Source organism: Panthera leo, chromosome D3, assembly GCF_018350215.1.
Source record: "Panthera leo isolate Ple1 chromosome D3, P.leo_Ple1_pat1.1, whole genome shotgun sequence".
NCBI lineage: Eukaryota > Metazoa > Chordata > Mammalia > Carnivora > Felidae > Panthera > Panthera leo.
The window spans coordinates 23363371-23481958 of NC_056690.1; the positions used below are offsets into that span (position 1 = coordinate 23363371).

Genomic DNA, 118588 nt, shown 5'->3' on the forward strand with positions numbered 1-118588 from the left:
CCAAGAGGGGGCCCTGCCCTGGGACAGGCTGCAACTAGAAACCCCCTCCCCCCCCCCCCAGCTTTTGCTTTGTGTGTGTGGGGGGGGGGGGGTGTCTCTGGCTGAACTAGGAAAGGGGACCCATATACTGCCCGTGGATATGGCAGCTGCTTTCGCACAACTAGGAAGTCCATCTTCCCTCCACTTCGACTTTGTCATCTCTTCCCCACTCCCACAGCAGAGAAGTGGGTGCGGCGATAGGCATCCCTTTTCGCCCCCAGCTAAGTGGTGGAATGCTTTCAGGGTACCAAAATCCCTTACCCCCATAAGCCCTAACAGAGGGTCAGATAGAAAAGGGGTCCCTGGAATTTGGGGTGCCCTGCAGCTGCTGGTGTTCTATGACTTTTTCTTGGGCTTTCATTCTCATGTGAAATTCCTTGGGAGTGGGGGCAGGCTGCGTCTGTCGCTTCAGCACCGAGGACAGGGTCTGTTCTTTCTAGGGGGAAAAAGGGGTTAATCTCTGCCTTTTCCTTGGGGGGGGAGGGGAGGGAGGTATGCGTATGTGTTATGCAGATGAAAACCGAGGAGGGGGCGGTGAATAATCTGGCGGGGTCACTCTGGGAGTCAGGGACACAGCCCCTTGATCTTCTGCAAGGGGTTCCAGTCCCATGTTTTCTATGATGTTCTCCCACTTACACACACCTGGGCTGTCCCACTCCTCCTTTGATAGCTGAAAGGACCCCCACAGTCTTTTTCTGGGAGGGAGCTTTAAGCCTCTCCTCCCAGATCTGAGCGTCCCTGAGGCACTTATCTCAACCCCCACTACACTTCCACTTTACACTGGTTTTCCTTTGGTGGGATCCCCAGGATGGAGACAGATAGATCCCCCCAGAAAAGACCTCTGCCAGTTTGTTTCCCCTTGCCCTCTGCCTCATTCCCAGACCGCTGGTTCTAAGCAGACCCTCAGAGATGAAGAAGTGATGGTGCTGTCCCTTTAACCATGTTTTACTGGAAGGAGAGTGCGCCTGGGAGGAGCAAGGAGGGGGAAGGGAGTTTCTAGTTTCGAATGGAAGCAGAACATGATGAAGCATTTTTCCCCCCATTTAAAGATCCAGTCATGAGTCTGTTTGCAGGGGGCAGAGGGGCTGGTTTGCAGTCGGTGCTGGGAGGATGGAGGTGAGTGTCTGGTCGAGGCTTCTGAGAATGGCATCTGGGGGGCTTGAGCAGGGCCTCCATGCTCTCAAGTGGCTCCCCATTTACTTGTCATTCTGCTTGGAACTTTGCCAGAAGAGCCAGACTCCTTTGAATCTTTTCAGTCATCTGCATAATGCAGATATATCCTCTGCATGTGTAGGATGTGCAGCTGACAGCAAGGGAGAGTGGTGAGAGGGGCTGGGTAAAAGAGGGGAGGGGGCCAAGATGGATTCTATCAAGGTCAGGGCGTTACAACCATGGGATCACAGCTGCCTGTGGATTCCAAGCAAGAAATCCCAAGCATGATTTGTGTGGTTGGAAAAATAACATGAGAGTGGGAACCCTGAGTTCATTATTCCAAAGGGCCCATTTGACTCACATCTAGGAAGCCATTTCTGGCCTCCTTTACCCCTGCATTTAGTTAATTATCCTCTCTGAGTCTTTAGTGCTAATCTACCACACTGCACTTAACCACTCTATGTTGTCATTGGTTGAATGAATGAATGAATGAATTCCATCAGTTCTCCAGCCAAACTTGTGGTCTAAAAGGAACTAAAATGGTTCTGTCCTAAGTCCTTGGGCTTCACATCTCTTTCACCTTCCTCCCCTCAATTTTTACCATTTGGAAATGAGAACAACATAATCATCCATCCATCCATCCATTATATGTTTACTGAGCACCTACTGTGTGATAGGCACACACAAAACATGGAGGTTACAGAATCCCATAAACCTCTAAAATTGTCTCCCTGCGACAAGAATCCTCAAGTCCTTCCCAAATCCTAGTCCAGCATTTCCTAAGGCACCTTCTTGAGGATGATAAGTGTTCCTCCAAAAGGAGAGGAAAAGAGGAGTTTCATGGCTAAATGAGTTAAATAGGGCTCCTGGAGCTTGGACTGGCAATGAACACTGAAAATCTCCTGAGGTAGGTGGAGTGTGCTGAGTTGCCCAAGCCTGTTTGACCATAAGTCCTTCTTGACCCCAAGTGTCTCCCATGGTAGTCCACACTGAAGGACCCACTCAGAACACCCCTGTGTTCTTCCTGGGCTGCCGTCTGGGCTCCTTTGGATCTTGTCTGTTTTTCTTAGACAAAATCACGAAAAATAAAAGAAGGACATTCACTTAAAAGGACATAATGAAACATGAAAAATGAATAACAATTTTTTAAGTAAGCTCTACACCCAACGTGGGGCTTGAACTCACAACCCCTAGATCAAGAATCACACATTATCCTGACTGAACCAGCTAGGTGCCACTGAGAAACAAAATTTTAAAAGACTATTGCAAAATACAAAAATATTTGAATGCATTTTAAATGTGTGTACATTCATGGCAATACTGCAAATAATTGACTTTATTTTGTGGATTGTACCTAAGCACTTACCTCAAAGTCATTTGTTCATAGTATTACACATTTTTTGCTTGCTGATTCATCTCATTTAGCATCACAGTTTTTCCTTCATTAAGAGAGGTATCCATTTCCAAATACTAGGATGCATATTTGTAACTGAGTTTTGTATTGCATTGTGAAAGCCTTCTACTCTGTTGTTTGTTCTTGGCATATTGCCACATGACCACTGATAGGCATCCCAAAGTTCTATGGGAAATGTGGGTTCAAGACTGCACCACTGGGGGCGCCTGGGTGGCCCAGTCGGTTAAGCGTCCGACTTCGGCTCAGGTCATGATCTCACATTTTGTGAGTTCGAGCCCCGCATCGGGCTCTGTGCTGACAGCTTGGAACCTGGAGCCTGCTTCAAATTCTATGTCTCCCTCTCTGTCTGCTCCTCCCCCGCTCATGCTCTGTCTCTCCCTACTTCAAAAATAAGTTTAAAAAACATTTAAAAATTTTTTAAAAAGACTGCACAACTGTATAGACCATTATAATGGCTGCAGTTTATATTATATACAAACGGGAGCACTATGTCAATGGAGAAATGAAACCAAACTGTCAGCTAGTTGATGAAATCAACAAACTATCAAACCAAACTGCCAGCCAGTTATTTTTTTTTTTTTTTATCTTTTAAGGAAAAATTGTTTCATGGCCAGTTAGTTATGTGGTAAAAATGCTTGTAGCAAAGATGCTTGGGGCAAAACTATCCAGAACCCCTGTGGACCATAAGATTAGTGCTCTTCAGGAACAGGGCTTCAATGTGAAGGATAAAGCAGCGCAGTTCTCCATGAACATCAACCAAACATTAATGTCACTCACTTCATTCATTCAGCATCTATGGGGTTAGACCCTGTGTTGAGCACTGGAGACTCTAAAGAATGAGGCCTCAGTAAGGGGGAATCCTCCCCTCCCCCGCCATGTATATAGCAAAGAGAACTCAGCCACCACTTTCTCCTTGGTACCTCCTCAACCCTTGTTCACTAGGCAAGGATCATTGTTGCTATTTTATAGATGAGTAAAGTGAGGAAGTCAGTTGCCTGAGTTAACCCACTGATGAAGCAGAAGTGAGCCCAGTGTCTCAAATCATCCAGAACTAAACTGGTGCTGGACACACAGGGTGGAAACTCACTTCTCTGGCACAGTAGGGACCCAGATGGCCTGAGGTTGAAGGAATGAGTATCACCCAGAGAGGGGACAGGCCAGGGTTGGAGTCTGGCCTCTGATGGGTCATTCAACTGAAAGTCCCTGTGACCTGTGACCCAATGTCAGCACATCCTTTATATAAGGGCTCACTCCCAACTTTGGCATCCTGTACCACTGTGTCACCTCTCTGGAGAGCAGCATGTGACCATTGTTTAGGGGTGCATTTGCCAAACTGTTCATTCTCTTCCTCCTTTATTTTTCTCCATAAAATGTGTCCCTTTTCCCACATTAAATATTGTATGAAAATTGTAACTGATTTAGCACTTTGTTAAAAGCGAAATGACAAATCACATACATAGAACATACTGTGTGTGTGTGTGTGTGTGTGTGTGTGTGTTGGCATCAGATGTAAAATCCATCACCAGCTATTACTTAATTAGGGTTGTGTTTTATTAAATGACCTTTGTTTGAAAACAATAATTTATAACAATTTATAACAACAACAAAAAAGTGACATAACATGGATAGTTCTACTCTCTTATCTTGTTTTCTTCCATGGGTTGTAAGCTTCATAAGGGCCCAGATTTTTGTCGGTTTTATTCACTGCTGCCTTCCTTGGCACTTGGAACAATAGCTGGCATATGGTAGGTGCTTAACAAGTAGTTGTCCAATGGCTGAGCAGTTCTGTCTGACAGGCTAGTAAGAGCCTATACATTTCAGCACCAGGAATCTGGACAGCTCCCAGGCTGCCGGGCTCTTCAGGCCCCAGTAGGGAGGAGGGAAGGGGAAAGGGGGGCTTGAAAACGTGCCCTGTACACCGCCCTCACTCCCCCACCCGCCCTCGCCCCCGCCCTCAAGCTTGGAGCCTAGTGAGCCCAGCTGTGTGCTCAGTTTTGCTGGGGCTACAGCCTTGTCTATTCCGCTGCCGTCTCCCTCAGTATTCCTTTTTGACTTCAGCAATTTTTTGCACGTATCTATGAAGATTGCTTCTCAGGTTTTGACTAAGATCAAGTATATAGACTTATTTAAAAAACTAAGCATTTCTCTTTCTCCTTGTCTCTCATCCCCTTCATCGTGCCCCCACATTCTCCCCTTTCCCTGTCCTTTATCCACTTTTCCCCTTTCATTTTCCCTGTTATCACATCCCTCTTCCTTTCCCCCAATTTCTCTGTCCTCTTTATCTCTGCCCTCTTCCTCCCCCCTCCTTAGAGATGTCCCATTTTTTGCAGGGCTTGATTTATAGTAAAGGGAGGCAGCCTCCCTTCTCCTACTCCTTTTATGAAGGAAACAAAAAACGGAACTACGTGCAGTTTTGCCATAAGCCTCCTCCTCCTAGTGTCCACCCACAGGTTAACCACCAGGGAACCTGCCTGCAGCTGATGAAAGCCTGCAGCAGGCCTGCCTGCCCACTTGTCTGCACCCTGGGGTGGCACCAAGTGGGAAGCAGAATTCTGCTGCAAAGGTCATGGGCTGGTGGGTGGATTTACTGATCCGCCCCATGTCCCCTGCTCCAGTTCCCTTTATGGGTAATCATAGATGAATGATTTGGGGCTGTGGTTCCTAGACTAGGAGTGAGGTGATTCATTGGGCTTTCCTAAGGGACCAGTTCTAGCAGCTGGGTGAGGTTTTCTGTGTTACACATGCTGTCATATTCTTGTAACATAGAGCAAGAGGCTAAGCAACAATAGGAATGAAGGCTCTTAGCTAAAGAGGGGAGGAGGTGCGTCTGAGTTTACCTCTGGCCTTGCTCATCCCTGTAACCCTATGATGTAGATAGATACTGTTACTATCTCCACTTCATGGTCTGGGAATTGGAGGCCAAGAGAGGTTGGGTGACTTGCCCCAGGATACACAGCTAGAAAGTGGCGGAGCTTGGATTTGAACTCAAGTCTAACGGATTCAATTGCAGCAGGTATAATGAACTACGGGATTGTGCTACCACCTCTCACGTTCATGGGAAGGCCCAACTAGGTTCCCATAGGACCACTGTTGTAGAAATGGACCCAACACTCCCAGTTCCATCACAGCTGACTGGGGCTTTGCTCTGGGCACTCCTTCTGTAACCTTGGGGGAAGCAAGGGGCATTGAGAACTGGCATTGTCTCTGGGGGAGGAGGCTTTCCAGACAGTATAGTCAGGAAGTTAAGATGACAGCCAACTCAGCCTTCTGGATGACCTGACCAGAGGAGAGACTGATAAATAGAAAGTGGTCATGGAACCATAATTGATGTTCACAGTGAAGATCTGGAGTCATCAAGAAAACAATTTTGGCAGCCTCCATGTGGTGAGCACCTGCCTGCTGTGTGCTAGCCACCTACATATGTGGTGTCTGCAACAACTTCACTAGATCTGCAGGGTATCCTCTAATACAAAGTAGAAGATCTAGGTCAGAGAAAGTAAGTGACCTGCCAAGGTCACAGAGCAAAGTAGTGGAGGGGCTGTGGCTCACACCTAAACCTCCTGTACTTTCCAGTTTCCACAATGGGTCTCAGGAAAAAAAAGGTTTCAGTGATGTTTCATCTCTTTATTCCAGAAGAGAAGGCAGCACATAGTAAATTTTAGAAAGATTATATGCCAATGAGTTTAAATTGGGGCTCTGGGGACTTGAGGGGAGAACTACCAGTTGATAAAAGGTCATTCCTTATGGTCGGTGTTAGCAGGTAAATGAGGCATTACTGGGCTTTAAAAAGGCCCCTGCAAGTGGGCACAGCCCTGGGCTTGGTGGACATGAAGCTTGCTTTATTTGGGGGCAGCCGCCTCCTGGCCTGTCCCTCTGCAGTCAAGCTGCGTGAAGACACACGGGGACCACCCAAAAGCACCAAATGCCAGCATGGAGGAGACATGCCAGGAAAGTTTCTGAAACCTCTTCCTCTGCCCTGAGCCAGGCGCCTAGGGAGGACCTGGACTGGGGACTCAGTTACACATAAAAAGCTCTGCCGGGTGCCTGACTGCTTCCTGGCTTCTGGGGAGATTAGTGGTGGAGGAAGGAGGAGACAGAGCTGAACTTGAGGTCTTTGCTCTTAGGGGGAATTAGTGGAGATAATGTGCTTTTTATTAAAATTTTAAAAATAGTTCTGCCCCAGTGCTGGTCACCAATGCATATTCCCAGGCCCACCCTGATCTTCTTGAGTCAGAATCTTTGCTGAAGGTCCTGGGGATGTGCATTCTATGCCAGTGTCCCTAGAGCAGAACTGCCTCTGGATCTGTTCTCAACCAACCTACCAAGTTCACTGATTCAGCTCCTGCTCTTGCCTTTTATATACATTCTCTCATTATGGTGTCACATCCACTCTAAGAAGCTTTGGTAACAAAAGTGAGGCCTGGAGAGGCTAATCCACTTGCCAGGCACAAAACTTCACAGTCTGGCTCTAGATAGCCACCCTGTCCTATCTTCCTGTCTGTTCACAACTAGATTTTTCCCAGGAATGCCTTCTTGCTTCATCGCTCCACCCTAAGCCTTCCTCCATCTCCATGTGCCTTATGCCCTACTCATTACGTAAGTGTATGTCCTGGGTCCTAGATGATGACATGTGCTGGAGTCCCTGGCACCTGTGTCTTCTGGCCTGTGGGTGCAGGGAGTGGTCCTTGCACCTGGGGCTCAGGATGTGTGCAGTGGGTGAAGCAGCTGTGGGGACATAAGTACTTGAGGCAGAGATGGAAGGACACAAGCATGTTCCCTCGTGGTGTCTTTGGAGGGGGCAGGACTGGATGGAATGGACAGAGAGAACTGGTATGCCCTCCCCTGCCCACATCCCTCTCTGTCCAAATCTCCTCTGCCTTCCAGGGCTGCCTCCATGGAATTCTGGATTCTGCCACATTCTCTTTCACCATGAGCTTCTTGTCTGAAATCCTTTCCTTCATTCCAGTAGTCACTCTTTACCCTTCCTTCACATAACTCCTTTCCATCCTTCAGCTACTTCTTGTTATCCACTCCTTCAGCAGCTTTCCCTAACTGCCAAAGTTTTGATAGCTGCTTCCTTTGGGCTTCCACAGTTCCTCTCCCTGTCCCTCATTCTAGCCCAACACTATCCTAGAGGGCTGTTTATATGCTCCTAACTGAACTGTGAGCTCCCCAAGGGCAAGAGCCATCTCTACTCAATATTGCTTCCCTAGGATCTGGTATTAGAGTATTAGCTCAGTGAAGTTTGTTGTATGAATAAATGCCAATTGGTGGTGACTTTAGAGTCTGTAGACACTGCAAAGTCTCTACTCCACTTTATGAATCTAATTATAATACATCTTGGACTGCTTTTCACAAGCCAGAATCCAAGGAAGCCAGGCTAGAGAAAGGAGGAAGAAACTGAGGTCCAAGTGGTCAGTGACAGGTCTGATTCCGAGCCAGTGCTTTCACTGCAGCTCCCAGCTGCTTTGTTTCTGGTTCTACGACTGGAGCTCCTTGAGGACAGGAACCAAGTCTTGGACATTATTTCCTGGCTTGGCAGGGCAGTTTGCCTATTACCACAAATATTGCCATTTACTGGGTGCTTACAAGGTGCCAAGCCCTTGATATGCATTTTTCCCACAGTTTGCAACTCTCACAATATACACAGGGCAGGAAGGTACAATTATCCCCATTTACAGATGAACAAACCGAGGAAGGTTAAGTAACTGCATATTTATCAATGTTTCTTCTAGTTCCTTTCATAAATTTATCCAGGTCCCACTGCGGCCTCACCAGACTTGTCATCAAACCCACTTTCCAGAGCAAGAAACCGAGGTTCCACGACTACAGCTGATTCCTGTGCCTCCTGGATGCTTGGCCCACAATCCGACTTGAACGAATCGCGCAACAAGCGCCCTCTGCAGGCAGCGACGGTGACGTCTGCGTCACGTTCAGCCCCGCCCCTCGGCGCCGGAAACGCCCGAACGCTCCCTCCGGCCACGGAAGATTATGGAGCGCTCCTCCCAAGGCCCGGGCTCGGAGAAGCCGGGAACGCGACGTTCAGCCCGCACCCGACTTCCCGGCAGCCTTAGTCGCCGCGGCATCGGGTCAGAGGCATCCCCAGGGACCAAGGGAAGGTGGAGGCGGCCTTGGCTGCCGTCGTCTCCTTCGTTGTGAGTAACGTCCCCCCTACGGACGCCGCGGTGCGTCGGGGAGGGCCAGAAGCCCACCCCCAAGCAGAGGAGGCGGGGCTCTGGGAGGGGTTCCTGCTGCAGAAGCTCGTCCCTGGGGGACGGTGCCACAAACGAGGGCACCCGTGCATCTGTGAGCAGCACCCTCCCCCTCCTCAGACCTCAGTTTCTGCACCTGTAAAATGGGGGCTCGGGACACTTCCGTGACTGCAAAAAACGGGATTTCGTCCAGTATTTTCAGAATTCCTGTCACCAGGCAGGCACCGAGAAATCAGAGCTGGGTCAGGCTATCCCGTGTGGCCGCGCAGAGCCCTGGGATCTCCTTCCCTTGCTGCATTAGCAGTCCTGAGACAGAAGAGTCCTAGAGGTTGGGGACTAGCCCCTTCCTGGTGGAGCAGACACCCTGCAGCCTGGGATGGGACAGACATGAGACATGGCCATGCAAGTAACAAGTAATAGTGTTAGCTCAGATTTACTGAGCACTTATTGCGTGCCTGGCTTTACACGAAGCCCATCACATGTGCTACTTCCACTTCGCCACAACCCTGCCTGGGAGGTACTGTACTTGCCATCCCGTTGAATGGAGGAGGTATTTGGGGCCCAGAATCACAGAACAGTAACCAGTCCAAGGTTACCCAGCTAACAGGTGGCTGGAGCAGCGGTCCACAGTCTTACCCACTACACTGTTCTGAAAAATGTTTGATCTGGAAGGCAGGATGGCAGACGGGGAAAATGACAAGGGCCTGCCAGTATTAAGTATGTGTCGGGTGCCGGCCTAAGGGCCAGCATCCTTTATACCGCTGACAGTGACCCTACACTGTAAGTTTCGTTATTTCTACTTCACAGATTAGACTCAGGTCACCTCACGTGTCTCAGGTCACACTATTAAAAAAACTGGGACTTTCGGGTTCATTGATGGTGCATTCTGCCTGCCTGTATATCGCTCCTACCCCACTCTCCTCTGAGCCTCAGTTTCCCCTTCTGTGAAATGGGAGGTTTGGGCCAGAAGACCCTGGACATTGATTGTTTCCTGAGCTCACATTCTTTGACTTTTAGGTAGCATTGACATGATGTCTAGAGTCCTGGGTTTGTTCCCAGTTATCTGCGACTTGGGAATGCCTTGGCCAAGTCCCCTGCATCGCTGAGCCTCAGTTTCCCCTTCATAAGATGTAGAGACTAGACAATCCTAATTGCAGTGGCACCTTCTGGCTTTAATATTTTATGACCGTAGATGAAGAGACAAGTTGAGGTTCAGCAAAACATGCATCTCCTGAGAATTTCTAATGAATGCAAATCTGCCACTTCACTCAGAACGTCCCGGTGCTAGACTTCCAAGGACAGATACTGTACATGGGTGAGGGGGAGCAGACACCTCCAATCAGGAGTAACTTCTGGGGGAGGCTTACTCCTCCAATGGTACAGAGCCCACTGCTGAGGTCAGACCAACCCAAGGCTGAGTGCTAGCATTCCCACTTCCCCTCAGAGCACCTCGAGCAAGCGACCTCTTCTTTCCATGCCTCAGTTTCTGAATCTGTAAAATGGGGTGCTAATAATACCAGCTTCATTTGAGATTTGGTGGAAAACATAAGCAAAAAGACAACCGCTTCTGGCCTAGAAAACCCTCAAAAAACATCTGTCTGCTGCGCCATCCTGGGGCTGGGAGAGTTCCCGAGTTTTGGACCCTGCCACCCTCTGCCCCCTGAGACCAAGGTGGTGTTAGGGGTGAGGGAGGAGACGCAGGGTCCTGCTGAGTCAGCAGGGGACCCAGATAAGAGATATAGGCGGCCCCGTCCCTAATACTGCTAGTGTAGGCTGCCAGGTCTGATGGTGGCTGAAGTAGCACTAACGGGCATTCCTGCACGTCCCTGGCTGGCGGCAGCCCCCGGGGTGGGGCAGAGGCCGTCTGAGGACAAAAGAGGCAGAGGAATGGTGTCAGGACTGCTGCATTGTGTGCCAGGGGCTGCAGCGAGGTGCGGGCTCGCGGTTGAAGATGACACAGCTGACGTGCGTGCTATGCTTCAGGCTTTTATGAAGTGCATTCATATCTCGTGTCCCCAGGACAGGGCTGTGTGACATAGGACAGGATTCTCCACCTGCAGTATAGAGATGCTACTCCTGGCCTGTGAGTGAGCTACAGGGGGCCAGGAGCCCTCAGAACTGTGTGTAGGATTGTGTGAGTGGTTGTCCAAGAGGTGCAGGACCCCAAAATGCCAGAAGTTCTCGATTTAGGAGTCAGAAGAACTGATGTTAGTAAATGGCATAGTGTGACTCTGGGCAGGCAGCTGAACCCCCCCCCCCCCCCCAAACCTTATTCCTTCCTTCCTCTCTTCCATCATCTGTTCAACAAACATTTCTTGAGACCTGTTCCAGGCCCAGGCCTAGGCCTGTACTGGAAATACAGCCACAAAGACAGGAGTCCCACCTCCTCTTACCACGAACAAATAAGGAACCAGTTTTATAAGGGCTGATAGAAGGGCAAGTCCAGGGGCTATGGGAGTCACAAATTGCTGTTCCTGACCCAGTATGTTGGCGGGGGGGGGGCAAGTTGGGGAATCAGGAGGTGAAGCCTGGTTCCGTGTCTATAGCCTCGGGCAGGTCACTAGACTTTCTGAGCGTCAGTTTCCTCCACTTTCCCATACGCTCAATGGCACCACTTTGGGGTGGGGTGAGGATGGAGGAGGTTAAGGGTTCCCCTTTGGAATAGGCCAGTGGGGAGAGAATTGGTGTGGGACTCGAGGATCTGGCCTCAGTCCCCTTTCTACTTGGTCTCACTAGGTCACCCCAAACACCTCCTCAGGGCCTCAGTTTGCTTCCCACACAGAGAGGGAGCCTGGCTGCCCAGTCTTCCACGGGCAAATGCACACGGGCAGTGGGAGCTCCAAGAAAGGTGAGCAATCGGGGAGAAGGTCCCAAAGGAGATGGCATCGCTGAGGCCTGGAGGGTAGCAGAGGTTGTGGGAGAACCACAAGGGTCCCTGGCAGAACCCCCGATGTGATGGAGGAATTTAGGGGTGGGGCCTTGGGTTCAGGTAGAAGGGAGGGGAGGAGCGGGGTGGTCCTTGAGCTCTAGCTTTCACTGACTGGTGGAGTTAATGACAAAGAGCAGGGCCTCTGAGTCAGGTGAGCCTGAGTTTCAAGCCTACCCATCATTGCTTCATGAAATGCCCTTGGTGGGACACCTGTGTGGCTCGGTCGGTTAAGCATCTGGTTTTGGCTCAGGTCATGATCCCATAGTTGGTGAGTTCAAGCCCCTGCTCCGGCTCTGTGTTGACAGTGCAGAGCCTGCTTTGGATCCTCTGTTTCCCTCTCTCTGTGCTCCTCCCCAGCTCTCTCTCTCTTTCTCAAAAATAAATAAGCATTAAAAATTGTTTATAAAGGCCCTCAGTAAGGTTTTCACCTGTCTAAGCCTCAGTTACTGCCATCTGGGAAATGGGGATAAGATAACCCATTCATAAAGTTTTTGGATATTATATGACTCCATTTATGTGAAATGTCCAGAATAGGCAGATGTATAAAGAAGAGAGTAGGTTAATGGTTTCCTTAGAGCTGGAGGGTTGAGGGAATCGAAGGATGATTGTTCAGGAGCATGGGGTTTCTTTTTGTGGGGATGAAAATGTCCTGAAATCGACTGTGGTGGTGGTTGCACGACAATATACTAAAAAGCATTGACTTGTACACTTTAAGTGGCTTAATTGGATGGATGGTGTGTGAATTATATCTCAGTAGACTGTCACAAAAAACCAAAAGGTTGTTGGGAAGATCCGATGAGATGCTACATGCCAGCACATTGTAGGTGCTGTCTGAATGTTAGCTATCACTGGCACTGTTTATTCCCAGTAGCAAGTCCAGCCCTCCCTCAGAGAGGGCTGATAGACTCCAGGAGGAGGGGAAGGAGCCTGACCCACCACCGGCTGGCTAGGGGCCCAAAGCAAGGCGCATAACCTCTCTGAGCCTCAATTTTCTCATCTGTGAAATGGGGTGATTTTCCAGATTTTGGCCACCTCTTGAGACACTGTGAGGTTCAGATCAGACTGAGTTTTGCCAGATACAGACACAAGGTTGGATGCATCCCCACTTAGGCAGAGAAGGGCGGGGAGATTGCATGTTCCCTCTCTCTGCCCGAGGTGGGACTGGCTTCACCCATCCATTCGTCTTGAGTACTGAGTGCAGATTGCATTTAAGGCACTGGGCAAAGGATAGAGCAGGGCTGGCAACAACCAGAGCCCTGAACCTCAGAGGAGCCTGGGTGGAGGGACACGCAAGGGTCTCCCAGGCTAGGATTGATCAAGCCGTCATGTTATCATTCTGGGCCTCAGTTATCTGTGAAAAGGGGAAAAATAGTGTCTCCTGGGTGAAGCTGAACTGAGGCTTACAGTGACTGGCCCAGTGACTACACTTAATACGTGGGAACCATTATTATTAATTGCTATCATTAATATCATGATCAAGTGCCTTTTGTCACCCCATTTCAGCTATCTTGTTACATGGTGAATTGTGTCAGGTCTCCATCTCTCCTGTCCCTGTCCTAGATGATCAAGTCCCCAGGTCAGGGCCTAGATGCCCCTTCCTGGTACTGTCCTTTTCAGACCCAGCCCTGGGGCTTGAAGAAGCTTCTCCTCTGTGCAGCCCCAAGCCCCCTTCTTGCCCCCTTCCTTTAAGACCCTTTTCTCTGGACCTGCAGGTCTGGCCAAGCAGGGAACTGAACCCCTCTCCTTCCACCCAGCTGCAGGGTAAGGTCACCAGGCCGCCCCCTGGGAGGCCTTTCTGGGCATTTTGTTCTCACTGCGGCTGGAGCTGAGCTAGAGCAAGCTGAGCCTGGCTCAGCGTCTCCTCCCACATCCCTCCCTCTGCAGAGCTGTAAGCCAGGCTGGCTGGCGACTCAGCCAGGGCCGCAGCAGCATCTGCAGCATCCCTGTTGCTGTGGTGGATGGAGGGCAGGGATAGAGGGGTGTGCTTTCCCTTGCTGGGTGCTACTCTCCACTCTGGACCTGCACTGCCTGCTTTGCAGCTCCCTCAGAGTGCTCTCCCCCAAAACTGCCTGCTGACAACTCCTTCCCCCTTTTTTCCTGGTTCCCATCTGCAGACAGCATGGTTGTCTCGGGCTACAGCCTGCCAGGCACCTGGGATAATGAGACACGTTGTGTATTGAGAGTAAGGTCAAGGTCCCACCACAGCCCTACCATGAATGGGCTGGGCACCTCAGAGTGGTTCATGGAATCTCTCTGGGTCTGTTTCCCCATTTGTACAGTGTGAATGATCCTGAAAGTGTCGGCACTGACATCCATCCTTCTGATTTCTTTTTAACTCCCCCCGACCCTGAACCTTTTACCTTGAAACTAGGTCTCCTGTGTGACCTCAGCAACCAGGCCAGGCAAACAGGAGAGAGCTAAGATAGGGTGGGTGATGGGGGTGGTGGAGAAGCCAAGCTTTGGAGCCTGCAACCTTGGGCTGGACTCATCTCCACCACCCCCCACCACCCACCCCCGCCCCGGCCAGTCCTCACCTTCCTGAACCTCGTTCTCTTCATCTGTAAAATCAGAAGAGTCAGACCTGAGTTATTGGAGGTGGACCCCTGTGCCAGACACACCGCTAGCAGGTGACAATAAACATGGGTCTCCTTCCCCTTCAAAGTGCAGCTTAGCTCCCCAAATCTGGGCCTCTCCTGTAGAGGTCCCTGCAGATAGTGTCAGGGATGGGGGATGAACTAGCGATGGACATTTTGTGGCTGAGGTGGTTCCCAGGTGGTGCGGGGGACAGGAGCATCAGTGTGCCTCCAGGTGATCTGTGTGATCCCAGCACAAAGTGTGTGTGGTGAGCACAAAGCGGGGAGGCCAGAGCAGACTCCACCCCCGGGGGTCAGCAGAGGGGTCCTGGGACTTGGCACCCTGTTTGCTCATTTGTTCATCCACTCAGCAAATAATTTAGTCTCCTTGAAGGCCACTGCGTGCCTGGGCCTGTGGAGGGCAGAGCAGTACAGGGCTGTGTGCCAGCCCCTGTTCTAAGCACCTTACGTGAATTAACTCACTTTTACCCTCACGACAACAGAATGGGGTAAGCACTGTTTGCCTCGTTTGGCACAGAGAAGTTAAGTACCTTGGCCAAGGTTACATAGCAGATAACTCGTAGACCTGGTGTCTGAAACCAGACAGTCCTCTGAGGTCGGTGACAAAAACATCTCCTCATCTTCCCACTGCCCTCAGTGGGCCTGGCTTCATTTCCTTCCTGCTTGTTCTGGAACAGCCCACTGGGTCTTACACCTCTAGCCCTTGTTCTTACAGCTTCCCCTGCCTGCAGTGTGTTTTCTGACTCTCTTTCTCCTCTGACTGACCAACTCCTAGTCATCCTTCAGTGCTCAGCTGTGGCAACACCTCTTCCAGGAAGGCTTCCTTGGTGCCCTTTCCACCCCTGGCTGGGTTAGGCTCCTTTGCTGGCCTCTCTTCTCTCCCTTTCCCCCATCTCCCACTTATCTCTCTTGTCGCAAGCATCTGTTAATTTATTTTTTTAATGTTTATTTATTTTTGAGAGAGAAGAAGCACAAGCGGGGGGGAAGGGCAGAGAGAGAGGAAGACAGAGGATCCGAAGCAGGCTCTGTGCTGAGAGCAGAGCCCAATTGGGGCTTGAACTCACAAACTGTGAGATTATGACCTGAGCCGAAGTAGGACACTCAACCAGCTGGCCCACCCAGGTGCCCCAAGCATCTGTTAATTTAGGTGCCTTCCCACCAGACTGTGAGCCCCTTGCCCTCAACTTGGCACCCCCTGTGCCTGCCACCATATGTGGTAAGTCTTGATTGTTAATAATCTTGTGAATAGTGGGCAAGTTCTAGTATCTCTGTTTCATAGAGGGAGAAGCTCAGGCACAGAAAGGTGACATGACCTACCCAAGTCACAGTAACAGAGCCGGCATTTGCTGGGATGGCCTCAGTCTCGAGGAAGAGACTTTGGAAGGTGTCAGAGAACTTTGCAGTAGCCCTTACTTGAGGTCTGACAGGCAAATGGCCAATAGTAGTAATAGCAATATTAATAATAATAATAGCAGTCCCACTTAAGAGCTTTTCCTGTGTCTCGGGCATCATGCTAAGCACGGTGTGTGAATACTTTCACTTATGCCTTGCTCTTTCCTTATGAAGTAAGTGCTATGATTAACCCTATTTTAGAGCTGGGGAAATAAAAGCTCAGAGAGGTTAAGTGACATGCTCAAGGTCACACAGCAGTGATTTACCAGAGTTTAAACTTTTTAAATGATTTATTAATGGCTAAAAGCCCAGAGGCCCAAAGGGTAGATGATGAAAAGCCTCCCTATCTTCTGTCCCCAGCCACCCAGCTCCTCCCCTGGAGGCGACTAGGATGATTCACAAATGTCCTTCAGAGCAGATCTGTGTGTTCACAGACAAACCTGGGTTTGTGTTATTCAGAGCCAGGTTTAAACCCACACCTATGAGATTCCCCGTCACCCACAGAGGCTCAGGGCTTGACACAGAGTGCCCACCATGCCCTGGCAGAGATTTGGGTACCCCAAAAGCCTCTGTCCTCTGCCCGAGTTCCCTCTCCCCACTGCCATTGTGCCTCTTCAGCAGTTGGCTGAGGGCCTGCCTCGCTCGACTCAGGCTGCAGCAGAGCCTGGGCACTGGTCCAGGGCCCTGCCCGGCAATGGCAGAAGGGCTGCGGCAAGCCATGGGGGACCCCTTCAACACAGTCTGACGTCCAATTTACTATCCCTCGTGGTAGTCCAGCGTAGGGGAACAGCTCATGCAAAGGCAGGGAGGCGAGAATGAGCACAGGGGTATGGAGGTGCCATGGTCTTTGGGTACAAGGAGACTTGGGTCCGAGTCCCGGCTCCACCCCTTCCTGCTGTGGAACCAGATGGGCCTGCCTCCTTAAGGAGCCTCTGTTCTCTCAGGACACTCATGAGGATTAAGAGACAAAGCACCTGCTTGGGGAATGTAATAGGTCCCCGATAAGTTGGTAGTCGGCTTGTTTTAATTACGAAGGCCTCTGTTCTGAGCTTTTCCAAATTTCTATCTGACCCCTGGAAAGCGGGGATGCAAGATCCTCAGCTCTCCCTTCCTTTCTACATGCCGAAGGAATTGAATGTAAATAAACATTAGGTTGTATTATTATTGTTGTTGTTGGTATTATTATTACTCTTACTTGGTGCCCAGAGAGTGGTGTCCTTGGGTATGTAGACCCCAAGGATCTCACCCCTATCCTACTCCCCGGGTGACACTCTGAGGGGAAGCCCATGGCAGGAGTTTACTGTCTTGGGGGGCAGAGCAGCAGGGGACCTGTGTGTGGAGGTTTGAGTTTTGAAGACCAGGGGAAGGGGGCTAACAGGAAGCTGGCTGGGAGTAAGAGCATAGGGCTGGGAATGGGGTGTCTTGGTCAGTAGCCATGGCCTGCCTGAGCTCCAGTTTCCTGTGTGGAATTGGGGTCATCTGTCCTTTCCCATTAATATCGTGAGATTTGGGATGCTCAGGCAGGGGAATACATGAGAGAATATCTGCCACCTGCAAAGCCAAGGTCACGAGCAGTCAGCCCACAGGCTGATGTGGCCTGTGGAGCAGCTTGGTTCAGCCCCTCCCCCAACCAAGGGTATTAAAAAAATTCATTTGGAAATAATGGTCATGGTTGCACAGCATTGTGAATGTAATTAATGCCACTGAATTGTACACTTAGAAATGGTTAAAATGGTAAATTTTATGTTATATATATTACACTGTGATTAAAAAGTGCAGAAAAAAGAGGATTTGAATCAATTGCTGTTATCACAAAAACAGAGACCACTTTATGGGGGTTAGTAGCGACAATTTTGAAAAGCCAAATAGGAGGCAGTAAGGGGGTGGTTACCCAAACTTGTGACCTGGACACATGGAGGATGGGCTGGCTTTGGAGGGCACAGTGGCTTTGGAGGAGATCCAGGCACTGCACAGAGAGCTGGGAAATACCCTGGCCTCTTCCTACCTGCCAGTCTTTCTTTAATGCCTCCCATTGGCTGAACCTAACCAGAGTCCGTTGGCAGAGGAGCTTGGGAAATGTAGTTTCCCAATGAGCACTTGGGATGCCAAGAAAAGCAGAGAAAGAGCAGGGAATGGGTCTGAGGTCATATAGCAAATGACTGGTACAGTTGTCAATATCTGACAGCTGGGTGATTTAACATAAAAATCTGGATTCATAACTTTTCCCGAAACATCCTTGAGCCCCCTGTCCTGGCAATGACCCTGTAGACAGGGAAAGGAAACGAAAGGAAAGGAAAGGAGAGGAAAGGAGAGGGGAGGGGAGGGGAGGGGAGAGGAGAGGAGAGGAAGACAGGGCATGGGGGTCAGCAAGGCCCACCTCTGCCGAGTCATGCTGGGGCACTGCCTTGGGCAGGCCAGCTGAGGAGTCCTGAAAAGCTTACAGAGTCTCCAGTTTTCTGACCAGCACCTAATGAGGCATGAAGGGACCCCCAAGTCCTTTAGAGCAGGGATAGACGAGAAGCCATGAGGACCCTGAGCCGGGTGGACAGAACAGGCAGGGCCAGGGGAACTGACAGGGCTGGATCAGCCTTTAGAAAGAGCACACCGGGTATCCAGGACTATGGGAATACCCTAGCTCTTGGAGACTCTCTGGTCCTGTGGAGGTTTTGTTTGTTTGCTTTTTGTTTTATTTTTCTTTCTGAGGCTGTCAGGCCCTTTGTTCATACCAAATCTTCCAGGAAAGCCTAACATGTTAACTCATGGCAGAACTATCCTGGAGGAGGAGGTTGGGTGGCCTGAAGTTCTCCTCTGAAAATCCCTGAGGCGATACTCAGGAAGGGTCTCAGACCTGTCCAAGGTCACACATGGCATTTGAGGAGATCTGTGCTTATGCCACAGGCCTCTTGGCTCCCAAGATGCTGAGAACACTGGCTTTGGAGTCACTTGGACTGGAGACAAATCCCCACCGTAGCTCAGTGACCTCAGACAAGGACCCTCACCCCTTGTTAGAAGGGGATGCCAGTATCTCCCTCATAGGATGTGGGGAGGGGAGGAGAGGTTTATGCTTGTCAGGTGCCCACACAGTGCGTGGTTACCTAGGTTATCATGGTTACCAAGGGGCCAGTCCCATGGCTGTTACGATGACACAGGCTGCCCTCCGACCCCCAAGATGGGGAGAACTCCCCAGATTCTTCCTACCTCTCTTCCTGCTCCCTCCCAGGCCACACAGCCAGCAAGAATTTGTCCTCTGCAGGGATGTGCAGGGAGAAAGTCTCCTTTTTTGATGAAACAGCAATGAGGTGATGTCTGGGTTTTTTATATCCCCATTGCTGAACTGGTGCCAGACACAAGAGTACAAGCCAGATTCCATTAGCCACATTTGTCCTATGGACTCCTAGCCCTGTGGGGACCTTCCAGTGGTCCAGTGTGAGACCCAACAACTGGGAAGACATTGGCCAGGGCCAATGAAAGCAGTTACAAGATGTGACACCTCCCCTGGGGACCCAGGCAGGGTCTTAAGAGTCTGCCTCACTCAAGAGCCTTTCCTTTTAGGGGTGCCTGGGTGGCACAGTCGAGTTATGCATCCGACTCTTGGTTTAGGCTCAGGTCATGATCTCACAGTCATTGGGATCAAGCTGTGCTTTGGGCTGGTCACAGAGCCTGGTTGAGAGAATCTCCCCCGCTAGTGTGTGCGAGCTCTTTCTCTCTCTCTCAAAAAAAAAAAAAAAAAGAGTCTTTCCTTAAAAAAAAAAAAAAAGACATGGTTACATTTTTCTTCTTGCCAATGTAAGAAATCCTTTGAGGTGTAGGAGTTACTACTAACCCCATTTTTGAGAATAAAGTGAGGCCTAGATAGGTTAATTACCTTGCTCCGAGGAACCCATTGGTAAGTGTCAAGTCATGGCTTAATCCTGCTAATCTATTGTCAATCAGACTTCAGAAACCTGAGTGCTCATTATCATTCTGCTCAACCAAAGTATCAATGGTCTTGAGAATTTGAGATTGTTGGTGATAATATCATAGGATTATATTTTAAATGGGGGGAAAATCCCTCAAAGTAGCATGCACTTGTTAAAAAAAATATTCAGTTACAAAAATGTCTGAAGTAGATAGTGAAAGGCCCTGCAACCCTACTTTCCAGAGATAAGCTCTGGAACCACTTATTATATATATTCTTCCAGGTTCTTTTATGCATTTACAAGTAAGTGTTAATATTTATGTTTTAAGAAGATTGTACATTCTGTTTTGCAACTTGCTTTTTGCAAGTAACAGTAGCTCTTGAAATACAGAGGTTCCTCACCACTCAGATCTGTGGGGGAAGCGACTGGTAAAGTTTTAATGCGAAATTGTGTTTTGTGTATGTGAGTGGAGGGATGGTGATTATGAGTATCATTAGAATTTCTAAAAAGATTCGGACCCAAGCCCCTTGTATTTCAGCTGGAGAAAACGAGGCCAAGAGGGGAAAGGCAGGTGAGTGGGGAGCCCAGCCCCTCAGGGTGGCCTTGAAGGATGACAGGGAGAATGCTGCAGTTGCTGGCCCTGGGCACCCTGCCCTGGCCCCGAGAGGAACTGCGCCCTGCGGAACCAGAAGGAGGGTGAGGGAGTCAGCCTTGCCTGAGCTAGCAGACAGGGCTTCTGCAGTCCCTGCCAGGCCAAGATTTACGGCCACCAGGAGCTGGAGGTTACAGAGAAAGAGCCTGGTGCAGCACTTGGGAAGGGAGCCATCCGCAGTGCCTGCAGTGAGCCAGCTACTGGTCAGGCCTGGCTCCTCTGGGCTCAGGAAAGCCCTCTGAGGTTCAGGCCTAGAACATGGGGATGGACAAAGGGTGGGGTCAGAGGGCACTCTTGGGATCAGAACCCCCTGACCCCTACCCAGCTGGTGTTGGGATCCCTGCCCTGGAGAGGATGCTGAGAAAAGGGCCTGGCCAGGTTCTTGTTACTGAGCTAGTAGCAAGAAGTTGCTAGAGAAGGGGCAAAGGACAGAGTGACCAGCACAGGTAGAATGACATGAGGAATTTTAGAGGAGGTCCAGATGGCTGGAGCTCAGAGCAGAAGGGTGAGGTAGGCGAAGGGAGAGGCTAGGAGCATCATGCCATGTGGAGAGCTGGACCAGGGAAATTTCGAGAAGGGTTCAGGCAGGGGCTCACCATGTCTCAGATGCAATATTTGAAGGCTCCCTCTGGGGACTGGATCGGAAGGGACCGGATGGGAAGGTGGTGAGGAAGCAATGGCCAGCGGCCATGTGCCACACTGGGCGGAGTGTAAACAGGGCTGGGCCACTGAACCATCCAGGAGGCTCACACCTTTGGCTTCCTGTCCCACGTCCCTACCCAGCTGGGCCAACAGAAGCCTCACCGTCAGAGTTTCATGCCGGCACCCTCGCTATCAGATGAGCATCACCCCTGCACCTCCAAACCCACCTCTAGTTCCTCTAATTCTGGTGGCTCAGGAAGGTGGGCATTCACAGGGTGGGTAATCATAACAGTACCAGGCTGTGCTCACCTCTTTCCATGGTGTCTCCACATTGGCTCCAAGGGGTAAGGACTGTTACTCTCCCTGGTTTATAGAAGAGGAAACAGGCTTGGGGAAGTTGAGAGCCTTGACCAAGGCCCCACAGCTGCTGAGTGGTGGCAGACAGAGCCAGGACACAGATCCAGGGTTCCCAGTGCCATTGAGAGCCCCTGAGTCCCCCAAATCCAAAGACCAAACCCAACCCTGCCTCATTTTTTCTTTCACTCGATTCATTCGTTCGCTTGTTCATTCATTCGTTCATTCATTCATTCATTCACATTCTCATGAGCCCCACTGTGTGCCTGGCTATGTCAGGCACTGGAAAGGCAGCAGCCCCTCCACTCTCAGGGGGCTACCCTGTGTGCAAAGAACAGCAGCTTTAGTAGAAACCACATGGTAGGGACCCAGGAGACCAGAGGCACTGCCAACCCTATCCCCTGATGGCATCCACCAGACACAAATACCAGCAGCGTCCTCTTTGAGAACAGCATCTTCTTGGTACTCAGGCAGGTGAGCTGGGTGGGGGCAAAGGAGTCAGCCAGATTGGGGGTTACTGGGTAAGAGATCTGGGTAAGGCTAAGGTGGAGGGACAGAGAAGGGATATCTTTCAAAGGGCAGCCCATGGGAGGTTATAAGGTATCCTGTTATCTTGTGGGTGAGCCTTGCAGAGGAGGTGCAGAGAGTTTGGTGAGGAGCAAATGGGAAGCTGCTGGGGCAGAGGCTGGCTCTGGGCCTGCCAGGATGGGGTGGCAGAGGCTGCTGGCCAGGTGAGTGAGAATGCTTGTGCCGCACCCCCTCCCCGGGGGGCAGGCCCATCTGGCTCGAGAATGGGGCCAAGCAGCTTTCTGGGCACCTGGCAGGCCTGTTATGCGGCTGTGGCAACCGGAGCCTGTCATGAAATCCAAGTCCTCAACCCAGACAGCATTTCGTCTCCTGCTTCAGCAGGGATTTACTGAGAGGGTGGAGAGCTGGTGCTGAGGACCAAGTAGATTGTGGTTCACATCCCAGCCACAGATAATAACGCATTTAATATGGAACAGTGATCGATGTGGTGTGCTCCTTGTATACCAGGCATTTGGCATTACTGCTTTTGGTCCTCGTGGCAGCCCTGTGGAATGAGCATCAGAGGAGACCGAGGCACAGAGAGGGTGAGTGATTTGCTCAGGGTCACACAGCTAAAAACAGCTGAATCTGGGTCCAAGCCCAGGTCCATGTGATTCTGGGCTGGGCTCTTCCTAGCTGTATTATCTCTCTCCTAGCCCAACAGTTTTCCAGCTGTGTGAGCCTCCATGTTTTCACCTATGAAAATGGGGATGACAGGTGTGCCTACCCCACGGGGTTATCGTGCAGATTAAGGGAGACAGTCGAATTGAATGATTTTAGTGTGGAGTCTGGCACATACTGAGTGCATGGCAAATGTCACTGCTGTCATCATCACCACCATCATCACCATTATTACCGATGGGCTAGAAGCCACCTGAATGATCATCCGATCCAGCCTCCTTGTACAGATGCGGAAACTGAGGTCTGAACAGGGGGCGGTGGATCACACAGTTGGTGAGCCGTGAGGGAGTATCAGAAATCCTCATGAGTCAGGCCTGCCACCTCCAGCCTCCCCACCCTGCAATGATGATAGTGTCAGGCCTTCCCATGAATGTAGCCCCAACAGGGGTCCCAAGGGGCACTAACCCAGCCTTATCCCCCCAGCTACCTAAGGTGGAACAGATGCAGCTACAGCACCAAGAGTTCCTACAGATGTGGCTGGCCGCCTTGCACAGGAAATTTGTCCTGTTCCACCTTGGAGAACCCCACTGCTCTATCCTGGAGGCTTCCTCTACCTCACAGCCTCAGGATGCCACTTTCTTCCTAGACGTGGCTTGAGAGCCCTCTGGTGGCCACCTAGGGCTTCAGCTTCAGGGTCGGCATCATGGAAGTCCTGCTTTGCCCCAGTTGGGAGCCCGGTTCACATGTGTGTCTCTTTTTTTGTTTGTTTGTTTGTTTGTTAATGTTTATTTATTTTTGAGAAAGAGAGAGAGGGGCGGAGGGAGACAGGATCTGAATCAGGCTCCATGCTGACAGCGGCGAGGCTGATGCAGGGCTTCAACTCCGGAACCGTGAAATCATGACCTGAGCCAAAGTAGGACGCTCAACCAACTGAGCCCCCCAGGTGCTCCAACCCCACTGAGTGTCCCAACCGTGGTGCTAAGGTCCGAACTGTGCTCCTATGGAGCATAGGATCCATCCCGGTGGGGTGTTAATACCTCATCCCCAGACTCTCATCACCCTTTTGGTCCCCGGGGTGTCCCAGTTCTGGGATGCCCACTTACCACAGTACCCCTTGTGATACAGAGGATCTGGTTTTTATTATGTAGGATTCTGGGTTTCCTTTCATTTTTCTTAGGAAAATCCATGGGATGGCAGGTAACTGTGGCTTTTTGTTGTTGGAGCCAGCTTGGCAAAAGTCTGTCCTCCTCCAGCCACAGAGAGTGACAGGGAAGTTAGGAGAGTTGGACTCTGTCTGAGTGGGTCTGTCAAGAGGACCTCACACTGATGGCCTTTGGAGGCCCTGAGCTCTAAGAACCTGCTTGCTCTGACCCAGGGTCCCTCCTCTGATTCAGTCAGGGGTCAAGCAGAAATACCAGGCCATAGAGAGGAAGGGATTTGTCCCAGGTGTTTGAACTTGAGCAATTATGGGAGCCGCTTAAGCAGTCTCTGCAAGGATATTGTCATCGAGTCTGATGCTGGAGCTTGAAGACATAGAGCAGGCTGTCAGCAAGGGCAGAGGTATATCATGTATGGGAAGGACAAGAACATTCTGGGATCCACAGGAACAAGCTGGAACCCACATGGGCAGACTGGAACCCCGATTGGTTCTTGCTGCTGCCAACCTTGAGGGGTGTATGTGGGGTTTCTGGAGAGACCAGGGCCCTTCTCATAGATCTAAACACACACACCTGGCTTAGCAAGTGTCAAAGCTGAATGCTGATCCCAGGGTAGGAGAGGCAGTTGCAGACCTGCCACTGCCTTGAGACAGAGAAACTGAAGGAACCCCCATGAAGAACTGCTTTTTTGTTCCTTTTTCTGCTTCTGTTCTTGCTAGGACCTGCCCCCTGCCTTACACATGCCTTCTTGTACAGGTAATGTATGTCCTCCTTGTAAAGGTCAAGAAATCGATGATTTCTCTGGAGTCTTCCAGCACAACAGATAACATCTAAGGAGTGACCAGGGTCATCATGAACATTTTCCAAGACCTCTGACACACCAAGACCCCTGGCTTCAGGGCATAAGTGACTTATGGTGGACACCTAAACCGTTGTCTTTGTTCATGGGTGCCTGAGAAGGCACAGGCATTGGACCATAGACCTCAATAAAAACCCCAGACTCCAAGCAAAGATGAAACTCACTCTTTCCTTTTTCCAAGTCTCCTGGATGCTCTGTCCAAATCTACACACACTCCCTATCTTTAATAAACTCTGCCCTCACTTCTTGGATTGCATTTGATTCCTATCCTGCGTGAAGCCAAGGACCCTCTTGGCTAGTTGTGCGGGACCCCCTCCCTCTGGATCCTTGGGCCCAACCAGCCCGCATCAGCCTCATGCCCACAAAATGAGCCAGTCCCTCCGCTTCAATATGTGGGAGCTACAAAAAGCATTGCCGTTTCACTTCTGTCCCCCTAAATCTTTCATAAGAACCTCTCCTGTGCCCCAACCAGGGAAGGGAATTGTGAGAAATGTCATTCAACCTAGCCAAATTCACACCTTATAGACCTACCATAGCCTCTGAGGTGTCCATCAAGGGCCTTCTAGCTGTTGGTATGGATTTGTCCATTCCCTCATGTCCCCGGGCCCTCCCCAACTTCCATTATCCATCAGAGAAAAGAGCCCAGGCTTTGGAGGCCCACAGACCTGGGCTTACACTCTCAATCTGACATTTATGAACTGAGTTTTGAGCCTCAGTTTCTCTGTGTGTGAAAGAGGGTTAATAGTGCACAACCTGCAGAGGTAACATGAGGATTGAAGATAATGCATAGAGGGGTGCCTGGCTGGATCAGTTGGTAGGATATGCAACTCTTGATCTCGGGGTTGTGAGTTCGAGACCCATGTTGGGCATGGAGCCTACTTAAAAAAAAAAAAAAGAGCCTCATTAATAAAGAAAAGAAAGGGAGGAAGAAAAGAAAAGAGAAAGAAAATGCATATAACATACCCAGGAAGGCATGTTCAGGTAACCTACTTAATATTAATCTGAGGGGCACTTGGGTGGCTCAGTCGGTTAAGTGACTAACTCTTGATTTTGACTCAGGTCGTGATCCCACAGTTGTGAAATTGAGCCCCTCGTTGGGCCCTGTGCTGAGCGTGGAGTCTGCTTAAGATTCTCTCTCTCAGGGCGCCTGGGTGGCTCAGTTGGTTAAGCATCCAACTTTAGCTCAGGTCATGATCTCGCGGTTCTTGAGTTTGAGCCTCACATCAGGATTTGCGCTGACAGTGGAGCATGCTTGGGATTCTCTTTCTCTCCTTGTCTGTCTCTGCCCCTCAGCCACTTGTGTGCAGGTGCACACGCTCTCCCTCTCTCTCAAAAATAAATAAATAACTTTTAAAAAAAGATGCCCTCCCTCTCTCTCCCTCTCTGGTCCTCCCCTGCTTGCTCTGTCTCTTTCTCTCTCTCAAAAATAAATATTAACCTGAATAAAGCACAATTGATCATTTTAATCTGCCCTTAATAAAATCATGATCCCACGGTAATTTACTTGGAAAAATGGTTTGATTCCAGTGCTGGGACAGAGAAAATACAAGATGAGCCTGGAAACATCATGAGGTACCAGAGAATAAGGAAGTGCTAAAAAAAAAAGTGGGGTCATGTTGAAAGGAGCCAACCTAAAGGAATTCCTAAGGGCCAAAAGCTGGGAAAAAATGATCAGCAAAATAAATGATAGGTTTGGATTATAACTCAATATCCATAAGCTCAAATGGCTAATAAATAATTGAATTTAAATAAATAATTGACTATGTAGAAATAAGTAATTGAACAAATAAATTAATGGGGAAGAAAGGGCAACTCTTCCTGGCAGAATTTCAACTAATAAATGTAGAAGGAATCAGGGAACTAGAAAATCATCATTAAGCAAACACAACAGTAATGCCTCAGTCTTTCCCCACAAGATATTCATTAATTCCAAAGGAAAAACAGGAAGGCGGAGAAACGTGATGGACACATCCTTAGCCAGGTGGCCATGATTGACATTACCAATAGTTTTTTTTTTTTTTTTAAATGTTTATTTATTTTGAGGGCAGGGGAGGGGCAGAGAGAGAGGAAGAGAGAGAATCCCAAGCAGGCTCTGCACTGTCAATGCAGAGTCTGATGAGGGGCTCATTCCCATGAACTGTGAGATTATGACCTGAGCTGAAATCAAGAGTCAGATGCTTAATTGACTGAGCCACCCAGAAGCCCCAACATCACCAATAGTAAGGTATATCGCCATCATGTATCATGTCTCCCCTGATATATGCTGATGAGAGTACGTCACTTTTTAGTATTGCCAAAAATGTATAATGCTTAAAGTTTGTAAAAGAGAGGAGAAATGGAAAAACTATCAGCAACCAGAGGAGACTAAAGAGACACAATGGGGGCATCTGGGTGGCTCAGTTGGTTAAGCATCTGACTAAGCTCAGGTCATGATCTCACTGTTTGTGGGTTTGAGCCCTGCATCAGGCTCTGTGCTGACATCTCAGAACCTGGAGCCTGCTTCAGATTCTGTGTCTCTGCCCCTCCCCCACTCACACTCGGTCTCTCTCTCTCTCGCTCAAAAAATAAACATTAATTTTTTTTTAAAAAAAAAGAGAGAGACACGATAATGAAATGCAATGTGAGATCGTGGATTGGACCCTGAAACGGAAAAAAGACATCGGTAGGAAAACCGGTGAAATGTGAATGAGGGCTGTAGCTAAAATAGTTACGGTATAGTATCGATGATTTTGAGCATTGCACTATGGTTAGATAAGGTGTAAATATCAAAGCTGGGTGAAAGGTAGGTGGCATCTTTGTACCTTCTCTGTAAATCCAGAAGTATTTAAAAATGAAAAGTTTAGGGGCATCTGGTTGGCTCAGTTGGCAGAGCATGTGATTCTTGATCTTGGGGTTGTGATTTCGAGCCCAACATTGGGTATAAAGCTACTTAAAGAAAAAAGGAAAGTTTAGGGACACTTGGCTGGCACAGTCAGTGGAGCATACAACTCTTGACTTTGGGGTTGTGAGTTCGAGCCCCGTGTTGGGTGTAGAGATTACTTAAAAGCTTTAGGGGCGCCTGGGTGGCGCAGTCGGTTAAGCGTCCGACTTCAGCCAGGTCACGATCTCGCGGTCCGTGAGTTCGAGCCCCGCGTCAGGCTCTGGGCTGATGGCTCGGAGCCTGGAGCCTGTTTCCGATTCTGTGTCTCCCTCTCTCTCTGCCCCTCCCCCGTTCATGCTCTGTCTCTCTCTGTCCCAAAAATAAATAAAAAACGTTGAAAAAAAAATTTTTTTTTTAAAAATAAAAGCTTTAAAAAAAAAGTTTAAAATAATTTTACAGATTCAAACGGAAGTATTGTGAAATGTCTCCTACCTTCCCATGTCTTTCAGCCACCCAGGTCTCTTCCCCACAGGCATCAATGTTATCAGCTTCTTCTGTTTCCTTCCAGAATAATCTATGTGTATGCCACAACTAGTCTAGATTGTATCTATGCTGTTTTACTCGTCTGGCCTCTTGGCCTCTGACTTCCATATTTTGCAAATGCCTGGTGATCCTTGGCTGCTTCCTCAGCTTTAAGGGAGGTACTGACAGCTGAGTGATCGCTCTGGTGGACGTGGGCTTGTCCACCATGGTCCTCACTGACCAGGATCCCTGTTTCACCTGTTTTTATTGTGATCCCCGCCCCCACTATGCTGGTATTCTTTTCTGAGAGTAGACCTCAGTCTTCTGTGGGAGGGAAGGGGGAAGTTGTCTGACAGAGCGGGGGAAGGATCTGGGGGGTGTCTTATTCCTTTTCAGATGTTCACCCGATCCTCCAAATTTTACTCAGTTCTTCACTTCCACTTCCAGACTTTTCTGGTGCCACCAGTTCCTGGATCTTTGGGGTCCTGCAGTATCAATTGGGTTGCTTCTTGGCTTCCCTTCTTGTGGCTTAGGATTCAGCTAAGTCAGTAACCTTTTATCCATTTGCTTTCAGCCTTCAGTGTTGTTCCTGTTGTCTCTTATTCTCATGGCTCTTGTAGATTTCCACCTTAACACAATCCCTTTAACCATAATGAGATACCACTTCACACCCATTAGGATGGCTGTTGTTGGGGTGCCTGTGTGGCTCAGTCGGTTAAGTGTCTGACTCTTGATTTTGGCTCAGGTCACAATCTCATGATTCGTGGGATTGAGCCCCGAGTCAGGCTTTGCACTGACAGTGCAGAACCTGCTTGGGATTCTCTCTTTCCCTCTCTCTCTGCCCTTCCCCTGCTCACGGTCTCTCTCTCTCTAAATAAATAAACTTTTAAAAAATGGTTAAAATAAGTTGCATGCTATACATTCTACATTATCAAAATTATAAGACCCCTTAATGTAGGTTTTTATTTGTTGTTGTTGTTTTTTGTTTTTTAGTAAGCTCTACATCCATCGTGAGGCTCAAGCTCATGACCCCAGGATCAAGAGTCACATGTTCTGCTGACTGAGCCAGCCAGGTGCCCTCCCTGTCCTAATGTAGTTTTAGTGGGATTTCAGAAGGGTGTGGAGATACATGAATTCACTCCCTTACCCAGAAGATTCAGGTGTTATTTAAAAGAGGGTGCTTTATTTGCCAGGTGTAGGGTCAGTTTTCTGATTTTATTATTGATTTCTAGTCTTTTAGATTGCAATCTAAGAATAATTTATGAATTCTGATTCTACTATGTTAGTTTATCGATATTTCCTTTGTTCCCTAATTTATGGCCTTTAATAATTGTAATCATTACTAATCATTTGGTGCTTGCTAGGCATTGCTCTAAAAACATTACCTACAATATCCTGTACAATTCTCCTGACATCTGTATAAGTCCCATTTTCCAGATGGGAAAGCTGAGGCTCAAAGAAGCTAACTTATGTGCTCCTACATACACAGCCAGGAAATGGCTGAGCTGAACTAATATTAACACAAGTAGCAGCTTCCATTGAAGGAGGGTTTATATGTTGCCAGGCACTGAATATAAGCTGTACAATTTAATTTCCTTAACCACATAAGGAAGCCCATCAGCCCCATTTTACAAATTGGAAAGTAAGGTCCAGTTGGGGACTTGAACCCAGGTGGGATTCAGATCCTGGCCTCTTCAGTTGCAGCAGTGGAGGGCGGTTTGGCTCTCTCTCGGGGGCACCTGTGAGGCAGAGCAGAGCTGTTTGAGAAGCAGCCTATTGTGGCAGCAATGGAGCCAGGACGAGGTGAGCAGAATTTTGCTCCTGGGAGGACCAGGGATGATGTAATGAGAACATTTGCAGCAGGAAGAGATGGGGGTGGAGGAGGAGTCCCCAGGAGCCGCTAGGCCCTTCTGCCCCTTGGGGGGGCGCTGTGCCAGGCCTGGCCTGGGCTGGAAGAATATGGAGCTGCCCACCCTCAGCAGGTGCAGGACTGGCGTTATTAGTGAGGCCTTGACAAAGTCACCTCCTTCCTCCTTCCAGAAAGGATCTGAGGTAACTTTTAGTAATTTGTAGGGTAAAAATAATAAAAATGGCAAACAGAAATTGAAGTAGAGGAATAGTAATCACATAGGAAGAAGAATCCAGAAGGAAGATTGAGACACAGGGATGCGGTGGGGCTGCCTAACAATTAATTACACAGGACGGGAAAGGGTGGCAGTTAGTGTCACTTGTGTGCCCTCTAGTGGGCATCAAGAGAAATGCTTAATTTGTGCAACATATATTTAGTAATGCACCAGTATGGCAGGAGGGTTGGAAGGACATGCTGGGAGATTCTGTGTGTCAGAAAGAGGAGGGGACTTACTGAAGGGCACACAGTGCCAGGAGCATATCTTCGATCATTTTATGACCACAAGAACTCCCAACCTTCCTCTGATTGGATGAAACCTCACAATGCAGGTATGGGTGGGGGAAGGAGAAAGCATGGGCCCTGCTGTCATCAACCTTGACTCCCAGCTCAACATTGTTGCCTTGTGAAAGTAGGAAAGTTCCTCAGCTTCTCAAGGTCTTGGCAGGCTCACCTGTGACTGAGGGTTATTGTAGCCCCCACCTCTTGAGAATGGTGAAGGTTAACATAAAGGGATTGGATGTCAAGGGCATACAAAGGTGCTTGGCCCATAATGAGTGCAGGGTTCTCAGGAGAAACCGTGGGGCACCTGAGTGGCTCAGTCAGTTGAGCATCGGACTTTGGCTCAGGTCATGATCTCGTGGTTCATGAGTTTGAGCCCCACATCAGGCTCACTGCTGTCAGACTGTCAGTATCCTCTGTCTCCCTGTCTCTACCCCTCCCCTGCTTGCACTCTCCCAAAAGAATAAATAAATATTTTGTGTTTAAAGGAGGAGAAACTGAGGTTCAAAGAGTTAGACAAGCCAGCCCAACATCAGCCAGCTCAATACAGCAGAGTAGAAAGTGAATAGGGCTTGGAGAAAAGTTTTAAAACATCCTCTTCCAACCAGGATGTGATGTTATTGTTAGTAATGGTGTATTTTTATTTATTTTTTTAATGCTTATTTATTTTTGAGAGAGACAGAGCACGAGAGAGGAAGGGGCAAGGAGAGAGGGAGGCACAGAATCTGAGGCAGGCTGTGGGTTCTGAGCTGTCAGCAAGGAGCCTGACGTGCGGCTCAAACTCATGGACCATGAGATCATGACCTGAGCCGAAGTCGGACACCCAACCGACTGAGCCACACAGGCTCCCCCAGTAGTGGTGTATTTGTTGGGAGAAGTCAGTTCTGTCTGCATGTGGGTTTGGCCATCATTGGCTCTGCTCCACCCTCCTGGAGCAAAGGGCTCCTCCTGGGCCTGGGGGTCTCCGATGGCAGGTGAGACGCATAAGGTCCAGGTGTGACTGTTCTAGCCACAGCCGAGAGTCTTTGATGGTGAGTGTGACTGAGGCAGAGTGGCCAGCTGGGTTTGGTGGTAGGGGTGGAGAGGGAGGCCCCCTAGAAGGCCCCCCTTTCCTGCTTCCGGCTCCTACCTCTGCAAGCTGTAATTATCCAGCCTTTGACATTTAACTGTGCCTCTTATTTTTTTTTTTTTTTTCAACGTTTTTTATTTATTTTTGGGACAGAGAGAGACAGAGCATGAACGGGGGAGGGGCAGAGAGAGAGGGAGACACAGAATCGGAAACAGGCTCCAGGCTCCGAGCCATCAGCCCAGAGCCCGACGCGGGGCTCGAACTCACAGACCGCGAGATCGTGACCTGGCTGAAGTCGGACGCTTAACCGACTGCGCCACCCAGGCGCCCCTAACTGTGCCTCTTATTATTAGTACTATATTTTTAGCTCTCCTGCCAGGCCAAACTGTGGGAGAGGAGGCTGAGACCCACAGGGAAGTGTGCCCACTGGCCTGTTTTCTCAGTTTTACCTGGGGACAGGCATGGAAACTCAAATTGTGGGGAGAGTCCTGTGAGTTAGTACTTGGAAGAGCCTAGCACAGTGCCTGCTTCATGGCAACTATTGGTAGTAGTAGTATCATCCTTCATAGAATGTCACCTCCTCCAGGAAGTCTTCCCTGACTTTCCCGGGGTGAGTTTGCTGCCTGAGTCTCCTGTGCATCCCTGGTCCTTCTGGGCTGTGTTATAATTGCCCCTTTATTTGTCTCTCTCCCACACTCAACAGTAGCCCAAAGAGAGGTGTGCTACCTCTCTTTGTTGTATCCCCCTTATGGCTGGCTGGCTCAGGTAGGAGTGACAAATATATTTTAGGTGAACAAGTGGGACTCATCAGAGCACATATCCTGGGGCTCTAGGACTAGGCCCTTAGCCCAGAAACTCACACATTGTGACTTAAGCTCTTGGAGTTACATCCCCTCCTGCCCTCAGATAAAATGGGGCTGATGTGAGGAGCAAATGAGACCCTCTCCATACCACCTGGAGCACCACAGATGCTCCATAAACATTCATTGTTCTGCAGTTCCAGATTAAATGCCCTCCACTTGTCTAGGCCTCCCCTTGTCCCCTCAACTCTAGGGAGCTTCAGTTCCTGCTCTGGACTCCAATAGCCCCTAAGACCTCCCCTATCACTGCACCAATCACATTTGGGTCTACTGCTCTGTCACCACCTCCAGACAGACTGTAGGTTCAGCAAGGGCCAGGCTTTTGCTTCACCCATGTACTATCCAACACCCAGCCCAGGGCCTGGTTCAGAATAGGGACTTGTGAAATGCTTTCTTCTAAAAAATTTTTTTTAATGTTTGTTTACTTTTGAGAGAGACAGAGAGAGCATGAGCGGGGGAGGGACAGAGAGAGAGGGAGACACAGAATCCGAAGCAGGTTCCAGGCTCTGAGCTGTCAGCACAGCACAGAGCCCAATGCGGGTCTCAAACCCATGTACCATGAGCTCATGACCTGAGCCGGAAGTTAGACACCCAACCGACTGAGCCACCCAGGCGCCCCTGAAGTGCTTTCTGAAGGACCCAGATGCCTGGCTCCCTTGCTTTCCCACCTCCCTTGCCTTCGTACTATTGTCCCTGGATTGCCTTTTCCTTCCATCTCAGCCTGTGCGACTCTGTTCTCATTGGGCAAGGCCTGGCACAGATGTCACGGTCCCCAGGATGTCTTTCCTGAACAAGCTAACACTGTGACTTCTGTCTTCTTGGAAATCTTAAAGCTCTGACTGCTCCTACCATTAACTTGACACTTTCACATATGCTCTCTACCTTGGTACCTTTAGGTTTGTCGGTTTGTTTTGCTGGATAATTCTTCTCTTTCCACGTTACATTCCCAGTGAAAGTTTGTTTTCTGGCGAGGCTGACAGCATTTGTCAACATTTATCATCAGGGGAAGGTAGTTCCTCCAGGCAGCTGTGCATAGCATGCGGAACATAGGACATACATATAAAATTATTCTACTTGTCCCCTGCCTACTTCAGAGAAGCATTTAAACATTGAGTAAGGTCTGTAATTTTAGGCAACTGGTATTGTACCAATGTCAGTTTCTTGCTTTTGATATTATACTGCTGATATATAAAGTGTCACCGTTGAGGGAAGCTGGGTGAAGGGTACATGGGACTCTCTGCACTAGTTTTGCAATCCTATAAGTCTATAACTATTTCAAAATAAATTTTACAGAAAGGACTCGAGACTGATTAAACATATAAAACTATAATAACTATTACAAAGTAATATCTGCATTAGATGGGACATACAGACTTGGCTGTAGAAGCTTATTTATTAAGTTTATAATATTAATAGATTGGTGGCAACCTAAGTGTACAACGGTAGGGGATTGTTTTTGAGAACTGCAATACCATCCATACAGTGGAATACTATACAGGAATTAGAAAGCACTATGTAGAAATATATTTATATTTATGTATATCAGTGAGTTAAAAATACTAAATGATGTGTCAACTGTACTTCAACTAAAAAAATACCAACTGAGGAGCACCTGGGTGGCTCAGTTGGTTGAAAGTCCAACTGTTGATTTTGGCTCAGGTCATAATCCCAGGGTTGTGGGATTGAGCCCCGCGAAGTGTGGAGCCTGCTTGAGATTCTCTCTCTCCTCTTCCTCTGCCCCTCTTCCCTTCTTGTGCCCTCTCTCTCTCTCTAATAAGAAAATAAAAATAAAAATAAAATAAATACCAACTGATATATGAAGTCTAGAAGGATATTCACCAAAATATTGAAAGTGATTGTCTCAGCACAGTGAGATTGCTGATGACTTTTATTCTTTTTGCTTCCTAGTATATTTCCATTTCTCCACAATGCAGATATTGGTTACCCAGTAAAACCTTTTTTTAAACAAAGCTATGTGTGGTGTTTTTTTTTTTTTTTTTTTTTTTTTTGCTATGTTTTATTTTCACAGTATATCAAATTCCTCGACTCTTAAATTATATTAATTCCTGGGGCGCCTGGGTGGCTCAGTCGGTTGAGTGTCCGACTTTGGCTCAGGCCACGATCTCACAGTTTGTGAGTTCGAACCCTGCATCAGGCTCTGTGCTAACAGCTTGGAGCCTGGAGCCTGCTTTGGATTCTGTGTCTCCCTCTGTCTCTACCTCTCCCCAGCTTGCTCTCTGTCTCTCAAAAAATAAATTAAAAAAAAAATTATATTAATTCCTGAAGAATATTACATTTGCACTCTGTCAAAAATAACTAAACATCTAAAAAAATAACAAAAAAAGAATTCTTATTTTTAATGATTATTTATTTTTGAGAGAGCACAAGCAAGGGAAGGGCAGAGAGAGAGGGAGACACCAAATCCAAAGCAGGATCCAGGCTCTCAGTTGCCAACACAGAGCATGACACAGGGCTTGAACTCACAAACCGTGAGATCATGACCTGAGCCGAAGTCAGATGCTCAACCTACTGAGCCACCCAGACACCCCTAGAATTCTTTTAAGGTTTTTTTAAAGTAATCTCTACATTCAACACGGGACTTGAGCTCACAACCCGGAGATCAGGAGTCACGTGCTCTACTGACTGAGTCAGCCAGGCGCCCCACGGAAAACACAAATTATTATTTTTTTTAAGAGAAAGAGAGAGAGGGAGAGGGGGAGAGAATCTTAGGCAGGCCCCACACTCAGCGAGGAGCCCCACATAGGACTGGATCCCATGACCCCTGGGATCATGACCTAAATCAAAATCAAGAGTCAGACACTCAGCAGACTGAGCCACTCAGGTGCCCCCACAAATTCTTAACTATGATCCATTCCTATCATTTAGTAAGTGGTCTAATTACAAATCTTCACATTTTCCAGTATATTAAAAAAAAATACTTATTTTGTCACTGACTAAAATAGGAAGGGAAAGGGGCATGGAGCTCAAACTTTATTTGCAATGAAAGTATGAGGTAAATATAAGTTTATTAAGTATGACCACAGGTCCACTAATAGTTCATGAGGTACGAAAAATATAAGTTTCCTAAAAAATCAGGCAAATATCTATAGCTTTGTTGCTTCTAGCCAAGGGACAGGTTAAAAGTAAGTCATCAGTGCATGAACAGCCTACTTACTGCATATAACCCAAACATTTTTTTAAATGTTTATTTATTTTAGAAAGAGAGAGAATGTGCGCGTGCGCACAAATGGGGAGGAGCAGAGAAAGAAAGGGAGACAAAGAATCCGAAGCAGGCTCTAGGTTCCAAGCTGTTGACCCCACAAACCGTGAGATCATGACCTGAGCCAAAGTAGGACGCTTAACCAACTGAGCCACACAGGCACCCCGACCCAAACATTTTTTAAAATATAGATTTCCTTTTTATTTTATTTTTTTAATGTTTATTTATTTTTGAGAGAAAGAATGAGATCGGGGGAGGGACAGAGAAAGGGAGACACGGACTCTGAATCAGGCTCCAGCCTCTGAGCTGTCAGCACAGAGCCTGATGCAGGGCTCGAATCCACGAGCTGAGATCGTGACCTGAGCCGAAGTGGGAAGCTTAACCGACTGAGCCACCCAGGCACCCAGCCCAAACATTTTTTACAGTTTTATTTGTTTAAGTAGCTCTACACCCCATGTGGGACTTGAATTCATGACCCGAGATCAAAAATTGCATGCTCTTCTGACTGAGCCAGCCAAGTGCCCCAACCCAAACATTTTTCATTCTTTGAAAATAAAACTCTCCACTGCCAAGGTGAAAAAAAAAAAAAAAAAAAGAAGCAAAATACACGTTTAAAAACCAAAACACACTTTCAATAAATACAAATAAATATTTAATGATGGCAAATATGTACTGCTTTCTCCAGACTTTCTTAGAATCCCCTGTGATCTGTTTGTCCTTCAAAAAAATAATAGCTCCTATTCTACTTCTCAGCAGAACCTAAGAGAGCTGCCATTATTTCCCCATAAGTAACAAAAATATCCAGAACTACCATAAGCATAAAGTGCTACCAAGGATTATCTTTCTTAACAGGTAGATTATGTACAAAGAAACCTACATGTCCAACCACCTTTTTAAATGATTAAAGAGCAGAAGATACCTAGCCACAGGGCAGGCTGTTATTTTCTGACAAGATGTGTCATAAGAGTTTTCTGTTTTGCTAAGTGTTGGTAAAGGGGCGGGGAAAGCATTAAAGAACTATTTATATTGCTATTGGCCCCATGCAGATTTCAGCCCAAAAGGGTCCAATGCCAAATTAAGATTTAATTATTCTTTAGAAGAAAGAGAAGCCAAATGATGAAAATGTTCAAAACATTAGTGGATTATTTTAAGAAACAAAATTCTTTAAAATTTTTTTTTTCAACGTTTTTTTATTTATTTTTGGGACAGAGAGAGACAGAGCATGAACGGGGGAGGGGCAGAGAGAGAGGGAGACACAGAATCGGAAACAGGCTCCGAGCCATCAGCCCAGAGCCTGACGCGGGGCTCGAACTTACGGACCGCGAGATCCTGACCTGGCTGAAGTCGGACGCTTAACCGACTGCACCACCCAGGTGCCCCATGGAAACAAAATTCTAAAATGGGCACTTGCACTGGTAAATTCCAGGTATGCTTCAAGTTCATAGATAAAAGAGACATTTCACTCTTCCCAGTAATCATTCCAAATAAAAATACCAGTGTTTTGAAAGAGACTAAGAAAATAACCACCTTCGCACCTTCAGTATCATAATTCCTTAGAAGAGCGTCAGGTAAATTGATTTTTCCTTTGGTAAATTAGGTACATCTAAGGGAATATTAGAAACTATCATATTCAATCGCACTTTATTATCTACTGGAATTCTTAAGTAATGAATCAATTTACAAACAGACCAATCAAATCCTATAGAAGCAAACTACACACATATGCCATGTACTTCTCTCTGGTCTTGACAAAAGCTTCAGGTAACTGAACAGCTTGGGTTAGCAAAACAGAGACTCAAATGTATCTTTGGGGCACCTGGCTGGCTCAGTCGGTGGAACGCACGACTCTTGATCTTGGGGTTGTAAGTTCGAGCCCCACATTGGGTGTAGAGATTACTTAAATAAAATCTTTAAAAAAAAAAAAAAGTATCTTTGGAGTGCCTGGGTGGCTCAGTAGGTTAAGCGTCTCACTTGGGCTCAGGTCATGATCTCACAGTTTGTGAGTTCCAGCCGGGCATCGGGCTTTCTGCTGTCAGCATGGAGCATGTTTTGGATCCTCTGTCTCCCACCTCTCTGCCCTCCCCTGCTCTCTCTCTCTCTCTCTCTCTCTCTCAAAAATAACCAAACATTAAAAAAAATGGTTTTAAATATATCTTTTACTATCACCTTGTTAATCAGGCTACATGCCACAAAGGTAAGCAAAACAAAGGTTGAACATACCTTAAGAAAGTTCATGTCAGCTGAGGTATAGAGGAACTCATAATTGTTTGGCTTTTTAATATCTAATATTTAAGCATGTGAAAAATTTAAGTAAAGGCAAAGCAAACAAACTTTGCCATTGTTCAGATTTTCATCTTTTCACTAGCAAAAATTTTTCATTAGGTTAACGTTTGACTTCATTCTTCCCCTGGCGTTGAATTAACACATCTTTCAAATGCAAACCTGTTACTGATACAATCTAGAGGATGAAACTTATTCCTCTTCCTATCTTCTGGTTAAATACATGCATGTGGTTTATAACTTGGTAATATATTAGTGATGTATCTAAAAGCAATGTTTTCTAACACTTAGGTGAATAATGTCAGAAAGAGTGTGAAACCAAAGTCACTTGTTTAATGCTGCAATGCATGTAAAGATAGTGCCTTACAATACGAAGTGCTCACCAAATTTGTAATTACATTAAAAAAAAAAAAAAACCTATGCAAGTACTCAAAAACAACACAAATAATCTTTAGCTAACCTGAGTGGTTTAAAACATTAGAAATAACACTTAGCAGTTATATATATTTATAGTTCATAATTGAAATACTTCCCCCACACACACACAAAAACAAGATGTTCTTTACTTTTCCTGTAATGAACTGAGGAAGCAGTAAAGTCACCTTTTACATACAAGAAATGGGAAATGTTACTTTAGACTTCTAAATCATATTAACTGACTAGTGTTTCAGCATAACTTTTATTTTATTTATTTTATAAGTTTATTTATATTTGAGAGCGAGCGAGCATGGAAGGGGTAGAGAGAGAGAGAGAGAGAGAGAGAGAGAGGGAGAGAATCCCAAGCAGGGATCAGAACCCTAGTTGATGTCGGAGGACACTTAACCCATTGAGCCACCCAGGCACTCCAGCATGACTGTTTTAACGGTCTCATAATGTACTAATAAGCAACTTTAAAAAAATAAGTGTTCTTTTCTCAACCTAAAGTTTATTTTAGAAACCTTTATTATCTTTGCTGAAACATTTTTGACAGAGGTGACACTCATACCCGATTACAAGTGTGCCCAAATCAAACTAATCAAATCACTATCATGGCAAAAAGAAAATACCGTAAGAGTCAGAATATGAGCTTGTCATAGTTAAACTCATTGCCAGTAAAACATTTTTAAAGAGCAGACACGAAATACTGTTTTAAGGGGGTATGATAAAAAATTATCTATAAGGAGGAGAAAGTATCAGAGTGAGATGATTATAGGAATTGATGTCCTGGCAGACCCAGCAAACCAGCAAAAGGGAAAACGGGATATTATGAAGTTCCTCTTGGATAGAAGTTCCTTGGAGGTACATGGAGAATTACAGCTCTGGTTTTGACTCTTCCATTCATAAGGTAAGTGATCTTGAGCAAAACTTTGCCTTTCTGAGAGCCTCAGTTTTCCCGTCTGTAACACAAAAGAAAGATGGCCCTTAAAGTCTGTCTGTACGACCTTCTCCATTTCCATCACCTTAAGCTACTTAGCGATTAGCTGGCTCCTTTTCAGCGCGCCACCAGAGGCAGCAGCGAAGCAGCGCCGCTGCTGGGGAGGGGTTAATTCCGTTTGCCCCCGCCCCTCCTTGCCCCGCCCCTCGGGCACCACCCCCGCCGGGGTTGCACCCTTGACCCCGCCCCGAAGCCGTGCGTCCACCGGAAGTGCCCGCGCGCGGGCAGCTCACTTCCGCCCGGCAGGTGACAGCCGTGGGGCTCCGAGCGGCCGGCGGCACGGACTCACCGGGGGAGAGGGAGGACGAGGCCGCGGACATTTTGCTGGCGATCCGAGCCGCGCCGTGGCGCCGGGAGCCGTTCGGACCTTCGGGTGAGGAAGAAGGGAGTCCGGCGGGGCACGGGTGGGGAGGCGGTGGTCTGAGATGAGGGGGCTTGTGGGGTCAGAGGTCACGGAGAAGACGGGGCGCTAGATGGGCGAGAGTGGCTTCCCAACCCCCGACGAGGCAGAAGGACTGCGGGTTCATTCATTCGCGCCCACTTGGCCGCCGGCCTGAATCCCCACCGCCCCAGCCCGCAGCCCCTCCTGGGGCGTCCTCCGGAGAGACTCCTAGACTTAGGCCCCTGGGAGCCCGCCTCTGGCCAGACGGGAAACTCCTCTTCGGGTCCTGGTTTCCCCCTTCACATTCTGAGGCCTCCCTGTCGTTCAGGGCCTTATCTGTTTGCCAAGGTTCAAAAAAAAAAAAAAAAAAAAAAAAAATCAAGAACCGGCCCTGCGCCGCCTGCCCCGCGGTAGGCTTGGGCTTGATCTGTCCCTTGGCGCTTCGTGGACAGGTTATCTGGGGACACCTGTAATCATGTTAAAAATACTGACGAAATGCCAGCTACTGGTTATTGAGCTCCTACTGCGGACCAGACACTGTGCTAAGCACTTTGCATACAATACGTGTAAACTTCACAACAACCCGCGTGAGGTGGCTGTTGTTGATATCCCCATTTTCTCCACACGGAAACTGAGGCACAGTGAGGTTGAATCACATATGGTAAGGTCAATCCTGTAGTGTAGGCAGAGCCAGGGTTCTTACCCAGGGCTTTCAGGGACCTGCAAAGTGCAGAGACCAAAGAGGCTGGAGCAAGGTTGGGGTGTAGGGGCTATTTAGTATCGTTAGCTGTCATTCTGTTTATTCACAGCCAGGTAAAGTGTAGTCTTATTACTTTGCATCTAATCTTCATAAGGGGCATTTGATTCACATATTTAGGATGAAACAATCCTGCAGGCTGTTGCTGTAAGTGATTACCACTCGGGACAGAAATGGAAGTTTTTCCTGACTATTGAGAACTGTGAGACACAAAACAGGCCATCCATGAAGCTAATTTGGGAATATTCAGACCCACTGTTAAGAGTGGTTGAGCCGCATTCCTTTTGGAATAAAGAAAGAAAGCATGAGACACCTAGGGGGATCTTTTGGCCCTGGGTTCTTGAAGAACATTCTCAAGGGAAGGGTCTCTGTCTCTCTGAGAAAAGTGCAGGCCCCTTGGCTTCTTGGCTGGGGAGAGCACATTTGCCTGGAAGATGGTGAGGTCATTTAATGGCCGGAGGACTAGACTCTGTGAGTCCGAGCCTTGTTCCTTTGCAGGCATTCACTTCATTTCTGCCTCAGTTTCCCTGACAGCAGCACGAGAAGGACCTGCTGCCTTCCTATCCACTGCTGGGTGTTACAAGCCTTAGTGAACCCGTGAAGGTTTCCGCATGCTTCTGGAGAAAGCTGTGATATAATTACTGTAGTACCTTTTTTTTTTTTTTTTTTTTAACTCTATGATCTGTTTTCCCAGTTCCATTGAATTCACAGAAACTTAATATTGTCACCTTATCCCCATCCTTCCAAGGAAGGATTCGAGATGAAGCTGCTTGTCCCAGATGGTGGGAACATGAGCAGAGTGCAGAGCATCTGGCTCCCTGTCCTGAGTTGAGCCCACCAGCCTCCTCCAACCTCTTAAAAATTGTCATGGAGAAAAGCTTCAATAGTTCTCAAAGAATCAGATCCCTCAGAGGTTGTTGAGTATGGGTTGAGCAGAGGCTTCACCCTGGGCAACTGGAAGGGCTCAGAGGTGTAATGGAAAAAGCACTGCCTGACTCCCCATCAGTCAACTCTGAGTTCCGACCCCAGTTCGGCAGCTTCCTGGTAATATGACTGGGACAACTTACTTGGGCTGAGCCTCCTTTACTTCAGCTCTAAAATGATAGTGACCATCACCTTCTCCCCATCTCCTCTCCCCCAACCCCCGGTAGTCTCCTGCGTGCGTGTGTGTGTGTGTGTGTGTGTGTGTGTGTGTGTGTGTATTAGATAAGGAAATTTGTGCAGAGACTGTTATTGTGGTTGGATGCTTTGACTCTAGGCAGTTGGTGCCTACTGGGGGCCTGTGTCTGAGGAAGGCTGTCAACCCTGCTTTGTGGGGTGTTACTTCCTCTTGCAGAGACCTTTGTATACACAGGACTACTACTACCCTTCTTGTTTCACTTCCTAAAAGTTTCAGGACAAGTTTAGTCTATTGGCCCTACTGGCTCTGGCCTTTCATCTTTTTCTGGTCATCGTCTGAAACTGTTGCTGTCTTGACTGCTCACTTCCCAGAAAACCCTCACGGCTGGCACCAGAGTCTCATGTGCTGACAGTGAGCAAGCATGGCTTGGGTGTGGGTTTTGCACGTTTGTGTAATTATGAAAGCTGAGAGGACATCAACGTCATGTAGATATTTCTTTTTCTGAACAGGGTTTTGTTTTTTTGCTGCTTAAGAGTGATCACAGCCCAGAAATGGTTTTTGTGTTGTTTTTTTTCTCTTCACACAGAGAGAAGCAAATAACACCAGAGAGAAAATATCACTTGAGCAGTTGGGAAATCCTTAAAAAAATAATCCTGCTTGATTATCCATCAGTGGCTCCTCATTGCCCTCAGGCTAAAACTCACATTCCTTATCGTGGCCTTCAAGGCCTTTTGGGCTGACTTCAGCCTAGCTCTCCTGCCTTATCTGTCCTACTCCTCACTTCATCTCTTCCCAAGCTCCAGTCAAATTCAGCTGCTTGCCACTTCTGCAGCCTCCAACTCTTTTTACCTCTGTCTCTGTTTTGTGCTGTCCTCACTGCCTGAACACCATTCCCTGTCACACACATGGCTCTTTCTTTGCTGGACCACTACTTGGAGCTTCCTATCTAATCATCTCCCCCACCTCGCAGGCCTGAACTTCCACCGTGTCCTGTGTCACTGATCACGATGGGTTGTCATTGTCTGTTCACTTGGCTGTCTTCTAAGTAAACAGCTCTTAATCCCTGGGGAGAACTTGTCTTAACTGTGTGTGTGTGTCTAGCACTTAGTGAAATGTCTGGCATATAGTAGGTGCTCAGTAAGTGTTCAGTAAATGAATGAATGTCGCCTTGAATTGTTAGGATTCCTTGATTCCTAAAGAATTCAAAGCACTTTCCAGATGATCTCCTGTCCATCCTCATATCACTCCAGGGGAATAGGGAGAAATCTGATGAGTGATAGGATTACTCCTCTTGGGCTGCTGTTGCTACCACCCAGCCAACCACCAGAGTGCTTCAGGGCCTCCAGAGACCTGGGGTTGGGGAGCGGCAAGGAGGTGCTGGTGGTAACCACTCTCTCTAGGTAGTAGGAAGAGTGGCTACATTCATCAAGCGCTTGGTGAGCTGGGCACTGCTGGAGGCTTTGTATGTATTGACCTGTTTTAGCCTCACAAATCCCTCAGGTATGTGACATTGCAATTATCGTTTTACAGCGGTGGTATGCTTGTGCTTCTTAAGTTGTGTAGACGCCCTGGAGGGCCCCTGTCACACCTGCTGTAGCCACCTTTCCTGTCCCAACCCCTTGTTCTTGGATTGTCTCCCCTGTTATTTAGTGGAGCTGAGCCTGGCTGTGGTTTTAGATTCCCAAGTCTCATCCTTTTCGGGTCTTTAGCCTGACTCCATTAAGAGGGTTTCCCCGAAGTTGGGAGACCCCCTTCCAGTGAAGGTAAGAGTATGGCTGGTTGACTCCAGAATGCCCACAGTTCATCAGCAGCCAGGATGCCTGCCTTAGTGACTGCTCTCCCAGATTTACCATCTCCTCTGTGGACTTGAGCTGGACGATGGTAGATTTGGAAATCAGGTCTCCAAGGTTTAACACCAGTCCCGCTTTGTTCACTTTCAGTACTGAAAACATTCGTCAAAGCAGAGCTCTGTAGAGAAATAGACTTGGGTGACACATACTCTTTGCCACACCTAATTGCTTTTAGGGCCTTAAGCATGTTGAGAGTGGAATGACAAAATTTCATTAGCTGGCGAGTCTGCTCCTGTGGTCTTCATTCTCTGGTCTCTAAGGGCTGAGAGGCTGGATGTTGAGACACTTAGGACAGAGCCGTCACACATTTGGCGTTTATTCATTCAGTATTTATTGAGCCCTGCGGTGTGCCTGGCACTGGGCTAAGTGTGATTGATGATAGGTAAACAAGTCAATTTCTGTGCTTGGGTTGCTTACTGCATTTGAATGGGGTGGGGTTGGGGGGGAGGCAAAGAGGAAATAGAAAACAAATGTAATAATTAGAAAAACTGATAAGCCATGAGGGAAGCAGGCAGAGCAGCCAGCCCCTGTTGAAATGTAAGTCCGATCTCAGAACTCCTGCTCAAAACCCTCTAGCTGCTCCCACCTCGCTCAGTGAAAGCCAGAGTTCTTACCCTGACCTGGAAGGCCCCCTCCATTCTCTGACCTCATAACCCACCGCTTACTCAGCCTCCCTGCTGTTCTTCAAACATCCCCACTTCTCACTTCTTAGGCCTGGAAGGCTCTTTCCCCAGTGTCACCTGTCACCTTCTCAAGGCGGCCACCTGGTTAAATTTCAACCTCTTTTCCTCCCCTCCCCCACACTCTGTATCCTCCTTCCCTACTTTCTTTTTCTCCATAGCATTTATCACTCTCAGAGATAGTATATTTTGTACTTATTTGGTACTCGTGGGCCCTGTCTACTATTGGAATGCGTGCTCCATGAAGGGAAGGATTTTTATCTGACTTATTCACTGCTGCGTCCCTAGCATGTAGACCTGTTTACAGTACATGGGAGGGAGGTGCTCAGCAAACCTGTGACTAGGAACAGGGGTGAGGGTGAGGACAGGAAAATACCTACTTAGCTCAGGACCGTGTCTTTGAAGTGATGTCATCTAAGCCGATATTTGAAGGATAAGTTGGAGCAGCCACTCTAGAAGCTGGAGAGGATAATCCAGGCAGAAGGCTCAGCAAGGGCAAAGGCAGTGAAGAGCTTGACAAAGGACACAGAAGGCCTGTGGTCCTAAAGGGTTACAGGCAGAGGGAAGGGCCTGCCTGTGCTCACTTCATAGCTGTGTCCGAGCACCCTGCCCCCAGCAGTTCATCCCCACCTCCTGCAGCCCTGTCTCTGAGCCGATGCCCATGGGAGCAGGGCATGGCGATCTGGCCTCACTGAGGGAAATGGCCTGGACCTTTCTCCCGCTGGAGGTGTTGCCACCTGATCTCCCCCTTTTGCCTTTTCTTCTCTCTTTTCTTTATTTACTTGTCTTCCATTGATTGGCTGTAACATGGGCTACAGGGTCTGGCATTTTCAACTTCAGTTTTGTCAAAATAGCTTGACAGCCAGAGAAGACGCATTTCTGATGCTGGCACACCCTGTAAATGGAACAGGGGAAGCTGGTCTCTAGCTGAGGTTGGTTTACAACACTTGAAATTTCCTGGAGTGGAGAGTTGAGCACTAATCGTTCAGACATTTATTGAGCATCTACTGTTTGCCAGATAACAGTCTAGGAGCTTCACAGTAGTGAATAAAATGGACAAAATCTTTGTCTTCATGAAGCACGTTATGGAGGGGAAAAAAAATAGACAATATAAATACATTTTATAGGGGCGCCTGGGTGGCTCAGTCAGTTAAGCAACCGACTTCAGCTCAGGTCATGATCTGACGGCTTGTGGGTTCGAGCCCTACATCCGGCTCTGTGCTGGTAGCTCAGAGCCTGCAGCCTGCTTTGGATTCTGTGTCTCCCTCTCTCTCTGCCCCTCTTCTGCTTGTTCTCTCTCTCTCTCTCTCTCTCTCTCTCAAAAATAAATAAACTTAAAAAATTTTTAATAAATAAATTTTATAGTATGTTGGTGATAAGTACCTTGAAGAAATACAAAAGGAGGAAAGAAAGAGGGAGTTGGGGGATTGGTTGCGGATGTATACAATTTTTTTTGAAGTTTACTTATTTTGAGAGAGAAAGAGAGAGAGAGAGTAAGGGACACTATCAGCGCAGAGCGCAACACAGGGCTAGATCTCATGAACCGTGAGATCATGACCTGAGCTGAAACCAAGAGTTGGATGCTTAACCGACTGAGCCACCCAGGTGCCCCAGGGATGTGTACAATTTTAAATAAAGTGGTCAGAGAAGGTGACATTTGAGTGAGATTTGACAGAGGTGAGGGACTGAGCCATGACACTATCTGAAGAAAGCCTCTGTGGCAAAGTGACCATCACAGCACGTGCAAAGGCCCTGAGATAGAAACACTCCTATTGTGTTCAAGGATCAGCAAAGAGGCACATGTGGTTGGAATTGAGAGAATGATGGGGAAAACACTGGGAAAAGAGTTGAAAGGAGTAATGGGTGGTATGAGACAGAAGGGATGTATCTCATACTGGCCTTATAGTCCATGAGGCCATGGTAGAGATTTTGGCCTCAAAATCTCTCATGGTAGAGATTTACTCTGAGTGAAGCAGGGAACTGTTGGACAATTTTGAACAGAAGAGTGGCACTTTCTGCCTTAGACGATAATGGGATCATTCTGCCTGTTGCTAAAGTGAGTTGTTGGAAGCAGTGTGGAAACAGCTTTGGTAGCAATCCCAATAAAGAGTGATGGTAGGTTGGGGCCTGGTGGTAGTGATGGTAGTGAATCCGCTTTATGGATTCTGGATTCATTTTGAAGGTAGACCCAGTAGGATTTGCTGATAGATTAGATGTGGGATGTGAGGGAGGGTGTGTGTTGTCAAGGGCAACTGAGGTTTTTATAGCTTGAGGTCAGTTGTTAAGTTTGAGCTGCCTGTTAGCTATATGGACATTCAAGTTCAGATGTCGATTAGGCAATTTGGGTATCTGTGCTGGGAGTTCACGGGAGAGGTTGGGTTTAGGGATGTAAACTTGTGGGTGTCAGCATGTAGATGATACTTAAAACCTTGACACTGGGTGAGCTTACCAAAGAGGCCAGATAACATTGGTGGGGAAGGGAAGAGGTACCAGGCCTAGGGCCCTCTAGCATTGAAGAAGAGGGAGACGAGGAAGAACCCACAAAGGAGACTGAGAAGGAGCAGGCAGTGGGATAGAGGGGAAGGCGGAGAGCACAGCATCCTAGAATCCAGGGGAAGAAAGTGTTTCAAGGAAGAGGGAGTGATCAGCAGTGTCAAATGCTTGTCAGCGTGAGACTTGTCCTTTGACAGGATCACTGCATCTTCTGCCTGCAGGATCTAACATGCTCTGGCATCCAAGACCGTCTGTGAATCTCATCCTTCTTTGCCTCGCCTCATCTACTCCTTTCCTTCCAAGTCCTTGCCTTCAGCCAGGCAGGGCTTCTCACAAACTCCTGAACACGCAGGCTGGTTTTGGCCTTGGATAAGTCACTCCTCTCTCAGCATCTTTAATTCCTCACTTATAAATGGGTTGGTTACCTTGAGAATTAAATGAGAGAGGGGCTATAAACCACTTAGCACAGAGCCTACACCCTAGTCAGTGTTGCCGGCGGTTTAGCCTCAGCAGTTTAGCATCTTGTGGGTCTTTTCCAGGTCACCCTCAGCCCTCCTTTTACAAATGTGATCATCTTTTCCTATCCAGGCAAGCCTTGTTCCTCTAAGAGGGCGTCCCTGGATGTTCTCTCATTCACAGAACCCTCCTCGTCTGAGCAATGGTGGCACTCATCTGGAAGGCATGATTGCTCTGCCGTTCACCCGCAGTCCTTTACCTGACCTCTGCATCTGTAAGATCCCAGAGGGAAAACTGTCCTTTGTCCGCTGTGTGCATGCTCCTATGTGGGGCACAATCCCATCTCAGAGCTGACAGTGCCCCACACTGTTACACATGCTGAATGGATGACTCCAACACTTGACAGATCTTCAGAAAGTATTCCCATTGTATAGATGGGAAAACTGAGATCTCGAGGCACCTTGTTTTATAGTCTTTGGCCTCTTTTTCTTGATAGCAGATCTTTCCAAACATTACTGTCTATAGATAGTTGAAAACTGGCATGCAATTCTAGAAATAGGTTCTAGAGACCCAGTGCTAACATAAGAACATGGCATGTGCCTGCCTTTACTTCCTTTTCATTTTGAGGTTTTAATTGCTAGTGGGTCTCAGGAGATTGATTTTGGCTAGTCACTTTTCATTCAAATCCCAGGAGGCCCATAACTCAGCACGCTCATCCAGACAGGCTCTCACTAGGCACGTTACCAAACTTGACATTCGTGTTGTCCAAGCTGGATGGGCTGGCCCTGAAATAACCTGTAATTCAACATTCGAGGGACTCTGCAGGGATGTGTGGCAACATATTTCACGTATCCTTTAGCTTGGAGTGTGTGTGTTTCTACCAGGGCTTCATTCAGACAGGAGAAGTTGCCTTGCTGGACAGAATGGGACCTGTGGGACCTATTATAAGGCAGGGATAGAGAGGGTCAGTGCTACCGTTTTCTAGCCGTGTGACTCCAGACAAATGCCTTGATCTCTCTGGGCTTCAGTTTCCTCATCTGTAAACTTGTGATATTATCAGTACCTTCTCCACAGATTATTGTGAGGATTAAATGCGAAGCTCTTTACACAGTGTCTGGCCCATGGTGCTCATCTGTTTGCCATTACGACTAGCACTGCCACCTTTGTTCTGAATTTCATGCCAAGCCTAAAGATGAACACAGCTTATTTTCTCACAATTCTTGAACTGACTTGAAAGAGCCTGTCTGTCTGAGTTTGGCAACCACATTGTCTCAGAGAGAAAGTCTGAAATCTGGTTTCTCTACTGCTGATTCACCTTTTAATCTTCAAGTTGGCCTTACCTATTTCCCTGTATATAAAGTGAACTTTAGGACTTACCTGTGAGGACCTTTTCCTTTTTTTTTTTTTTTTTTTTTACTTTGTTTATTTTTGAGAGGGAGAGAGAGAGAAAGTACACACAGGGAGGGGGCAGAGAAAGAGGGAAAGAGAGAGAATCCCAAGCGGGCTCCACACCACCAGCATGGAGCCCCATGTGGGGCTCCAACTCATGAACCATGAGATCATGACCTGAGGCAAAGTTGGACACTCAACCGACTGAGCCACGCAGGTGCCCCAGGACCTTTTTCCTTTTACGAGGGCCAGTCAGATAAGTGAACAGTGATGAGTGATTGCTGGGTGGTGAGTAGAATCATTATCTCTTATTATAAACTCTCGGCTTCATGGGGCAGGCACATAATCCAGAGCGTGGCACAGAGTAGGGGAATATTTGTGAATGAATCAACCTGTGGCTTTGAGACAGAACTGAAACAGCCAAACGTGTGGGATGATTAAGTTTGGCTTTTCTGTTCTAAACGAAGAAGAAACAGCACCACCCTAACCCCTCTTATTCATTCTTCCTAGCTTAGTCTTGACAGTCCCTGAGCTAACATGTGCCTAGAACAGGCTTCTGAACAGCTGTTCATCAGGCAAGGGTTTAACAGTGACCTGTTTATTTATTTTTGAGAGAGAGAGACAGACTGGGAGTTGGGGAGGGGCAGAGAGAGAGGGAGACCCAGAATCCCAAGCAGGCTGCAGGCTCTGAGCCGTCAGCACAGAGCCTGACCCAGGGCTCAAACTCACAAAGTGTGAGATCATGACCTGAGCCAAAGCCGGACGCTCAATCAAGCCACCCAGGCACCCCAACGGTGACAATTTTAAACAGCACTAAAGTTGGAAGCCACCAACACAGACTTTCAGGGATCATTTTTCCCCTGCTCAAATATCCTTGAATTCAGAGATGAGTCTTGGCGGCTGGATCAGACCTTGCCAAATATCTCCTTCCCCTTTCCCTTTCCTAAAGCTGCTTCTCTGGCTCATCTCACGGTACTGATGATCTCCCTTGTTAATTCACTGAGTGCCCACCATGCGTAGCGGACTGTGCTACTGCCGCCAACTTCATGCCTCTCGATTGCAGAGCATAGGTTGTTCTGGAACGAATCACTGCTCTGAGACTAGAAAAGTCCTTTCCCTGGCCATTGGCGGGCCGTTTGGGGAATTGCTTGGCTTGTTACTGTTTTCCTTCTTACTGAAGACCTAATAAGGTTTGCTGGCCATGCTGCATTCTGCATTTGTTTTCTCTTGTCCCTTGGAAACGTCTTCTGTCATGCTCTGAGAATGATCATGCTTCATTTCCTCTAGTTTGATAGCCTGGAAGAACACTCATTGGTGAGAAAATGGATTTCTCATCTAGCAGAGAATCAGAAAACGTGAGATGTGGGAGGGAGTTTATCTGTCATTTAATAGGCCGAAACTCTTGTCCCTGGAACTGTGGGTTGCCTGAAGGGCCCCTGGTGAAGGAGGGGAGTTGAGCATTCTGGAATGAGCTAGGCTGTAGGTCCCCCAGTCTTATGTCAACCAGGGCAGTCATGTTTTTGTTTTAAACAGTTTGAAAAGAAGAAGGGACTTGAAAAGCCATTGATCTGGTTGACAATTGGAAACAATTTCTTATTTGACAATTGGAAAAAGTAAGTCCCAGAGATGAGGGGATTTGCCCAGGGTCATACAGCTGTTGGTAGCAAAGCTAGATTTCCTGGCAGCTATCTTGGCATTGGGTCAGCCTTGCCATGTTTGTTAAAAGTTATCCACAAAGGCTTATGGCCCTGGTCTGCCCCATCGTCACTCTCTGGTCTCATCAGGGAGCCCTCTTATCTTGATTTGTTATAGGCCCCTGGTTTTGTGACTTCTCTGGGAGCGTTTTCATTCATTTTGTCAGCAAACATTTGGTGAGCTCCTGGAATGTGCCAGGCATAGTGCCAGTCACTGGGTTGACAGCATTAAACAGGACAGACCCCAAATTAGAGTCATGAGGAGGGCTGTGGAGAAGTCCATGATATGATTGAGTCAAATGTCGGGGAGACCTCTACCCTCTGGGTCTGGAGTGTTTGAGCTGAGACTGAGGATAAGCATGGGGCTGGGAACAGTGCTTTCAACAGATGCTCCCCTGTTTTGTAAACCGCATTATATTTGGGGTGCCTGGGTGGCTCAGTCAGTTAAGTGTCTGACTTCGGCTCAGGTCAAGATCTCACAGTTTGTGAGTTTGAGCCCTGCAGCAGACTCTCCACTGACAGCTCGGAGCCTGGAGCCTGCTTCAGGAGCCTGCTGTCTGTCTCTCTCTCTCTCTGCCCCTCCCCTGCTTGTGCGTATGCACATGCGTGCTCTCTCTCTCTCTCTCTCTCTCTCTCTCAAATAAACTTTAAAAAACCCTGCATTATATTTGAAAGAGGTGATACATACTTGTGATGAGCACTGGGTGTTATATGTAAGTGATGAATCCCTAAATTCTCTTGAAACCAATACTACACTATATGTTAACTAACTTGAATTTAAATAAAATCTTGGAAGAAAAAAAAAAGAGGTGATATATGCACAGGGTAGAAAATTCCCAAGATAGAAGCTGGTGAGTGATGAAAGGTCAGTCTCTCACACTATCCCTTGGCAATCCAGCTTCTTTTCTGGAGGAAACTACTGTTAACTTTTCTTGCTTACCCTTTCTTTCTTTCTTTTTTTTTTTTATTTTTAATTAAAAAAAATTTTTTTAATGCTTTTATTTATTTTTGAGACAGAGAGAGACAGAGCATGAGCAGGGGAGGGGCAGAGAGAGGGGGAGACACAGAATCTGAAGCAGGCTCCAGGCTCTGAGCTGTCAGCACAGAGCCTGACATGGGGCTTGAACTCACAGACCGTGAGATTATGGCCTGAGCTGAAGTTGGACGCTTAACCAACTGAGCCACCCAGGCACCCCTATTTTTAATTTCTTTAACGTTTATTAATTTTTGAGAGATAGAGCATGAGCGGGGGAAGGCAGAGAGAGGGAGACACAGAATCTGAAGCAGGCTCCAGGCTCTGAGCTGTCAGCACAGAACCCGATGCAGGGCTTGAACTCACAAACTGTAAGATCATGACCTGAACCGAAGTTGGATACTTAAACCGACTGAGCCACCCAGGTGTCCGCTTGTTGCTTGATTGCTTGCTTGCTTGCTTCTTTTTTTTAAGTATTCTCTGCCCTCAAAGTAGGGCTCGAGCTCACAACCCCGAGATCAGGAGTCACACCCTCCACTGACCGAGCCAGCCAAGTGCCCTGTTGGGCCATATTTTTTTTTAATGTTTATTTATTTTTGAGAGAGACAGAGAGAGACAGAGCGCGAGTGGGGAAGGGGCAGAGAGAGAGAGAGAGAGAAGGAGAAACAGAATCTGAAACAGGCTCCAGTCTCTGAACTGTTAGCACAGAGCCTGATGCGGGGCTTGAACTCGGGAACGGCAAGACCATGACCTAGGCTGAAGTCGGACAGTTAACCAACTGAGCCACCCAGGCACCCAATGTTGTGCCATAATTTTTAAACAAGCACTCTGTGGAAGGACGTTTAAGGTGTTTACAATAGTTTGTTGTTACAAAGGATGCTACACGAATAACCACATGATCTATGCAGTGTGTGTGTGTGTGTGTGTGTGTGTGTGTGTGTGTGTGTGTGTGTGTAAATATAAATAAAACAAATTCCTAGAAGCAGACTTGCTGCGTCAAAGGGTCAGCACCTTGCAATTTTCAGAGCTGTTGCCAAATTGATGTAGAGACTGTAGCAATATAGACCCTCCTTAGCATCATATGAGGGTGTCTTTTTTCCCACATCAGCATGAGCATGGCATATTATCAGATTTTTGGGTCTTTGCCAGTCCAGTGGCTGATGGATGGTATTTCATCAATTTCTCTTATAAGTAAGCTTATCAATTTCTCTTATAAGTAAGCTTAAACCATTGTTCTTCATTTTCTCCAAACACACCGCATCCTTTGCCATTCTGTTTTTAGACACTTTTTATGTATTAAGGCAAATAGGCTTTTGTCTGCAATATGATTAAAATTTGTGTGTGTTTATCATATTTTTGGGTTTTTTTATTATGTTTTTGGCCATGCAGGAAAACTTAATTTTTATATAATTGAACTCCTAGATTTCTTGATTTAATGTCATACTCAGAAAGGCTTTATTTCCTCTAGAGTATACAATTTTCTATTTTTCTTCTTCAGCATTGAGTTTTATTTTGTTATTTAAAAAAATACAATATTTGTATGATTTATACCAAGTGAAATGCTCAGCTCTTGAGCGTATAGTCTGGCCAGTAGTGCGTCAATAGAGAGATCATAGGGGGCCTGGTAGACTCGGTTGGCTGGAGCGTCCGACTTCAGCTCAAGTCATGATCTCACGGTTCGTGAGTTCGAGCCCCACGTTGGGCTCTGCTGACAGCTCAGAGCCTGGAGCCTGCTTCAAAGTCTGTGTCTCCCCCTCTCTCTGTCCCTGCCTTGCTCGCGCGCTCTCGCTCTCTCTCTCTCTCTCTCTCTCTGAAAAGTAAAATAAACGTTAAAAAAAAAACCTAAAAAAATAAAAATAGATCACTTCCATCACCCTTAGGGTTCTTTTTTTTTTTTAATGTTTTATTTATTTTTGAGAGAGAGTGCATGAGTGGGAGAGAAGCAGAGAGAGAGGGGGACAGAGGATCCAAAGCAGGCTGTGTGCTGACAGCAACGAGCCCCATGTGGGGCTTGAACTCACGAACCCACGAACCATGAGATCATGACCTGAGCCGAAGTCGACCCTCAACCAACTGATCCACCCAGGCGCCCCACCCCTAGAGTTCTTTTGTGCCCGGTTCAAGACAGTCCTTCTCAGCTAGAAGCATCCACTGGTCTGACTTTTACCACCATAAGTTAGTTTTGCTCTTCTACTTATTCTAGAATTTCATGTAAATGGCATCCCACAACATTTACAATGTTTATACTTGTCAGTGTGCTTTCATTCCCACACTGTCCCCTGTCGGAAGACATGAGTGAACTAAGAGCAACAAGTGCTGACGTCCCCATTTTTCAAGAGAGGAATTAGATCATAGAGATGAAGTAAACTAATATCAATTCAGTGTTCTTTCCTTTAAAATTGTTACTGTTGGGGCACCTGGCTGGCTCGGTCTCTTCATCTCAGGGCCATGAGTTCAAGCCCCACACTGGGCATGAAGCCTACTAAAAAAATACCAATGATTAAAAGAAAAGAAAATTATTACCGTTATTAGCAATTTTGAGACCTTGGAGAAAATTTAAAATATGTTCAATGTTCTTCATGTATTTTTTGTACATTTAAATACATTTTATTAGCTTAAAACACAAAAAGAGATTCTTTATCTCTTGCTCATAAAACTACAATGGGATATGTGAAGACTCACAAATTTAGAAAGTGTTGAGGACTTTTTTCCTTAAATCTAACTCTAACTCCAGTGGCTAAACTTCAAAGTCTTTAGCTGGGAATGTTTTTATGAGTTTTTCTTCCATCTTCTTCCTAGGACCTCATTTTCCCACTCTTAGATTGCATTACATCTTTGTCCTAGCCAATGTGTCAGTGTTTCTTACTGAGGACTTTTTTTTTTTTTTTTTTTAATATTTACTTACTTTTTGGGAGAGTGCAGTGGGGGAGGGGCAGAGAGAGGGGGACAGAGGATCTGAAGCTGGCTCTGCTCTGACAGGCTGACAGCAGTGAGCCAGATGTGGAGCTCAAACTCAACGAACTGCGTGCTTGGGACCTGAGCAAAAGTCAACCAACAGAGCCACCCAGGTGCCCCCTTACCAAGGACTTCTTTATAATTCTTTTAGAAAACATAAAACTACTCCATTTCAGGCTTTGTTACTCTGTTACTCAGTTTCTTTGCTTTAAGCCTGGTGGCAGGGGAAAGCAGGAGTGTGGGTAGGATTTTTTTTTTTTTTTTTTTTTTTTTAAGTAAAATTACTAGGGACTCGTCCTGGAATTATGGGATCAAAGTCATAACTTCGCAAGTGTGGGAAGGTAGATTTAAGGTGAGCACAGCATCTGTGGCTCCTCAGAGACAGAACCAGTCTTTCCAAGTGTACCCCTCTTTAATTTTGACTTTCCCTCCCCTTGAGGCATTCCTTAGCCTGTAAATGCTGAAAATGAGGGGTATCCCAGCCCAGAATGCTGTCTCCTTAGCAAAAGTGACTCATCACACTGGCCAGAGCAGTTTCCAAACCAAAAATTCCCTCCAATTAATTGTTTTTTAAAGTGCGTCCTGCCACTTCCAAAGATGAAATCCAAACCCTACGCTTTTTCTTGCCTGAATTGGCTGCCTGTTTTCAGTTGTGGCTCATGTGTGCAATCAGATCCATCACACAAGGTCTTTAACCCCTTTGGCCTCCATTAATAGGGACACAGCATATGGTGATAGCTGAGCGGTGCCAGGGAAAGCACCAGCCTTTCCTGGGGCATCTGCAAGTCTGGTCCTTTAGACCAAACTGTAGGGTTTTCTCCATTGCTTCAGAAAGAATGAAAAATCTCTTGCACTGACATCTAAGAGGCAACTGCAGAGAAAGGACACAGGAGAACCCTTAGCAGATCAACCAGGCGCAATTGATCTTCCACAGTGAAAGGAGGTTTCTAAAATCTGTGCTCTGGGTGGCTTTGCAAAAGCGTTTTCACTTCTCCCTACCACCCCTTCCTCCTTCACTTTATTTTCCTATATGTGAAACAACTTCAGAGGGATACAGTTTCTGCATCATCAGTCCCCTTGGGTCCTCTGCAGAGGGATATGCGAAATAGACACTGCAGAGAAAAGAAGCAGCCAGCACCCGGGCTGGGTAGCAGTTTAAGTTGTGAGTAGTTGCTTAGCACCTGTAAAAGGAAGGTGTCATCAAAGCTCAGCATTATAGGAGTGACAGCAGCTGTAGGGGTCTAATTAGCTGACCCTGTGCCTCTGTTGCTTTTTTTAATCCCCCAAAAGAGAAGCTTCTTACCCTTTCTTCCACCTGAGTGGTTGCATACAACACAGATCTGTCCCCAGGAGGTTGTGTTCTGGGAATTGAGGGGGCCCCCAGATGTTTTGTGCCTGCAGATAAAGGGAAAGCCCCCGACAGCCTCCTCTGTTGGAGAAGGAAGAATTTCTGGGCGGCGCAGACATTAGACATCTAAGGTAGTTTTTGCTTTTTGTTCACTTTGATTTCCTTCTGGATTTAGCAATGGAGGGGTTTATATGTTACTGTGATTCTTTCGGTCTATAATTTTTAGCCCCTTTTGCTTTCATTGATCCCTCTTCTTAGACTAAACTTGGAGAAATGGGGTACTTCTGTTTTGGATACCACTGCTAGTTGTGTTCATGCCTGTGACTCCTGAAGCCATACAGCCCTTTGTTGTGTGGCAGACATCCCATGATCTTGTTTACCTGCTCATTCTCAACACTCCAAAAGAAACCCCTGTAGGTTGGTGGGATTTCTCTGAGAAAATGGCTTCATGTGTGCTCAAAAGAAAATTATTTTCAGTGTAAGTAAAGCTCCTGTAGGAAACAAATGCTAAATAGTTACATAACCGAGCTGTCAGAGAGCAAGCTGAGGCTCCTGGGGATGTTCCTTGGCCCCTTTTCATTTCTTTTAACAACTATCAACTCAGACTCAACACTGGCCATGTGCAGAACCCTGGGCCGGGTGTGAGGAAGGAGGATGGATGGACCCATGGACCGGGCTGACCTGGTGGATCCGTCCACAGCCCTGACTGCTGCTGCCACAGCCTGCAAGCTAGAGTCCCCCCGTGGGTCTGCCGTCATCAGACGCCACGGTCTCTTCTGCTTTTTCCTGCACCTCCTACAGGAAAGTGCCACCATCCCTTTTTATCCCCAAAGGAAAGTAGAATTGTCGTTTTCCTCTTTGTACTGTTTTGTCAGCGAAGCCTTTATTCCTTTATTCTGACGGGATCCACAAAGGATGTAAGGCAGCCCTGAGACAGCACATGCTTGTTTTCCTTTGATTAGTGAGACGAAATCTATGGGTGTCTCAGTTGGGGAACGGTCTCATTGCCATCCTGCCATGAATACAAGCTTAGTCTGGAGAATTCAGTTGGGCTGAAGAGGAGCTATGTCAGCTTTGTTTCCAGAGACTTTTGAACTGATCCTGACCTCTCACATCCATCCCACCATTAACCCCCATCTTGCCCCGCATAGTAACGCATTGAAAGAAGATGTTAATGGATTCTGTGTTGTCGTTTAAGTGTATTTATTTTTATTTTTGAGAGAGAAAGAGCATGAGCAGGGGAGGGGCAGAGAGAGAGGGAGAGGGAGAATCCCAAGCAGGCTCTGCACCAGTCAGTGCAGAGGCCCACCACAGGACTCCATCCCACAAACCATGAGATTATGACCTGAGCCGAAGTCAAGAGTCAGATGTTTAACTGAGCCAGCCAGGTGCCCTTATGTTTTTATTTGTAATGAATTTATTAAATGTTTTTTTGATTTCAAGTTTTTATTTAAATTCTAATTAGTTAACATGTAGTGTGATATTGGTTTCAGGAGTAGGATTTAGTGATTCATCACTTACATATAACACCCAGTGTTCATCACAAGCGCCCTCGATGAGTTCTATGTTTAAGTCTCTTCCATGGAGGCAACAAAAGGGACAATGTGAGTGAGTTTTATCCATTCAAATTCGTATTTTTTTTGGTTGTGTGGTTTTCTGTACCGTGTGAGATTACAGGTAGGACTGAACAGTTGTACTTGAAGGTCTTATGGTGTTTGGACCAAGTCCTTAGCCCCTGTCAGGGCTCCGTCCTCCCTTTCAGGTAGGGGAAACAATTCCTTCATTGATACAATACAGCTGCTGAGCTCAGGCAGACCTGAGATCGTCTCTCAGTTTAGCCATTTACAATCCATGTTTGGGCAAGTTACTTAACCCTGAGCCTCGGTTTCCTCATCTGTAAAATAGGGTTAAAAACCAGTTATCTTATTGGTAGGATTAAATGAGATGATATGTGTAAAACCCTTGTCTGTGATAGGGGCTCTGTAAGTGGATGCTTCTAAATGTTAGAACCACCTCAAGAACCTCTGCCATGTATCCAGGGTGCTTGGCCCCTGTGTAGCATCTTTAATCTTCATCTGTTCATCAAGGTGAACTATTGTAGGTACATAGTAGATACTCAGAAAATGTTGAATGAACAAGGGTGCCTTGGTATTTTGTCCTGTTGCCTTAGAACAGCACTTCACACTGTGACAAAAGTCATTGGGAGATGTCCTGACAGATGCTTTGAGGAAACTGGCCAGTTAGATTTGAGGAATGCTGGAGAGTCTACAGTACATAGATATATTCTAGCCCTCTCTAGAGATGAATAGTGCATACCACTGTTAGAGAAGCTCGGAAAAGTTGGGGAGAGAAGAAATCTTCCCATCTTTTCAGGTTTGGCATCTTCCAAGCTCATTTGACTATATGGGATCACAAGAGTACCTCCATGAGGCTGTGATGAGGCTTTAATGGGTTAATTTGTGTGAAGCACTTAGGACAGTGCTGGGTGGAGTGAGCACCACGAAGGGGTGGCTGTAACTAAGTGCTTTTTAATCTGTGGACTCGAGAGTACTTAGCCATTCCCTTATTGATGGGTATTTGAGTTAATTTCCAACAGTGTGTTGTTACAGACAGTGCTCCAGTAAAACCCCTGTATCTGTGTGCAGGTATTTCTGTGGGAGAGAGTTCTAGAAGCAGAACTGCTGGCGTGCCTAGGTGGCTCACTCTGTTGAGCGTCTGACTTCTCTACTCAGGTCATGATCTCACACTTCGTGAATTTCAACCCCATGTCGGTCTCTGTGCTGACAGCTCAGAGCCTGAAGCCTGCTTTGCATTCTGTGTCTCCCTCTCTCTCTGTCTCTCTCAAAAAATAAAAAAGTTTAAAAAAAAAAAAGTAGAACTGCTGGGTCAAAGGATATGCACATTCAGAAATTTGATAGTTCCCTCAGAATGACCTTCCAAAATCTGATCAGCCATTGTCTAACAGCCCCTTTTCCCAGGAGAGAGATAAGAAGCTATCTTCCCACACCACATGTGTGCTGGATCCTTCCCTTCTCCTCCTATGCTCCGTAACTGAAAACAGAATGGACACAATGGAAAGTCACCCCTTTTTTTTGTCTTGCAGAGTCTGGCCACAGATAAGGGACCAAAATGACCGACTCAAAATATTTCACCACCACCAAGAAAGGTACTGTTTATTTCTTTGTGGGGTCTCGTCCTACCCTTTCTGTGCCCCACCCTTCTGCCTTCTCCCTGCTGGGGTGGGGCTTGCGGTAGGGGGTGGAGGCCTAGAAGCAATTGGTGGGGATTACCCAAGCATCTTTAACCTTGTGGATCCAGAAAATTGAAGTATTGATGGTGTAAGAAATTGACCACTTCTTTTAGACCTCAGGAAGGGAAGAGCATTAGCTCCAAGTGTAGGGGGGAACAAAGCCCTCGTTTGTTCCCCATGGTCTAACGTTCAATACGATGTTTTTTGCTGGAGGAAAGAAAGCACACAATCCTATCAGTAACCCCACAGCGATTGTGTGTGTGTGTGTGTGTGTGTGTGTGGTCTTTATCCATGGGCACATGTTTTACGTGAAGTCAGAATTTATATCCTGTTTTTCATTTGACATTATCTTAACCATTTCCCCACAGTTCTAACGACTCAATGTTAAGTCTGCTGAGTTGCTGCACTGAAATTTGCTAAGCTAGTCTTATGTTGTAGGGTATTGTTTCTGCTTTCTGGAAAACAGGTGGTTGTAGTGGCTGACGAATGTGCTTTAACCCTGTAAGCTTCTTTCTGACTGGCCCTTCCTTCCTCCCTCCCTCCTTCCTTCCAAGTGAGATTGAACACAGGCCTGCTGACCAGATGAAAGGAGTCTGTTGTCGAGACAGCTGAGCCGGGACCTGCAGCCTGCCCCTTACCGAGCACTTCAATTATTGGTCAGCCGGTTTTTACCGAGCCCCTTCCCTGTGCGGTGGAGGAGGCAAACTGGAGTCTCTGACCTGGCTTTGCTTGCAGTTAAGCAGAGAAGACAGTCTGTTAAAAATAGTAATCACACTAAAGGGTGGTAGGTGTTATGACAGGGGCAGTACCCGGGGCTGTGGGAGGACCTTGGGTGGAGCTAGCCAGATAAGAGAGTGGAGGGGAGGGTAGCTCTTGCTCTGCCCAAGGAAAGCACATGGGCACAAGTTACCAGAGTGTGATGGAAGGTTGGAGAGGTGTGCAGGGCTGGAGGGGGTGAACCTATTGCTAAGTGTATTGGGGCATCAGTGGTGGGGTTTTTGTGGGTTTTCTTTTGAGGAGAATGTCTGTAGAGGGACGCCTGGGTCCCAGTCAGACATCAGTGATGGTTTTAAGCAAGAGGAGGTCCAAGGCAGATTCTAATAAAGTTTTGAAGAGGGTGAAGATTGGGGCGAAGCAGGAAGACCAGTTACTAAAGCTCCCATGAGAGATAATAGTACCTGAGCCAGTGGGGTGGGGGTAGCATTGTGGGTAGAGAGAATTGGGTGCGTGGTATGTGACTGAGGCAGTAGGCTTGGTGACCGATTGGATTTGGGGCCCATTAGAGGAAAGAGAGATTTCAGAAACAGGCAGATCCCAGGTTCATCTCACCAGTCTTCTTAGAACTGGGGTGATGTTCTAGATCCATCAATTGACGGCCAGTTGTATTGAATCTGACCAAACGCTTTAAGCAAAGCAGGGGCAGCCCTGCAGCAGGAGCCAGGGTCAGAGTCCTCGTGGTCTGTTGGATCCGGCAGCAGGGAGACGTGGCCCCCTCAGTCTCTTGAGGAGAAGGGCCTGTGTTCCTTCAGTCCTGTAGAATCAAGAGTCTGAACTGCAAGGTTTGCAGATTCCTCCTGGTTCTGTTGAGCAATATCCTCAGTGTGGCCTTGCCCTGGGCTGTGCTGGGCACTGTTCATTAACTTTGTTTGCTGTCTGTCGTCTTAAGTTCTTTCCTGAACACCACATCATTCAGTCATGATAAAAACCTGCAAGTTTTTTTTTTTTTTCTCACCGTAAATCCATCTAGATCTCTGCTTTTTTCCCACCTGGGACACTCCTACAAAAGAGGGATCTAAGCCAAAGGTCACATGGCAAGTTAATAATAAGAACAGTCTCCTTTCATGCAGGGCATTGAGTGCTGGCACTGAGATGAGCATTTTACTTCTGAGTGTTAAATGAGAGACTTCACTGTTCCAGTCAAAGTAGAGAGAGTACAGACAAGGAAGCCGGTTCAGAGAAGCAAAGGGATGTCCTTCGTTGGCCCAAGCATGTGGGCTTTGGAGCTGGCAGACCCGGTTTTGAATCTTGGCCCTATCTGCTACTAGCTGCATATTCTTGGGCAAGTTTCTGAACCTCTCACAGCCTCTAGGTGCTCATCTGCAAAATGGGAAATGCAGAGTTGTCATGAGGATGAAATGAGAAGTGGGGAAAAGTTAGTGTGGCACCTGACTTGAAGAGAGGCTCAGGAAATCCTGGCGGCTGCTGTTGTGAGGGCAGGAGGCCTGTCTCATTCCAAAGTCTGCCCTTGTAACCGTCAGTGGGGTTATCTGGGCCCTGAACAACCCTATTTCCTCATTTGTTTTTTCCAGATCATCAAGTTCTTAAGAACAGTGTATTACGTGCTCGAGCCCTTGTGAGGCAGCTGAATTCCTATTTTCAGAGCTGAGCAACCACATGTGGCTCAGGAAGTGAAACCCTGAGTGTGCTGTTTTAACTGGAGGTTCAGGAAAACAGGAAAAGCCAAGTGTGGGAATTGAGCAAATCCTACGCTCTCCCTTCCAATTTTCAGTCCTCAGATTCCATCACACATTGCCTTGGGGGTTTGGGTGAGGGTGGCTGAGGAGCACTTTCCTCTGAACGTGTTGAACCATCTGACTGAGCAGGACCTGCCCTCACACTTTGTGTCAGAACCTTTGTAGCTTCCACAGCTGCCTCTGTTCAGTCTAGCACGACCTCCAAGCTTCCCTCTTGATGATTCCTCTCCTAAGAGTTGTCCTTCTCTGCTGCCTGTGTCACTGAGACCAAGGACCTAAATAATCTCATTGTTTTGGGATTGGAGGATTGGGAGTGGCCCCCCCGGCAGGGTGGGGTTGGATCACTCATGCGTCCCTCCTTTTTTAGGGGAGATCTTCGAGCTGAAGGCAGAGCTCAACAGTGACAAGAAGGAGAAGAAGAAGGAGGCGGTAAAGAAAGTGATTGCGTCCATGACCGTGGGCAAAGATGTCAGGTGTGCAGGCACAGGCCGGGCGGCAGCCGGAGGGGGGCTTCATAGCTTGGGTCTAATTCAGATCTCTCCTTGAGGGGATCTCTAGGGACCCGTGTCTCCCCATGTTACAGCTCCCTTCCTGAGCCTCCTTTCCAAACAGAAGGGCTTTGTTTACAGAGGGGTCCCGTGCTCAGATGCTGCTGGGGTCAGGCGGTAGTGGGGTAAGTGAAGTAGGCAAGGTCAAAAAGGCAACAGGCAATGAAGTGGCTGTGATGTGAACCCTGTCAGAAACTCCAGAGGATTGCTGCCAGCTGGGGAAAATGAAACCCAGTGTGGGCAGGTCTACTGGCTTTCTAAAAGGACAGGAAATCCGGATTTTTTCTTTTAAATCTCGCTGTTTTCGATCGCTAGATGATGTTAAACAAACACATACACACTGCGGATAAGCTCTGTCCCAGTAACATGCACCTGCAAGTGGGAATTGTTGAATTTGTCGCTGGTTTGCAGCCTCTACTTTGCATGTGGTTGCCAGAGCAGATCATATGTAGTATTGCTGCCTCTTCTTTGCTCCTGCGTTGTCCTTGCATGGAATGTCCCTTTCTTCATTTCCGTTTACCCGCTTGTTTTTCTAACTCTTAAAAACCTGTTCAAGGTCTCCCTGTTGCCTTCCCTCGTCACCGCAGCCCACCGCCCTGAATGTGCAGCTCTTGCTCTGTGTTTTGTCACTAATTCTGTCCTTTTCTTACACGTACTTGTGTTTCCCTGCCCACCACGTCATAAAGGCCCCAAGGACAGGGACTGGATTTTGCAGCAACTTAATGCAGAGCACTTGATAGTACGCAGAACACCTTCAGATGCGTTTACCTAGCTGTTCCTTATAATTCCTGTATTGTAGGTAATGATGTATTCATGGCCAGGGAAACCACATAAAGAAGGGAGTGTGGTGACTTCCTGGCAGTCACGTGGTTAATGACAGAACTAGGACTCATGCCCAGCCCTTCTGAAATCCAAATCCAGGGCGATTCCACCCATACCCTCTCCTCTGTGCCCTCATAGTACCCAGCTCCACGCCTCAGAGGCCTGGAGCAGCACATCTGGGTCCCGTGTCAGGATTGCACCGGTCCAGACTTCTCCACGGATTGCCCTGTCCCGTGGCCTCCTCAGCAAGGGACCTCCTGACAGGGCCGCAGAAGAAACAGTTCTGCAGGGAGACTTGCTGTAGAGAGAGTGGCAAAGGGATCAGGCATCTGCTGGAAAACTGGGCCTCCTTCCAAGTCAGATCCTTTCAGGACAAAGCCACTCTCCTTCAACTAGAACACCACTGTCACCTCCTCACAGAGGAAGCATCTTTGTTCTTCCATCTCAAGTAGACTTGTGCTCATGTGACATGCCTGTCAACTGTCCCTCTCCTCCACCCCCCTCTTGCTTCCTGGTTCTTCGCCTTCCGAGGTGATGCCTCAATTTCAGCACCAACTGGGCTATTTCCTATGGAGGCCCAGGAAGCTCACTTTGACCTCTTAAGTCTCTGTTACCACATTCTCGTGCATTAAGTTAGAAAACTTGAGAGGGGAGGCTATGATTCCAGAGACAGAAAATAGGCTTCTAATTAAGCATATTTCACATCTCTGGGGTGCTGGGTGGCTCAGTCGGTTAAATGTCCAACTCTTGACTTCGGCTCAGGTCATGACCTCACGGTTCTGTTTGTGAGTTGGAGCCCCGCATCTGCTGACAGCACAGAGCCTGGTTGGGATTCTGTCTCCCTCTCTCTCTGCCCCTCCCCTGCTTGCTCTCTCTCTCTCAAAATAAATAAGTTAAAAAAAACCTTTTTTTAGGGATGCCTGGGTGGCTCAGTTGGTTAGCGTCCAACTTCAGGTCATGATCTCATGGTCCATGGGTTCGAGCCCTGCTGACAGCTCAGAGCCTGGAGCCTGCTTCGGATTCTCTCTCTCTCTTTCTCTCTCTCTCTCTCTCTCAAAAATAACTAAACATTAAAAAAAAATTAAACATTTTTAAAAAGCATATTTTACATCTCAAAAGGCCTGTGGCTCTGGGACTGTGGGGTACCATGTTGGGAGGGGCTCCCCTCAGATTAATGGCAGTCACGAGCATGAGCTTTAGATCCAGACCTAGCTCCTCAGGCCAGCTGACATTTGTGAGCCTCAGTATTGTCTTCTGTAAAATGAGGATAAGAGCCTGGCTTCTCGGGGCTGTTAAATGAGACCACGTATATAAAGCCCATTCATGCTGGCTGATTTTTAGTGGGCACCTGAGCTGGCGCTTGTGGTCAAAGCAGCATGGTCCATCCCTGCTTCTAGAACCAACATTCTAATATAAGGGGCCATGTTAAGTATCAGGGAAGGAAAACAGTTGTTTTCAAGTATTCAGTACTCTTGGATGGCAAGGACCAGACACCTAAAGTATATTGTCTTTCATTATCATAAGGGCCCTGTGTAATGGGGTTTTGTTTCACCTTTCCTGCAGGGCAGGTGAGGAAACTCAGACTTGGTGGGAGGCTGAAGGAATTTTCCCAACTTCATACAGCTAGCGTTAGAGCTGGGGTTGAGCCAAGTCTGATGGGCTACAGAGCTTGTATGTGAATGAACCCTGTGAAAAGAACAGAGGACTTTGCTTTTCAAATCAAGTTTTGGGTTCTGTTTCTACCAATACGTGTTCGTGGTAACAGAGCAGAGCTGATGTCCTCCCTTTTACTAGGAAGTCCTGCTATCTTTTTACTTCCCTCCTATCCACTGTCTCTGTGCCCTGTACCTCCCCTTACACACTCCCCATTAGCTGTTTGAAAAATCTTCTTCCTTTCTCCAGCCTTACCCCACACTCACACCATTTTGACTTTCCAGTGCCCTCTTCCCCGATGTGGTGAACTGCATGCAGACAGACAACCTAGAGCTGAAGAAGCTGGTGTACCTGTATTTGATGAACTATGCCAAGAGTCAGCCCGACATGGCCATCATGGCTGTCAACACCTTTGTGAAGGTGAGTGGGAGCTTGGTGGGAGGAAGAGCAGAGGGCCTGGGTGCTCAGTGGTCCATCTCCCTTTTGTCTCTTGGGTTAGGACACTATGGCCCTGAGCAAAAACACTCAGGCTCTTTTCTAGTCCCTCCAACTCCTAGCCTGAGGGCTGCCTAGTCCTCCAGCAGAGGGCTCCCACTCTCTCAGAAAGTCAGTTGCTACAGACCCTGCTAACTCATTCCGTGTGAGGTGACCTAAAGCCTGTTGACTTCTATGTCTCCCTGAGATGCACCGTTGCCCTACATCCTTTGCCAGGGCAGGATTCAGCAAGCATCTGAGAGCTGTGTTCCCCTTCTAGACTTTGCCCTTTTCTGTGTCTTCCATCCTCCAGATTAAGGAGCAAACGAGAACTTGAAGTGTCAGTGCTGTGTACCTTTAGGACCTTCCTAGCTCCCTTCGCCCTGTCAGTGCTCAGATTCAGACACATGAGGGGTTCTGTGGGGTATGGTGCCAGATGGATGTGGGTATGAATCGGCTCGCCCCTGTGACTGGGCGAGCTCCCAGTCTTCCTGGGAGCCTCAGCTGCTCCACCTGTAAAATGGGAACAGTATTGTGTGTCTGCTGTGAGAATCAGAGACAACATTGCACAGAGCCCCAGCACAGTATCTGACAAATGCTGGATGTCCCCACATGGCACTTACTTCTGGTGCTGTTGGCCACAGTTGGTGGGAGATCCCACAGCAGCACCTGATGTTGCTCAGTCTGCCCCTGCTCCCCTGGCCAATGGCTGATTCTCCTCAGGACTGTGAGGATCCCAATCCCTTAATCCGAGCCCTGGCCGTGCGGACCATGGGTTGTATCCGCGTTGACAAGATCACAGAGTACCTGTGTGAGCCACTCCGGAAGTGCCTGAAGGATGAGGACCCATACGTGCGAAAAACGGCGGCTGTGTGTGTAGCCAAGCTCCACGACATCAACGCCCAGCTGGTAGAGGACCAGGGCTTCCTGGACACCCTTAAAGACCTCATCTCTGACTCTAACCCCATGGTAAGCCGTTGCCATCCACCATGCCAGTTCCATTACCTACTGGGTTGCTTGACCCTCTGCCAGGTGCTCCCTGGGTCCTGGAAGTCAGAGCCTTGCTGGGTAGGCTAATTGTTCTCCTCCCTGCAGTGGTTTGGGAACCATCTTTGGAGTGAGCTAGACCTGAGTTGCCTTCTCTGTGGCCTTTCTAACATGAGCTATTGTGACCTTGGGCGGGCCGCCTAACCTTCCAGAGCCCTCTTTTTTTCGCCAGTAAGATGGATCTAATTCTCCGTGGCCGGCAGGAGTGCTGTGAGGCTTAACCTGTGAAGGTAATGTGCCTGGCACGGCCCGACACACAGTGGGCATGCAACCAAGACTAGTGCCCTCCTTCCCCTTCCAGTCACTGTCACTGTCACTGTCACTGTCTTACCGACACCATCGGTGAGCTCTGAATGTGAAGTACTTTTCCTTTTCCCCACATCTTTGCAGGGTTGCAAAGGGTCACTCTTAAAGTAGCATAGCCTGGAGGACAGGGCACCAGGGTATGGCTGGGAAGGAGCTCCTCCTCACACATAGGATGGCAGCAGTTTGGAAGGCAGTTTGGCAGGCACTGTTTAAAGTGAAATGCACAGAGGTGCCTGGCTGGCTCAGTGGGAGGAGCGTATGACTTTTTTTTTTTTTTTTTAATGTTTGTTTATTTTTGAGAGAGAGAGAGAGTGTGAGTGGGTGAGGGGCAGAGAGAGAAGGAGACACAGAATTTGAAGCAGACTCCAGGCTCTGAGCTGTCAGCACAGAGCCTAACACAGGTCTCAAACTCATAGACCACAAGATCATGACCTGAGCTAAAGTTGGATGCTTAACCGACTGAGCCACCCAGGCGCCCCTAATGTTTATTTATTTTTGAAAGAGAGACAGAGACAGAGTGTGAGCAGGGGAGGGGCAGAAAGAGGGAGACACAGAATCTGAAGCAGGCTCCAGGCTCTGAGCTGTCAGCACAGAGCCCAACTCAGGGCTTGATCTCACAGACCACGAGATCATGACCTGAGATGAAGTCAGACGCTTAACCAACTGAGCCACCCAGGTGCCCCAGGGAGCAAGCGACTCTTTTTTTTTTTTTTTTTTTTTTTTTTTAATTTTTTTTTTAACGTTTTATTTTATTTTTGAGACAGAGAGAGACAGAGCATGAACGGGGGAGGAGCAGAGAGAGAGGGAAACACAGAATCTGAAACAGGCTCCAGGCTCTGAGCTGTCAGCACAGAGCCCGATGCGGGGCTCGAACTCACAGACCGTGAGATCATGACCTGAGCTGAAGTCGGACGCTTAACCGACCAAGCCACCCAGGCGCCCCAAGCGACTCTTGATCTCAGGGTTGTGAGTTTGAGCTCCATGTTGGGTGTAGAGATTACTTAAATAAACAAAACTTTAAAAAAAAGTGAAATGCATAAACCCCTCAGCTCAGCCATCCCGCTCTGTCCTACAAAAACACTGATCACACGTGGGTGCTGAGTGGCCAGTACAGGATTGGCCAGTAGAGCACCATTTGTACAGGGAAGAGTTCAAAACCCTGCAGAACACACATAAAAACAGCTACTCTGGTGGAAATGGGTTGAGAGCCCAGTGCTTCACCTGGCAGCCTCCCTGGACTCCAGCCCCCCCATCTGTTACCAGCAGACCTAAGGGGCTCTGTGGAATCTTCTAGCTCCGAGAAGCACCCTCAACAGCCCCTGAATTGATTTGCTATAGGTGGTGGACAGGGGCCGTGTGTTAGGTGGCTAGGAATGTTTTCTGTTGCCGGGCATTTGGAGCCGGATCTTTCCTTTGTTTCTTTTGTTTTGCCTCTTTTTTTTTTTTCACTGGTTGGGAGCACTTATGTTTGTTCTGGTTTACAGGGGAGTCAGTAGGGTGAGTGCTTGGAGGGGGTCTCAGTGCTGCAGACCCTGCCCATCGGGTCCTGTTCCTTTCAGGATATTCAACCTCTGACCGGCCAGCATGATTAGCCCCAATGCCCTGTGGCCCGAGCAGCGCCCCCAGCCTCTGCCCCTTCCACCCTCTCAACCAGGTGGTGGCAAACGCAGTGGCTGCCCTGTCAGAGATTGCCGAGTCTCACCCCAGCAGCAACCTGCTTGACCTGAACCCGCAGTCCATTAATAAGCTACTGACAGCCCTGAATGAGTGCACCGAGTGGGGCCAGATCTTCATCCTGGACTGCCTGGCCAACTATACGCCCAAAGATGACCGAGAGGCCCAGAGGTGAGCAGGCTGCCCCTTGCTTGCCAGCCCAGCGGGACCTGGTCCTTGCAGGGCTCCAACCATGAGCTGGACCTCAGATCTCTACTGGGCCCTTTGCCAGGGCTTTGCCCCACAGACCATCCTCAGACACATCTCAAGGGAGGCCAGAGCCAGGCAGTCAGCTCCCTGCTCAGCATGGTACAGACAGAACAGAAGCCAGTGCCTGATCTGGTTGCTGACAGAGACCCCGGTCACCTTGGGCTGAGTAAAGGAGGTGGATAGTACTAGAGTCTTCATTCACTGGATTCTTTCTGGGTGGTTGGGGCTCTGCTGAGCGCTTCCTATGCATTAGATGATCCTTAACGCACCTCTGTGGAAGCTGCCCCATCATTGTCCACATTTTACAGGTAAGGAAACACCGGCTTAGAAGGTGGAAGAAGTCATGCAGGTCACTCGCCTGGGTCACCCCTCACTTTTGGTCCTACCCGACATGATACCTTGCCCCTTTTGAATGCCCTTGTCGCGAGGGAAGGGAGGGACTTGACAGTTACCCAGTATTTATTAACTACCATGCACCGTGCTTGGTGCTTTATGTGGTTTATCTCAAGTAAGCCCTCAGCAACCCTGTGAAGTTGGCATCCTCACCTCCGTTTTCTAGATGAGGGAACTGAGACTCTGAGTGGTTTTAACCTGTTGGGGTCAGTTAGCAAGCACCAGAAGCAGGATCTCGATCTTCCTACAGAAAACATACTCCCTCAATAACTAAAAACAGGGTGTCTCCCTTGTCTGTCTCTCCTGTTTGTCCCTCTCCTTGGAATGGACCCCAGCATCTGTGAGCGGGTCACCCCCAGGCTCTCCCACGCCAACTCTGCTGTGGTGCTGTCTGCTGTGAAGGTGCTGATGAAGTTCATGGAGATGTTGTCCAAGGACCTGGACTACTATGGCACACTGCTCAAGAAGCTGGCCCCACCCCTGGTCACGCTGCTGTCGGCCGAGCCTGAGCTGCAGTACGTGGCCTTGCGCAACATCAACCTCATCGTACAGAAAAGGTACCTGGGCTGCCGCAAACGTGCAGCGTGTACTCAGGGTCGGGGGGCATCTCCTGACGGGATCAGGACCAAAGGGAAGCTGACCTGTCACCGTGCAGGAAGCCTTAATAGCTTAACCCAGAGTCTTAGCCACAGGCAGCTTTGTTCCCCAAGGGATATTTAGAAATGTCTGGAGACATTTTTGGTTGTCACACTTTGGGAGGTACTACTGACACCTGGAGGCCCCAGGTGGATGGAGGCCAAGGATGCTGCTCAGTGTCGTAGAGTGCACAGGACAGCCTCCACCCCCAGAGAACTCTCCATCCCAAAATGTCAGTAGTGCTGAGGGTGAGAAACCCTGGCTTCACCTAATCAGGTAGCAGGTGAGGTAAAGAGCAGCACGGAGCTTCTTAACCATACACAAGGGATAGCTCCATAGTCCACAGGACTGAAACAGGGTGTAAGATTCTGTGTGGGGGGGGTGTGTGTGTGTGTGTGTGTGTGTGTGTGTGTGTGTGTGTGTGTGTTTTCCCTGGGGACAGAGTCTATAGTTTTAGTCAAATTCTCTGAGGTTGGAGGGCTCCAAAGTGGTGAAGTGCTATGGACTTTGCATCAGACTGGGGGCTGAGCAGGAGGGTGCGAAAGTCACTCAGAAGACCATTTCTGTTCACCCCATAGGAACGATCACAGCTGTAAGCCACTGCTTCTAAAGGAAAGTGCCTGATACCCAGGGTGGGTGGAGCTGAAAAACAACTAGTGCGGTCTGAGGGGCTCAGAACAGGAGGGGTTCTCTGGAACAATCCAGAGAACAGAGTGAGGCTGGTCTCTGGTTAGTCAAATGGCTCTCTCAGCAACTAATTCATGAGCGTCCGTGCGTTCCAGCGGCCCCCTTGCTGGAAGCAGAGCTATGTGGAGAACAAGGGCCTCTTGTAGACATTTTTTCTTGGAAGATAGCACATCTCCCTGTCCTTGAAGCAACATTCTGGTTCTTAGGACACTCTTGGGGGCCTAGAGATAGCAGTGGAATCGTGACAGTTGTGAAGGTTTGGGAGGTAAATTTGGGAACACTTTAAGAGTGCCTACACAGAGCCCTAAGACTGGGGATTCATTTGTAGTTGTGGTGTGGGATTTAGTGAGGTGTAGCGACCTGTACACCCCGATCAGCATGAAGGGCTCCCTGTGCTATATTTAACGTGGCAAATCTCTTAAGAAGTTGACTGTGTTGCCCAGGCACCGCCTGGCCCAGTCCCAACATGGTTGGGCGGCTTTCGCCAAGTCCTGATTGCAGAAATCATGTCTTCCCGTCCCCCAGCTTAGGATCCTGTCTCCCCCGCTAGGCATGACAAAGCCTCCTTACTTTGCCAGCACCTCCCTGCAGTTGTACAGCAGCACTGAGTACTACCTGGGTAGGGTCCCTCCTTCCTGTCTGCTGTGTCTTCTCTCCTGCTTTTTTCTTCCTTCCTTCTGTTCTGGAAAGGGCATAAGAGTGGGGGGTAGTGACTCTCGCTTCTGCCCTTACTAGCACTAGGTGTGTGACCTGGTGCAAGCCCCTCCACCTTTCAGGTTTCCTCATCTAAGAAAAACGAGGTGTGTGGTACCAGTTGAGGGAGGGGCAGTGACACTGGTGACAGCTCCTGCATAGCAAGTGCCTTCTTGGAGGCAGGTGTCGATCATGCTGGATGCTTCCCATCTACCTCTCACCCTGTAGGTGTCTTTCGGGGCCCCCAGGACCGACCTCATGTTCAGAGATTCACTAGAAGGACTCAACGGGAGTCAACATATAGTTGTTTCCATGGCTCAGATTTAGTGTGGACATAGGAAGGATACACAGGTGGAGTCTGGAGGAATCCATGTACAGGGAGGGCATCACACACAGCACACTCTTCCCCCAGCAACAAAAAATGCAGCAACATGTGTGTAATTTTTTCTGCCCAGGGATGCCTATTGGAGACTCAGCGCCCTAGGTTTTTACTGGGGCTGTTCACATACGCACCTAGCAAAATTTCAGACTCCCAGAGGGAAGGCAGATATTCAGCATAAATCGTATTATTTATACAAACAGTCTAGGCACAATTAGCCACCTTTATCATTTAAGGAACAGTGAGAACACTCCCGAAAAATGAGCTCCCAGATGCCAGGCCTTTCTAGGACTAGAGACTGAGGCCTGCAATGGTAACGCTTCCTGTATGGTGTCATTTTGATTTCATGAGTGAGAAAACAGAGGCCTGAGGTCACAAGCTGGGATTGGCACAAGGTCTGATTGCCACGCCCGTCTCCTGGTGCCTGCTACCTCTCAAATATGAACTGTCTCTTGCTCATATTCCCTCTTCCCTTCCTGGGATATGGTTGGTCATACAATGGCCAGTCAGAACCTTGCTCAGGATCAGTCAATGGATCCTTGCCCAGGAACCTGCAGCCACAACAGTTCAGATGTCAGGGTCTGCCTCACACCCCAGAAATGCCCCAGTAAACATGGAAGGGGTTTTCTCATAGGGCTTATGCCCTGCTTTCTGCTCTTCGGGCAATCCTGTCTTGCCACCAGGCCTGAGATCCTGAAGCACGAAATGAAGGTCTTCTTTGTGAAGTACAATGACCCCATCTACGTGAAGCTGGAGAAGCTGGACATCATGATCCGTCTGGCCTCCCAGGCCAACATCGCCCAGGTCAGCAGAGGGCTGCAGCCAGGGACGTGAGCTTTGGTATTGGACAGCAGCCCCACCACCAAGCTGTGGTCTCGAGGCAGGCTGCCTTGTCTCGCCATTAACAGTTCATCTCATGAAGAGTGCTTAGCGCAGGGCTCCAGAGGCAAGCACTCAGCAACTCTTAACTGACATTTTTATGATTAAGGCATTTGTTCTCCCTATTACTTATCTATCCATAGAAAAGTGGTAGTTAGGTGGCCATGTTAGCTAGATCAGCCTAAACAAGGGTTGTCCAGTCCTGCCAATTAGTTCTTCCCTGCTTTCCTCTTGGGCCACCTGACAGCTCTCTCCTTCCCTTGACCCTTCCACCTCAAGCAGGACGCAGAATCTCATCCTTCTGGGGGTCTGCATACACTTTGTCCAGGGGTGTTGGTTGCCCTGCCAGATCCCCCCTCCCAACCCCACCTTCTCTGTTTCGGCCACAGGTTCTGGCAGAGCTGAAAGAATATGCAACAGAGGTGGATGTGGACTTTGTACGGAAGGCTGTGCGAGCCATCGGCCGCTGTGCGATCAAGGTGGAGGTGAGGCTCTGGGACTCTGTCCTCTGGTCGGGGAGAGGGAAGAGAAGGAAGCTGAAACCAGGAAACCTGTCTGATTGTAGCAGAATCTGTCAGCTGCTCATGGTCCAGGAAGGCCTGAGGGTCAACTGGAGGCCCCAAGGCACACATTGTGCAGATCTGATTAGGCTCCTCTCTCTGTAATCGCCGTTAAGTCTTCAGGTTGTTGCAGATGAAACAAACCCATCTGTAACCATGGGTTCTGCAGCATTAGCTAAGGTGGTGGGACAGCCCCAGCCAGTGGTGGCCCCGGTAGACTTAGCTTTCACTCCATGGAGTTTTGGGGCAGGGGCTCTGCCTGCTGTACGTTTTAGCAATAATCATGATTTGACTGTGCAGACGTCCTTTTCTCCAAGCTCCCAAGGGCTGTCCAGACCCCTGTGTCCTGGTGTTTCATCCCTCCCATTCTCTGCCTATGGCATTGTTCCTTGACCAATGAGGTGACTCTCCTTAAATTAGTTCACCGGGAACTGGGAGATCCTGGGACAGCTGGTCACCTCAGCCCAGCCCCTTGAGGCATTTTCTGTTGGTGCTTATGGGGAGAATCTGAGAGTCTCTCCCACAAGGGCACTAGTGCAGTATGTTGACATAAGGGGTGGGGGTAGGGTTCAAGTAGAGACTTTCTGGTTTTGATCATAGGAACCCATTTTGGGAAACAAGTAGAAGAGAGGTGGTATCAGGCTAGAGCATAGTCACTCTGCCCTCAAGGCTTCGCCTGAAGGCACTGCAAATATCCTCCCCACTCAGGAGCTCACTGACCTTCTCAGTCTAATTGTATCTCTCTGTGTCCCTGCCATCCTCGGGCTGTCATTTTGTACTCATTCTCCCACTTGTTATCTGGGGAGCGTGTTCTCCTGTTTTCCCACTGTGGCAAGGAAGGGGGCAAGGCATGACTGAGCCCTTGGCCAAGGCATGGTCATCAGAGGTTCTGTTGGAAGTGGGTGCAAGGGACTTGCCCACATTCCTCTTCCCGCAGCAATCTGCAGAGCGCTGTGTAAGCACGCTGCTGGATCTCATCCAGACCAAGGTCAACTACGTTGTCCAGGAAGCCATCGTGGTCATCAAGGACATCTTCCGCAAATACCCCAACAAGTATGTGCCCACCCCTCCCAGTGTGAGAGTGATGTGGCTTCTGGTGGGGACAGGAGTGGTGGGGAGGAAAAGCAAGAAGGAGCCTCTCCCCTCTTCCTTATTGCTGTGCCATAAATGGCATTCTCGAAAGAAACCCATTGTTTTTTTCTTACTTCTGAGCTGCTTCTCCTCTGCTCCCCACACCAAAATAAGCACTAGAATGTAACAGATAAACTCAAATCCCATTACTCACCACTCTCTCAGAGTCTTGCGGCGTAGCTTCCTGTCTCTCTTGGCCCCTGCTGGGCCTCCCCTGGGTTGCCCGGGCTCCTTCATTGCTCATATGCCGGCTGTGTGCCCATCTTTTAGGTACGAGAGTGTGATCGCCACGCTATGTGAGAACCTGGACTCTCTGGATGAGCCTGAGGCCCGGGCTGCCATGATTTGGATTGTAGGCGAGTACGCTGAGCGAATTGACAATGCCGATGAACTGCTAGAGAGCTTCCTTGAGGGCTTCCATGATGAGAGCACCCAGGTGAGCTGTCCAGTGGGGTGACTTGGGGCAGGATGTGGGTCATGACTGGTGGCTTGGCACCACTACAGTCTATCCTGCCCCGAAACCGTCCCCTCAGCCAGGAGGCCTCAGGGCCCTGCCCTTCGTAATACAGCATTGACAGGGTGGACAGGTAAGTGATGTAGCGCTGACAGGTGTGGCCCCTTTTCCTCTCACACTGCACTACCTAAGGGGATATTGTGAGGACGGTGTGTGATGGTGTGCGCTGAAGGCAGGCAGAAGTTTCTGGGTTTAATTTCATATTTATCTTTGGATAGGTAATACTTTGACTTGATTCAAAATTGAGAAAATAAGAACAGATATATAGTGATTAAGTCTTCCTACCACTTTCCTGACAACCCAGTTCTTTTTTTTAATCATTTTTTTTTAAGTTTATTTATTTATTATGGAAAGAGTGAGAGAGCACAAGCTGGGGAGAGGCAGAGAGAGACAGAGACACAGAATCCAAAGCAGGCTCCAGGCTCTGAGCTGTTGGCACACAGCCTGACGTGGGGCTGGAACCCACAGACCGAGATCATGACCTGAGCCAAAGTCAGACACTTAACTGAGCCACCCAGGCACCCCAACGACCCAGTTCTCCTCACAGAAGTCATTGGTGTCATTTATTGGTTTCTTGAGGATACTTCCAGAGATAGTATAGGAATACACACCTCTACATACAAGTAAACATATACAGACGTAGTTGGTTCTTACTGTTCATGGTACTTACATTCTATAAAGTCACTGCAAACACTGAATTAACGAGTGCTGAACCCACTGTTTCTAAGAGAAGTATAGAGCTGAGTTCCTACAAGCCTCTGATTACAACAGTTTCGTCAGTCAATAAAGTAATCTTGTTTTTTGTGTTTCTGTTTAGGGACATTTTAATATGTATTATTGATTCATTCACATTGAACTTATGACCACCATTACTATAACTCACACCTGCATGAAGCTTAAGTAACATATATATTTTCTCCATAAGGCACATCACAGCCTCCTTGCGCTTGGGAACACTAGACAGCAGCATTCAGCATTACACTTGGGGACCATTTTGGGGTTTTTTTGTTTTTTTTTTTTTTTAATTTTTTTTTTTTTAACATTTATTTATTTTTGAGACAAAGAGAGACAGAGCATGAACGGGGAAGGGGCAGAGAGAGAGGGAGACACAGAATCGGAAGCAGGCTCCAGGCTCTGAGCCATCAGCCCAGAGCCCAATGCAGGGCTCGAACTCACGGACCGTGAGATTGTGACCTGAGCCAAAGTCGGATGCTCAACCGACTGAGCCACCCAGGCGCCCCTTGGAGAGCATTTTGAAACAGTGAAAGCACCAACAAAAAAACAAAATGTGAAAGATATGGTACTAAATAGATTGTGAAAAGGCCACTTATTTATGGTAGGAGAGCTGAAACAACAAGGCAGAGCATCACCTTCTTGGACCTCAGCTGCGAGTGTGTAACACCTCAGGCAACTTGAACTTTTCACTGCCCTGCACTTTGCTGTGCAAGATCGCGAAAGCCCCCAGACATTGATTTTGCGGTTACAAGTACATTTTAGAAAATAGGCAAATTCGAAATATGGATTCTGTGTATAAATACTAAGGCTCAACCATGTATATGTTGCCTCTCATTTATTTTTAGACACTATCATGGGGTGCCTGACCAGCTCTATTGGTAGAACATGCGACTCTTGATCTTGGAGTTGTGAGTTCGAGCCCAATGTTGGGTGTAGAAATTACTTAAAAATAAACACTACTGGGGACACCTGGGTGGCTCAGTCAGCTAAGTATCTGACTTGGTTTTGGCTCAGGTCATGATCTCACAGTTTGTGGGTTCGAGCCCCACATCGGGCCCTGCTTGGGATTCTCTCTCTTTCTTTCTCTGCTCTTCCCACATGCTCTTTCCCTCTCTCTCTCTTTCTCAAAATACATATATAATCTTTCAAAATAAATAAATAAGGGACACCTATGTGGCTCAGTTGGTTAAGCATCCGACTTCAGCTCAGGTCATGATCTCACTGTTTATGAGTTTGAGCCCTGGGTCAGGCTCTATGCTGACAGCTCAGGGCCTGGAGCCTGCTTTGGATTCTGTGTCTCCCTCTCTCTCTGCCCCTCCCCCACTCGTGCTCTGTCTCTCTCTCTCTCTCTGTCTCTCAAAAAAATAAAATAAAACATTAAAAATAATCAAAGTAAATAAATAAATGCTACTGATAGCACACTATACCCTGTCAAATTGTATAACACCTTGACTTTTTCCCTTAAAAATACATCTGAAGGCCCTGCTGTTACTAATGTATGGGACTCTGCAGCTGCATAGTGCCATGTTTATTTAACCAGCCTCCCCTGATAGATACGAAGGTGTCAGTCTTCTACTCTTGTAACCAATACTGCTGTGAATAACCTGGGTGGGGCACATATGCAAGTCTAGCTGGGGGATAATCCTTAGATAATTTCTTTTTTTTTTTCTTTTTTTTAATGTTTGCTTATTTTTGAGAGAGAGAGTGTGTGTGAGCAGCAGAGGGGCAGAGAGAGAGGGAGACATAGAATCCGAAGCGGGATCCAGGCTCTGAGCTGTCAGCACAGGGTCCAACGCGGGGCTCGAACCCACAAGCTGTGAGATTGGACGCTTAACTGACTGAGCCACCCAGGCACCCCCTTAGATAAATTCTTTCTAGTAAATGGGCCCGTGCGTTGATGATGGGAGTAGTTGTTCCACATTTCCCTCAGTGTAGAGGGTTTACCTTCCGATCTCAGAGGTGGCATTCACCTTACCTCCTTGCCAACCTAGTACATCCTCAAACAATTTTTGCCAATCTGATAAACAACAAAGTGTACCTTGGTTGGTTTTGTTTGCATTTCTGTTCTGAGTGAGGTTGAGCATCTTTTCATATTGTATTCCATTTTCTGTGAACCAGGCACTGTCTGCTCACGCAAGGGGGCTTCTAAAACGTGTTTGGAAGCACAGAAATCTTTGCTCTCCAGCTAGGGAGTGTAACCTGTTGGGTCAGAGCATGAGCCTTGGGATAGGAGACCCCAGAGTCCAAACCCCTCTTCTGCCCTTTCCTGGCTTGGTGGCTTTCCACTAATTTTCTGCTTCTCTGAGCCTCAGTTTCCTCATTTGTAAGATGAGGGGTGTAAGACTTTTCCTCATCCTGTTGCTCTGAAAGTTAAATGGGATGCTTTGTGTAATGTCCCTAACATGTGCCCAGCCCATGATAAGCACTCACGAATGGTAGTATTGGTGTTGGTCAGAATTGGTTGAAAATTGGTCCAGGCAACAAAGAGGGCACCTACTGGTTCTTGTAGCTGATAAGTTCTGGGAGTGTGCTCTCTTCCAGCATGCTTGGGTGAGGGTGCCCAGATGGTGGCATCAGGACTGTCTCTATCTCCTTGGGGTGGCTTCTCCCTTAGGAAGGCTCCCACGGGTGGAGCCTGCGTGAGGTCAGTTGTTCCAGGCTGTGTCCTTACAGCTTAGCAACTCCCCTAACTCCCTTCCCCTTGGTAGTTCCAGCAACAGTCCAGGCCCGTTTGCATTCTCCTAAGCCAGTCGCCATGAATCCAAGTGACTATGTCTGTCGGACGTTTGTCCCAGTCTCTGTGGATCGGACAGGGCAAGAGAAGAGAGTGATTTTCTGAAGGAAAGCCAGCATTTTTGGTGCCAGAAGACAGACTAGATGCTGGGTGGGCAAAAACAACAGATGTCCATCATGAAATAATAGTACTAACTCCTACCATCACCCACTCCCACTGCCACCTGCCAAGTCGGCTGCCAGCCTGCCCCGGGCTTGCTTTCACTTTCACACCCACCTCCTCATTCGCTTGTCTCTAAGAGAAGCAGAGCGTCGTTTGGGATTGCTTGTGCCCCTGAGTCCTGCCTGGGATTACTGCAGAGAATGCCCTCTGGGGGGTGTTTCTGCCCATATAGTAGAGTAAATCTTTTGTAGCCGCTTCCCCCTTGGCAAAGCCTGCTGAAGAGCCCAGGATGAGAGAAGTCGACAAGGGAAAGCTGAGCAGGAGCCTGCCTTGAGGAAATCCAGGCTCCTCCCCCATTGGGTGACCTGGAGCAAGTTAAACTTGCCAAGCCTGTTTCTTTGTCTCCAGCATGAGGTTGCTGCAAAGCTTATTGGATGACGTGTGTAAACTGGCCTCTCCAGTGCTCGGCAAACATTAGCTGGGTGATGGTGATGGTGGTTTTAATTAAGTGGCCAGCTCCCTTTGCCTTCTGGGTTCACGGCACCATTCAAAGCTTTTGTAAGAATACTTGTTCAGTGCTTTGCAGCTTGGAAACTTACTTTAGATTATCTCTTTGAGCTCCCTTCTCCTGGGCTCCTAGGCCTCTCCACCCATAGACCTGGAGCTCAGAAAGTCTTGGCTGAGGTGGTATATCAGTCCAGCCTGTGCCTCGCCCCTGTCTGGATGGCAGGGTCGGGGGCATCATTGCAGGAGGGTTGCCGTGAACATGCATGCTAACACGAGTGTGTTGTGTGTTGGTGAGGGGTGGGAGGAGTTGAGCTAGTGGTCAGAGTTCCCAGGCAGCGTAGCCAACCCAATGAGTGATTGGGTGATGAATGATTCCAGGCAGCCAGCTGACCTGGGTTGAGAACTTGGTAAAGAATCCCTGTGTGCTGGGGCATCTGGGTGGCTCAGTCGGTTAAGCATCCAACTTCGGCTCGGGTCATGATCTCGTGGTTCATGAGTTTGAATCCCCATCGGGCTCTGTGCTGACAGCTTGGAGCCTGGACCCCGCTTCAGATTCTGCGTCTCCCTCTCTCTGCTCCTCTCCCACTTATACTCTGTCTTTCTTTCTCTCCCTCCCTCCCCCCCCCCCGTCCCAAAAATAAATAAACATTAAAAATTAAAAGAAAAAAATCCCTGCGTGCTGGCTGTAGTGATACTGATGACCACAGTGAGAGCTATTGTATATTGAGAGAATCCATGATAGGTTCTTTACATTCCTTCCTTCCTTCCTTCCTTCCTTTTTCTTTCTCTCTCTCTCTCTCTTTTTCTTTCTCTCTCTTTCTTTCTTTCTTTCTTCCTTTCTTTCTTTCTTTCTTTCTTTCTTTCTTTCTTTCTTTCTTTCTTTCATGTTTGTTTGTTTATTTTGAGAGAGAGAGAGACAGTATGAGCTGGGGAGGAGAGGCAGAGAGAGGGGGAGAGAGAGAATCCCAAACAGGCTCTGCACTGTCAGCACTGAGCCCGATACGAGGCCCGGTCTCATGTACTGTGGGATCATGACCTGAGCTGAAATCAAGAGTCGGATGCTTAAGCGACTGAGCCGCCCAGGCACCCTGGTTCTTTACATTTCTTGTCTCATTGACTCTTCCATTAACCCTGTGAGGTATTTAAATCCACATTATTAATAAGGAAGCAGACTCAGAAGTTACATGACTTGTCCAGAGTCACGTTCAAATGAGGTATGATGTAACTCTAACTTCAAAGTCCACTGTCATAAATTGCCATTTTCAGAGCTCATAGAACCCCTTGAAGCAAAACACCCCTCTCCCCACCAACTGAGGATAAATGGTTTCCCCTGGACTACCTGGCCAGGGACTGTAGCCAAGTCCTGGAAGCCAGTTCCTTGGGCTGCTTCCTACCTGGGCAACAGCCAGCCCACTGCCCCTCTGCTGTTGGCCCATGTGTAACCAAATCGCAAGAACTCTGGATTGCTTGATTCCAGAAATGGACTATATCCCCTCTATCCTGCCTCCTGCTGTCAGCCTGCCCTGTGTACCAGGATTTCTATGAGTGCCCTCCTGCCGGCCTGACCCGGGAGGTGCTGTCAGCCCTGTTGCCGCCCTCCTGCCACAGGTCTGCCCCTGGCACCGCCCTGGCTTGGGAACCTCAGGCTGTCCTCTTGTCTCGTGACTGGCAAAAAGGAGATGTGGCTAAGAAAGGACTATGTGCAGAGAATTGTTCTTTCAGAGATGTTTTTTGAGTTAGCAGGTTTTTCTCAAGTGCCTCCTGTGCACTGGGCACTAGATAGAATAGTGACCAGGAATAGAATGTGACAGACATGATCTCTGCCCTCAAAGGGCTGTCTCCACAGCACAGACAGCCTGGTGGCTGGGCAGCATTTCTAATTCTGTGGGGCAATGCCCATGAGGGGGCGCAGGCAGCTGCAGAAGCCTGGGGGTGCTGGGGTCAGCATGAGCTCCGAGGGGTAAGAAGATAGTGGCCAGGGTAAGGGCAGCAGGGGGCATGATCAGGTGAAGGCAGCAGCTCGGTGAGAAAGGGGTGCCAAGAGAGGGCTGGGCAAGAGTGGTTCCCACCTTCTGGTAGAAGCCCAGCTCCTCAGTGACAGGCTGGCTCTGTGGGCCCTGCTGGCCCTGTCCCCAGGGCCTCCCTGGCACCGTCTCTGCTTATTGACAGGTGGCCCCTTTAAGAAGTACACCAGCTACACACATTGCCCTTTTAAGCTGCGAGCTCTTTTAATGCACTGGAGGCGGAGAGCCCTGACAGGCTGCTGGGACCCTGGGGTGGAATGTCCAAATAGTAGTGGCCCTCTGCTGCCTGGGTGGTAACGCCAAGGTTTAGGCTACTTGGCGCTACCAGCAGCCCCCTGGCCTTAGTCCGTTTTCTGTGGCCACCTCCAAACTTGGGGTAGCTGCTCTTGGCTTTCGGGACCTTTGAAAAATACCCTTTTCTCTCTTTGAGGGCCCGATTTGGTTTCCTTCTGTCCCTCACATGAAGCCCTTGCTACTTCCTCCTTGTTACCTCTCTGTCTTCCTGCAGGTCCAGCTGCAGCTACTGACAGCCATTGTGAAACTCTTTCTGAAGAAGCCAACAGAGACCCAGGAGCTGGTGCAGCAGGTCCTCAGCTTGGCCACTCAGGTCCGTGCCTCAGCCTCCCTGCTGCGCCCATTGCAGGTCTCACTCTGCAGGGGGTGCTCCGGTCCCAGGAGCCAGACCTTCGACCCAAGGTCCTGCTCCTAAGACTGGTACCACTGGGGGGTTTGGCCCCAGAGTAATCCAGGATCCCTATGCAGGGAGCTCAGTCACAAAGAAATCAAGATGGAGTGGGGTCAGGTAGTAAAGTTGAGCCAGACTGTAAACTAAAGAGGAGAGGGAGGTCCAGGAGAGCCAGATGGTTTGTAGGAGGACGGGGAGGGAAGATTTTGAAGGGGAGGGTAGAGAGTGGGGACAGGAGTGGGAATGGCATATTTAATCCTGGGCTAGAGTAGGACACCAAGGGGCCAGTCCCTGTTTAGGGACAGGTTCATGGGACTGCTCAGGATCACTGTCGGCAGCCAGCACTGTGACCATGTCTGGATCGTGGGCTTTGGGGAGGGTTTCCCCCCTTTCCCTCAGCTGGTAGCTCTGCTCTGAGTTTAACAGGTTTCTCATCACCCCCCTCACCCCCATCCCAGGACTCTGATAACCCGGATTTGCGGGACCGTGGCTACATCTACTGGCGTCTGCTTTCCACGGACCCAGTGGCTGCCAAGGAAGTGGTTTTGGCTGAGAAGCCACTCATCTCCGAAGAGACGGACCTCATTGAGCCCACACTGCTGGATGAGCTCATCTGCTACATTGGCACACTGGCCTCCGTCTACCACAAGCCTCCCAGTGCCTTTGTGGAGGGGGGCCGGGGCGTTGTGCACAAGAGCCTGCCACCTCGTACCGCCTCGTGAGTGACGTGGGCCAGGCTCCAGGCTGAGCCTCCTTACCTGGTTTTCCGAGTCATTAGCACAGGCACTCGGGCTTGATGTAGTAACCCCCTGGCAAGACCTGAGTCTGAGGAACATTCTAATCCTAGTGACTTTTTAATGAAAAAAAGTCCATACCAGGTGTGGACTAAGTTACCTCATTTGACCGTTATAGTAGCTCTAAGACGTAACCCCATTTAACAGACGAGGACAATAGGCACGGAGAGCTTGAGGGCCTGTGCAGCATCCCACAGCCAGCACAGCTAGGCTCAGACCCAATTCTAATTCCAGAGCCCTGTTCTTCTCACCCTCCTCTGCCACCCCCTGGTGGTTGGTTTGGCCTGGGTGCCCAGGCTTCCAGGGCCAGCATCCAGTCTTTAAAGTGTGCTGAGTGGTGGAAGTACAGAGGGCCCCTCCCTTCGCTCACCCCCAGGAAGCTGGATCTCTTGGAGAGCCAAAAAGCTGGATCGGGCGTGGGAAGGGGGAAGAGGAGGGGGCACGTAGACAGCGCTCCTGGGACTGTGAGGAGACGGGTGCCCGTCCTAGGGGAGGATCCCGGAGCCTGGGACTCTGACTTCCCTGAGACAGCCCAACGCCCACCCCACTGAACCTCTCTCTCCTGTGTCCTCACAGGAGCGAGAGCACAGAGAGCCCCGAGACAGCCCCTGCCGGAGCACCCTCTGGTGAGCAGCCGGATGTCATCCCCACCCAGGGAGACCTGCTGGGCGACCTCCTCAACCTGGACCTTGGCCCCCCAGTGAGCGGTCCACCCCTGGCCACCTCCTCGGTGCAGATGGGAGCTGTGGATCTTCTTGGTGGAGGCCTTGACAGCCTGGTATGTCCTGGGGCCCCTTCTGGATGACACTGATAATGATCTTCAGATGAGCAGTCGTTGAAGGCCCTGTCTGTGCCATTCACGAACCAGGGGCCTCAGGCACCCCTGTCTGCAGAGGCGATGGTGTAGCTCCCTACTTACAGGGGAGGAAAACCGAGGCTTAAAGAGTTCAGCTAATCTTCCCTCCAAGAGTGCACAGTATGTGGCTTACACGGGCCTTAGCCCCTTGCTGAGCTACTGAGCCCCAAGAGACCTGGGGCCGGTAAAGCTGGAGAGGAGCCAGACTAGTGTCCACTTAGCCCCACACCCTGCTCCACTTCAGGGTAGCAGCCCAGCAGGCCTGGGAGGCCCAGGAGCAATCAGAGACAACCTTCCTCCCCTGTAGAAAGGGGGTGGTAAGACTGGACTAGGTATCTCCCTGGGACTTCTCCAGGCAGCTGGTAGAGCCAGGTAGAAGGGGTGGCAGAATCCCTGTCATTTGGCCATGTGTGGCTCAGGTCCCCAAGGCATCACACCGGAAAGGGGAGGAAAGGTCATGGCACAGGAACTGAGTGGGGGGTGAAGCCCAGGCAGTAGTGCCCTTCACAGAGATGGTCTGGGCCCCCCTCTTACGCCTGGCACAGATGTCTTACTGTCTTGCCACAGACTCATCTCAGTGAAGCAGCGGTGACTAATCTTTTCCCTCTTTCCCTCTCTCTCTTGTCTGTCTCTGTCTTCTCTGCTGGCTTTTCTCTCTGCATGTGGCTGCCTGTTCTCTTCACCCTGCCTGCTTCCGCTTGGAGATGGGGGATGAGCCTGAAGGGGTACGGTTCAACCCTTGTGCCCCCAAGCCTTTGTCCCTGCTCTTCCTGAGTGCTGGCCCAGCGTCCCGAGGGGTGATTGATGTCAAAGCCGTCCCTCCTCCTGCTGAGCCACGGCCTTGTATCCAGTGTCCCATCCTCACTACCCTAAGACAAACTTGCCTTGTCATCCCAAGGATCACCCATGCTCTCAGTTCCCACGGGCCCTCTGTGACGTCCTAGAGAGTGTGCTCCTGTCTGCTGAGCACAGCCTCACAGCAGTGGTCTCGGCGCTCCTTTTATCTGTGGGCTGTGTGTTAGTTTACAAGCGTCCCAGCCCTTTCCCAGAGGTCACCCCTAAGGTTGGAGGCTTGCAGGTCATGGGAGGGCACAGCCTCTCTTCTCCACCCACCTCACCCTGTCTTGTCTCTGAAAGAATTGCTGTGACAACAGCCCTACAGCCCCCTCCGCCCCGTCCCATTTTCTAAAGTGCCAGGTGGCTCCACTCACGCCTGGGCCCCTAATGTCCCCCACCTCTGATGCCCACCTCTGACCCCTTTCCCTTTCTTTCCAGATTGGGGGCCCCAACTTTGTGGCACCCCCAGCAGCAACAGTCCCAGCCAACCTAGGAGCATCCATGGGCAGTGGCCTGAGTGACCTCTTTGACCTGACCAGTGGTGTGGGCACGCTGTCAGGATCGTACGTGGCCCCCAAAGCAGTAAGTACTGTGCCTCCTTCCATGGCAGGAGAAGAAAATTAAGACACTGGCTGATGTGTGGGTTCCTTAGATGGCCCGTTCATGGAATCGGCTCAGCCAACAAGGATGGACCCAAGGAGCAACAGTTTGCCAACACGATGCTGAGGGCAGCTAGGGGCTATGGGAGCAGAGGGAAGAGATGCTAGGTGGGGCCTGGGAAGACCTCCCAGAGTGGGGTCACTGGAGCTCTGGCCTGTAGATCAAGTCTGAATTGGCCGGACACACAAGTGGAGAGATGGCTCTGAGTGGAGGTAATGGCCTGTAGAGGGGCCTGGAGGTGAGGGAGAGAGAGCTGGCAGAAGTCCTGGCTCGTCGGAGCAGCAGTTCTCAGCGCTGCCCCACCCAACACCCTTTATCAACGATAGACAGTGCCTGGTGTATCCTTTATTTCCTGTGTTTAAAGGAGATGCGTGGACTGTGCAACCTACTTATGTGTATCATTTCAGACTTAGTAAGATGCTGTCACTTCATAAAGGAGACATCCAGGGAAGAGTATCAAATTATATATTTCAGTGTCATAAAGGTTTGGGCCCACCCGCCCCGGAAGATCTGATGAAGTTGTCAGGTGTTTGTAGTTCGGGTGTTGTAAGCCTTGTGGCCAGTGGTGCCCTCAGCTTCTGAAGTGGTGACTGACTCCCACTAAAGGTTCAGTAAAACAACACGAGGAACAGGCTTTCTTTGATTTTCACCATAGTTAGGATCCCAGCAATCTGGGGGTATGTTGAAACCGTACAAAACATACTCGAGGGATGGAGGACAATTGCTCGTCAAGGGGACTGTTGTCCTCCCAGCAGCATGTCTAGCATCCCTGACCCCAGCCCACTAAACGTGGTGCCTCCCCGCCATTGTGCCACCTGAAGATGCCCCATGCTACCTAAGGGCGGTGCTCCCCCAAGACTCCTGGCTACACTAGAGGTTCGGGAGGGAAGAAACCGGCAAGATCAGCAGCACCAGGCTGTGAGGGTTTCTGTCAGTCCTAGCGGTGGAGCTCTTAGGTTCTAAGCAGAGATGAAACAGATTTGCACTTGAGAGAGATTGCTTTGGCTCCACTGTGTGTGGGGTGGGAGGCAGGTTGGAAGGGTTAGAACAGAAGCAGGTGCCCAGTGAGGAGACTGGTAGGAGTTGTATGCTGATGGTGGCCCGGACGAGGTGGGCACCTTTGAGGGTGGAGGCAAAAGGCTGCACTGGAGAGCTCGGGCGGTGGGACTGGCAGAATGTGGGGGTTGGTGGGGAGGAGAGGATGCTGGCTCAAGTGGTGGGGTGGGGGAGGTGCCATCTGCAGAGATGGGGGCGAGGGGAAGGAAGAAGAGCTGAGTTTGGGAGACAAGATCATGTGGGCCTGGCACTGAGGAGAGCGCAGTGCGGGCCAGGCCCCCAGCATCAAGGAAGCTGCCAGAGGGGACCGACATGGCCAGACTCTGGTTGGACACTGTGTCTGCCACTTCGTTCCCAGCCGGAGCCCCTCTCTCTCTTCCAAGGTTCCCTTCCCAGAGCAGGACGCCGCTGAGCTCCAGGGGCAAGGGGATATCTCTGCTGTGACTGGGGAGACATGAGCCAGCACCTGCCCTGGCCTCACCAGGTGTGCTGGCTGTACCTGAGGTGGTGATAGCAGGATGTGGGCCCACGGAGCCCACGGCAGACAGGAAGTCTAGACAGGAAGTGCCAACAGCTGCACACTTCTGTGCCATGGACTGCGTGAACATGGCACAGCCCCCACACCCCTAAATCTTGCCAGAAGCCTTATGGTGCTGTGATTCCTGTTCTGAGGTTGAGAAATCTGGGTGTTTTGCGTAAGGTCACACAGCCGGTAAGTGAGAGTCTGAAACTGATGCAGGGTGGTGGCACCAAAGCCTCTGTTCCTTACCCCTGCGTGATCATGCCCCGAAGTGTTTGCGAACATCCTGTGTGCCTGCCTCAGTGTCATAGGTTGGCAGAATCACTAATTGCTCCCCAGATCGGTTACCTCACTGCATGAGGCCGACGCATACGTGTTAAAAACCCAGAGCAACAATGACCTCTGCAATCCTGTGGGTGCCAGGCCTTGCCAGGACTGCAGACCCGCCAGGAATATTAAGTCTGGAGCTGGCCTTCTGCTTGTGTGTTCATTTTACTGGATGCTGTCATTGCTTTTTCTTGGGTGTGCCAACAGTGAGTGCTAGAAGTGGGAGGTTAGAGGATCACCCGGTCAGAGGAATTCAGCGCAGGCTGCCTGCAAGAGGAGTCCTTGCAGCACAGGCAGGACTTTCCCCTTTATCTGAGACACAGGAGTTTCTGGGGTGTGGGTGTGTTCTGCCTTCAGAAGTAGTAGGTATGTCATCTACATTTTCCTAACAGCACTGTGACTACCTAGAATGGTTTGTCCCACGTGCATTCCCCCCCCATGCATGTGGGGGTAAATCCATTTGCCAAAATTCCTGGTCAAGGGAATAAGGCTTTCACTGCACAAGAACTTGGAGTTCCTCAAGCATTTGGACCGGTGGGTGGTGATATTTCCTTGGGTCCTTCAGGAAATGCTGAAGATTAGTTCTGTGGTGGGCTAGACTCCATGAACCCACAGTGACCAAGAGAGACGAGGTCCCCACCCTCAGCAGTAAGTCCCAGTGACAGGCACTTCTGCAAGAACTGCGAAAGGGGGCCTGCTGGTGGGGGGTGCTGCAGGGCCCAGAGAAGCCACTGTGGGGGCATTCTCTGAGCTCTCTGCTTGCTGGATCTCAGCTGAGGCTAAAGCCCTGAAATTCTGCCCTCACACATTTGTCCCAGGGAAACAAAGGATGATCAGGTTAGCACGTGGGGTGGGGGTGGGAGTGCCTGCAGAAGCACTTTCCAAATAGGGAACAATGTGGTGGGGGAGGGCAGAGGAGCAGGTGCAATCCAAGCCTGGCAGAGGGGACACCAGGCCATGGAAGCCATGGGGAGTGGAAGCCGTTGCAGGACTGGGAGGGTTTTTAAGGATACCATGGTCAAATTTGCATTTTTTTAAAGTTTTATTTATTTAGGTAATCTCTACACCACACATGGGGCTCAAACTCACAACCCCGAGATCGAGTTGCATGCTCCTCTGACTGAGCCAGCCAGGTGCCCCCAGATTCGCATTTTAAAAGATGACTTTAGGGGTACCTGGGTAGCTCAGCTGGTTGAGAGTCTGACTCTTGATTTTGACTCAGATCATGGTCCCAGGGTCATGGGATGGAGCCCTGTGTTCGGCTCCACACAGAGCTTGGAACCTGCTTCGGATTCTCTCCGTCTCCCTTTGCCCTGCTTGCTCTTACGCTCTCTGAATGAATGAATGAGTGAATGAATGAATGAATGAATAAAAATAAATAAAAGATGACTTGGCTGCTGTGAAGGGCAGGGAGAGAGGGCCTGGGTCAGCCACGTGGGCTGCTGCCTTACCCAGTGGACTCTGACTGGCTCAGATGCAGGAGTGCCTGCAGAGAGAAGTAGAGGCCCTGGCGGCAGACGGAGGAGGTGGGGGTGATAGGACCTGGGCCGTGTAACAGTGTTGTAGGGGTTGGGATCGGCTGAGGGTGGGGACCCAGACGTCTCTGAAGTTCCTGGAATTGGCACCTTGAGAGATGGTGAGACATTTGCCCATGCAGGGCACCTTGGGGAAGCTCTCAAGGGGGCCTGGGTCTTTTGACCTCGGGGGCCTGTGAGGCATCTGAGACAAAAATGTCCTGAAAGGCATTTTCGCAACCGTGGGTGACGCTTGTGGATGTCCTGCGTGGTTGGGGTTTTAATTCAAGCTGTCTCACTTTGCAAGCACTGTGTGAATGCCGGTGCCACAGCAAGCTCTAAGCCAAGGATGTAAAGACAGAAAGCAGAGCCCTTCCCCTCAAAGAGCTGGCTGGGTGCAGGGGAGACAGACACACAGACTCACATTTATCTGTTAAAATGTCTTGGTGGTGGGAATGTAGGGAAGGAACCTAGGTGAGAGGCAGTGGCTCTTGAGCTGAGGCTCCCGTGCAGCCAGGCAGCAGAGGGCCTACCAGGCAAGAGGCCGTCTTAGGTGCTGTCCTTGGTCAGGCCAGTTTCTACAATTAAAAGGCCAGCCCTGCGGCGCCTGGGTGGCTCAGTCGGTTGAGTGTCTGACTCTGGATTTCAGCTCAGGTCATGATCTCACGGTTCATGAGATTGAGCCCTGCATTAGGCTCTGCACTGACAGCACAGAGCATGCTTGGGATTCTCTCTCTCTCTCTCCCTCTCTCTGCCCCTCCTCTGCTTGTGTGCACATGCACACCTCTCTCTCTTTCTCTTTCTCTTAAAATAAATAAACTTAAAAAAAAAAAAAAAAGGCCAGCCCTGCCTTCTGCTAGGAAGAACAGACTGTGACAGCCAGGGAGGCCTCAGGCTCTGGCTGAGGCCCCAGATGCCCTTGGGCTCTTGATTCTACTTGGCTCTTCAGGAGGCTGGCAGGACCCACGTGTCTCATTACCTTCCTCAGTGCTACTGACTGAGTGTTCCTTCTTGAGCCTCTGGAGACTGGTCAGCCCTTGGGCACACCAAACACCTCCCTACCCCAGGCTGCTCTGACACAGCCACACTGAGGTGGTGCCCTCCATGGCCCATGCCGGATTGTTCCTCTCGTCCCAAGATCCACAAGGTCACCTCCTAGTGGTAAAGGCAGGTGTGGTTGATCGGAGAGAGTGGGGGAGAGGGGGAAGGAGAAGAGGGGGCGGACCCTCCAGTGGGCTATTAAGTTTTAGCGCAGTGGCAAACATGAGCCTCGTCCCCGCTGTCTTCCCTGCAGGTGTGGCTCCCGGCCATGAAGGCCAAGGGGTTGGAGATCTCAGGTACCTTCACCCGCCAGGTGGGCTCCATCTCCATGGACCTGCAGCTGACCAACAAGGCCCTGCAGGTCATGACCGACTTTGCCATCCAGTTTAACCGCAACAGGTGAGCTCCCTGAGGCCGGTCTGTTGAGAGCCCATGCTGGTGACTGTAGGCAGCGGCTGAGAGCTCTGAGGGGTCTGGTGCCTCGTTTCTGGTGAAGACGGATATTCCTGCATCTCAGGCCAAAGCCCTCTAAAGCAGCGATTTTTTTTCTTCCCAGTGACCTCTTTACGTGGACCCCATAATACCAAGCACAGGGGGAGAGTGTCTCCCCTTATTTTAGCCTTCCTCCACTGCCCAAAGAGTGTTTTGCTGACAAAAACCCCCAGCTCCAAACTAGGAACTTGCCTTTGGCAAACACCCCACATAACAGGAGGTAGCCTCCTGTCCAGGCCTGAGTTGCTCTCATCTCAGGGCCCAGCTCTAAGAAGCCTGACGGGGGGGTGGACCTTCCTGCCCCAGCCCCTTGTGGCACAGGATTAAACCATCAGAATGAGCCTCTGGGAGTGGTGGCTGCCCCGGGCTCTTCACCCCCACTGGGTCCCCTGTGCTGGAGGTTCCTGGGGAAGGTTTCCTCTCTGGCACCATGAGGGTCTTCACGGACCAGACCCACTAGGCCAGGGCTCTCTAGGGGACCCAAGCAGCCTCTCCTGATGATTCTTCTTCCTGAGCAGCTCTAGTGATGAGCAAACTGAGCCTCTAAGAAGTTGACTGAAGGGGCTGCTTCCTCAGGGAGAGCCCTCAAGCCAGTGGGTCCTGACCCTCCATCAGCTCTGCTACTCACCCTCAGATGGCCCCAGAGGCCATAGAAGCACTCGGGGTTCTAAGGGGTAGTCCCACTGCTTGCTCGTAACAGACGTACAGCATGCTGACAACCTCCTGGGTAGCAGACCCTGTGCCGAGGGCTTTAGGAGTACATATTATCTTACTTTGAGCCCAGGGAAGTCCATGCCATTATCCCCCTTTCAGTAGATAATGACACCTGGGCTCAGAATAGGTGGCTTGCCCAGGATCAGTGGAGGAGCTTCCAGGAAAGCCTGAAGCGCTGGGCCACCACAGGAGCCCATGGTTCCCCCACATCACCTCCCACTGTGTCCCAGGCAGGCCTGATTGCCATCGTGGGCAAGTACAGGCCAGGTCAGGCAGCTCAAGCTCTGGGTCTCAGCTACTCACCCCATAGGGTCTGAACACAGGCCTGCCCCTCCCTGATTCTCCGTGTCCTGGAGGATGAGAGAATGTATACTTCTCACTGTTTTTATGAGGGTAGGAGTTGGTATAATTTCAAATGTCCAGGTTGGGCACAGTGAGCTGTTGGTTCATGGTCATGTATCACACTCATGGGGATCCTCTTGATATACCCACGTGTTGCTTTACCAAGAAGCAGGGCTTTTCTGAATCTCTCCCTGGCCAGTTCTAAGCTAGACAGTGAAATCTGGCATCTTGCTTGGGGTGGTCACATCTGTCTTGGGAGATGGGGATTGCCAGCAGCTTATAGTCCAGGCCCCTGGTGTCAGATGGAGCTCCTCAAGGGCAGGACAGAGCAAGGCCATGTTCACCCAGGCCTACCCAGTGCCTAGGCCAGAGGAGCAGAGGAGTAGAGATAGGCTTCAGGCCTGCAGCTGGCCTGGGGCTCCTTCCTCCTGTCCACATGGTCATTGAGGGTGGGGTCAGGAACTTATCCTTCCGTCCTGGGCCTAGAGCTGAGGTGAGGCCAGCTGACTGGAGAGGCCTCTTGCCAGCTGCTGCCCTAGCTCTGGAGCCTGAGGAGCCCATACATCCCTCGTCAGCACCTGTTCCCCCTGCCATTCCCGCGGGGGCTTCTCTTTCCCCAGCTTCGGCCTGGCCCCTGCCGCCCCCCTCCAGGTCCACGCACCACTCAGCCCCAACCAGACTGTGGAAATCTCTCTGCCTCTCAACACGGTGGGCTCGGTCATGAAGATGGAGCCTCTGAACAACCTCCAGGTGTGTTCCAGACAGGGCCAAGCACCCCCGTCCTCACCTGCCCACTCACTGCAGGGAAGGAGCCCAGTGGAGAATTCTGGGGTCTGGGGGTCTGGCCTTTGTTGGCAAAGGGGTGTGTCTATGGAGTTGTGCCCTTAGCTGAAGATCTGGCAGGGGAGGCCTAATCCGAGGGAATGTGGTTACCAGGGAAGGGATGTGAGGGAACGTGCTCAGGGGGGAAGCACAGGGAACAGGCCTTTCCTGGGGCCTCAGAGGTAGTATTGGGCATCAGGGACCAATTAGGTGGCCTTGTTCCTAGGTGGCCGTAAAGAACAACATTGACGTCTTCTACTTCAGCACTTTGTACCCACTGCATATCCTCTTTGTGGAGGATGGGAAGATGGGTGAGTCCTGATGGTGCCCCTTGGAGTCCCTGGAAGAGAACGATTGAGTTTGCCCCGCAGTGAAGTCTGTGAGTCGCTGGCCTCTCTGCAGAGCCTAAGGCGAGGGTCATACCTCCTTCAAGGCCCCCTGGGTGTTGCCTGGCCATCTCTGTCCCGAGGTGGGGGCGGGCCACGCGGGAGCTTTCACTCCTGGGTTCTCCTGCTCTGCCCCTTGGCCATCCCCACGGGCTCTCGAGGCCGCAAGCCAACACCGTGCCACACTTGATGTCCGTCTCCCGTGCCCTGGCTGAAACCCCTGAGAAGACTCATCCCCACCCCGGGAGGGCTCTCTGCCAGCTCAGAGCTGTGCGGACAACTTTGCCCACATCATCTCTCAGTCACCGCAGAAGCCCTGTGACACAGGCTGTGATTAACAAGCAGACTGCTCGGGACCAGGAAGGAGCACATGTGTGGATGCTGGGAAGGGGAGATTTAAGGCGCAGAGGTGGGAAGCCCAGGGCTTTTTGGAAGCGCACTGACAGCCACCTTCACAGAGCTGAGGGTCTGTTCAGGGAAGCAGCAGGCGCGGTGGCAGAGCCAGTCCCTGTCTTCAGCTTCAGGTTGGCATCCCCGGCAGACCCACTTCCTGCTGGATGTCAATGAGCAGGGCCACAGGTTTATCGGGGTCCCATCTTCTACCCTGCCCCCCCATCTTCCAGACCGGCAGATGTTCCTGGCCACGTGGAAGGACATTCCCAATGAAAATGAAGCCCAGTTCCAGATCAGAGACTGCCCCCTCAACGCGGGTAGGACTTTGCACCCTCCCCCACCCTCCTGCCCATTGCACACTGCCCTGCACCCGTGCCCCCGGCCCTCACACCGCTGACTGGGGGCCCTTCTCGCTCTCAGAGGCTGTGAGCAGCAGGCTCCAGAGCAGCAACATCTTCACTGTCGCCAAGAGGAACGTGGAGGGCCAGGACATGCTCTACCAGTCCCTGAAGCTGACCAACGGCATCTGGGTGCTGGCAGAGCTGCGTATCCAGCCGGGCAACCCCAGCTTCACGGTGAGGGTCCCTGCTCCTGCCCTGCCAGCCCCAGGGTGTCTGCCTCCATGTTCCCGGCAGCCTTTCCTGCCCTCGCTCCTTCCCAGACTAGGGGTCAGTTCTGATGGGGTGCACTCTAGTCCAGCTAGGCTGGGGTCCCTTGGAACCTGGCACGAATGAGCATCAGAATTCTGACCCTAGCTCCGAACTCTGCTCAGCAGGTTATCCAGTCAGACACCAAACTGTGTCACCAAACAGTGAGTTGGACTAGAAGGTTCTATAACATTGGCCCCTGTGAGGTGGCACAGTTGGCCCGAGGCCCACCTGACTGGGAAATGGCACTCCTGGGCCTGTACCCTGGCCCTCCTCCTACTCTTTCCTGCCTGAGGGCCCGCCTGGGAGGATGCTGATTCCCAGCATCTCATCCTTCCTGGCCTTTGTGTCAGACCCCAGTCAGAACATGGCTTCCACGGAGTGCGTGGTCGTCGTGGAGGCCGTGCTGCTCTTCCAGGCCCCAGAGAGCTCCAGGCTTTGCTTCTCCCCCGGAACCAAAGTCTCTGGCAGGCGTGGCCCTCCAGACGTTGTTCCCGGGCCCCGCTGGCGGTGTTGGCACTGTGGTTGGGCGGGGGCCGCGGCATTGGCTTCGGTCATGGTAATTTCCGTCTCCCTATGTTTGGTTGCTGCATGCCCACCCTCCCTGCCGGTGCCCGTGGTGCAGGACTTGGAGGTTAGCAGATTGCTTTTCTCTTCCTCTTTCCCCTCATTCTCCCCAGCCATACCTTGCACAGCTCACATCCCGGCCTGGCTCCAGTGCACCCTGCCTCTCCTAGCCTTGCCTCACCCTGCTGCTCCCCAGAGCGGGGCAGACATACATGCAGGCCGCAGGCAGAGGGCACGCCAAAGCTTCCCAACCAGGTGAACCCGATTGAGGAGCTGGTACTCCTACTTCCCCACACACGCAGTGTGCACAGAGTCCTCCAGAGAAGATTGGACCCCACGGGCCCACCACGGCTGGCTTCCGGAGCTCCATTTGCTCCTCCCTTTCCTAATCACACCCTTTAGAAGCAGTGATTTTGGCAGAAGTGGTGGCGGCACTCGTTTCTCCTCTGCCTCTCCCTACTCTCCAGGCTCACGATGCGGCAAAACTTCCTGTGCAGGAAGCCAGGAAGAATCCTCGGTGCCTGCCCCCCAGTCTCTCTAAGCAGAGGCCTGCTCCCTCTCGGCCCCCTGCCTCCTCAGAGACCCCAGCCCTCCACAGGCTGTGAAGGGCCCCAGCAGCTCTGCGGGGTGGGGGCTGGGCATTCCCTGACAGCCTCCAGCTCATGATTCACGCTGCCTGCCAGCAGGGCCGTGGTGGCTGGGCTGACAGCAGGTGTGTGGGCTGCAAGTATATTTGGTCCACGCAGCAGCCACCCACTCCGCTTTACCACACATCTGCCCCAGCTGTGCTGCCCCCAGGCCACACATGCACACCGCACTCTTCCATCTGGTTCTCCCCCTCTCTTCCCTCCCTGTGTTCCTTCCCGGCCCCAGAGAGGAGCCCAGAGAACTGAGTCCTCCGTCCCCTGACCTCTCTTTCCCCCCCTGCAGCTGTCCCTGAAATGTCGAGCGCCAGAGGTGTCCCAACATGTGTACCAGGCCTATGAGACCATCCTCAAGAACTGAGGCCCCATCCAGTGCCCGTCCCAGCCTTCTGCCAGCCCCATCGAGGAGCCCCCCAGGAGTGGCAGCACCTCCTCCCCGGAGAGGTCGAGCAAGGCCGCCCATGGAGCTCCCTGGTCCTGACCGCCGGGCCCACCTAGGTCCTCAGGGCGGGGCAGCATTCCACCTGGAGTGAAAGCTCGGGGACTCCCCTCTTCTGTTGCTGGTGACAGGGTCAGGTGAGGAGGGGACCAAAGAAAACAGAGCCAGAGGGGCCACAGAAGCTGATCGGCCGACCCAGGGTTCTTCTCTTCCTTTTCCCCAGCTGGTGCCTGAAGGGTGAGCGTGTGGCTCCCTCCTCGGGGCTCTTGGTCCAGGAAGCCCCCTGCCCTTCAGTCTCTTTTGGGTCAGTGTTAGAGGTCTTCCCTGTTGCCCGCTCTCGTGCCAGGCTGCCCTGGTGTGTGTGGAAGGTTCCCTTGGTGGGCGGTGGGGAGCTCTTCTGTCGGGTCTAGGGCTCCCAGGGCCTACACCCCAACCCTCCCTCCTGCATCCACCCAGGCTGGGGCCCTGTGGTTGTGCCAGTTGGGCCACAGCCTCCTGAGCACTGACCCGCATGGGCAAGACTGGGCAGAAACTTCCAGAGCCCCTGCCCAGACTCTTGCTCCCCTAGCAGTTGTACACACCCACTCACCCCACTCCCTCTCTTGCCCCTGAGGACGGTCACTGCCTACAATATAGTCCTTGGCGTCCCCTGTGTTGCTGAAGCAGAGACAGGGCTGAGAGATGGGGTACGTGGGTGAGCGCGGTGCTTCCTATCTGGGGATTCTTTGGGGTTTCTCCTTAGTGTCTGCTGCCCTCCCCCTGGCCTCTCAAGTTTCAGTTGTGTCTGACAGACCATTAGGTTTTCCTGTACTGCTGTTTAATAATAAAGAAAGATTCTGCTTTTGGCAATCACGGACACTTTTTTCCCCTTCCACTAAATGTCAGAATTGAAAATTGCCTCCGAGTGGTTGAGGATGGTTTTCTGACCCCTGCAGTAACTATAATATACATAGAGAAGAGAAAATATATATATGTATATATATATATATATATATATATATATATATATATATATATATTCATGTATATAAAATGTATGTTGACTCTTATTTTCAAAAACAGAAAGTGAATAAAAATGATGACATCAAGCGTGTCCCTGGCCAGTGTGTCAGGTCCTGAGACTCTTCTGGGTGTGGTCCTGGGTCCAAGATCAAGGGCTCCAGCTGTGTGCCCAGCCCTTCCCCTGGCTCTCTGAGGACAGTGCCTTTTCCTCTACCCTGTCCTTAAAAACGGACCTCTGAGGCCTGCTCGTCTCCCTGGCACCTCTCCTGCCCTTGATCCTAACCCCACCCAGCCGTCTTGCCTTTTAATGTTGCCTGAGAAGGCTGACTTCTGTTTTGGTTTTCCTCAGCTCCCTGCCATCAGGAAGGCTCCCCGGAGCGGTGGGGAGGTGCTCTGATCGGGGGCAGCTGCGGGAGAGAGGGAACAGTCGGGTAGGCCAAGCGCCAGGCCTGTCTGGGCAGGCTCCTCCCCGCTCTGCGTCTGCGGCTGGCTGAGTGCGGGTACTAAGCGGGTGCCCACCCCAGCTACCACTAAGGACGTCCCCTGTGGCTCCAGTGCCGGCACTGGAGGGCAGCCAGACCCTGGGCAGAGCCCCAACAGCCAAAGCTGCCTGTGGTTCTCAGTGCCTGGTGGTCAGTGGGCCTTCAGCCTGCCACTGCGGGGGGAGCAGCCTGGGTGCCCTGACCCCATTTCAGCCCAGCCACTCCCTGCACTGCCTGCTTCTGACCCAATGTTGCTTTCCTAGCTCTGGAGGGGCTGAAAGAACAGTGTCAGGAGGAGTACCTGGCTCTCCACTGACCCACCTCTTAACCCCTGGCACTGAAAAGACTAGAGTGGTCAAATCCCTTGATTGCACAGTCCAGTTCTCAGTTTACCTGAAAGTCCCGGGCTCAGAAGGCCCTACACCAACACAGCTGTGGTACCCTCAGTGGTGGACTAGAGAAACAGGGTTTTGAGCCCTTGATGAGGCTTACCCTGGCTTGCTATGTCGCCTGCCACCCCTGATTGGCTGAGGTCATGGCTCCACACCTCTCTGCCACGGAGGGCAGACTAGAAGTGTAGGGTAGCTGTCTGCAGCGGGGTGATGATGGATGAGGAGGCCCAGGACTGAGTACTGGGGTGAGGAGGCAGAGCTGATGAGAAAGACTGGCCTGCTGGGACGGAGCACCTTGGACTGTCACCGGACACCTTGGGTCCTGTATAAAGCTGTGGACGGGACCTTACCATGATTGTGCCTTTCCCCCAGTCACATGGCACCTGGCATGATGGGGCCCAGCAGAGTCCACATTTGCAGGGAAAAACTGAGGCAGGGAGAGCATCTTCACCCCCAGTTCCCCAAGCCTGGGCCTTACCACATCACTGCATCCAAAAAACAAGCAGCCAGGGCCACCACTGGGGCCCAGGCCTTTAGGAGAAGTGCTTTAGGGGATGGCCGGTCAGCCCCAGTTCTGTCCTTCAGAAGCCTCCCTGTTTCCCCTCATCTGAGTGAGGGCTCATCACGTGCCTTTTCACCCTCCTCACGTGGCACTCCCTGGTCCTGATATGCTCAGGCCTGCCCCCTCTCAGGGCCTGACACCTCTCGGGAGCCTTAGTGTCCTATAGAAGATTCTCAAGTGTTCTGGGCCTTCCCAGCCAGTTGAGGAGTTTGTCTACAACCGGGTATTTCTGGAGGGCCCAACAAATGCCCAGGGGCCAGATGGGCTCCCTGTGCTAAGCCAGACACTGTGCTAAGTAAGGCCTGTGGGGGGACCTCATTTTACTTTTTTTTTTTTTTCTCTTCAGCTAGTGGTTTGCTTTGTTTTTAGTTTTGTTTTTTGTTTTGGGTTTTGTTTTTTGTTTTTTGTTTTTTGTTTTTCCCTATGGAGAGGGCTAGCTTCTGGACCATGGGAAAAGATAAGCCATACAAAATATCCCTCCCATCTTCCTCAGTTTTTAGTTTTTCTCCCTCAATGCAAACTTTGTTGCTAGATTGGGGTTTTCTTCCAGGAATATTCTGTGCACGTATACAAGCAAATCCGTGGAGATATTTACTAAACAAACGGCAGCACCTTCCAGACGCTACCAGCCCTTTGCTTTCCTTACCTATCAGTGCAAACAGGCACACCTCAGAATTTCACGGGTGAACGGGCTGCCATTAGCTGGGGTCTGCTGCTGGACATTCAGGCAGTTTCCATCCTCTGTGAGTCCAAGCAACAGTGTGGTAAATATCTGCCTACATACGTCCTCGCTCGTGGGCACAAATGTAGCTGTAGGATCTAGCTCCAGAATTGCTGGACCAGAGGGTGTAGCATTTTATATTTTAAAGTGTACTTCTTGTTTTGAGAAGGCAATGTATTCACATGACTCAAAATCCAAAAGGCAAAAAAAGAAGTGAAAAATCCTACTCCTCAATCCTCTTCCCAAAGGAATGCAGTGTTACCTTCCAAAGAGACTCAAAGAGGGGCGCCTGGGTGGCTCAGTTGGTTAAGCGTCTGACTTCAGCCTGGGTCACGACCTTATGGGCCGTGGGTCCGCGCCCCGCCTCGGGCTCTGTGCTGACAGCTAGGAGTCTGGACCCTGCTTCAGATTCTGTGTCTCCCTCTCTATCTCTGCTCCTCCCCTGCTCACACTCTGTCTCTTAAAAATGAGTAAACGTTAAAAAAAATTTTTTTTAAGAAATAAGAGAAACTCAAAGATGTCAAATACAGCCCCCCCCCCCGCTTTTTTTATACAATGGGTAGCATGGAGTACACCCCAGTCTGCACCATACTTAGATTTTGGAGACTTTTCCATTATCAGCCCATTACAGAGAGGGTCCTCAAGCCTTTTTCTGAGGGCTGTATGCATTTCCATTGAACGGAGGTACCATCCTGAACCAATAGCCCAGCAATGCCCATTGAATTGTTTCTAGGGTATTGCTAATACAAGTGATACTGCAAAGGATATTGACTTTTACACATGGATAAATTCCTCAGGCACGAGTTTCTGGGTCAGAGGTATGTGCGCTCATAATTTTGGTAGCTGTTGCCAAAAATTCTCCAACTTCCACTCCTGCCAGCCAGGAGTGACATGCCTGCGTCCCCCACCCCTGCACAAATGACCCCCACACTGATGGTGAAAAGTGCTCCCTTACTGTGTTTTCAGTGTGCCTCTGTCTGTGTGCTTTCAAGCCATTTGTATGTCCTCTTCTGTGAGCTGCTTCATCCTATTTCTTGCCCATCTTTTTCTGTAGAGTTGTCCTCTTACTGATATGTCATTATTTCTTCCCATCTTGTTATTGCCTTTTTACTTTTCCATTCCGAAATGGTTTTCCTATGCTATCTTCCTTTAATTTCTTCTATACTTGCTTGATCTACTATTCGTCTGATCTTCGTTTTGTGTATTTCAATCTTGCTCCATCTGGGCTTTATGTTTGGGACGAGGTAGGGATCCAACTCTGTCTTTTCCCAGATGGTTACCCAGTTGCCTGTATGCCATTCACTGAGCAATTCATCTTTTCCCCACAGAGCTGAAATGTCATTTGTAACATGGACTACATTTCCATATGTATATGAGTGCTTTTCTGGACTCTGTTCTCTACCAGAGAATTTGTCTATTCATTGGCTACTGTGTTTTTTTGTTTTTTTTGTTAAAGTATCGTAACTTTGGGTCGCCTGGTTGGCTCAGTTGGTTAAGCGTCTGACTTCGGCTCAGGTCATGAACTCGTGGTTCATGGGTTCGAGTCCCCTGTTGGGCTCTGTGCTGACAGCTCAGAGCCTGGAGCCTGCTTCAGATTTTGTGTCTCCCTCTCTCTCTGCCCCTCCTCTGCTCATGTGCTGTCTCTCTCTCTCAAAAAAACAAACAAAAAAAAAACAAAAAACCCAAAAACATTAAAATAACTAAATAAAGTATCATACCTTTGTATTTCCATAATTCACAGTACCATTTTATATTCCCCCTCTTTGTCCCAATTGAACTTTAGAACTAGTTTGTCTTTAAAAAAATCAATGGTGGGGCGCCTGGGTGGCTCAGTCGGTTGAGCGTCCGACTTCGGCTCAGGTCACGATCTCGCGGTCCGTGAGTTCGAGCCCCGCGTCGGGCTCTGGGCTGACGGCTCAGAGCCTGGAGCCTGCTTCCGATTCTGTGTCTCCCTCTCTCTCTGCCCCTCCCCCGTTCATGCTCTGTCTCTCTCTGTCTCAAAAATAAATAAACGTTAAAAAAAATAAAATAAAAAATAAAAATAAAAAAATCAATGGTATTGGGGCGCCTGGGTGGCTCCGTCGGTTGAGCATCCAACTTTGGCTCAGGTTCGTGAGTTCAAGCTCATGGTTTGGCTCATGGTTCATGAGTTCGAGCCCTGCATCGGGTTCTGTGCTGAAAGCTCAGCCTGGAGCCTGCTCTGGATTCTGTGTCTCCCTCTCTCTCTGCCCCTCCCATGTTCATGCTCTGTCTCTCTTTGTCTCAAAAATAAATACACATTATTAAAAAAATTGGTGGTATTATTTTTATTTGGATCACACCAAATGTTTACATTACCTAAGAGAACAAAGAACTGATGTTCTTATAATGATGTCAATAATAACATTAATCTTTATATTCAAATAGAGAAGTTGATGCTTCTCCATCAGTTCATGCTTTATGTCTCTGTAATATTTTGTTTAATATTTTTATTTTTAAAGACTTTTAAAAATGTATTTTGAGAACGAGAGAGCACAAGTGGGGAAGAAACAGAGAGAGGAAGAGAGAGAGAGAGAGAGAGAGAGAGAGAGAGAGAATCCCAAGCAGGCTCCACATTGTCAGCACAGAGAACATTTTTATTTTTTACTAAAAATTTTTTTTCAATGTTTATTTCTGAGAGAGAGAGAGACAGAGAGAACACAAGTTGGGGAGGGGCAGAGAGAGAGGGAGACACAGAATCCGAAGCAGGCTCTAGGCCTTGAGCTGTGAGCACAGAGCCCGACACAGGCTTGAACTCATGAACCGTGAGATCATGACCTAAGCCAAAGTCAGACGCTTAACCAACTGAGCCACTCAGGTGCCCCGGAATATTTTTATTTTTAAGTAATCTCTATACCCAGTGTAGGTCCTGAACCCACAATCCCGAGATCAAGTGTTGCACGTTCCACTGACTGAGCCAGCCAGGGGCCCCATCTCTAATATTTTAAGTTTTATTCATTTTAAAAGTTCTTGTATGTACATTTATTTTATTCTTACAAAGATTCATGAGTATTTTTTTTGGGTTCCTTTTTGTAAATGGGCTCTTTTCCATTCCTTTTTTTTTTTTTTTTTTTAAGTTTATTTATTTTGAGAGAGAGTGCAAGCGGTGAAGGATCCCAAGCAGGCTCCACACCTGCCAGCACAGAGCCCAACACGGGGCTTGATCCCATGAACTGTGGATATGACCTGAGCTGAAGTCAGGCACTCAACTGACTGAGCCACCCAGGCACCCCATCCATTCTCTCTCTTTCTTTCTGTGTGTGTGTGTGTGTGTGATGTGAATATACAATTTTTAAGCTAAACTCCAGACTTTATTCAGATTTGACCAGCTTCCCCACTCATGTTCCTTGTTCTGATCCTGGGTCCCGCATTCCATGTGATTGCTGTGTCTCCTCAGGCTCCTCTGGTCTGTGACAGTTTCTCAGACTTTGTTTTTTATCACCTTGACAATTTCAAGGAGTACTAGTTGGGTATAGTGTAGACTACCCCTCAGTTTGGGTTTGTTTGATGTCTGTCTTGTGGTTAGATCGGGGTTGTGGGTTTTTAGGAAGAAGGCCAGAGAGTTGGCCTTCTCATCACATCGGATCAAGGGCACACACCATTGATAAGACTCTATCACTGTCACATTAGGCTGGATCACTTGGCCAAGGTGGTATTTCCAGCTTTCTCCATTGTGGAGTTACTCTCATCCTCTTTCCCTATTCTGTTCTTTAGAAGCAAAGTCACCAAGTGCAGCCTACACTCTGGAAGGATCGTGGGGGCAGGGAGTAGTACATCATTATTTGAAATTCTTCTGTAGGAAAGAATTTGTTTCTTCTCTTGTATTTATGTATTAATTCAGTCATTTATGTCAGTTTGGATTCGTGGATATTTATTTTCCAATTTGGAATCAATCTAAAAGTACATTATTTATTTTGTTGTTTAAATTGGTCCAATTTGGCCACTGGGAGCTCTTTTGGGTACCCTCTGTTCTTTTGATATGCACCCATCCCTTTGTTTCTTTGCAACTTCCTTACTTTCCAGCATTACGTGATGCTCCAGGCTCATCTCGTATCAGTCCTGTCCCAACCCTAGCATCAGCCACTTCTCCAAGGAGCATGGTTCCTTTCATTGGTGAGTGGCCTTAGAAACCAAGATCTAGGTGCTGGGTGTGCTTATTTCTCCTGGGGTGACACTTCTAGGCCCTGTCAGCAGCGGAGCTAGGAAATATCTGTGCGTACTTACCCGTGTAGACACCCATGTCCCTCCACCGTGTTGCAACTAATAGCTATTTTCATATAAAAATGAAATTGTTTTATATTTACAAGTCTTGTCCCTCCCCAACCTTACTAAAATTGTCTTGCTTTTAGACAAATTAAAATTGTCCGTTTTATCTCCTCTCATCCCACAACAACTTGTGTGAAGTCATGACCGTTGTTATCCCATTACAGAGAGGGAAACTGAGGCTTAGAGAGTTTAAGTAACTTGCACAGATAACACACTCCTGGAAAGAAGCCTCGAACTCAAGAGGCCCGGAAGCCCTGCTCTGTGCTGCCCCCTTGTGTCCTGATGGCCTTCAAGAGGCTGACCGCTACACTCAATGGGTGGCATTATAATGATGACCAAGGACCCACTACACACCAAGCATCTGAGAGACAGGGGTACTCCCTCCCACCCCCCGCCATCCAGGGCTCCGGAAGTGAGTCACTGTTGGGACAAATGGAATCGTGCTGTCATTAACAAGACAGACCACACTCGTGGTCAGGGGCATGGTCCAGAGCAAATGCCCCTGGGAGCTGGATGCAGTCCAGGGTGCTCGACCCCAGGGAAGGGCTGGTATCAGGCCAGTTGGGAAGAAGCCATGTGGGCACAGGTGGTAGGGAAGGGGGTTGCCCAGCGGGCTGGCACTGGGAGGCTGTGGGCTCAGAATTCTCCATCTGGTGCTTGCCCCTGCCCAGGGCCTCTCAACAGCCTCCCAGCCCACCCAGCTTTCTGCAGCTTACCCTTCAGGGCTCAGCTCAGGTGTGGCATGAGGCCCTTCCTGAGCCCCCAACCTCCATAGGGCCAGTGTCTCCCCTCGGTCCTCTCAGCCCCCAGGCCTGAACCAGCACAGTGCTCCTGTTTCTACCTGTCAGTACCTGGCTGCATGTGTGGCTCTTTCACAAGCCACAGAGGGCAGGCAGGAACCAGCTCGGCCACCTCGGGCCCAGCACCAAGTCCTGAAGGAAAAGATGTATGGATGCTTGGTGACTGCTCTCTGGAGCACCACATGGAAGACTGGGAGGAGCCTGGGAGATGTGGTACAGCAGACAGCACCCTGGCTGCCTCTCCTTCGGGGAAGGAGTGAAGGGACCGATGATGGAAACTTTGACATTCACACCCCAGCCAGAGTTCTCTGGCTTGCTAGTCTTTGGGAAGCCTGGCACCTGGGCTACCCACTCCCGTCATAGCTCAGTGGCCACCGATGACAGCTGATCGTCTCCTGAAGGCCCTCTGGTCCCTGGGCCCAGATAAAATTGGGCTGCTCAGAAAGTCTGGTTCAACGGCCCAAACGTCCTTGGTTCCAGTGGCTGTGGTGTCACTTTCCTGCCAGGCAGTCCCAGACAAACCACTGCATCCCATTGCTGGGCCTCAGTGAGCACATGGCTCTGGGGCAGGTGTGGCATATCACAGGCCTGTGCTAAATGGGGACTCCTGCTTAGGGGTGCTGATGCAGGAGTTTCCTAGGGAATGGGTCACCCCTGTGCAGTCTGCAGGGCTTTGTAGGAGCTTTAGGACATGCTCATCATTCCCAAACCATGCACTGAAAAACCACACTGGGACCCAGAAATCCACCCCCACAAAACACACACACACACACACACACACACACACACACACACACACACACAGCCCTGTTTGCTGGTCCTGAAGAAGCCTTGCCCAGGAAGGCACTCTGACAGAGAGTGAAGCAATGAAGATTTTCTAGAGGAAGGATACCCAGAACTGGCTCCCAAGAGTGGGCTTGCTCCCAAAGAGCAAGAAGAGAGGGTGCTCCAGTCAGAGGTGTGGGTCCCACCAGGGCTTTAAGGAAGACCATCCTGATGTCAGCCGCACACCCTGCTGAATGCCAAAAGGGAAGTGGGGCTTAGTTTATTAATGCTCAGCCTTGTTCCCCACAAGGAATTGAGGCAGCTCACAAAACCCAGAAGCTTGAAATGTCAGAAAATGAGTGGGATAGTTGGGTGAAGGGAAAGAATCATGGCAGGAAAGGAAGATGAAGCCAGGAGTCCCCACTCACTGGGCTTGAAGACCTAGAACACCTGCCAGAGGTAGCCACAAGTCACTCTGAGCTCCCTAGAGGCTGAGGAGAAGAGTGAAAGCAGACCCAGTTTCCCCATCTGACGTGGGAGGATGAAAACACAACCAGTGCTCTGGAGAAACATCTTCTGTTGCCATCACCTGCTTCCTGGAGGATGCACCCTCTCCTCATTTCAGGGCTGAGCTCCTCTCTCCTCCAGTTCCTTCAGGCTGGAGTGGGCTTATTGTCTCTGCTCCTACAATTCCTGGATCCTATGTGTTCTAGAACCTACTCTACTAAGGTAGGATTTTCCCCTTCCCTCTTCCTCTCCTCCCCCCCTCCAGTGCCAGCAAGCAGTAAGACTGGGAATATTTGTTGAAAAGATGGGTAAGTGAAAACTCTTGGCCAGTGCAGAAACACTGATGTCTGTACATTTCACCCAGTGCCTGGGCATCTATCTGGTCAGAGAAGTGGGAGCCCCTCCTCTGCAGGGAGGAGGCAAGCAGAGGCAGAGGATGGGGGGCTGGACCAACCCAAACTTTCCAGGCTGTGTTGGTTAAGGAGCTTCTCACCAGCTCCAGGGAGGTGGGAATTTGGGTTTTGAGTGAAGCTACAGGTGGAGGCTCAGGCAGAAAACTTGGCCTTAGCAGTGACAGAGGTGGTGTTGACCAATTTCTGGATCTTTCAGCCTTGTTGGGACAGGGATTTGGGGCTGAGCTGCTGTGACCCAGTGTGTACTGAGCTCAGCACACTCTGTTCAGCCCCACCTGGATGATGGCCATTTGATACATTGTTTAATGCTGGCCATTTACCCTTGTGTGTAGGACAAAGGCGGGAGGGTTCCCTAGAGGAGACCACAAGGCTGTGGGTCAGGGGCCACCCACTGTCCCCCAACCTTGAAGAGTCCCCTCTCCAGCCTGTTTTCTTCTCTCAAACGGAGATAAGCAGAATAAGGCTGTAGATTCAGTGATCACTAAGCAACAGCTTAGTAAAGGGCCCCCGCATGTAGTAGGTTCTCAAGAAAGATGTTTGCCTGTGATGAATATGGAGCAGAGAGCCAGCGCAGTGCGCTGACTTGCCCAAGGTCACGCAGCTGGGGCCAGATCCGACCCCTGGAGGCCTGACTCCAGCGGGCTGGGTTTGTCTGGAGCCAGCTTGGGGGAGCGGTGCTTGGAGGAGCGGACGCGGACGTGGGCGGGAAGGGACTTCTATTTTGGAGCTGGTGAGAGGAGCGCGGGACGCGGAGGGGGCTGGGTCCCTCCCCGGGCTCCCTGCGCCCCAGTCACCTTCCCGCGACCCTTCCCGGGAGGGGCGTCCCGGGTGGGTAGAGGGGGAGGTAGGAGGGGCGGGCAGACGGTTACCTCATCTCCGCCTCCGGGAGGCTCCGCGCGCCCGCTCGCTCGCGCCGCTGGCTGGGGAGGCGATTCAGGGCGCCGGAGCGACAGAAGGACAGAGGGACGGAGGCTCCGAGAGGCAGCGCTGTCCTCGCGCCCCGCTCCGCTGCAGGACCCGCGCGGCCAGGAGGTCGGACCTCGGTGCTCCGACTGCGGGCGGAGCCCCCAGTCTCGCTGCGGATCGGAGGCGGCGGTGTCTGCGCGGCGCACGGCGGGGTCTGTTCTCTCCCGAGCTCCGGCACCTGCCGGAGCTGCTCGTGCGTCCTCCGTCGGCCTGCTCGACTATCTGTCTGCCCTCCCGCCGCCTGCTCCGTCCTCTGGCCTGGCCTCTCCGGGTCCCGGGTGTTCCAGGGGGCGATGAGGAGCGTGGGGTCGGGGCGCACGGGGCTGGGCACGCGGAGCACACGGCGCGGCGCTGGCCCATGAGGCTTTCCAGCGCAGGGCGCGGCAGCGCGCGCGGGCCATGGGGGGCAGCCTGCGGGTGGCCGTGCTGGGCGCCCCTGGCGTGGGCAAGACGGCCATCATCCGCCAGTTCCTGTTCGGTGACTACCCGGAGCGCCACCGGCCCACGGACGGGCCACGCCTCTACCGGCCCGCGGTGCTGCTCGACGGCGCGGTCTACGACCTGAGCATCCGGGACGGCGACGGCGCTCCCCCGAGTCAGAACCCCGGGGGTCCAGAGGTAGCGGCTCGAAGGGCGGGCAGGGGCGTGTGACAGCGTGTGGGGGGTGGGGATGTGCTTGGTGCACACGTGCATGTCCGCCTGGACAGCCCAGGAGTGCCCAACTGTGTTCATGGATTGAACGATGAATGTGTCCTGGTGGTTTGTGTGTCTCTCCTTCTTGCCGGCCTGGAGTTGCCCAAGAACAGGCCAGGGGATTTTGAAACACACGTAAGTGCCTGTATATTTGTCTGCCTCCACTGGTGGGTCTGGATCAGTGCATGGCGGAGCATGGTTGTGCCTTCCTGAGGGTGAGCATTGTATGTTTGGGACCTTAAGCAGAGCCTCGGTGGGGGAGAAAGGGGCCAGACACAGGGGTGCACTGTCAGGGGTGGAGGGAGTTGTCATTCTCTGCTCCCTTATTCCTGTGACTTGGTTGGAGCAGAGCCTCATTTCCTTAATTTATGCAAAGTCCAGGACAGACTTTGAATTCTTGGAGCTGGATGCCTGGGAGAGGTGAAGAGGAAAGAGCAAGTGGGATTAAGCAGGGCTTCCTGGGGGGGGGGGGGGGGGGGGGAGAGGGGGGTGACAATTGGGCTGACCCTGGAATGATGAGTGAAGTTTTTTGGGTTTTTGTTTGTTTGTTTGTTTTGTTTTTAAATTATCTTTGAGAGAGGGAGAGGGAGAATCCGAACCAGGCTCTAGGCTCTGAGCTGTCAGCACAGAGCCCGATGTGGGGCTTGAACCCACGAACCATGAGATCATGACCTGAGCCAAAGTGAGAGGCCTAACCAACAGAGCCACCCAGGCGCCCCTAATGAGTGAAGTCTCGATTAAAGGAAGTGGCAGAAGCCTTCCACGTGCAAAGAACAGCATGTGTTTAGGCGGGGAGGCCTGAATGTGCACAGCTGCCCATCATCAGTGATCTCTGAGGGCCTGGGGAACACGGAGCCTGGTGCTTTGGAATTAGTCCTAGAGGCAGCTGTAGTAACCGGGGAGGGAGTGAAGGGGCGTGACCCACGTTGAGCTTCGGAAAGCTGGTAGGAGGATGAGGGGTGGGCTGAGAGGAGGCTGAGAGTGAAGGAGGGCTGGTAGCTGAGGGGCTTCAGGCACGGGTAGGCATTTTTACCCTGGCGACTGTGAGGACAGTGGGGCCTAGAGAGTTCGGGGGAGATGGCGACGGCTGAGGCCTGAGGATGAACTGTGGGTTTAGTGTCAAGTCCCTTCAGAGGGTCTGGGCGTGGGACAGTGAGAATAGGTCTCTGGCAAACTCCGGCCTCCCGCCCCAGGAGTGGCCGGACCCCAAGGACTGGAGCTTGCAGGACACGGACGCCTTCGTGCTGGTCTACGACATCTGCAGCCCGGACAGTTTCGACTACGTGAAGGCGCTGCGGCAGCGCATCTCAGAGACCAGGTAGGGACGCGGCCACAGGTGTCTGTGGGCGGAGGAGGGGAGTTTTTGCCAGTCTTGTTGGGCCTTTGCCAGAGGGTAGTGGGTAGGTTCTTCCCCAGTCCTGGCCGCGTGTCGGGCCTGCCAGCTGTGCGGTCTTTGGGCCACATGGGTCTCGTGTTTCCCGGGGCGGCTCTCCGGCCACAGGAGTGTACATACCCCCTTGGGGTGGGGGTGGGGGGTTCTCCGGCCGTGGGCTGTCCGTGTCCGGCACCGCAGCCCTCATTCCCATCTGGCCCCCAGGCCGGCGGGCGCACCCGAGGCGCCCATCCTCGTAGTAGGCAACAAGCGGGACCGGCAGCGGCTGCGTTTCGGGCCCCGGCGCGCGCTGGCCGCCCTGGTGCGCAGGGGCTGGCGCTGCGGCTACCTCGAGTGTTCTGCCAAGTACAACTGGCACGTGCTCCGTCTCTTCCGCGAACTGCTGCGTTGCGCTCTGGTACGCGCGCGTCCCGCGCACCCGGCCTTGCGCCTGCAGGGGGCGCTGCACCCGGCGCGCTGCAGCCTCATGTGACCGAATTGGACGACAACGCCGATGGTGGGGGGAGGGTCCCAGTTTGATGAACCGGGTACCTGGATTGGACGCAATTGCCCAACTTCTCTCGGATTGGACTAGGCAAAGTCTCCTCCTTGATTGGATTTGGAAACCTCCCACCCAGTCTCCTGGGCGACAGGACTCTTTGTGCCTCATTGGACCCAACCAGGCCCCAAGCTATATTGGGCAAGATAAATCCTTTCTGGGACCTCATTGGGTTACAATCCCACTGGATGAAAGGGACTTGCTATGAACCTGATTGGAAGTTCTCAGGTAGCTTCTGGGGTTTCAGTGGACAATCTTAAATCACACCTCTCAGGAGGTAATAAAGGGGGAACCAATGCAAGCATACAAGTGTACCTAGCATTTCTTGGGTGGGTAGCATGATCTTAACCTTAGAGGCCAGAGTTGCCAGGCATTGCTCCCTGGCAGTTAATGCCAGAATCCCGACATGGATTAAGGGGCCCCCAAAGGTACCCCAGGAAGCAGACACAAGCGGCTGGAACAAATACTTTACTGTCAGGCTCTGCAGGCCAGAGGACCTCAGGAAGGGTCCTCACTGGCCTCCTCTAAGGCATTCAATAATATTAGTAATTAAATAGCAACGCTCATCCCCCAACCGGAATGTACAACAGAGGTCCCATTGTGCCATGTGGTCCCAAGGGGTCTGGTCCCATGAGGTCTGGTACCCAAGAGGCAGGGGTGGGGGTGGGGGGGCTCCCTGATGCAGAGGGGTTAAGGCCACAAAGGAAAAGGAAAGAAAGGAATGGGGTCCAGGGGCAGCTGGGCTGGTTCATCACATCCAGGAATCCGGCTCTCCCCTTGGGCTCACTGAATGCAGGGCATGCCAGGACCCAGGCTCTGTGGATCCAGATGGGCGACGAGGGCCCCGTGGCGTTGGGATGCGTGAAGGTTTTCGGTCTGGCTGTGTGTCCACCCGGCCCCGTGCCCAGGTCCTTGGGAGCTCCAGGCCAGCCAAGGGGCTCCCAGGTGCATCTGGTGGGCCCCCTACACCAGGGCAGGGGCTGCCTTCATCAGAAGAGCTGGACAGGACTGGGCCTCGGGGTCCGGGCAGCCCATTGGCCATCCGACTAGAGTCCCCAGGTTGGCCACACTTGCTACCCAGGACACTGAGGGATGAAGAGGAGGAGCTGGAGGAACAGTAGGCCGAGTCAGAAGCTGGAGGGTCTGGGGGCCGAGCTGGGTCAGAGGCTGGTCCAGGGGGGGTCCCGCCAGCAGCAGCCTCAAGGGCTCGGGCATTGGCCAGGAACTCCTCTTCCAAGCGCCGGAACAGTTGCTGCTCCTGCTTCGGGTCAAGTTGCAGGGGGGTGCGGAAGACACTGGCCGGTGTGGTGCCCAGCTCTGGACTGGGGCTGGAGACCCGCAGAGGCCGGGGGGCTGCAGGGCTGCGAGCCCGGGGAGTCTGGGGGCTGCTTCTGCCTGAGCCCCCGCTGACCCTGCCCCGGGGCACCCATGAGTGCTGCCCATCTCGGTCCCTGCGCACGAGCAGCGTGGTCTGCTCCTCACGGCTCTGGCTCCGGGCCCGTCGGGCAGGGCTGGGGGCCAACAGCTGGGTTCCCCTGCTTCCTGGGGCCCCACGCGGCCTCCCTCGATCCAGCCGGTCTCGGGACTGGCTGCGCGGAGCTGGAGGCCGTCTTGGAGAGGCCGGGGTGCCTGTGGTCAGCCTCCGGCTGGGTCGTTCCCTCCGGGAGCCAGTGCCTGATTCTTCACTGCGGGCACCAAGCGGGCCGCTCTGGGCTGAGGAGGCTGAGGAGTCACTGTCCCCAGAGCAGCGGCGGGAGCGGGGATGGGGGGGCAGCTGGTCCCGGACCCTGGGGCAGGGGAACAAGAGAGAGATGGGGCATCTCAAGAGAGGACTGGCGTGTAGGAAGAGCAGGCAGAGGAAGGAATAAGCAGCTGAGGGGTTGGGGCTGGGGAAGACACCTGGGGTGGGGGTGGGGGTGGGGGCAATCAAGGGCTTCTGTCCTGGGGACTTCCAGAGAGAAGTGAGCCACTGGGCAGCAGCTTCCGGCAGCCACCACCCACCCCCACCCCCCACCCCCACCCCCACCCCCAGGCAGCAGAAAAAGCCAGGCTCTGAGCTCCCCCTCCCCAGGCCTCCAGCTTCCTGGGTAGGCCAGAGGGAAGCGGTAGGACTGGCCGACGCCCAGCCCCCAGGGCCCGCCCCAGCTGTGTTGTTGGGTTGCTTGGGTTGCCATGGAGATAGGAAGCCAGGCCTGCCCCCACCCACGGGAACTTTTCCCAGGGTGAGTCACTCTGGAGCACAGGCTCCTTCGTCATCCAGGCCAGGGCGGATGCCCGCCCCCTCTGGACCCCTCACCCCTTTGTCCTAGTGCCTCTCACCTGAGTGGGGTCTCAGTTCCCTCCTTTGAGCTGCGTAAGCTAATGGGCGTCACCTCTGGCCGGGAGCTCCGCCGCTCAGCCCCAGGGGCTGGGCTGCCGGCACGGGGACTGGGGGTGGGAGACACCCTCTGTGGGGAGAAGGTGCGGGCCCGGGACTGGGGCGGGCGGTGGGCTGCAAGGTGAGAGGACAGGTGGCATTTGAAGGGTGGAGCCACAGAGACAAGCCCTCTGCTGGCCCGCTCCCCCATCCCCCCATCCCTGCCAGGGGCACTGACCCGAGGAGGAGCAGCGGCAAGGGTCATGCTTGTCCAGATAGTGCTCCAGAGTGTCCCAGCCGCCACCCACGCGCACCATCACGTGGCTCCTCAGCACCTGTGGGAGTCCAGCGTGGACAGGTCACGGCCTGTCTGGTGGGCCTGGCAGCCCACTGTGGACTGCCATCTGCCGGGCAGTCCCAAACTCTTACCCGCACGAAGATGAGGAGACTGGAGTCTCCCACGCGGTACTTCCCCTCTGAGACCTTGATCATGGGAAACTGGTCTGGGCAGGTGCAGTAGCCTAAGATCTCCCTCACCTGAGGCCAGAGAGGAGAGGCTGGAGGTCAGGGATCAAGTCCCTCCTCCTGGGCCTGATGTCAGCAGCTCCAGGGTCAGGAGGAAGCAGGTCCTTCCGGGGAAAGGGGACATAGATCGTGTTGCCCCAGACTTGGTTGCAGCCTCTACATTTGACCTTTCACCAGCTCTCCTTCCCCTCTGGCTATCGGAGGTCAGGGTCTGTGGTCAGGCCAGGGCTTGGGACCCCAGTGAGGCACAACCCTGTGGCCCCTGAGCCTGGGGAAGCCCTGGAACCCATCCTCACTCCCTGCCCCCTTCACCTACTTCACAGACATGTAGGCTGAGGCCCACAGGGAGGCCAGGTTCTGGGAGGACGCAGGCCATGGGACACGAGTGCAGGGAACCCACACCACATCAAAGACACGTAGAGTACACCACCCAGCATGCACACACAGGCACACATCTGCCCACATGCCCCACCCCCGCCCCTAAGCCAGGAGCTGCCAGGCTGGCTATGTGGGCGGCCCTGCCCGCCTCCCAGCCCACAGTGGAGCCAGAGGAAATGAGCAGGTGGAGCCTCGGGTGACCCTGTCCCCAAGACAGGGGAGGGGTGACAGCCTCTGCCCACGGATTCCGGCTACCCACTCTGGGACAGGCACATCATAGTCCTGCCCTTCTGATAAGAAGGCAACTCTTGGCCAGGCTGCGGGGGTGTCAGGGATACCTAGGTCCTGGGAAAAGGAGGAGGGAGCTGGGGGCGGGGTCCAGCACCTCCTGTGCTCACAGTAGAGCTAATCCTGTCCTCCTAAGAGGACCTCTGGCTCCTAGCAGCAGTGGCAGCTCTGGGCCTGGCTTCCCAGATAAGCCCCTGGGGAGTGGGTGGGCCTGTAGAGCCCCCCCCCCCCCCCCGGGACCTGCCCTAGGCACTCACTGAGAGCCTACTGTGTGCCAGGCACCTTGCTCAGGGCCAAGCATGACAGGTACCCACTCAACCTCAAGCTCTGTGATGTTGTGGATGCAACTGTCCACTCAAGTGCGTACAGAGGGGTTCAAATCATGAGGCCCCCCGGATGAAGGAACTGATCTGGCACACAGGAAGCGCATAAGGTGGGGAGCTCACATTTTATCCCAGGCCCTACTGGGTCTCGTGACCTCAACCAGCACCTCTCTGGGTCTGCTTATCTCCTTGGGGCCAGGTATACACTTGGTGCTCAATATGTGCACCCACTCCATGGGGCAGGCTGTCCCATCGCTGGCGCACGGTGGGGGCACGAGCAGGGCCATGAGCACGCACACTCACTGGTGGACTCACCAGCTCGTCCAGGTTGCGCAGGTCGCTGGGAGTCATGCGGGGCCCACGGGCAGGAGCCCCTGCCACGGTGGCAGTTTCGGTGGCATCCTCCTCAGCAGCAGGTGCACTGGGGGCCGGGGGCGCAGCGCGGAGCTCCCGCTCAATCTCCTGCTCAAACTGCACAAGGCGAGGGGCGAGCAGGCCGAGGCGGGCCCCACGCCGCGCCACCTCCAGCAGGCACAGCACCACGCTTTTCTCGTTCTTCCGCAGCACCAGGTCCTCAGTCTCAAACATGAGCACTTCAGGCACACCCAACTCTGTTCGGCACCAGCCGATGAAAGTGGCCACGTTGTCTCGGGCCATGAAAGAGCCGGGCACCACGCTGTGTGCCTGGAAGGCCACGCCGCGGGCCGGGCGGGCAGCGGCCAAAGCGCGGGCGGCCTCAGTGACGGCGTTGGCATGTTGGCACAGGGTGGTGCCTGTGGCCAGCCCCGTCAGGAAGCCCTCGCCACCACTGGGCAGACCCAGGCCATACAAGGCGTTGAGCCACTCAGCCAGGTCCTCTTTCATGGCCTCCACGTAGGCCTCACTTGAGCGGAATGGCCGCACACTCTTGGCTGCCGAGCCCGCGATGCCCGCCACCGGGTCCGCCATGGCCGGGCCGGCCGAGTCACTGTGGGTGGGCAGGGACACAGGAATGCTGTAAGGACTCAGCACAGACTAAGCCCCAGACCATCCGCACTAGCCTGTCATCTCAGACCAAATGCCTGGTTGCGTGTGCTGGCTGTGAGAAAGTTCACTGTACCTCAGTTTCCTCGTCTATGAAATGGGTACAATATTACCTTCCTTGCAAGACCTAATGGGATAATTTGTGTGAAAGATTTAGTATCTATAAATGTTTGCTATTTTGCTCTTTGGGGGTGGGGGCAATGGGGGAATTGGCTGTGTCCTCCCTCCCACAAAGGGACACATTTGTGGGATCCTTATTGCCCTTATTGCAATGCATCCTTGTTGCCCAATACGGTGGGTGAAAAGCGGAGCCCTAGAGAGATGAAGCCCACAGTCCTGCACTCAATGGACAGGCAGGACAGGAATCCAGGTCCCAACCGCAGCAATGGTTAGCTCCATCACTCAAGGCTGATGCCCCTCCCACCTCCTCTGGGAAGGTGCAGGGTCCTCCCTCAGCTCCCCTTCCGTGAGGACTGTGCCATTATAACAACGACGTAACAGCAGTAATAGTAACAGTAAACTCAATGTCCCTGCCCAGGGCTGAGTGCCAGTGATATTATCTCCATTTTACAGATGAGGAAACTGAGGTGCAGAGAGGGTAAGAGCTCACTCAAGGTCGCAGAGCAGAGGATGGCAAAGCCAGGCCGACCTGAGCCGCGCTGCTGATCCCCAGCGCCGCGGGCTGCCCGGTGGCCGGAGCGAGGCCCCGCCTCCTCCGAGGAGCCTCCCTAGCGCCGCAGGCCGGGTGCGTGCGGGTCGGGACTCAGAATGGCCTCCGACAGCCCCGGCTGTCCTCCGGGCTTCGGCCCAGAGAGGGTGCGGGGCTGCCCAAGGTCACACAGCTCGGGGGAACAGAGGCCGCAGCCTCCAGGTCCCCGGGAGTGTGCGCCAGGCAGGGGGTGCTGGGGGTCCCCGCGCTCACCTGGCTCATCCTGCGGCCTCGGGGAGCATCGCCCCGGCGGGGCCGAGCGGGCCGGGCCGCCGCAGGGAGGCGCCGCCCGAGCCACAGCAATCCGGTCCCGCGGCTGAGGCCTCCGCACCCGCCCGCTGTCTCCGCCCCGCCTCCCTGGAATTCGGCTCCGGCCCGAGGGGGCGGGCGGGGCCGCGCGCTCTTAAAGGGGCAGCGCAGTTCCCGGGTGGACGGAGAGAGGGAGGAGCTGGAGTCTCCTGACTGGGGGGTGGGAGGAGCGGGACCAGGGCCCTACCAGCCCAGACTCGCCATCCCTGCCCAAGCTAGTCCCTAGAGTCCCTTCCAACCCTCCTTGGTGTCTTGGAGAGAGGTTTGGGCTGCCTCCTCCCCAGATAGCGGCCTCCTTGGGCGGGCTGCACGGCCTGTTCCCAAGAGGAGCTCAGGAAGCGATAGGGACCAGGGCTGCAAAGTCACCTCCGTCTGGAGTGAACCTCCCTATGTCAGATAAATGAGGCCTGAGCGACTGGGGTGTGAGCTTCCTACCGGCAGTGGGGGCCTCGTGGAGGGGAAGATGGCCTGTTGTGCCCACCCGGTGTTCCACTCTCACCAAATCCTCATCTTTTATGTGGAGGTTAGGGAAACCTGTTTCCCCGATGAGAACACTGAGGCTCAGAGGGGTAGGCTGGTGGCTAAAGCCTGTGGGTCTGACACCTTGGCCCCTGCCCTTCCCTGGGAGGCCAGTCCCCTACCACGTCTGGTTGCCCAGGTCAGGCACAGAATTAAGGGGACGGGAGGTTAAGAAGGAGCCTGGGTAGGTTTGGCTTGGGAGGGTTAATCGCTGCTAGTTTCTTTTCAAACTGCAGAGGAGGGACCTGGCTGGGATCTGCGGGAAATCCTGCCCCCCCCCCCCCCCCCCCCCCCCCCCCCCCCCCGCTGCTGGCTGGGCGGGGACAGCTGGCCTGGCTGGGCTGCAGCCTTGCTGGCCAGGCGGGGCCATCCTTGGGGGAAGTGCCACCAACAATAGCCAAGTCTCAGAGCTTTAATAAAGTGCCTACTGTGTGCCAGGGCTGCTCTGTGCCCTTGACCTGGACTGGTCAGGTCCCCTCTATGAGGGACTCTCTTTTCCCCAGACTAGGTCTCAGGAGAGTAGCTCAGGGTTTGAACATGGCTATTATGGGAATACTCTCATGCAAGGATCAGGGGCATTTGTTGAGTACTTACTGTGTGCCAGACCTTCTGGTGCTAGGCTGCTCACATGCATCATCTCACTGAGTCCTCATGACTGAGTGGGCTCACACCCCAGTGTCCCAGATACCCAGGTGGTTCCAATCAACCCTCTCCTCCAGCACCCCCACCTACAAAGAATGAGGAAGGCGGGTAACTAGTAATAGTAATAGCTAACACTTACTTGGCACCTACTGTGTGATGGGTCTCATCTGGCACTGGGAACTGAGAGCAAAAAGTGGGGAAGGAAACAGCCAGTTCTCAGGGTTCCCAGTGTGGTAGGAAGGGAGCCCCTGGGCTGAAACAGGGATGAGGCACTAGGGAGGACAGAGCACAGGGACCAGGTGAGGGGACTGGGAGTGCGGGGTGGGATGAGCCTGAAGTTTTAAATCAGTGGTCAGGGAAGGAGCTAAGAGAAGGAGCTGTGGGGATGGCTGGAAGGAGAGTGTTTCAGACAGAGGGAATGGCCAGTGTAAAGGTCCTGAGGTGGGCGTGTGATTGGTGTGTTCAAGAAAGAGTTAGGAGGCCTGTGAGGCTAGGGTGAAGGTAGGGATGAAGATAAAGAGATTGGGGGTAGATTGATTGGGGCTTTGTGGGCCATGCCTCTCGGCAAGGACAGGGGAGCCATGGAGGGATTTAGAGCAGGGGAGGGGTGTGACCTGACTTAGGTCTTAACAGGTACTCTGTGGTTGCTGTAGTGGGCAGGCAGGAACCCCAGAGGAGACCAGGTGGTGCCAGTGAGGGTGGTGGAGTATGGTGCCTCCTGGCTGTATTTGAGGGGAAAGCCGGTGGGATGTGCTGGTGAGTTGGGTGTGAATGTGAGGATAAAGTCAGGAATAGCTCCTCGGTCTGGGACTGCTGATACCTGGGGAGGAGAGGCTGCTGGAGATGGGGCAGGGGAACTCAGGGATCAGGGTGGAAGATCAAGATATGGAAACTAAGTAATTTGGTCCTCAAAATCATCCTATGTGGTATGATGCTTTTATGTGTTCTCATCTTATAATTTGAGGAAACTGAGGCCCAGAGAGGACAAGGGATGTGTGTGGTCAGTAGGTAGCTGTGTAGGAATTTGATTCCTGCTTATTATCTACCTTGCTGAACTACAGGGATCTGGACATAAGAGAGGTTAGATTGAACCTGGGCCCTGCTCTTGGTCACTGGGTGAGATAGTTAAGCTCTCTGAGCCTCAGTGATACTATCTGTAAAATGGGACAACAGTAGTAGTCAGATCATAGAGTTGTGAAAATGGTATCATTAGTTAGCAGTCAGGGCATATGTCTGCTACTCCTCTGAGGAGGAGGGGATGGGGGCGGGGGCTTGCTTCTCCCTGTCTCCCATACCCTGAGCCCAGAGGCCCACTCCAGACCACAGGCTCCAACAGTCTGATTACAGGACAGGCAGCAAGTGTAGGGCTGACTGGCATGGCCAGACTCCTGGCCCAGGCCATGGAGGACCTTGGCTTTAACCCTCTCTGTTGTGTGGTGGCCTCTCCTGTTCCTTGCAGGACCAAGGGAAGTCACAGGAACTGCTGGAGGGACAGGAGGTTTGGGCTATGGTTTGGGCTATGTCCTGGACCCATTCCCACAGACCCCGGAAGCCACTCTGGGGTATAGATTGCTGTGCCCCCAGTGCAGGCATGGTCTTGCCTGTGGCCAGTGGGCACATGGCCAGATTTCTTGCCTTCACTGCTGGGTGCCAGGGGATAGTGCTCTTGGCCTTGGTTGCAGATGGAGGTCAGATGATGGCCAGGGAGTATTCAAGCAAAACCCTCACTGGCGGGACTCAGCCCTGGTACCAGGCAGCTCAGGGGCTGGTTGGGTCTACTCAAAACTCTGCAGGCTAGATTGAGCCTGTGAGCACAGCCTGGCTGAGTGAGTGACCCTCAGGGGTCCTGAGGCTGCTCTGTCCTGATGTGGATCCAACCATGATTGACTGCTTGCTCCTGTCCCGGCTGTGGGACAAGTGACCCTGAGCTGCCTCCCGTGCCCTCCATGAGAGAAACCAGAAAGCCCCAGAGGGCCTGCTTTCCAACCTTGCCTCCATTATGCTGCTCATTGCCTGCCCTGTGCCCGGCAGCTCTGTCTCAGTGAGCCAGCTCTTGGCCCCGGTGTCTGGGTGCTCCGGTCACTGCACTGTCCTTGGCCCCACAGCAGCTGTAGCCCTGGAGCCCGACGTTCCCTCCCGTGGAGCAGGTGAGCCACTGCCTGCAGCCTGTTCACGTGCGGGGCATAGACGGGTCTCCCCACTGACTCCTCAACCTTTGCCCAGGACTGTGGAGTGTGGCCTAGTGGAACCCTGAGGCTGCGATGGAAATTTTTGTTCCAAGTGTGACTGACCAAGAGCTCTTGGAGAGTTTGGGGCAGGGTGTGGAACCTGACCAGGACCTTTTTCTGAGACTTCTTCCTCCCATCTCCCCTGCTCCTGGCTACCACTGCCCCTGCTTTCCATCCTCTTCCACTTCCAAGGGCACTGAGCAGCTTTGTACAGCCCTTTGAGACAGTGCTTGGAACTCATGCTGTCTGAGGTCCTCTGGGGCCGGTGCAGTCCAGACGTTTCTTTTGGCTAAGAGAAATCTCGGCCCTTCTGACATGAACACTTCCGCTCCAAGGCCTAGGCACCTGGGACGTCAATACCTCTTACAGGGCTATTTAGTGCTAGTGACAAGCCCCTCTCTAGGCAGGGACACGAGTGATTCCTGGGGCAGCTTCAAGCTCCAGGCAGGAGCTGGTCACATGTGATGGGCTTCTGTGCAGCAGGTCCCCGTGAGGACTGCTTGTTGTGCCTTAGCTCCGGCTGCAGGCCACGGGGGTGGCTAACCCACATCCGTTGCTACCGGAGCACCCAGCCTTTCGGACACGAGACGCCTGTGTGTGGGGCTCTGTAGACCGCCGCTGGCAAGTCCCGTCTCCTCACCCGGGAGACTCCTACCCCAGACTTCTTAGGAAGTAAACATGGTGAGGTGGTGCTTGGCACGATGCCCAAGGCCGGGCATGTCATGGTTGTTTGGGCCTCAGGGTGTGCACCCTGGCTCTGATGCTTCAGACACCTGCCAAGGCTGAGGCGGGAGCCTCCTGAGCCCCTTGGAGGAGGAGCACTGGTCTGTGTGGCTGGACCGCAGCGAGCAAGCCTGAGCGGGGCCGCTGAGGTCACAGGGGCCTCTGGGGCCAGATGGAGTAGGGCCTTGTGGGTCACGGCAAGTGCAGTGGAACCCCTTGGAGAGTTTCTAGAATTGCAGGGACTTAAAGTGTCAGGAAGTCACTCTGGCCTCTGTGGGGCAAGGGCTGGAGGGGCCGAGGGAAGCAGGGAGCTCAGTGAGAGGCAACAAACTCGAGGTGGGAGGCCTGGGTGGTTTATACTGCCCTGTACTTGGAAGAGAGCCTGCTGGGCTGGGTCGCGGCTGGGGCTGGGGCAACGTGAGACAACTTAGGAGGCAAGGAGGACCGTGAGGTTCCGGATGAGCTGAGGCGGAGGGAGCAGCTGGTTCCCGCCCTGCTGTATAAGCCCGTCAGACACCCAGGAGCTGGCGCCTGGGAGATCAGCCAGGCGGTGAGAAGGCCTTCCTTGGTTGAGGTTGAGAGGTCAGAAGAGGAGGAGGGGCAGCAGCCATCAGAGGACTGAGAGAGAAGCATTGACTTGGAACTACTGTGGTCATTGGGGACTTTGAGAACTATGGTATCCGTAGAAACAGACGACTGATTGGAAGTGGGTTCTAGAAAGGGAGAGGAGGTAGGCACTAGGGGAATAGAAAAGTGGCTTGGTATCTAGAGGGGCTGATGAGAGGTTTCCCAAAGATGGGAAAAGCAATGCCTATTCATGAGAAATGACCAGGTAACGTTAAAAGACAAAGCCATAGAGATGTTGAATGTATGCCCAGGTGGGCTGGGAAAGTGCAGAGGGCCTGTCCCCGTCTGCCCCCCGAGGAGCACAGGCGAGTCCTGTGAGCAGTGAGGGGCGTATGAGGTCCTCAAAGGTTTCCCAAGGTCTTGCTCTCATTGGGCAGGGGATGGAGGGGAAATAATTTATTCCAAATTCTTATGCCTGCCCCTAGCAAAGGTGGCAATCTCTCCTTGATGCTTCAGACACTAGCTGGTTTTTTAAATATTTTTTTAAAGTTTATCCAAAATCAAGTCAGGCACTTAATTGACCAAGCCACCCAGGGGCCAAACACCCCCCCCCCCTTTTTTTTTAGCTCCAAAAAACCAGAGTAAAAATTTCGTACATGTTAACTTTTGAAATACGGAATAACATAAATGCTAAGAGAAAAGCTGGCGATGTTATTCTTGGGAGTAAGTAGGAGTTACACAGGACTCACTGAGCATATTATATGCAGGGTACTTCAGAGCCAGGAGTCCTAGTTTTCAACATCCCATTTCCAGAAGGCCTCCCCACACAGAAGTCAATCAGGACTACGTGCGCAGCCCTGCCCTAGCTGGTCTTTTTTTTTTTTTTAATGTTTATTTTAGAGAGAGCACAAGGAGGAAGGCAGGGGCAGAGAAAGAGGGACAGAATCCAAAGCAGGCTCCACTCTGTCAGCGCAAAGCCCGATGCAAGGCTCAAACCCACA

At 50.8% G+C, this 118588-nt stretch overlaps 3 protein-coding genes and 1 non-coding gene across 13 annotated transcripts; 3 read left to right on the forward strand and 1 right to left on the reverse strand.

The window, feature by feature from the left end:
- Window positions 1-8583: 8583 nt before the first annotated feature.
- On the forward strand, window positions 8584-94328 carry AP1B1 (adaptor related protein complex 1 subunit beta 1). 10 transcript variants are annotated; one of them, XM_042911554.1, is made up of 24 exons: window positions 8702-8760; window positions 38912-39025; window positions 58316-58378; window positions 61304-61409; window positions 64244-64379; window positions 65157-65402; window positions 67441-67631; window positions 68438-68659; window positions 71181-71301; window positions 71766-71861; window positions 72874-72989; window positions 73338-73503; window positions 80252-80350; window positions 80887-81146; window positions 81799-82000; window positions 82783-82803; window positions 83354-83497; window positions 88287-88432; window positions 90202-90331; window positions 90630-90714; window positions 91413-91499; window positions 91603-91757; window positions 92455-92463; window positions 93327-94328. In XM_042911554.1, the coding sequence occupies exons 3-24, from the start codon at window positions 58342-58344 to the stop codon at window positions 93399-93401; spliced, it is 2850 nt and encodes a 949-aa protein (XP_042767488.1). In that variant the 5' UTR covers window positions 8702-8760; window positions 38912-39025; window positions 58316-58341; the 3' UTR covers window positions 93402-94328. The 10 variants fall into 10 exon arrangements, with proteins under 10 accessions (XP_042767482.1, XP_042767484.1, XP_042767485.1 ...); XM_042911555.1 differs by lacking the exon at window positions 38912-39025 and having other exon boundaries at window positions 8692-8760; XM_042911553.1 differs by lacking the exons at window positions 8702-8760; window positions 38912-39025 and adding an exon at window positions 39328-39488.
- Window positions 89003-89099, forward strand: LOC122204314. Its single transcript, XR_006195610.1, has one exon. It is a non-coding gene; the product is annotated as a small nucleolar RNA SNORD125 (small nucleolar RNA).
- A 9756-nt stretch (window positions 94329-104084) lies between the features above and the next one.
- On the forward strand, window positions 104085-107359 carry RASL10A (RAS like family 10 member A). Its single transcript, XM_042910960.1, has 4 exons — window positions 104085-104137; window positions 104297-104991; window positions 106260-106384; window positions 106664-107359. The coding sequence occupies exons 2-4, from the start codon at window positions 104773-104775 to the stop codon at window positions 106929-106931; spliced, it is 612 nt and encodes a 203-aa protein (XP_042766894.1). The 5' UTR covers window positions 104085-104137; window positions 104297-104772; the 3' UTR covers window positions 106932-107359.
- Window positions 107360-107450: 91 nt separating this feature from the next.
- On the reverse strand, window positions 107451-113137 carry GAS2L1 (growth arrest specific 2 like 1). The gene is made up of 6 exons (XM_042910959.1): window positions 112813-113137; window positions 111183-111834; window positions 109783-109890; window positions 109592-109688; window positions 109317-109488; window positions 107451-108784 (listed from the first exon to the last, which is right to left on the reverse strand). Exons 2-6 carry the CDS (start codon window positions 111813-111815, stop codon window positions 107749-107751), a joined length of 2046 nt encoding a protein of 681 aa, XP_042766893.1. The 5' UTR covers window positions 111816-111834; window positions 112813-113137; the 3' UTR covers window positions 107451-107748.
- Window positions 113138-118588: the final 5451 nt, after the last annotated feature.

Excerpts from the sequence above, each read along its gene's own strand:
- RASL10A (XM_042910960.1), top strand. The coding sequence starts at position 104,773 with ATGGGGGGCAGCCTGCGGGTGGCCGTGCTGGGCGCCCCTGGCGTGGGC. Across the intron at positions 104,992-106,259 it reads AGAACCCCGGGGGTCCAGAG|GAGTGGCCGGACCCCAAGGA; the intron begins GTAGCGGCTCGA and ends CTCCCGCCCCAG. Across the intron at positions 106,385-106,663 it reads CAGCGCATCTCAGAGACCAG|GCCGGCGGGCGCACCCGAGG; the intron begins GTAGGGACGCGG and ends TCTGGCCCCCAG.
- AP1B1 (XM_042911548.1), top strand. The coding sequence starts at position 8,597 with ATGGAGCGCTCCTCCCAAGGCCCGGGCTCGGAGAAGCCGGGAACGCGA. Across the intron at positions 58,379-64,243 it reads TTTCACCACCACCAAGAAAG|TGCCCTCTTCCCCGATGTGG; the intron begins GTACTGTTTATT and ends TTGACTTTCCAG. Across the intron at positions 73,504-80,251 it reads TCCATGATGAGAGCACCCAG|GTCCAGCTGCAGCTACTGAC; the intron begins GTGAGCTGTCCA and ends GTCTTCCTGCAG.
- GAS2L1 (XM_042910959.1), bottom strand. The coding sequence starts at position 111,815 with ATGGCGGACCCGGTGGCGGGCATCGCGGGCTCGGCAGCCAAGAGTGTG. Across the intron at positions 109,891-111,182 it reads TGCGCAACCTGGACGAGCTG|GTGAGGGAGATCTTAGGCTA; the intron begins GTGAGTCCACCA and ends CTCTGGCCTCAG. Across the intron at positions 109,489-109,591 it reads TTGCCGCTGCTCCTCCTCGG|CCCACCGCCCGCCCCAGTCC; the intron begins GTCAGTGCCCCT and ends CTCACCTTGCAG.